Source organism: Maniola hyperantus, chromosome 25, assembly GCF_902806685.2.
Source record: "Maniola hyperantus chromosome 25, iAphHyp1.2, whole genome shotgun sequence".
NCBI classification, from domain to species: Eukaryota; Metazoa; Arthropoda; class Insecta; order Lepidoptera; family Nymphalidae; genus Maniola; species Maniola hyperantus.
In genome coordinates, this window is record NC_048560.1 from 8,014,188 (window position 1) to 8,138,140 (window position 123,953).

General features: G+C 44.4%; 3 protein-coding genes and 1 long non-coding RNA gene across 6 annotated transcripts; 2 read left to right on the forward strand and 2 right to left on the reverse strand.

The window, feature by feature from the left end:
• Window positions 1-34,755: 34,755 nt before the first annotated feature.
• LOC117994006 (RNA-binding protein 25) lies at window positions 34,756-75,800 on the reverse strand. Its single transcript, XM_069507336.1, has 30 exons — window positions 75,413-75,800; window positions 74,430-74,580; window positions 74,135-74,359; window positions 72,898-73,068; window positions 72,634-72,740; window positions 69,391-69,467; window positions 66,941-67,054; window positions 65,521-65,895; window positions 64,751-64,861; window positions 63,046-63,123; window positions 48,932-49,144; window positions 48,657-48,818; window positions 47,736-47,848; window positions 47,294-47,521; window positions 47,036-47,181; window positions 46,878-46,985; window positions 46,720-46,827; window positions 46,562-46,669; window positions 46,404-46,511; window positions 46,246-46,353; window positions 46,088-46,195; window positions 45,614-45,982; window positions 45,245-45,342; window positions 39,402-39,573; window positions 37,919-37,969; window positions 36,742-36,850; window positions 36,332-36,439; window positions 36,081-36,256; window positions 35,815-35,970; window positions 34,756-35,735 (listed from the first exon to the last, which is right to left on the reverse strand). The coding sequence occupies exons 1-30, from the start codon at window positions 75,488-75,490 to the stop codon at window positions 35,643-35,645; spliced, it is 4,329 nt and encodes a 1,442-aa protein (XP_069363437.1). The 5' UTR covers window positions 75,491-75,800; the 3' UTR covers window positions 34,756-35,642.
• LOC138404082 (uncharacterized) lies at window positions 71,274-71,998 on the forward strand. Its single transcript, XR_011238190.1, has 2 exons — window positions 71,274-71,449; window positions 71,539-71,998. It is a non-coding gene; the product is annotated as an uncharacterized lncRNA (long non-coding RNA).
• A 3,839-nt stretch (window positions 75,801-79,639) lies between the features above and the next one.
• On the reverse strand, window positions 79,640-87,128 carry LOC117994007 (syntaxin-17-like). 3 transcript variants are annotated; one of them, XM_069507234.1, is made up of 8 exons: window positions 86,863-87,128; window positions 84,597-84,792; window positions 83,528-83,593; window positions 82,532-82,644; window positions 82,349-82,372; window positions 81,994-82,116; window positions 81,635-81,714; window positions 79,640-80,410 (listed from the first exon to the last, which is right to left on the reverse strand). In XM_069507234.1, the coding sequence occupies exons 1-8, from the start codon at window positions 86,980-86,982 to the stop codon at window positions 80,203-80,205; spliced, it is 930 nt and encodes a 309-aa protein (XP_069363335.1). In that variant the 5' UTR covers window positions 86,983-87,128; the 3' UTR covers window positions 79,640-80,202. The 3 variants fall into 3 exon arrangements, with proteins under 3 accessions (XP_069363335.1, XP_069363334.1, XP_069363336.1); XM_069507233.1 differs by lacking the exon at window positions 81,635-81,714; XM_069507235.1 differs by lacking the exons at window positions 82,349-82,372; window positions 82,532-82,644; window positions 83,528-83,593.
• Window positions 87,129-87,438: 310 nt separating this feature from the next.
• On the forward strand, window positions 87,439-118,704 carry LOC117993755 (protein IWS1 homolog). The gene is made up of 14 exons (XM_069507337.1): window positions 87,439-87,688; window positions 89,607-89,644; window positions 89,725-90,679; window positions 91,279-91,323; window positions 91,668-91,890; window positions 99,887-99,921; window positions 100,520-101,008; window positions 101,096-101,288; window positions 102,093-102,294; window positions 114,712-114,879; window positions 115,515-115,677; window positions 116,120-116,225; window positions 116,307-116,418; window positions 118,100-118,704. The coding sequence occupies exons 1-14, from the start codon at window positions 87,673-87,675 to the stop codon at window positions 118,223-118,225; spliced, it is 2,871 nt and encodes a 956-aa protein (XP_069363438.1). The 5' UTR covers window positions 87,439-87,672; the 3' UTR covers window positions 118,226-118,704.
• Window positions 118,705-123,953: the final 5,249 nt, after the last annotated feature.

The following is a 123,953-nucleotide window of genomic DNA, read 5'->3' on the forward strand; positions in this document are numbered from 1 at the left end:
CATCATCATCATCATCACCAACCCATCACTGGCCCACTACTGAGCACAGGTCTCCTTTCACAATGAGAAGGGCTTGGTCGTAGTCCACCATTTTTGGCAGACTTCACACATCTTTAAGAACATTATAAGAACTCTTAGATATGCACATTGCACGTTTCCTTACGATATTTTCCTTCACCTTTCCAAAATATGTTTAAAATTTGAATTTTGATACTGCACAAAGTTTCTCGACGACAATTTACTGAGCAGTAATTCAGCCATCTTCCCGACACCTGTAATATACCGTATATAATGGCTATATAAAGGCGCCGCAAGCTCGCTGGCTACAATAGCTGTAGAGCGGCTACGTGAGGCGCAAGCTCGCTGGCTACAATAGCTGTAGAGCGGCTACGTGAGGCGCAAGCTCGCTGGCTACAATAGCTGTAGAGCGGCTACGTGAGGCGCAAGCTCGCTGGCTACAATAGCTGTAGAGCGGCTACGTGTGGCGCAAGCTCGCTGGCTACAATAGCTGTAGAGCGGCTACGTGAGGCGCAAGCTCGCTGGCTACAATAGCTGTAGAGCGGCTACGTGAGGCGCAAGCTCGCTGGCTACAATAGCTGTAGAGCGGCTACGTGAGGCGCAAGCTCGCTGGCTACAATAGCTGTAGAGCGGCTACGTGAGGCGCAAGGTCGCTGGCTACAATAGCTGTAGAGCGGCTACGTGAGGCGCAAGCTCGCTGGCTACAATAGCTGTAGAGCGGCTACGTGAGGCGCAAGCTCGGTCTTGCACTGATAGTGTATGCTAAGTGAGCGCACTGGAGCACATTTACTGACTACCATGTACACTGAGAACTTGGGACCAATATTGTAATTACACTTCACTATCATCAACTCGTCGCCGGCTCACTTTCGGGCACATGTCTTCTCTCCGTATGAAAAGGGCTTGGCCATAGTCTACCACGTTGGCCAAATGCGGATTGGCATACTTCACTTTTAAGAACATTATGGAGAACTTTCAGACATGTAGGTTTTTTCACGATGTTTTCTTTCCCCGTTAAAGCAAGTGATATTAACTGCTTAATACGCACATAACTTCGAAAGTTAGAGGTGCGTGTCTGGGATCTAAAGTTAGAGGTTCTCAATCTGAGATGAGACCCGTGCTCAGTAGTGGACCAGCGATGGGATGATCAGGCGGTGAACGGTAAAGGTAGCTTAAAAAATAGACTTTAGCAAGAATTGGCCAAGTTCTACGTGTGTATGGTGCGGCCCCGTTCGACGCGCGACGCGACGATACGCGATGCAGATTTTATTTCACCCTCGCCGTGTAGTGCAGGAGCTGACAAGTAATATCTGTCGCCTGAAACACAGGAGTATACCTAGGTTAGGGACAGTCGATTATTCTGTATACCTACCTACTTAACAAATTGGTTTGTTATTATGTATAAGTATGTATTAGTTCTCGTAAGTAAGTATGTATAATTGTGCCTATGTTTTGATAAATAAATAATTTATTATTTATTTAAGTATTATTACACAAATAAGCCGTGATAGCCCAGTGGTTATATCGACCTCGTAGTCAGTACTCGCTCCACATCCGGAGGTCGATTCCGGGCACGGACCTCCAACTTTTCGGAGCTATGTGCGTTATAAGCAATTAAGTATCACTTCAATTTAAATTCAATTAAATATCACTAGCTTTAACGGTAAAGGAGAACATCGTGAGGAAACTTGCATGGCTGATAGTTCTCCATAATGTTCTCAAACGTGGTGAAGTCTGTCAATCCGTACTTGGCCAGCGTGGTAAACTATGGCCAAACCCTTCTTATTTTGAGAGGATACTCGTGCTCAGTAGTTGGCCGGCGATGGGTTGATCGTGAACCATACGTTAAACTGTCACCATCTCTTACACTAGCCCACCTCGGTGCCTTGCCTAGGTATTTTGTTTATTTATAATGAACTCTCTGGAACTAAATGAACCGGAGTGGGATCATAGCTCATTGGCTACGACGTAGCATCGCTACACGCTACGACGTAGGTTAAATTTCATCAATAACATACCTTATTACAGCAGCGCTTGCATAGCATACGTTATTTTGTATTTTAAAAAGCTTTTAGCTACATTTTATGATTCCCGATACAATATTTTGATACAAAACATTATTCCAAAGAAAGTACCAATCAGTATTATCACATGAACATCATTTAGAAGAACAGAGATAGTTTATTGGTTTAGATCTCGTATTTCCGGGGTTCGATCCCGGGCACGCATCGCTTTTCGGAGTTATAGTGAGTTTCAAGCAATTACTAAGAAATCCTGCATGCTTAGAGTTTTCCATAATGTTCTCAAAGCGTGTGAAATCTGTCAATCTACACTTGGTCAGCCTGTGATAAGTCAGATTTGTAAAGTGATAGTGATAATTATTATTTACGATAATATTACGATGCTGTATTCAAAGGAAGAGTCGTATCCGATGTCTGCATGTATGCTACGCGTGTCCGTGTCACTCAATTTGTGTCACCCTCATGTCCCTGCAACTCGTGTCTAGTACGCGATAGGCGACGCCCCGCACACCGCACGTCACCCGCACTCGCCCGCATCTGATTAGCGCGGAGGCTGTACGGGTGTGCGGGGCGTCCCTTCCCCGATTCTATCTGGATCTGTCGCGTACTATACACACAACATTTACATACTGCACACTTATACAAATACAGCCTTTATGTTTATGTCAGTTAGGTTAGTATGCAGACCGTTGAGTAGAATTAGAAGAATCATATATTTTTATGCTGTAGATAGGATTTTTTAAATAAGCAGATTTAGAGTAATCTCCACTTAAGCTTACCAGCAGTCAGTTAGGTAACCTCGAACCCGAAAGCGAAGCGTTGGTACTCACTCTGTATATCACCACTTTCAGCATGCCCGATTTCAAAAATGTCTGGACAGTGGAAACTCGTCGGACTGACGTCGACTAAACACGTGAGTAAAATGTCTGGACAGTGGAAACTCGTCGGACTGACGTCGACTAAACACGTGAGTAAAATGTCTGGACCGTGGAAACTCGTCGGACTGACGTCGACTAAACACGTGAGTAAAATGTCTGGACAGTGGAAACTCGTCGGACTGACGTCGACTAAACACGTGAGTAAAATGTCTGGACAGTGGACAGGGCTACAACAATTAATATCACTTGCCTAAGTCCGTAACTAGAACAATAACCGATCAGATGAACTGTGTCCGCAGCACACAGTGACGAGCTGATACAATGGCTGCTCAGAGCACCAACACAGCTCGGGAAGTGTCGGCTATTGAGCTCTGACGTGCGAGCTGTACGCACCAAGTGGCATCCTGCAGCTTACAATACGGCTGTGCTATGAGTTAAATGCTTTAACATAATATAATATGCTGCCGTATGCCTGTAACTTCGTTCACGTGGTTTCATAAAAATCTCGTGGGAACTCTTTGAATTTCCGGGATCAAAAGTAGCCTTTGTTCTTCCCCGGGATGCAAGCTATCTCTGTATTAAGTTTCATCGAAATCGGTTAAACGGATGGGCCGTAACAAGTCGGTCAACCTTTTCTTTTTATGTTTAGATTACAACAAATTTTATCGAATTATGAATATCAAATGCCACACACGTGGCTTCGAAGCGTGACAATGCAACACAACAAACACGCTTCGGTCTGCGGGCGCGCGCTTCGGTGCGCTTCGGTGCGCTTCGGTGCGCTTCTGCGGATTATTGAAACTGAAATGAATGCCGACTGTAACTAGCGCTATGTGAATTGAATTCAGTACGGAGCTACTTCTGTTGAGGGAACATGATTAGACCTTATAAATATTATCATTGTGATACTTTTAGAACGTGTTTTTACAACGTGTTCATGAACATAATTAGTTTTTTTTTATAATCAGATACAAATTAGACCTTGACTGCAATCTCACCTGGTGGTAAGTGACGATGCAGTCAAAGATGGAAGCGGGGTAACCTGGACGGGGTGTGGCAGTTTTAATAAAAGCATGCCCCTTTGGTTTCTACACGGCATAGTACCGGAACGCTAAATCGCTTGGCTGCATGGCTTTGCCAGTGGGGTGGTAACTAGCCACGGCCGAAGCATTCCATCAGACAAATAGATGGCGCTTTAGTGTATAGCTAGCATAAGGACTAGGTTTCAATTCAATTCAAATTTCTTTATTGCGAATATGAGTAAACAGTGAAGATGTTACAAAAACAAAAAGGTACAGCCAAATTTACACGGCTCTTGTTTTGTTTTGATGGCAAAATGGTATTTTCGCAAGATCAGGCATTCGCTAGGCAGAGTAGGCACGTCTCTGGCGCTAGCCTTTAGGCAGATTGAAATCTGAAAATGAATAAAATAAGTATCGAATACGTAAACGTTGCCTGGAGTGCCGTCATTACGAGCGACGTCCCATGTTTACCAAATTCCAGTCTCAGTGAATGAATCGCCTCCTCGCACTCACTGCGGCCCTGCCGCTGCACGCTGCTTAGCCACCTCACAGTTAAGGTGCATATCCACTGAAATGGCGAGGAGCGGAGCGGAGTGTACATGTGATCAGCCAACCAATTGAGAGAAGTGATAAAGATTTCGTGTCATCTATCAATAGGTATCTGATAGATCTACCAGAGTGAACTAGAGTGAGGGACCTCTCGGGTTGATTCTGAATCGACGATATGTCAAATATTAGGTTATGGGTGATGTGAAATCAAAGAAAAATAGGCGATTCATATGCTACTTAGCATCTGAATAGTAAGTAGCTGTGTAACTCTGTTTCGATAATGCTACCGAGAGGAAATCGTTCGGCCGCAGGAAAACAGTAATTGTAATTGCACGCTATACATATACAAACATAAATCCTGTCCTTCTGTATGTTTTCTGAGCTGTGACAGCCGCTGTGCTTGTCGTCTGAACGCCTTTATTTTTGTCCTTCGTTATGGCTTCTTCAATATCTCGAATATCTGAGCAAATAAACTTACAATTGCATTCTGTATCTACTTACCTACTCGAAATAACAACACTTGTATGTTTGTTTTGCTGCGAACAGAATATATTTATAGGTTTAGAGATGGACCAATCCACATACGCAGCTGGCAAGTATCGCTTGAAAAGGCTTTTCATATTATGTAAGTGGCGTGCACAGAGTTTGAAGCCAGGGTAGGCATTAGTTAGGTGAGAACCTGTTTACTGGCAGGTCATAATGAATAATATATGCATTGAGCTATTACAACTGGGGTAAGCAGTGCACTTATGCCTCTATGTAAACACTTGCTAACTTAGTCAAAGTACCCTGTGCAATATCGATACACGAAGCTAAATTTCACAAAATTTGTCTTTGTTTTTTCGTGGCTACTCACTGTCGTACCGGCCAAGCTATCTAGGCTCTGAGATCTATAGAGCGCACTCTGATTTAGCTTAGACTTAAGACAGAGTTCAAACGAGACAGAGCTATAATATCTGTCTCGTTTTAACTCAATCTTAAGCCTGAGCAAAGTCAAAGTGCGCTCTATAGATCTCAGCCAGGTTCCCGTTACGATACTGCGTAGAGTTTGTCAATGGAATGGGTTTATTGGTTTATTGAAACGGCCATACCTCTTCGAAGTTAGCCCGCTTCTATCTTAGTTTGCATCATCACTTACCATCAGGTGAGATCGCAATCAGGAGATTATTTTTGTATCAGAATAAATAAAACAAATGACATGTATTTCAACTACATTAGTAACAATGCCAAAACAAAAATAGAGGTTACCAGACGGTGTAGGAGTAGGACGTCGTGTCAGTGTGACGACTGACTGGCTTCGCTATGTCGTTAGCTTCACTGCGAGGCTTGAATCGTATAGGAGAGAGGGCTAGAGGCACAGGTACAAAAGCGAACCAAGAGTAGCCGACTAGAATGAGAGTTAAATGATGCGCTTACATCGGCAATTTTTCAAGTAATTGTTGCTCGGCAACACGTATGGATCAATCTGGAGCAATAATCTTTCGCACAACATTGCTGAAATTTTCCGGTATTGCTGGGTATTGCAGTTAATTGATTCATATGGTCGTGACGTCATAATTGACTAAATTTCCTGGAATTGGCCCGTGTGAGCGTACCTAAAGCAAGTGTTACCTAGTTACCTAATTGCTTCAAACGCACATAACTGTGAAAAGTTAGAGGTGCGTGCCCGGGATCGAACCCTCACACTTCTGAATAGAAAGCCGACGTCTTAACCACTAGGCTATCTGCGCTTTATCATTACTAGACCTATCGATACTTCTAAAACATTGATATTTTTTTTTTCATTTCTGCGATCAGGCGACGCTGAGGGCAAAAGCTAGTCTAAATAAATATAAATGGAATTGACTAACCGATCTATAAACTCAAAGCTCTAACTACTGGATAGATCTGGTAGACGCATGCAGATAGCTATTATAACGTAGACATCCGCTAAGAGAGGATTTTTTGACAATTCAATTCCTAAGAGATAAAACTGTGTAGTCCACGCGGACGAAGTCGCGGGGATAAGCTTGTTCGATATAAAATAGCTATCCTTTTTTTAAACTATCTAGATTTTCTAAATTAAAAGTCGCAATCGATGTTAAAAGATAAGATAAAGGCATTAGAGAATAGAGATCATTGGATAAGTTTGTTCAAAACAATGGGAGGTATTTACTGTACGAAGGTTGTAACGCCCGCAGCCGCCTTAGATCATCTAACTGCTAGATGTGCATTGTGCATTGTGCAGTCTCGGTCGGAATCTAATTGAGAAGTGTCTGCTCAAAGTTTGAAACAAAAAATCTGTTCATTTCAGGTCTTGACTCAAATAATATAAACTTACAAACTAGGTACGCCAGCAAAAGCAAAAAAACTAGCCTAGGTGAGTCCGACTCGCGCACTGAGGGTTCGTACTTTGTAATCCGTATCCGTATCCGTATCCGTATCCGTATCCGTATCACGTATCTACGTGTACATTTTTGTTACTTAATTTATCTCCAATTGTAAATGTAAGTTTGTAATCACAACAAACTATTTTAATGGATATAACTTTGACTATTTTACTATTCGAGTAACGATTTCAGATTTTTCCATCAGTTGTGCTTTAAAGCACTTGCTTCTTACTTCTTGATTCTATGTGAAAGGAAAGTAACTCTACAGGTTTTGATTTATTTGCTAGTGTCAAAATACACAGCATAAATATTTTTAATTGCGTTGCCTTCAGAAGCTTTTTGAAAAAAATGCAATGGCACTTGGCAGAGAGGGTGTTTTTTTTTAAAATTTCATTTTATTACTACTTTCCATGCACACTTTTTGCGACCAGCGCCATATCTCGTAGTTCAATGTCCATGGAGGGCAATATCCATTATCCAATGAGCGTCTTGACCCCGATGCGAGACAAAGGCTTTGTGGTCCCCGCGTCGCGCGACCCGCGCGCAACTCTCGCGCGACTTGCCTAGACAATGGGATAGTTGCGGGAAACGACCAACTATCTGCGATTGCAACTGCATTGTCGGAGATCGGAGATAAATAAGAAATAATACTGACCAAGCGTGAACCGGACTAGTGCCGAAGATTTTTGTTTTTGCGAACTCTATTCGGTTCCATTTCTTATCTATACTTTGATCAAAGAAACTAGATAAAGTGTAAAAAATAAAACCATGTCGCATTTCTATGTAAGTACTTTAAAAATGTCTTCAATAAAAGTAAAAGTATAAATTTTTTAAACTGATTTTTTTTAGAGTCTACACAATCCAAAATTTCGTTTTTCGAAAATAGCTGGCGAGTCCACCACGCTGGCCAACTGTACCTATTAGCAGACTTCAAGAAATACCTTTGAGAACATTATCAGGCATGCAGGTTTCCTCACGATGTTATCCTTCACCGTCAAAGCAAGTGATAATATGAATTTGCTTAAAACGCACGTTACTTTTAAAAGTTAGAGGTCCAGGTTCGAGCTGCGAGCTGCGAGCTGCGAGCAGCGAGCCACTCAAATAGCAAACCGGTGCCTTCTAATAACCACTACGCAAGCACCGCTTAACTTTTTGAAACAATTTAATAGCAAGCTATAAGAATATCCACCGTAAGCACACTGCAGAGACCACTACCTATAGACGCCCAACAGCCGGACACCCCCGATCGCCCAGCTTAGGCACTTGCTTAGCATAACAGTCTACCACGCCCGTTCCCTACCCTCATTCCGCACATTATCCGCACCACGTGACTTTTGAGTCCACCAATCACAACAAAGTATTCTCCCTTGTCCCCCGCCAACATCTTACGATTATGTTTTATGCAAAACCTTATATACCTACTTGTGCGTACACTTGAGGCTGAGTTCTGTGTTAACGTAAGCGAAATAAAGGTTTGTGTTCTAAAACAACTTGACCGATGCCTCTTTCAATTTAACTTAATAACTAAAGCTGTATGTAATAGTGATGCGCCTCCATTCAACTCGGTAGCCAATAAATTGTGTTGCGAGAATAGATCGCGACTGAGAGCCAGCGCGTGCTACACTTTCGTTATTTTATTTACCTTCCGCCTCAGGAGAGTCCAAAAGTCATTTGTGGGTATGGGTATAACCTTTTATAATAAAATCCCGCAAACTATTTTGGACTTACCTTTTCACAAGTTTAAAAAATCTATTAAAATATGCTCCTGAAAAAAGCATATTACACAATTGAAGATTATCTAAATGATAAAAGAGCGTGGATTTGACCTGCAGCTCGTTCCAGCAACGCACAAGACTGCAAATTTACTTTTTTATACATGGCATAATCTTGTACCTATATCAAATATTTGAAAAGAGCAACCGCCGAGTTTCTTGCTGGTTCTTCTCGGCAGGAAAGGCATTCCGAACCAGTGGTAGCTATATATCCGACTATTCGAAAGTACTTTTAAAAGTTTATTTGAATAAAAGAGATTTTTATTTATTTATTTATCCATACTAATATTATAAATGCGAAAGTGTGTCTGTCTGTCTGTCTGTATGCTAGCTTTTCACGGCTCAACCGTTCAACTGATTTTGACGAAATTTGTTACAGAGATAGCTTGCATCCCGGGGAAGGACATAGACTACTTTTTATCCCAGAAAAACAAAGAGTTCCCACGGGATATTTAAAAACTAAATTTCGACGAAGTCGCGGGCATTCTCTAGTTTATTTATAAAAGCTGAAAGTTTCTCTGTGTATTGTCCTCAACACATCCTTACAGGTTTAAGGGCGTCTGGCAAGGGGTTGCCACGACACGTCTAAGTGTCTGGCAATAATACATGACGTGAATTTTTATACTAGTATAGTTCCCAAAAAAATATTATTAAATTGGACTTTATACTTTGACGTAAGATTTTGTACACTTTTATTACCTGTTATCTCCCAAAGCCACTATGATCCAAACTACGTAGTCGCCGATAGTTCCTCCCAGTGAGGGACTATACGCAGAGAAACTTTCAGCGTTTATAAAATAACGAAGGTCTGGCACGCGCTGGCTCTCTCTATAGCTATTTATCTCATCAATTATTCTTACACAGCGTCATAGCAAGTAAGGGCGACCACTGACGGAGCGTTTCATACTTTTAGCTTCAAGCCCGCTCTTAGGTACAACGCATACTGGAAGAAGTGAGTAAAGCCGCGGCGCAGCATTTACTTACTTCCACCATTGTTAATCGATAGACGTCCACTGCTGGACAAGTCTCTTTTAGGACTTCCACACGCTACAGTCTTGCGCTCCGGTGCGAGGTCACTATTCTAGCACCTTGAAACCCCAACGTCTATCGGTTTTGCGAACTATGTGCTCTGCTCATTGCCACTTCAGCTTCGCAACCCGTTTAGCTATGTCGGTTACTCTAGTTCTCCTACGGATCTCACTCTTACACTCTCACGTAACTCTCTCAGGCCCAGTTAGCGACCATCTAGTCTTAGTCTCGAATCCATATGTAACACGCACTGTTCGAGCACCTTGCTCTTCAAGCACTGAGGAAACTGAGGAGGAGAAGAGATCTCGAAGCTTTCCGAACGTTGCCCAGCCGAGTTGGATTCAGCAATTAACCTGTCTCCAAATGTAAATACTATTGTTATGTACCTACGTACGTTCGACTGTGTCTGCCCTTACCCGCTACATTGACGAAGCGCTCTCCTGATTGCATCGACGGACGGACGGACGGACGGACGGACGGCGAAGCTTCTTAACCTTTAGCTTTGATGTTACCTTTACTGATACACTGCAGCTTTTATATGTTTTATATATCTGAAACCACTCAATAGATAACAAAACTGCAATCACCAGTATCTGGCTACCTATAGTACCTAGTACCTACAGGAAACCACAACAGCTACTTTATGAAATTAAATTCATATCGTACCGTTAGTTTGACACCAACAGGAAAACGTACCAATGTTTGAGCGCCTGTAACATTCAAACTATTTACATACCTCCTTTCATTTTGCCCGACCACGGCAAAGCATAAAGTATATATATATATACGCATTTATATGTGTTCTACCGTGGCCCCTAAACTACTGAACTGATTTTGATAAACAAGGTCTCAATCGATTTGTTATTATAGTCCGGGTGACATAGGCTACATTTTAAATGAACAAAATCAAAATGGCGGATGTTGCAACCGAAAAAGTGGGGGTCTCAAAAATTATTTGCTATCGTATCGAGTAGGGTGTCAAATAAGAGAAGAGAAAATTTTGAGTTCATAAATATAAATATTAATACATACATAAATATAATTAAATTACTAAGACGATCGTAGTCGGGTTATAGTTTTTGAGTTGTTAGTAAACCACAGGAACAGATATTAGTTAGTAAACCACAGGAACAGATATTAGTTAGTAAACCACAGGAACAGATATTAGTTAGGTACTAGAACCTGACTACATAATGTCATGGAGTTTGATTGGCTAATATTCAATTAAGAAACAAACTACGTTTGTATGGGAAGCGCTGCGGAGCTCGCTCGGAAGGTTCTCAAAGGAAAGGGCCTCGATAATGAAGTGATAATGTAAAGGCATTACGTATTTCATAAAGGTAATGAAATAACTCGACTCGTGAACTAATTTGACGCCTCATTATGTCGCCGACAGATGGAGACACTTTATTATTATTATCAGTTTATTATCTACCTTATAAGCCGGGATAGCCTAGTGGTTAAGACGTCCACCTGATATTTGGGATGTCGGGGGTTCGTTCCCGGGCACGCAACTCTATAGAGCAAATAAATATTACTTGCTTTAACGGTGAAGGAAAACTTCGTGAGGAAACCTGCATGCCTGGAAAGTTCTTCGTAACATTCTCAAAGGCGTGTGAATCCGCACTTGGCCAGCGTGGTTATGTCTTAAAATTTTAAATATATAAATTCATTTCATATCGAAACAATAAGTTTAGAATATGCTGGCGCCCACTTTACAACCCAAATTGTTACCGGGTAACCAGTGTGACCCCTTGCGGGTAAGTGATCACACGGCCGCCGAGTAAATACTGCGTATTATTCCGTGTGAGGCTGATTACCATTGATTACCATATTACCTGCGGCGGCCATGTTTTTGCACGTGTGCTTTGATTTGATTACCATACGTAGAGCTAATGTAAGTATTTTTAATCAACTTCGAAAATTATAATAAAGGTGATTTTTAATTCAAGCTTTTGTCAAAATGTACCGGAACCGTAGAATAGTTAATGAACAGATACACAACGCTCCCTCCGCATGGACGTTTAAATATATATAGCTTCAGTGGGAAGTCCCGGGTTCGATTTCCGGCAGAGGCAGTTTGGGAATTTATATTTTTAAATGGTTTCTGGTCTGGTCCGGTGGCTAAGGCCGTGGCTAATTACCACCCTAGGGGCAAAGCCGGAACAAAAAAAAATTGTATTTGTAAAGGAATAAAAAAAAGACTTTTACTACAATTTTTAACTTCAAACCAATTAATTAATTATTTTAGTTGTTATATATTGTAAATACTGTACCATTTGCTTATCTATATTTGTTTATTAGTGTAGAGTTTATTTATGTAATTATTGTTTTTTTTTAAATTAATTTATTTTTAGTTGTAAAATTACTTGACACTTTATTCGCATGTGTTGTTTACTTGTAATTAGCTCTTTATTTTGTCTAAGAACTTTTGTATTTTTAATTTTATGTTTGACAGATGATAGAGCTGTTGGTGAACCTAATAAATGAAAAAAAAACGCAATAATGTGCGTCAGCTCGAAAGCGCTGCGGACTTAGCTTTTAAAAACGCTTCTTTTCTATCGCGTAAAAGTCTTTCACATCTCTCACCAGAGATAAGTGCCGTCGAAGGGGGCGCGCCGCCATAGCTACGAGTATATTTCTCGGGTCATGTGACCATAATGAGCATGGGACCGAAACGCACCCGCTCGGCGGCACCTCTATGCCGGCTATGACGTATGAATGACCAGCGCTGCAGCCTCTTGATGACGCAGTCGCAATCATCGTCCACCTCGCCGCTACCTCGGCACGCTCCACGAGCCGCCCTAACGACCGACGCGCGACGTCGCGGGGCCTGCCGCGGGGCCCCGAGGTTGGCAGACAAGCGGCACACTAAAGCGGAACTTATGGCGGATAAGGGTAGCTTCAAGTCAACCAAAGAATACACATCTTCTAGACAAGCGCGCTCCATGCGAGCAGTCTGGTTGCAGCCAAGTGCTAGGCTATAACAAACCCCAGGCTAGACGTCAATGGCGGTGTGGAAAACTTCAGTGGCTTCGCACTGAGACTAATGTGTCCTGGGTAGGTATTACTTACATACCTACTAAGTAAATACATTCAATAACCTCCGACGCAGTATGCGACGCCGCGCGCCGCACGCCGCACGCCGCACGCCGCACGCCGCGCGCCGTGCGCCGCGGCGATTACACCGTGAATATTTCTCAGTAAATCAATAAACCTATGTTCACTAAAACATAACGACTAGTGAGTGTATTTAGCTAAATGTTGTGAAAGGTACAAAGGCCAAAGATTAACGTATTGCCCGCGACTTCGTCCGCGTGGATATTAGGTTTTCAAGCTCTCGCGGTAACTCTTTAACTTCCGGCATAGAAGATATCGGACTCCTAGTGAGAGGGTCAGGGTTCGATCCCAGAGTTGTACGTGTTAAGCAACTAAAGCACTTGCTTTTGCGAAGGAAAACATCGCGACGAAACCCGCAAGCAAGTTATCCATAATGTTCTCGGCGGTGTGTGAAGTCTGCCAATCCGCACTTGGTCAGCGTGGCAGACTTTGGCCAAATCCTTCTCATTGTGCATGTTCGGTAGTGAGCCCACGATGGCTTGTTGTTTATTTCTCTTTATTTATTTAAGTGCAGCCTTAATGAAAAGTGAACATTTTACACCACACTTTGTAGACCAAAGCACTAGATAAAAACAGAATGGTGGAATTTGCAGCCCAAATAGACCGTAGTCAGTGCTCAGCTAGGGCTGACAAGTTATGAAAATCTTGAATAGAAGTCCAAACGCACTCACGCTACGCTGCGCGACGCGACGCGGCACATCAAATATAGTTTTTACTAGTATGAGTTTGTATGGAGCAAGTCGCAACGCTGCCGCGTGCCGCCGCGTGCCGCCGCGCCGCGCCGCGTAGCATACGAGCGTTTGGACCATAAGCTGTCGGTTATCGCCAAAGTCATGGCCCGGGAGCTCCGAGCCGCATCTTAGCCCGCCTTTGCAGCGCGGCCGAGCTTGCCAAATTATAATATTTCACAAGCAGTAATGTATATATCTGAAGCCCTCTCCGCCTTTCACGTGCACTTGCCGAGGCACCACGAGGCACCAAGAGGCACTGAGGCACGCCCTCCGACATTCGAACCCACTGCAGCGTGACTTTATATGCATTACAACTTCAATCTTTAATATGAAATGTTACTCAGATATTTTATGTTAAAAAAAACCGACCAAGTGCGGGTCGGAGTCGCACACGAAGGGTTCTGTTCTATCGCACAAGAAAAAAAAACTCCAACTGCTAACTATAACGTTTTTCGGATTTTTCCTTTAGGTAATTTGTGCTGTATTAAACCCCTTCATGTGGAACATGGTTCCAAGTCAATTGTTGTACGAATGTGCCCCTCGCAAGTCGCATCTATCTGACACACTTTCCTACAATTGTTGTACGAATGTGCCCCTCGCAAGTCGCATCTATCTGACACACTTTCCTACAATTGTTGTACGAATGTGCCCCTCGCAAGTCGCATCTATCTGACACACTTTCCTACAATTGTTGTACGAATGTGCCCCTCGCAAGTCGCATCTATCTGACACACTTTCCTACAATTGTTGTACGAATGTGCCCCTCGCAAGTCGCATCTATCTGACACACTTTCCTACAATTGTTGTACGAATGTGCCCCTCGCAAGTCGCATCTATCTGACACACTTTCCTACAATTGTTGTACGAATGGGCCCCTCGCAAGTCGCATCTATCTGACACACTTTCCTACAATTGTTGTACGAATGTGCCCCTCGCAAGTCGCATCTATCTGACACACTTCCTACAATTGTTGTACGAATGTGCCCCTCGCAAGTCGCATCTATCTGACACACTTTCCTACAATTGTTGTACGAATGTGCCCCTCGCAAGTCGCATCTATCGGACACACTTTCCTACATTGTTGTAACGAATGTGCCCCTCGCAAGTCGCATCTATCTGACACACTTTCCTACAATTGTTGTACGAATGTGCCCCTCGCAAGTCGCATCTATCTGACACACTTCCTACAATTGTTGTACGAATGTGCCCCTCGCAAGTCGCATCTATCTGACACACTTTCCTACAATTGTTGTACGAATGTGCCCCTCGCAAGTCGCATCTATCTGACACACTTTCCTACAATTGTTGTACGAATGTGCCCCTCGCAAGTCGCATCTATCTGACACACTTTCCTACAATTGTTGTACGAATGTGCCCCTCGCAAGTCGCATCTATCTGACACACTTTCCTACAATTGTTGTACGAATGTGCCCCTCGCAAGTCGCATCTATCTGACACACTTTCCTACAATTGTTGTACGAATGTGCCCCTCGCAAGTCGCATCTATCTGACACACTTTCCTACAATTGTTGTACGAATGTGCCCCTCGCAAGTCGCATCTATCTGACACACTTTCCTACAATTGTTGTACGAATGTGCCCCTCGCAAGTCGCATCTATCTGACACACTTTCCTACAATTGTTGTACGAATGTGCCCCTCGCAAGTCGCATCTATCTGACACACTTTCCTACAATTGTTGTACGAATGTGCCCCTCGCAAGTCGCATCTATCTGACACACTTTCCTACAATTGTTGTACGAATGTGCCCCTCGCAAGTCGCATCTATCTGACACACTTTCCTACAATTGTTGTACGAATGTGCCCCTCGCAAGTCGCATCTATCTGACACACTTTCCTACAATTGTTGTACGAATGTGCCCCTCGCAAGTCGCATCTATCTGACACACTTTCCTACAATTGTTGTACGAATGTGCCCCTCGCAAGTCCGCATCTATCTGACACACTTTCCTACAATTGTTGTACGAATGTGCCCCTCGCAAGTCGCATCTATCTGACACACTTTCCTACAATTGTTGTACGAATGTGCCCCTCGCAAGTCGCATCTATCTGACACACTTTCCTACAATTGTTGTACGAATGTGCCCCTCGCAAGTCGCATCTATCTGACACACTTTCCTACAATTGTTGTACGAATGTGCCCCTCGCAAGTCGCATCTATCTGACACACTTCCTACAATTGTTTGTACGAATGTGCCCCTCGCAAGTCGCATCTATCTGACACACTTTCCTACAATTGTTGTACGAATGTGCCCCTCGCAAGTCGCATCTATCTGACACACTTTCCTACAATTGTTGTACGAATGTGCCCCTCGCAAGTCGCATCTATCTGACACACTTTCCTACAATTGTTGTACGAATGTGCCCCTCGCAAGTCGCATCTAGCTGACACACTTTCCTACAATTGTTGTACGAATGTGCCCCTCGCAAGTCGCATCTATCTGACACACTTTCCTACAATTGTTGTACGAATGTGCCCCTCGCAAGTCGCATCTATCTGACACACTTTCCTACAATTGTTGTAGGAATGTGCCCCTCGCAAGTCGCATCTATCTGACACACTTTCCTACAATTGTTGTACGAATGTGCCCCTCGCAAGTCGCATCTATCTGACACACTTTCCTACAATTGTTGTACGAATGTGCCCCTCGCAAGTCGCATCTATCTGACACACTTTCCTACAATTGTTGTACGAATGTGCCCCTCGCAAGTCGCATCTATCTGACACACTTTCCTACAATTGTTGTACGAATGTGCCCCTCGCAAGTCGCATCTATCTGACACACTTTCCTACAATTTGATTCATTTGCTATTTATGTTAATATAATTATGTGGCCCTGTTTTTTTATTGTTTGACTTACAAGTTTGGTTTTTTACAGCGCCAAGGAACCGTAGGTTTATAAATATTCGCGACCCTGAGAAAAATAGACGGACAACGAATGATCTTTTAAGGACCCCTTTTTCCCTATTGAGGTACGGAACCCTAAAGTAAAATATGGTTTTACGTATGTATTACTAGTAAGCATTTTAAATTAATGTTCTATGCGACTTCGTCGACGGGAACTTTATAATAATTTGAATAAAGTGAAACTGGTGGAAATGTTAGAAAGGAAATGATGAAAAATACATGTGAGCAGTTTACAGGCGGTACAAGTCACAACTATACTTCGATATACTTAAAGGTAAACTAGCTCATGCTCACGACTTTGTCTGCGTGGACTACACAAGTTTCAAACCCCTTTTTTACTCTTTTAGGGGTTGAATTTTCAAAAATCCTGTCTTAGCGGATGCCTACGTTATAATAGCTATCCCTACACCTCCCTGTGCACACCTCTTCTCGATCAGCATGCTATACTCACCTATACTAATATTATAAAGACTTAAAGTTTGTAAGTTTGTTTGTAGGAAGTAATCTCTGGAACTACTGAACCGCTTTTGAAAATTCTTTCAAAATCAAAATGTAACTTTCTAGTGGTGAAAGAATTTTCAAAATCGGTTCCGCAAAGATTACTTCGTACAAACAAACTTACAAAGTTTACCTCTTTACAATATCGGATTACAATGGAAGGTAGCTGTTTCCCGATGTATCCATTTGTCAGATGTTACCGAAATAGCTTCGACAAGCAATCCCCCCGAGATGTCTCACATCGCGGTGATGTCGTGACAGCATCCTGAAAGCTATGCCGTGTCGTTCCCGTCACGTGTCGCCGCGTCGTCGCGCTGTCGTACTGTCAATATACAATGATGTTGACGACCTCCCTGGCGCACTAGTGAACGCTGTGGTCTCATAAGTGGGAGGTCCCAGCTTTGATTCCCGGCAGGATCATTTCGGAAAGTTATTATTTCTAAATTCTCTCTGGCTAGTCTGGCGCCGGGCGCGATGGCGGCGGCTCGTCACCATTGTCACCATTGTCACCATTGTCACCATTGTCACCATTGTCACCATTGTCACGGCACGTCACTGACAAGTCCGTGCCGAGCGATGTAGCATTCCTGTCCTTTTACATTTCCGGTAACTACGATGCCGTGTGGAATGCAATAAGGGGATGGGTTCAATGAAAACTGCCATATGCCTTCCAAGTTAGCCCGCTACCACCAGGTGAGGTGCGCTCACCTACCACCAGGTGAGGTGCGGTCACCTACCACCAGGTGAGGTGCGGTCACCTACCACCAGGTGAAGTGCGGTCACCTACCACCAGGTGAAGTGCGGTCACCTACCACCAGGTGAGGTGCTGTCAACACCTAACACAACATTTAATTTAAAAAAACGAAATTACATCTCTTTGTCGTACTCAGTACAAAAATATCTGTTGCGATTTCAAATTAACTGGAAAGGACTAATCACAGCTAATTGCCATAAATAATCAGCAATTCCTAGGGAACAGAGTAAGTCACTTGTCACACAGACAGACAGACAGAGCGGTGCAATCATCTAATCGGTGTCGGTGGTGTCGGCGCGCGGCGCTCATTGGGCGCTCATTGGGCGCTCATTGGGCGCTTATTGGGCGCTCATTGGGCGCTCATTGGGCGCTCATTGGGGGAATGTGCTGCGGACAGACTACACCGATATACACGAACTCTTTATGTAATGAAACATAGCGACCCGCCCCGGCTTCGTACGGATCTCTAATTTTTTGAAAATAAATATAGCCTCAGGAATAATGTAGCTTTCTACTGGTGAAAGAATTTTCAAAATCGGTTCAGTAGTTCCAGAGATTATTTCGTACAAACGAACTTACAAACCTAAGTAGTATAGATAAGCTTACTAGGCGTTTGAAATTCAAACTTTTTTGTTGAAAATTAGTTGAAATCATCGGCGATTGTTTGCAACAAAAATACCTATGTTATAAAAACCAAATTAAGAAATTTTAAATTAGAAGTTTAATATTTCAAATTACACTGATAATATGGTCTTCCCCGGCATTGAGACGGATGATTTTACATATTTTGCTGCTACAATATCATATCTACAATAAATCTGATAACAAATTGTGCAGCGTGCAGTCAATTACAATCGACACTAAGTAGTTAGCCGATAGTCGCACCAAGGTTTCGGAGCTTTGAGAGCAAATATCCATAGGTTAGCCACAAATGATTTGAAGGAATCTAAAGGATCCAAACAAATATAAGTCCCGCAAATTGCTATTGCGCTGGAACCATGTCTCATTAACATCAAAATGACGTCATTTTGACGTCAGCCGATATACCATGATATCGATCGCTATAAAAATATACCAGGAGCTCGAAACTTCAGTCTAGTGCTGACGTCACTAAAATAGCGGCCACGCGTATTAGCAATTTGCGGGACTTACACCTAGGCACTTCAAAAACCTCTTTAAAGTCAGACCCATATGCCTTGTCAGCCTTCTGTCTTCGCTGGTAAACATTTAAGTCAAAGTCAAAAATTATATTTAAAATTGTACACTTTAGTGACCGTAACTCTAGGCATGACAATTTTCAAACAAAAATGGATACAATTTAGAATATAATTGGCCTGGAATCGATTTGTTTGCGCGTATTCATTCGTCTGAGCTCGGCATTAGACTGCTCAGAATTGGAGTGTACCCCAGTCAAAAATAAAAACAAAATAAATTACCTATCAGACCTGACAGACAGCCCTGTACACCCGAGCCGTAGACACGAACCCTAATTCCGTTCGCATCTATCCGCTCCATCTGTCCTCAGCGTTCAGTCAGCTAATGATTGGAGTGCATCCTCCCGAGGGGCGGAGGGCGGAGGGCGGCGTCATTGAGGAGGTAATCAACAAATGGTGCCGATCGTCCTCGTGGTCGCTAAACATTGCAACATTCTAATGCTAATGCTAATGGATGTTGCAATCATTGAAATGACAATTGCCACAAACATTTCCAAATACAACGACCCTAGATAAGGTGTGCCATACAATATGACAGTACTACGTGCCATACAATATGACAGTACTACGTGCCATACAATATGACAGTACTACGTGCCATACAATATGACAGTTATTTTGCATACCGCTTATAAGCGCCCACCCAGCCACCCAGCCACCCAGCCACCCAGCCACCCAGCCACCCAGCCACCCAGCCACCCAGCCACCCAGCCACCCAGCCACCCAGCCACCCAGCCACCCAGCCACCCAGCCACCCAGCCACCCAGCCACCCAGCCACCCAGCCACCCAGCCACCCAGCCACCCAGCCACCCAGCCACCCAGCCACCCAGCCACCCGGCGCACAGCCACCCAGCCACCCAGCCACCCAGCCACCCAGCCACCCAGCCACCCAGCCACCCAGCCACCCAGCCACCCAGCCACCCAGCCACCCAGCCACCCAGCCACCCAGCCACCCAGCCACCCAGCCACCCGGCGCACAGCCACCCAGCCACCCAGCCACCCAGCCACCCAGCCACCCAGCCACCAGCCACCCAGCCACCCAGCCACCCAGCCACCCAGCCACCCAGCCACCCAGCCACCCAGCCACCCAGCCACCCAGCCACCCAGCCACCCGGCGCACAGCCACCCAGCCACCCAGCCACCCAGCCACCCCAGCACCCAGCCACCCAGCCACCCAGCCACCCAGCCACCCAGCCACCCAGCCACCCAGCCACCCAGCCACCCAGCCACCCAGCCACCCGGCGCACAGCCACCCAGCCACCCAGCCACCCAGCCACCCCGCCACCCGGGCTCACAGCCACCCAGCCACCAGCCACCCAGCCACCCAGCCACCCAGCCACCCGGCGCACAGCCACCCAGCCACCCAGCCACCCAGCCACCACCCCCACCCCCAGCCACCCAGCCACCCGGCGCACAGCCACCCATCCACCCAGCCACCCACCACCCAGCCACCCAGCCACCCAGCACCCCAGCCACCCAGCCACCCAGCCACCCCGCACAGCCACCCAGCCACCCAGCCACCCAGCCACCCCAGCCACCAGCACCCACCACCCCGCTCACATCCACCCATCCACCCAGCCACCCCCACCCGCCCCCCAGCCACCCAGCCACCCAGCCACCCGGCGCACAGCCACCCAGCCACCCAGCCACCCAGCCACCCAGCCACCCAGCCACCCCGCCACCCAGCCACCCATCCACCCAGCCCCCCAGCCACCCGGCGCACAGCCACCCACAGCCACCCAGCCACCCAGCCACCCAGCCACCCAGCCACCCGGCGCACAGCCACCCAGCCACCCAGCCACCCAGCCACCCAGCCACCCAGCCACCCAGCCACCCAGCCACCCGGCGCACAGCCACCCAGCCACCCAGCCACCCGGCGCACAGCGTGACGGGGATTCAAATTGACACTTTGTATCACGAAAATAATGTTCGTGTTGGCACTAAGTACTTAGGTATAATATTATGTTACCATAGTCTCACCACTGACCTTTGTACCACAGTTAGGGAACTTCTAACTAAACGTCGAGGTTTCGACGTTACTGGCCGGCGTCAAATGTTAGTACATTTGACGCAGATAGCCCTAAAGTAATATCTACCGATTACCGACTACACACAAGTGTAAACCCGAGTTCTCATACCATTCTTCTGATGAAGTCAAATCTCAAATGCCGATGTTAGCGAATAGCGATGATGGCGTGATGCGAGAGGCGAGCTAGTCGGTGCTGCTCGTTGCTACGTTCGTGCAGGACTATGGCGCGAAGTGCGAACTGCGAACGCCGAGTGGGGACGTGAACTTCGCACGCGGCGGCGAAGGTCACTGACTATTGAGGGCACGCTCGCGGCTCGGCGCGACTCACAGGAAAATAGCAACGCATACCTTCCCAACATCTGAACATGGGCAACCCTCCACCTCCCATGGCCCCACCAACCTCTCGGTTATATGGGCCGAATCGCGGGAGGGCGCCCGTTCGGTACTTACTCTTGGCATTTTCCCGGGGCGCCTTCTTGACTCCCTACAAATTATTTTGTCTCTTCCTTGTCCCTTATGCTCACTCTCCCCCCTTGGGGGCTAGACGTCACTAACACAGCTGTGATCTCCGCTGCTGCTCCTCCGTGGTGCCGGCCTGGCACCTGCACGCTCCGAGCTGCTTCGCCTCTTATGCCAATGGTGCGCGAATTCCCGTAGCCGGTTGTAGTTCCCCGCCGATGAGACGAGGTCCGTGTAGAAGACCGGCCCCGCTTCCCCGCGTACGATCCCATCCAACATCGTCACCCGCAAGTCCTCATAAAGGGGACACTCCCACAGCACATGGTGCCTATCCTCGTCGCCAAAGCCGCACTCGCACGCCGGGCTCTCGCACAACGTCATCCCATGCAGGCGCGCCCGGAAACAGCCGTGTCCGATGAGGATCTGTGAGGTCTCGTAGTCCGGCGCGACCCAGGTGGCCCCGAGCCTGTCACCCCAAATCTCCGCAGACCACCGCTGCAGCCACATCGCAATCCCGATATCCCGCTTGCGTCTGCTCAACTCCTTCTTGGGCACGGACTGGCGCACCTCTTCGATTCTCCCAACACGGATCAATTCCAGGTCGGCCGGCAACACACCCGCGAGCACCGCGAGCACCGCGAGCACCGCGAGCACCGCTAGCGCAGCGGAGCTGGAGCGGAGTGGGAGCGGAGCTTTCTGAACAGTAATTAAGACTTTTTATATTATTTAGCTATTTCATGACTAAAATTATGTACATCAGCCTGTACAACATGGTCCATAAGGACCTGAAGATTTTAATTAGTGGGCGAGGCCAACTGTCAGTGTCCACGTTTCCACGCCATACGTCATTACAGGGAGGCCGCAGGGCGCACTCATTGAACACTTTCGTCTCTTTGAGATATCGACGATTTCAAAAAAATTAGGTACTCGAGTATAAGTATTTCAAGTTTTCAAGGTCTTTTCAAAAAACTATAAACCATTCAACAACATTTTCAGCGTCAGAGGAACCGCCAATGCGTTGCTTTTCAGGTCTTTGTTAATCGTCTCTTGAATAACTACGTCATATTGATATGTAGTGGAAACATCGCTGAAGCGAGATTTTATATTTATTTCATTTTTCCGTCCATCAAAAAGTCCTTTAAGAAGCATCGCTTCTATATTGCCAATCGCACATCGCTTAAGCCTTGCACCACCACGCTTGCTGCTCGGCGAGGCGCTAACGACAACATCAGTAGGTACGTGCTAAAGAAATTACTTTGCATGTCAAAGCTCAGCTCAAAGCGGTACGATCCCTACCCTACATATCCTACCCTACCCTACTTACCCTACCATATCGCCAGTTGAATACGGCGCGCATAAACCATAAGACAAATTACGATTTTATCATCAAATAGGATGACTCTCAGAATGAGTGATGAAAACAATTGAAAAATAAAATTTGTGCCTTTTGTAGTGGAGACCTTGATGCCATGGGGCCCAGGGATGGGGGAAAAGCTGGTGGACCTTGGACAAAAATTATTTGGTTAAAATATCTTGGGTTCAACCGCCTCACTGCGGCGGTGGTCTCGACGAGGTTTTAGATGTACTTAATTAAACTTACTTATTTAATTTTAATTTAGAGTTTATTCGTTACAAACATACATAAATACAGATCTTTCCTCTTTATAATATTAGTGTAGAAATGTAAAAATAAATCTAAATATGGAAAAGGAAAAGCTGACTGACTGACTGATCTAGCAACGCACAGCTCAAACTAGTGTATGTGTGGATCGGGTCAGGCATGCAGATAGCTGATAGCTGATAGCTGATAGCAGATAGCTGATAGCAGTTACCGTGATAGGTAGGTACTGTGATCCGCGTTACAGAATGGGCTCCCAAGCTACCAAGTGATTAGTGTGAGATGTGAGAGATCATCGAACCTTGGATCTGTATTCGTTGGAAAGTTAATCATTCACTATTGGATCTAACTTGGGTCCAATAGCTCGCGATATTCCCGATATATAACGATCAACCCCTCGCCGGTTCACTACAGAGCACGGGTCTCCTCTCAGAGTGGGTTTTGGTCAAGTGCGAATTGACCATTGACTTATATATAACTTCGTATGGACAGGGCTATTGAATAAATAAAATGGCACCGACTCAGTGGTGCTTTAGCACCAATGCAACCTCAGTGATGTCTGGATTTCAAACGGGTCGTTCATTAGTATCTAAGAGGTGGCGCTGATTTAGGTATTTGGTTCCTAAACCGTGATAATTTTTGTTCGCTTGACCATATCTTGTCATTTATATCGATGGGATTGGCAGACTTCACACACCATTGAGAACATTATGAAGAATTCTCAGAGACATGCAGGTTTTTCTTCACCGTTTAAGCAAGTGATATTTAATTACATACAACGCACATAACTCCGAAAAGGAGGTGCGTGTCCGGAATCGAACTCCCGACATCCAATTAGGAGGCAGAGTCCTAAGCAGTAGGCTATCACAGCTTATAACAGTTTTTCGGTCCAGGAGCACGTCGCAAGTGAGAGTAAGCTGCAGGTGGTCTCCCCCGTGCTTCAGAGAGCAAGATCTCTCTCACGCAGTGGTGACGACGTTGGCCTCCTAAGCCTATGTCCAACAGTGGACTGAAACTGACTCACACTGAAATAACGATACCAATTTCAATAGCACAGGTATGTCCAAGTACACCAAGTATACGACACGATATCTCCGTGTAGACGGCTTCCATCACTTGCCACCAGGTGCCACTGCAGCCAAGCGCTAGTCTATAATATTAAACAAAACCTACAGAGGTTTGACGAAGCCGTCCATCTTATCATAGAGGTAGGTACTTTGTGTGATCATATACTAGTAGGTAGGTACTTTGTGTGATCATATACTAGTAGGTAGGTACTTTGTGTGATCATATACTAGTAGGTAGGTACTTTGTGACGAAACCGTATGTTATACCATACCTATACTTACTTTGTGATTTAAAAAATAGTAAAGCCGGGTGAACCAGCTAGCTGCTAGCTGCCAGCTGCTAGCTGCTAGCAAGTCATAAAACCTAAGTTATTCACGTCCATATAATCCTCGCAATAGCTTCATAGTGAATGCATCCCTCTCGCGGTGCACTGGCGCGTCAATCACAAAGCCGATGTGTGCACTACAGTCTACACTACACATTACTGTAATCATGCGACACGTCCGGCGCGCGGCGGTCCGCTACAGATACAATATCTCTCTCTCGACTATGATGCTCGCACATTATGTACGAGCCGCACGCGGCGAACCGCACGCGGCGTACATGACGCATTTGGAACGTTTTGCCGCTACCTGTGCATTCTCCCGCGTGCGCCAGTGATGCACAATGAGTAGTGCCATCAGTGCCCTTATTATAAATCCGAAAGTGTGCTTGTTTGTTGATTTGTTGCTTTATTGGTTTGTCCTTCAATCAGGTCGCAACGGTGCATTGGATTGACGTAATTTTTGCATGGGTATAGAATAGATAAAGACCAGGAGAGTGACATAGGCTACTTTTTATCTCGGAAAATCGAATAGTTCTTACGGGATTTTTAAAAACCTAATTACACGCGGACTAAGTCGCGGACATGAGCTAGTTTTAAATAGTTTTTGTTGTAATCTATTTTTTCTTAACTTAAAAGCTAAACAAGTAGCTTCTCGCTGAAAGACGCACTACACGCGACGCATACGACCTCGTTACCGCCAACTGACAATAACATGATACGCGTGAAAAACAAATCGCGTCGCTTACGCGCTTCTCAGGGAAGGTTACTGCGATTTGTTTATCTTTGAAGTCGCTTAAGGAAAACTGAAGTACTACATTTATTGCGCAGCCTACAGTGACTTTACCGCAGAGTTCAGTACCCGTAGTACAAGATTTTACGTCTCACCAAACGAAACCAAATTCGAGAGTCGAAATACTTCCGCGTTACAGTAAAATGGACCTAAACAGCCTTGAATTGAAGTCAAATATTCAATGCCGCTGATTTTAATTTCGCAATGTTTCCGCTTGGAGCGCTGGCTGTAGAAGTGTAGACAAACTTGAGCTTTAAGACAAGGCGTTTAAGATCCAGTTTACTGTAACGCGGAAGTATTTCGACTCTCGAATTTGGTTTCGTTTGGTGAGACGTAAAATCTTGTACTACGGGTACTGAATACCGGTCGGTCGAAGGTGATGACGACGAAGGTTTCGGAACTCGGATGGACAAGAATGCAGCGATGGCGGCGCTGCGGCGCGCATTTTATCGGCGCGGTGTGCAACCACCATTACCGTTACAGATACAATATATCTTTACTAATCCACAAAAACTAACGCCCCCCATTTATCTGAGCCCGTGCCCAAATGTTGTCCATTTGTAAAGCAATTTTTATCTCCCCCCTTTATCCCCTCCCCCCCGCGCCGCCCCGTTCCCGGAGGAGGTCGCGACGTCCTCGGAATGAAATACGTGCGTCGCGTCGGACAAGTGACGCCCATTTGTTTTTTATTGAACGCACAACGGGGACATGAAGAGAGCCTCCCCGCGTGGTGCTTAGTTTAATACCAATTACAAGCACCCGGCGTCCCCGGAAGCAGCACTACATAAACCAAACCAGTAGGCTGACCAATCTCTTCACCACGATGGCCACCTGTAAGAACCAAGCTCGCTGTAAACGGCCCTTATTAGGGCCAGCCTTGACAGTGCTCTCTATTAACATCGAGGGCTTCTCCTCAGACAAAGCAACTTTACTTGCTGAGCTGTGCCATGTAAATAAATATGACGTAGTATGCGTACAAGAGACGCATCGAGGCCCAGATAATCCGCGGCCAGAAATACCCAACATGACGCGCATCATCGAGCGACCACACCACAAGTACGGCAGCGCAATTTATACCCGACCCGGTGCGCACGTAAAGTCTGCCTATATGACGGATGAAAATAATGTGGAGATCCTGACCGTAGAGCTGTCCGACACTACGGTAACGTCCGTCTACAAACCGCCCAGCCACCCCTTCCTTTTCACCGCCCCAATCAACTTTGGCAACACGAGTACCAGCATAATTATTGGAGACTTTAACAGCCATAGCGTCTCATGGGGCTACAGCGCAACAGATAGTAATGGAGAGGCCGTTGAAGAATGGAGCGAGGCCAACAATCTTGCACTGGTGCACGATTCAAAATTGCCCACGTCTTTCAATAGTGGAAGATGGAAAAGGGGATACAACCCAGACTTAATCTTTGTTAGTGCAAACATTAGTTCTCAGTGCCGAAAACGAGTCGCAAAACCGATTCCTCGCACCCAGCATAGACCTATCTCCTGTGAGGTAAGTGCTGTGGTCCAACCTATTACAGTCCCTTTCCGGAGGCGCTTCAACTTTAAAAAGGCGCATTGGGAGGAGTTCTCAACCACAATAGACAACCGTATACGCACAATGGAAGCCACCCCACAGAATTATAACATATTCATAGATATGGTAAAAGAAGTGTCTCGCAAGACCATTCCGAGAGGGTGCGCCACATCTTATGTACCCGGGCTGTCTGGGGACGCTGCATGTCTCCTACAGGAATACCAAACAGCATTTGAAGGAGACCCCTTCTCCCAATCCACAATCTCCCTCGGCGAACACCTAATGCAGTGTATCGGTGAATGCCGAAGGAAGAAATGGCAAGACCTGGTTGAGTCAGTCGATATGACCCACAACAGCAAAAAGGCCTGGTCAACTCTCAAGAAACTAACTAGCACCCAAAACTATCCCAGTGAGTACACAAACGTAACTGCAAACCAGGTCGCCCACCAACTGCTCCTAAATGGAAAGACTAAACCCCTCCGAGGAGCTACTAAAATCCTAAGGAATCTAACCACAGAAACGGATGCTCTGAGCACTAACATTAGCCTCAACGAACTAAAAGCTGGGCTCAAGAAGTTGAAGAGTGGTAAAGCGTGTGGACTTGACGATCTCACAGTCGAACAGATAAAGCAATTTGGCCCTGCAACTTTGGACTGGATCTTGAGGCTCTTCAACAAGTGCCTAGAAACTAATAACATCCCAAAAATCTGGCGCAAAGCCCGTGTCATTGCGTTACTTAAGCCTGGTAAACCTGCTGACGATCCCAAAAATTTCCGACCAATTTCTCTCCTTTGCCACCTGTATAAGCTGTTTGAAAGGATCCTTCTTGGCCGACTTACTCCACACATCGATGAAAAGCTTATTCCCGAACAATCAGGCTTTCGCCCAGGCAAGTCCTGCACGTCGCAAATTCTCAACCTGACCCAACATATTGAGGATGGTTTCGAGAGGGGGAAAATTACCGGTGTCGCTTTTGTGGACCTATCGGCAGCTTACGATACCGTAAACATCAGCGCTATGATTAAAAAGCTGTACGAAATCACGGCTGATTACACCTTTTGCCAGATCGTGAGGCAACTACTGAGCAACCGCCAATTCCAGGTCGTCCTTCAAAACCAAAAGAGCCGGTGGAGGAAACAGCGTAATGGATTGCCACAGGGTAGCGTCCTGGCGCCAAGCCTGTTCAATATCTACACAAACGACCAGCCTAGGGCACAGGACACTAAAAGCTTCATTTACGCAGACGACCTAGCACTAGCAGCTCAAGCGGACAGCTTCACGAGCGCAGAGGAAGCAATAACCAAATCCCTGAACCAGCTCGGTGACTACTATGCGGCAAATGGATTGAAACCAAACCCAAATAAAACCGAAGTCTGCGTATACCACCTTCGTAATAAAGACGCAAACAGAGAACTTAACATCACATGGCAAAACACAAAATTGTCGCATAATAGATTCCCCAAATACCTGGGCGTAACCCTCGACCGAAGCCTGACAATGAAACAGCACTGCATGAACACCCAGCAAAAGGTCTGCACACGCAACAACTTACTGAGAAAGCTGACTGCGACTTCCTGGGGAGCTAAACCAACCGTCTTGCGCACTACAGCCCTTGCGCTCTGCTATTCCGCTGCCGAATATGCCTCCCCTGCATGGGAACGATCGGCACACGCAAAGCTGATCGACGTAGCTCTGAATGAGTCCTGCCGTCTAATAACAGGTTGTCTGAAACCAACACCTACCGACAAACTGCACCAGCTGGCAGGAATAGCCCCCCCTGAGGTGCGTCGAGCGGTCTCTAGCTCGGTAGAAAGAACAAAGCAGACACAGGATAGACGTCACCCACTATTCAGTCATAAACCGGCCCGTCCTAGGTTGCGCTCAAGGAATAGCTTCTTACACTCAGTGCAGCCTCTCAAGCAGTCCGCTGAAACTACACGTCTTGCTATGTGGAGGTCACGGCTAGGTACCCCGAATCCGAACACCAGCGTGAGGGAGAGACTAGCCGAAGGATACAATCTCAGCTGGCCCGTCTGGAGGTCGCTCAACCGCCTCAGAGCGGGGGTGGGGAGGTCTAGGGTGGATTTGGCGAGGTGGGGCTTTATCTCGGTACATGATACGCAGTGCATCTGCGGTCATCCGAAACAGACCATTGCGCACATGACTGGGTGCCCTGCGTGCCCGACAGCCTGCACGAACGAGGAGCTGTACAACGCTGCCGACCGAGCAATCGCGGTTGCGGCTTTTTGGGCTGCCCGTGTTTGAGGTGACCGTCGACTCGAAAAGAAGAAGAAGATTGAACGCACAACACAATAGCGGCTCATTAGAGCACTGGAGCGTAGAGCGCAGTTGCAACAGTTTAGATTAGAGTGAAGTTGTCGTGTTGTCATAGAGCTCTCCATACAAACTTAGTTCGATTCTATTCGAGCCAATGAACGTAAACACGTTCTTGAAACTAAGGGCGCCTTCGCCGCTACGTGGCCGCGCGGAGACAGCGCGGAGACAGCGCGGCTGCAGCGCTGCAGCCGCGCTGCTTTGTAAATCAATATCATTTTGATCGATGACGCGCGGCCGCAGCGTGGGTGTAACGCTGTAGTTGCGCGATTTTATTTATATAATATGGATTTACAAAACAGGATTTACAAAAATATGTAGGTATTTTTAATGCCGTGTACAAACCAAAAGGGTATGGGTTTAATAAAAACTGCCATTCCCCTTCCAGGTTAGCCCGCTTCCATCTTAGACTGCATCGTCACTTACCACCAGGTTAGAGTGCAGTCACGGGCTAACTTGTAAGTAATTGGAACACAATATAAGTTGTACGACAGCGTCACGCCGCATGCGAGACACCGCAGCGAGTGGAAATATAAAACATGGCGGCTTATCGCGCGGCGGTTTATTGTTCCGCATTAAACACAATCTGGCCGCTTTGTTTGGTTTCCGCGCGACTGCGCCCGCCACAGACACACACAAATACACATGTGCTGTTCGCTAGAGGTGCAGCTACTCGGGAGATCGGGGGTTCCATCCCCGACTAGCATCTCCAACTGTTCGGAGATATGTGCGTTTTAAGCAATTAAATAAGCAAGGAAAACATCTCGACGAAACATAAAAAAAACTTTCTCCATAATGTTCTCAAAGGTGTTTGAAGTTCTTCAATCCGCAATGGGTTAGCGTTTCATTTAATATATTTCTTTCCGTGAAAAATCACATGTGAAATCACTGAAACGTGAAGAAAAACAATAATGTCACCAAATGGAAATGATGTAACAATAATGGGCATCGCTACTGTTTACCTGTGTACCTGTGTACCTGTGTACCTGTGTACCTGTGTACCTGTGTACCATGTGAGGCGGATGTAAGGCCGATACCAGCCGCCTCGCCGAGCGCGGTGTATATATCATATCTATCAGAGGATCTGCCACGGCATGTGGGTCAGGACTCAGGGGGCCCCTATGGAGATTAAAACATTACGCCAGTTTGTATAAAAGGTTGTCTTTTGTGTAGGTACTCACTTGATAGCTCATCAGTCCATTCTAATCGCTACCCATATTATAATTAATGTGAACGTGTGTTTGTTTGTTGGTTTGTCCTTCAATCACGTCGCAACGGATCGACGTGGTTATTCGCATGGCTAGAGCTAAAGTCCTGGAGATTGACCGTGTGATATACAAACGGAGTGTATTCCCTACAATATATATGAGTAGGTGAGTGCAATGTGCAGAGTGACAGAATGCTGCTGGCCGCCGCCGCGTTGCTGGCGGTCGCAGTGAGCGCGCGTGCGTCCGATACTTCGGAAGGTCCGTTACGGCACGCTTCGGTACGGTTGATCATGATGATGATATATTTTGTACAAACTTAACCTACGACGAAATCTCTAGCGACGATAGGTATAAAGTGGCGGGAAGTGGCCGCTGCTGACAAGCTGAGCTGCAGGTGCTGCGGCGCAGGGAAGCCCACAAGTGGACATCCGTGATGACACGCCGGTGAACACTTGGTTCAAACCCCAAAAGACGCTATAGATCTAATTTATTTGTTGCAGAAACAAGCGAATCTGAGAACATGACAAGAGTTAATCGACAATCGACGCCGACAGTTAACGCGCGACAACTGCGACTATTCACACGAAGTATCGACGTGCCGACTCCGAGTCAGGTCAACCGCTCGAAGTTACCGGCAGGTCCTATGTCACCAAACTACACCACCAGACAAACTACAGTCATGTTGACGATGTGACAGAGGAAACCGGAAATAAAACAAAACCGGAACATCCGGTATTGGAAAGAGATCTTTTTTATTACGTCGACGATGCAAAATTAATTAGCAAGAAACCAGACGACTGGAAATATAAAACTTTCAAGGTAATTACGGGTTTTTATGATTTTAATTACTCATAGTATTCGCTTCTAATGTCAAGTAATTTTTTTTTTCCAATTTAAGTATATGTTAAAACGGTGTAGTTTCCCAGGTTACCACTTATCAGGTAGAGGTAGGTGCCAAAGTAAGTTATATTTACAGTTGTTGCAATTCACGAAGGCGAGTGAACTTACGTCGTATGCATGGACGTGCGTGAGTGTGCGTGATGTCGCACCAATCAGTCGCAAACGCACACATGTAGTGTACCATACTTATACCGATACGACTTGCACACAAGCATGAGCCACTCGCCCTCGTCAAATGTAAGAACTGTACCAGGTCGCACGCAAACGTCAGATGCGTCGTGCGACGGACGTGAGCGCCATAGGTACTTTGATCTCCAGTGATAGTTTCGAAAGAAAAAAAGAATATCATAAAAGAAGCATATACCTACCTAGTCTCTTTGTATAATATCTCTCTCTCGCGTTTGTCCCTCTGCGTCATATATACCTACTTCATTGCAAAGGGTCGTCTCCCCTGTGCGTAGTTCCCAGATCCTATAACATACACCAGTTCCGCCGCAGCGGACAGACCCAGTACATCCAGGAAGAAGGCGAGGAAGGAGTGGGCATCGTGAGCCTCAGCAAGGCCCCGCTCCCGCAGGCAGTGCCGGCACGACCGCCGCCCCTCGACGACACCGAGGGTGAAGCTGATGGTGCAGCAGCGCTAGTGGTTCAGACGGATGTTGCCCATGTACAATCATCGCTATTATTTTGAAAGACATGTGTATCATGATCCACAAAATGTAGCAGAAACCTTGTGCCCGCGACTTCGTCTGCGTGGACTACAGAAATTTCAAACCCCTAGTTTCCTCCTTTAGGGGTTGAATTTTCAAAAATCTTTTCTTAGCCGATGTCTACGTCATAATAGCTATCTGCATGCCAAATCTCAGCCCGATCCGTCCAGTAGTTTTGTTTACGCCATTTATTATATTTTCAAGTAATCTATTATAAATACACACATACGCACATTCAAACTCACACATAAACATGTAGGTACGCAATGACATTTGCTTTCAAATTCCCCCTTCAGTCCGCTTCCGCATTCTGGCGCTTACGCACGCTGAAACCCCGCTCCTGTTTTGCACAACGAATGTGCCACGCAATTTATAACACCCGCTCCGCTCCGCTACCGGTTTGGACACGCTAAGATTTTCAAAGAAAATTGTGTTATCCCGCTAAAATCTAGTGAATCCGCTAAACTAATAAATGGACCCTAATTAAACCGATAAACAAGTGATCTGAACAATCAAGCAAAATAGGTACCTACCTATATAAAGTGCAAAATTAACCTATGACGTGTACATATCATCGCTAATTAATCTTGCTATCGAAAACCCCTTAATAAAATCAGTGCAGTTAAGTGCGTCGGAAGGTCATCCCAAAGTTCATCATCAGCAAGGAGCAGATCTCCCGCACCAGCGACCGCCTGAATCTTCAGGTAACCTACAAGTTTGAACTGTGCGTTGATAAATTAGTCAGTCAGTCAAACTAAAACTTTTTGTGGTGAGGTTTCTAATCTAATTTAGATAGAATCTGAATAAAACTATATAATTGTGACGGAATGATTGAGTTACATAATCAACACAACCTAAACCGCTGGCTCTAGAGACATGTTTGGAGAGTGTGTTGTTCGGTGTTCTTTGTAAAGAGTTTTTAATGTATGTAGTCCACGCGAACGAAGTAGCGAGCATAAGCTATAGTTAGGTACATGTAAAGACTTAAATAATTCTAGAAGTGAAAACATAGCTGTAATAAGAAATTGTAATAGGAAACCAGAAATTAGGTACCTACATTGAGATAATATTATGTTCTTTCATTTATCCAAAACCCTGCAAAGTGCAAACAAATGACATTGAAAATGAAGCTGCGATAGCCTAAGTGGTTACCTACGACGTCCGCCTTCTAGTCGGAGGTCGGGGGTTCGATCCCGGGCACGCACATCTAACTTTTCGGAGTTATGTGCGTTTTAAGTAATTAAATATCACTTGCTTTGACGATGAAGGAAAACATCGTGAGGAAACCTGCATGCCTGAGAGTTTTCCGTAATGTTCTCAAAGGTGTGTGAAGGCTACCAATGCGCACATGGCCAGCGTGGTATACTATGGCCAAAACCTTTCTCTCTCTGAGAGGAGGCCGTGCTAGTTCCCGCCGGCTACTGGAACTAGAGAGACAGCTAGCCACGTTTCAGGCAGCAGGACTGTCAGGTTGAAGTTGAATCATATAAACAAAGGTCGATGTATACCCTAGTTCCCGCCGGCTACTGGAACTAGAGAGACAGCTAGCCACGTTTCAGGCAGCAGGACTGTCAGGTTGAAGTTGAATCATATAAACAAAGGTCGATGTATACCCTAGTTCCCGCCGGCTACTGGAACTAGAGAGACAGCTAGCCACGTTTCAGGCAGCAGGACTGTCAGGTTGAAGTTGAATCATATAAACAAAGGAATGCTAGGCGATGAAAGTTAGCGACCAAGCCGATGCTAAGTACCGAGTTCACATCGCTTCACTTACTAAATAAAGAGAATGCTAAAACGTTGTCGCGCGTGCAGCGATGTCCCCCCGGTGCTGCTAGAGGGCTGAGGGCCTGAAACTATGTATATAATGTGTGTGGTGTGTGGTGTGTGCCGCAGGGCCGCCTGTGCCAGCGGCACGTGCTGCTGCCGGAGGGGCCCAAGTACGACAGCCGCGGCCGCTGGTACGTGCCGCAGCACGCGCCGCCCCTACGACGCCACGCCGCGCCCGCGCCTGCTGCTGCCGCGCTGCTGCAACTGCTGCAAGAAGTCCGTGCTGGGCTGCGAGTAGCATCCCACATCCCACTACTGAGCGAGTGAAGTCACTTGCTGAGTTTGCAATAAGCACAATGGTGTAGTGGTGATAAATAAACTTAAAACTAAAGCTACGAGGGTTCCAAACGCTAACTCATTGGACATTGAAGGTTTTCTACGTAAAATATTTCGATATCACTCAGTGAAGCAGCAATGTAGAACCAACCAATGTCAAATGAGCTCTGTTAGCTATAACTCAGTGTATCACCGCAGGATCCGAATGATACTGAACAATTTGCTACTTCCAAAATCAAATTGTTAGGTAAATATGCAGTCAATTGTATAGCCAACAAGCCGTGATAGCCTAGTGGTTCCGACGTCCGCCTAATACTCGAGAGGTCGCGGGTTCGATCCCGGGCACGCACCTCGAACTTTTCGGAATTGTGCATTTAAAAAAAAAAAATATTACTCGCTTTAACGGCGATGGCAAACCTGCATATCCGAGACTTTTCCATAATGTGTCAACTCTGCCAATCTGCACTTGGCCGGCGTGGTGGACTACGGCCAAACCCTTCTCATAGAGAGGAGACCCGTGCTCTGTAGTGAGCCGGCGATGGGTGAACTCTATATGGATAGCTCTACATCTAGTGATGTCCTATTTTCGGAGTATGTTATCAAAAAAACACTGGTCAATTCCGTTTCGAGATTGTGCATAACAATATTATCCACACGACATACAAACATACAAACATGTTATATTAAATAATTGATCGTTTAAGTATTATTAGATAAGTAAGTAGTACAAAATATATTTTTGTAGCCAATGTAAATAAATAAATAAAACAAGTACAATTTTTGGAATACTTTATTGTTTGCTAGATTACAGTATTACCTCGTATCGTATCATGTAATCCATCGAATGAAACATACATTCTTTCTCTTTCATTCCATTTCACATTCTATATTCACGTCTCACTCACTCTTAAAAATATGAGTTCTAAAATACACACTTAAAATGTGAAGGATAGTGGCAAAGAGTCAGATGTCAAAGACGATATAATGGTGACTCATTCCGATGGCAACTAAAGTTTAGAGTATTCGCTCGCATCTTTTCCTTACCAATGTAATGAGAAAAGGAGAGTCAAACTTACTGTAATTTAAAATTCATTTTCTGTCCTATTTTATTAAAAAGAAAAAGATGCAAAATATACTCTAAAAGTTTAGAGACATGAGAATCGACTTTAGTTTTTCTTAGCCGACTTTAAATATAAACGAATCTTAGCAACCTTCTCGGAGAAACGCGCAAGCGACGCGATATCCCCGGCGCTTTAGACCTTCTGGAGTTAGGTTTCACCCGTGTCACGATGTCATATCAGTGGGCGGCAAGAAGGTCGTATGTGCCGCGTGTAGTGTCACTTACGCGTTGCTCGTTTAGTTTTGCAGTCAGTACTCTCAAGTTACTTCGTAGTCACTCTATAGTTACTCAATAGTTACTTCATTCATTTTGTAAAAATTTGAGTCAATCATAGATAATTGAACGTGTTGTCCAAAATAACGAAATAACACCGAAACTTAGTTTGAAGAAAATTGAAGTAGCAGTAAATCTATTGATAACATATTATATATATGTAACGAGCCTTCCATTTGATTTGACTATATGTATCTTTCTGTACACCTTACATACAGACACAACAATGAACAGATACGTGTTAGACGTGGAAGGAAATGTCACACACGTGCTACTTGTGCAGGCCGGCGCGCTTGGCCTCCAGCTCGTAGATGAGCAGCCGCCACATCTTGACGACGAACACCTCCGCCTCCTCGTCCAGCACCTGCGACGACACACCACAACTTGTTACGTGTCCACTGTCCAGTGTACCGAGCCGCACGCCCAGCCCTTCTCGTACTCACCATCTGCACGTCGTCCAGGATGCCCTGCGGCGCGGAGCCGGCCAGCACCTTGCTGCAGATGAAGTCCACGAGCGTGGGCTCCGGCTCGCCGATGTACTCTACGATCTTCTTGTTGATCCACGGCCGGATCTTCTTCTCCATCAGCACGTTGTCTATCTGTGGACCGAACCCAATGCTTCAAGCCGGTACTTGGCAGACCCAACACCGAACTTGTGCTCGGTGCAGGGTAAGAGTTCCACTTTGTCGAGGATGTGTCGCCAGCTCACCTGGTCCGTGTCGAGCTGGTACTGGAACAGCTGCTCCTTCTGCGTGGGGATCTTGTCGATCAGACTCTTGATGTGCTTCCGCTTCTCCTCCGCGCCCTTGTCCCCCTTCTCCCCCCTGTCGGCGCGCTCGCTGCTGTCGCCCTTTTTACTCTTGTCCTTGTCCTTTTTGTCTTTACCTGCGACACCGAGATGGATCGATTAGTCGGCTTACTTCCGCGGTACTGATGACGGAGGTCGATAGTGTTGCTCACCTCTGTGGTGCGCGTGGTGCTGGTGGTGCTGGTGGTGCTGGTGGTGCGGGTGCGCGTGCGGCTCGTCGTCGTCGTCCGCGAAGGCCGCGTGCACGCCGCGCCGCTCCGCTGCAACGACAGAGGCACACGTCACACGTCACACGTCACACGTCACACGTCACACGTCACACGCCACTACCGACCGATGCACTAACACAATCAACAAAATGCAGTCAGTTTCAAAGTTGAAAAGGTCCCTGTCCACTTTTACTTTCTCTTTCTCTTTATTGTAAATGTATTTGGTACAAAAATATGAAAAAAATAAAAATTCGAAGAGCAAATATCCAATAGGTACAAAAAACAAAACAAAATGCAGACATCTCGGTGACGGCAGGTACACGGACAGCGCAACGAGGCGGCGAGTGACTCACGTTTGGGCGTGTCGGCGGCGCCGGTGGGCGTGGCGTGCGCCGGGTTGGCGTGCCGGAAGCTGATGCTGATCGGAGAGCTGCCGGCGCTGTTGCCGCCGCCCGCGCCGCCCTGCAGCACGACAACGCCACACGTTATACACTCGATGTTACAGCGTCACAAATGGCATGGCGAGTCTCTTGTCCCCCGCCGTCATGTTGTGTGATTTGCAAGGGTGCCAACATAACGTCAGGGGTAAAGTTATAGTGAACGGTCTGTACAAGATATTTTGACGCAAAGCGACCTTTAATGTGGTCCGACCTTTATTTTTAGGGTTCCGTACCTCAAAAGGAAAAACGGAACTCCTTATAGGATCACTTTGTTGTCTGTCAAGAAACCTACAGGCTACTTCCCGTTGACCTAGAATCATGAAATTTCGCAGGTATACCTAGGTAGGTATACCTGCCGATCGGTAAGATCTATCGGTCGGACCGGCCGATCGGTAAGATCTTATAGCTGACATTTGGGGAAAAATCTGAAAACCGTGAATTTAGGCTTCGATCACACAAAAAAAATTAAATTGTGGTCATGAACTAATAGTTAGTATTTTCAACTTTCGAAGTGAGTGGCTATATCAAGTGGGGTATCATTTATTTATTTATTTATTTTATATCTTATTAGAACGGCAGTACCACTTACACTAACTAGATGATTAATAATAAATTTAAATACAAATAAAGGTACAAGAAAAAAGACACAAAATACAAAACGATAAAAGATCAAAGAATTTTGAATATGTACGCTGAGAACATTGAATGACATATTCATGCAATGGTCTCAGCGTATTTCAGTAACTCCCGAACCAGTATTATATGAAAGGTCTTCACCTGTACATTCTAAAACAGATTTTTATTTATTTTTATGCATCATAGTTTTTGAATTATCGTGCAAAATGTCGAAAAAATACGACTGTAGTACGGAACCCTCATTGCGCGAGCCTGACTCGCACTTGGCCGGTTTTTTATTGTCATTAGCCCTTTGTAAAGAAAACGTCGGCAAATTTTACAAATAACTTGTCATATGCGTACCGCAATCTCCGTCGAGTAAGTATCGAGTCTCAAGTCGCGCCCGAGGGAGCAGCAGGAAGCAGCACCGACTCGACCTGTCGCGTGCTATACAATATAACCGTGAGCATCTTACCTGGTATCTGTCCTCGGAGGGCGGGCGCGGGGGCGTGCTGCCGCCGTCGCTCTGCACAAATAAACATTTTCTTTTTAATTCCCAAATTGCCTTTGCTAGGAACCGAACCCGGGAACTTCTCACATGTAAACAACGTTTGCGATTGCAGAAAGCACTCTATTGACACCAATTCTCCGCGCCTGTAACAGATCCCCGAACAGAGCCCCGCAGTCCGCAGTCCCGCAGTCCGTGTACCCGTCGCACAGCGGTGTAGATATCCATACAGAGGGGAAGCTTCCTAACAACGTTCACATTTTATACCTATTCTTATAGGGTTGACATCTTTTGCAAGATAGAATATAAATTAAAAATATTGTATAGTAAGCAAGATGTGTAATAATTGTAGTAATAGTGATCTACTTACAGTAAGTGTTACACAAAATAGACATTGGTGTCGTTGTTAAGGTTTACCTGCGGCCCTACCGCGGTTGTTTGACAGCTACAATGTCACGATCGCAATCATCTCCGATTGGTTAATGCTCGCTCACTATTGGCCACAATGCATTGTTTAAACAAGAATCGCACAAATTCAGCCAATCAGAACAATTGAGATTGTAATAATGATTGATGCCGGTTTTAGACAATCGCCCTACAGGATGCTGAATTTGATAATGACATGTATTTTCAAATCCAAGATTGCGGAAATGCACTTTTTATCATAAATAAACATGATTTACACATTTTGTAAAATTGGATGTCCGCCATCTTGGATTTGAAAATAAATGTCATTATCAAATTCCGCATTCTGAAAAAGTGCAAATTTTCGAAATCGAAAAGGTCGAACTAAAAAAATAGCAGCCACTTTTTCAAAATATGAGCACAGTTTGAGGATCACAGGGGACCCCAATCGATTTGCAAACTAAATACTTTCAACTTAGCTTTTAATTTCTATTTTTCTGTAACAAAAACTATTATTATGAACAAAATAAAATCATAAGGAAGATTATAACAAAATAATAAAAGTATGCGCACGACCCACAGCACAGCACAGCACAGCACAGCACAGCACAGCACAGCACAGCCCTGCCGTTTGCCATCGAAGTGGCGCGAGACGGAGCCCGTGACACGTCTGTGTGCGTGAGCGAGTGTACCTACAGCTTCCCCTCAGTACCCGTAGTATAAGATTTTACGTCACACCAAACGTTGCTAGAATTCGAGAGTCGAAACCCTTCTGCGTTATAGTAAACTGGATCTCAAATGCCTTGTTTTAAAGCTCAAGTTTGTTTACACATCTAAAGCCAGCGCTGCAAGCGGAAACGTTGCGAAATCAAAATCAGTGGCATTGAAGTTTTAACTTCAATTCAAGGCGCTTTAGGTCCATTTTACTTTGATGTTATTGTGTTTCGATTCTCGAATTCTAGCAACGTTTGGTGAGACGTAAAATGTTATAGTACGGGTACTGGTGTATATGTACTCGTGTGGTGGTGTGGTGTGTGTCACTCACGTGTCTCTGGTGCGGCTGCGGCGGCGTGTCGGGCGGCGCGCGGTGCCGGTGCTTGCGGTGCTTGCGGCGCGGCGAGGGCGCGGGCGGGGTGAGCGAGCCGTCGGGCGAGCCCGCCTCCGGCTCGGCCTCCTCCACGCGCTCCATGGGCACGCCCGCCGGCTCGGCGCCGCCGCTGCCCGACAAATAACCACTATTGTATTTTACTGGCTATCAATCATAATCATATCAATACAGTTTGCGGCAGAAAATATGAAAATACTGTACATCGACTTTTAGAAAAAGATAGCGTTGTCTGTCGTTGTGACGGACTAAACGTCACATAGGTATGAATGACAGAGACGAAGCCGAAATCTAAATATATAAAAGAGTCAAGTTAGTAAAGCAGGCGAATTATTGGTTATTTTTTAGATTAGTTAGTTGAAATGTCCTCTGATATTTAAAGTTGCGCGCGGATATGGATCACAACGCGTACAGGCTTATCGAGAGTTTGGTCTTTCAACTAACCTTACTGAAACGCACAACAGACGGAAACGTTGAAGTGCGGAAACCAACCCAGAGCGAAGAAGAACCTTACTGAAATATTAACTTGATCGGGGAATAAATGCTATTGCAACCACTTGATTGAAATTGTGACCTAAACTCAAAAAGTATTTACTCTCTCGTCAAGTCTCGAGTCAAAGCGAGACTGACTTAAAACCGTCAAACAACCGCATTTATAACAATCGATTCAAGATGGCTGCCTCACCACAGATCGCGTGATATCGGATGAGTCAAATAATGTCCAATTCATTACACTAAATTAAAATTGATAATCTCGATCATTACTTTAAATTCAAACCAATTCTTAACAAAAAAAATAAAAACCGACTTCGATACACAAACACTCAAAATTGAAAAATAATTTAAATTATTACCGAATATATTATGTATACAAGAGTTAATATAGTTCCATAATAATATTTTTAGTGCCGGTGCCAATTAGCTTTAGCTGCGCGAATCGTCTAGACTTCATATTTTTATGAGACTCCACAATGGCACCTCATTGGCACCGACCCCAAAAATATTATTATGGAACTATATTAACTCTTGTATACATAATATATTCGGTAATAAATTAAATTATTTTTCAATTTTTAGTGTTTGTGTATCGAAGTCGGTTTTTATTTTTTTTGTAAAAAAATTTTATTTCACAATTTTTAGTGGCCCCATGGAATTATGCTATGACTGGTTAAAAATCTACTGTTTACTAAGCTATTACACTGATCGCGAGCAATTTACTCTTATCCGTTGAGGAGTTCCAGTATCTCCAGTATCTTCCAAGATGTTCATCAGATCTACACCAAATTTAAATGGGACCAACTTTGAACTCAACTTCAAACAAAAAAAGAATTTTCAAAATCGGTCCAGGCGTCTTCGAGTAATCGGGGAACATACATAAAAAAAAAAAAAAAAAAGATTCCGACGAATTGAGAACCTCCTCCTTTTTTTGAAGTCGGTTAAAAAACCGGCCAAGTGCGAGTCAGGCTCGCGCAACGAGGGTGCCGTAATACAGTCGTATTTTTTTGTACATTTTGCACGATAACTCAAAAACTATGACGCATAAAAATAAATAAAAATCTGTTTTAGAATGTACAGGTGAAGAACTTTCATATGATACCCCACTTGATATAGTTATCTTCCTTCGAAAATCAATCAGCCTGGTTGCGTCCACTGCTGGACATAGGCCTTCCCAAGAGCACGCCACCACACACGATCCTCCGCCTTCCTCATCCACCCACTTCCCGCTCTCCACTCCAGAACACGTCTGCCCCATCGGCCATCGGTTCTGCGGCAGACGTGGCCTGCCCACTGCCACTTCAGCTGGCTAATTCGTTGGGCTATGTCGGTCACTCTGGTTCTCCTACGGATTTCCTAGTTACGGATTTTAAAATAAATAAATAAATAATCTTTATTTCACAATTCAATATACTAATTTTACAATTCAACATAGCCCGCTCCATAGCCCGCTGAGCGACTTTGAACTTGCGGACAAGGCCAACTGTCAGTGTCCACGTCTCAGCGCCATACGTCATCACAGGTAGGACACACTCATTGAAGACTTTCGTGTTTAGGCTTTGGGGTGTAACGTATCGACGAATTGAAGACTTGACGCAATTTACCAAATGCTGCCCAGCCCAGCTGTATTCTTCTGTCAGCTTCCTTGTCGAAGTTGTTCCTACCAAGTTGTATTACTTGTCCTAGGTAGTTGTATTCTTGAACAACTTCGATGCTGACATTTTCGACAGAGATGGATCTCGGGATAACGTACCCATTAAACATGACTTTCGCTTTGTCCACGTTCATCCCGAGAGCTACTCGTCTGGAAGAACAGCTGAGGTCAGTCAGCATTTCTTCAAGGTCTTGCAGCGATTCCGCCAATATAACTATGTCGTTTGCAAATCGCAAGTGTGAGATGTATTCGCCATTGATGTTTGTCCCCCGACCGTTCCAGCCCACATCTTCGAGGGCGCAAGTAAACAGTTTCGGGGATATGATATCTCCCTGTCTTACTCCCCTTCGAATGGGAATCGACCGTGTCTGTTGGTCTTGGACTTGAACGGTCATCGTGGCGGCATCATACAGGGATCTCAACACTTGGATGTAGTGCCACTTGGCATCGCTGCCGTGAATCCAGTACAGCCCAGGTTTCGATGGAGTCGAAGGCTTTCTCATAGTCCACAAACGCTAGACACAGAGGGAGATTATACTCTTGAGTCTTCTGCATAATCTGCCGTAACGTGTGGATGTGGTCTATGGTGCTGTAACCTTTACGAAACCCAGCTTGTTCCGGAGGTTGGAACTCGTCAAGTCTATGTACTTCGTAACGTGTGGATGTGGTCTATGGTGCTGTAACCTTTACGAAACCCAGCTTGTTCCGGAGGTTGGAACTCGTCAAGTCTATGTACTTCGTAACGTGTGGATGTGGTCTATGGCGCTGTAACCTTTACGAAACCCAGCTTGTTCCGGAGGTTGGAACTCGTCAAGTCTATGTACTTCGTAACGTGTGGATGTGGTCTATGGTGCTGTAACCTTTACGAAACCCAGCTTGTTCCGGAGGTTGGAACTCGTCAAGTCTATGTACTTCGTAACGTGTGGATGTGGTCTATGGTGTTGTAACCTTTACGAAACCCAGCTTGTTCCGGAGGTTGGAACTCGTCAAGTCTATGTACTTCGTAACGTGTGGATGTGGTCTATGGCGCTGTAACCTTTACGAAACCCAGCTTGTTCCGGAGGTTGGAACTCGTCAAGTCTATGTACTTCGTAACGTGTGGATGTGGTCTATGGTGTTGTAACCTTTACGAAACCCAGCTTGTTCCGGAGGTTGGAACTCGTCAAGTCTATGTACTTCGAAAATGGAAAATACTAATTATTAGTTTATGACCACAATTAATTTTTTTTGTGTGATGTATCCAAAAATTCACGGTTTTCAGATTTTTCCCCCAATGTCAGCTATAAGACCTACCTACCTGCCAAATTTCATGATTCTAGGTCAACGAGAAGTACCCTGTAGGTTTCTTGACAGACCGACAGACAGACAACAAAGTGATCCTATAAGGGTTCCGTTTTTTTTTTTTTGAGATACGGAGCCCTAAAAATAAGCTAGCAATATCTGGTACTTTAGTCAGTGTTGCTGACATATAAAAGAAAAAAAAGGTGACTGACTGACTGATCTATCAACGCATAGCTCAAACTACTGGATGGATCGGGCTGAAATTTGTCATGCAGATAGCTATTATGATGTTGACATCCGCTAAGAAAGTATTTTGGATAATACAACCCCAAGGGGGTAAATAGGGGTTTGAGATTGATGTGGTTCATGATGTGGTTCACGCGGACGAAGTCGCGGGAATAAGCTGATCATTCATTCAAATGTCATTGTAAAGGTTGATGTACAATATTAGTTGCCGGCTACTGTAGTAGATTGTACAAGTGAAGGTGGTCGCTCACCTGTCGTCCGAGTCGATGGGTTCGGCCTCGGTGGGCAGCTCCCTGGTGGCCTGCGCGCGCAGGTAGCGCTAGGCGCTCCCGAGCCTGCCAACAACCAAGTGAAGGTGGTCGCTCACCTGTCGTCCTAGTCGATGGGTTCGGCCTCGGTGGGCAGCTCCCTGGTGGCCTGCGCGCGCAGGTAGCGCTAGGCGCTCCCGAGCCTGCCAACAACCAAGTGAAGGTGGTCGCTCACCTGTCGTCCGAGTCGATGGGTTCGGCCTCGGTGGGCAGCTCCCTGGTGGCCTGCGCGCGCAGGTAGCGCTAGGCGCTCCCGAGCCTGCCAACAACCAAGTGAAGGTGGTCGCTCACCTGTCGTCCGAGTCGATGGGTTCGGCCTCGGTGGGCAGCTCCCTGGTGGCCTGCGCGCGCAGGTAGCGCTAGGCGCTCCCGAGCCTGCCAACAACCAAGTGAAGGTGGTCGCTCGCCTGTCGTCCGAGTCGATGGGTTCGGCCTCGGTGGGCAGCTCCCTGGTGGCCTGCGCGCGCAGGTAGCGCTAGGCGCTCCCGAGCCTGCCAACAACCAAGTGAAGGTGGTCGCTCACCTGTCGTCCGAGTCGATGGGTTCGGCCTCGGTGGGCAGCTCCCTGGTGGCCTGCGCGCGCAGGTAGCGCTAGGCGCTCCCGAGCCTGCCAACAACCAAGTGAAGGTGGTCGCTCACCTGTCGTCCGAGTCGATGGGTTCGGCCTCGGTGGGCAGCTCCCTGGTGGCCTGCGCGCGCAGGTAGCGCTAGGCGCTCCCGAGCCTGCCAACAACCAAGTGAAGGTGGTCGCTCACCTGTCGTCCGAGTCGATGGGTTCGGCCTCGGTGGGCAGCTCCCTGGTGGCCTGCGCGCGCAGGTAGCGCTAGGCGCTCCCGAGCCTGCCAACAACCAAGTGAAGGTGGTCGCTCACCTGTCGTCCGAGTCGATGGGTTCGGCCTCGGTGGGCAGCTCCCTGGTGGCCTGCGCGCGCAGGTAGCGCTAGGCGCTCCCGAGCCTGCCAACAACCAAGTGAAGGTGGTCGCTCACCTGTCGTCCGAGTCGATGGGTTCGGCCTCGGTGGGCAGCTCCCTGGTGGCCTGCGCGCGCAGGTAGCGCTAGGCGCTCCCGAGCCTGCCAACAACCAAGTGAAGGTGGTCGCTCACCTGTCGTCCGAGTCGATGGGTTCGGCCTCGGTGGGCAGCTCCCTGGTGGCCTGCGCGCGCAGGTAGCGCTAGGCGCTCCCGAGCCTGCCAACAACCAAGTGAAGGTGGTCGCTCACCTGTCGTCCGAGTCGATGGGTTCGGCCTCGGTGGGCAGCTCCCTGGTGGCCTGCGCGCGCAGGTAGCGCTAGGCGCTCCCGAGCCTGCCAACAACCAAGTGAAGGTGGTCGCTCACCTGTCGTCCGAGTCGATGGGTTCGGCCTCGGTGGGCAGCTCCCTGGTGGCCTGCGCGCGCAGGTAGCGCTAGGCGCTCCCGAGCCTGCCAACAACCAAGTGAAGGTGGTCGCTCACCTGTCGTCCGAGTCGATGGGTTCGGCCTCGGTGGGCAGCTCCCTGGTGGCCTGCGCGCGCAGGTAGCGCTAGGCGCTCCCGAGCCTGCCAACAACCAAGTGAAGGTGGTCGCTCACCTGTCGTCCGAGTCGATGGGTTCGGCCTCGGTGGGCAGCTCCCTGGTGGCCTGCGCGCGCAGGTAGCGCTCGGCGCTCCCGAGCCTGCCAACAACCAAGTGAAGGTGGTCGCTCACCTGTCGTCCGAGTCGATGGGTTCGGCCTCGGTGGGCAGCTCCCTGGTGGCCTGCGCGCGCAGGTAGCGCTAGGCGCTCCCGAGCCTGCCAACAACCAAGTGAAGGTGGTCGCTCACCTGTCGTCCGAGTCGATGGGTTCGGCCTCGGTGGGCAGCTCCCTGGTGGCCTGCGCGCGCAGGTAGCGCTCGCGCTCCCGCGCTAGGCGCTCCCGAGCCTGCCAACAACAAATATATTCTACACTATGTATTTCATCTACTTTCATCTATTTTTATCAAATTTTCAAAAAGAGGGAGATTCGTTTCGTTTTTCATTCACTCAGCGGGCGATGGAGAGAGCTATGTGCGAGTTTCTCTAGAATCAGAAATGAGGAGATCCGTAGGAGAACTAGAGTAACCGACATAGCTCAATGGTTGCGAAGCTGAAGTGGCAATGGCCAGGGCTCCGTCTCGCTCGCTCGAACTGCCTGCAACGCGATGCAAGTATACCTCTTTGCGCGCCTCCTCCCTCTGCCGCGCGCGCTGTATCTCCCTCTCCCTCTGCAGGTCGCCGGTGAGCGTCACGTCGAGCAGCAGCTTGGGGCGGTACATCTCGTCCTGTTGCCGTCTCGCTCGCTCGAACTGCCTGCAACGCGATGCAAGTATACCTCTTTGCGCGCCTCCTCCCTCTGCCGCGCGCGCTGTATCTCCCTCTCCCTCTGCAGGTCGCCGGTGAGCGTCACGTCGAGCAGCAGCTTGGGGCGGTACATCTCGTCCTGTTGCCGTCTCGCTCGCTCGAACTGCCTGCAACGCGATGCAAGTATACCTCTTTGCGCGCCTCCTCCCTCTGCCGCGCGCGCTGTATCTCCCTCTCCCTCTGCAGGTCGCCGGTGAGCGTCACGTCGAGCAGCAGCTTGGGGCGGTACATCTCGTCCTGTTGCCGTCTCGCTCGCTCGAACTGCCTGCAACGCGATGCAAGTATACCTCTTTGCGCGCCTCCTCCCTCTGCCGCGCGCGCTGTATCTCCCTCTCCCTCTGCAGGTCGCCGGTGAGCGTCACGTCGAGCAGCAGCTTGGGGCGGTACATCTCGTCCTGTTGCCGTCTCGCTCGCTCGAACTGCCTGCAACGCGATGCAAGTATACCTCTTTGCGCGCCTCCTCCCTCTGCCGCGCGCGCTGTATCTCCCTCTCCCTCTGCAGGTCGCCGGTGAGCGTCACGTCGAGCAGCAGCTTGGGGCGGTACATCTCGTCCTGTTGCCGTCTCGCTCGCTCGAACTGCCTGCAACGCGATGCAAGTATACCTCTTTGCGCGCCTCCTCCCTCTGCCGCGCGCGCTGTATCTCCCTCTCCCTCTGCAGGTCGCCGGTGAGCGTCACGTCGAGCAGCAGCTTGGGGCGGTACATCTCGTCCTGTTGCCGTCTCGCTCGCTCGAACTGCCTGCAACGCGATGCAAGTATACCTCTTTGCGCGCCTCCTCCCTCTGCCGCGCGCGCTGTATCTCCCTCTCCCTCTGCAGGTCGCCGGTGAGCGTCACGTCGAGCAGCAGCTTGGGGCGGTACATCTCGTCCTGTTGCCGTCTCGCTCGCTCGAACTGCCTGCAACGCGATGCAAGTATACCTCTTTGCGCGCCTCCTCCCTCTGCCGCGCGCGCTGTATCTCCCTCTCCCTCTGCAGGTCGCCGGTGAGCGTCACGTCGAGCAGCAGCTTGGGGCGGTACATCTCGTCCTGTTGCCGTCTCGCTCGCTCGAACTGCCTGCAACGCGATGCAAGTATACCTCTTTGCGCGCCTCCTCCCTCTGCCGCGCGCGCTGTATCTCCCTCTCCCTCTGCAGGTCGCCGGTGAGCGTCACGTCGAGCAGCAGCTTGGGGCGGTACATCTCGTCCTGTTGCCGTCTCGCTCGCTCGAACTGCCTGCAACGCGATGCAAGTATACCTCTTTGCGCGCCTCCTCCCTCTGCCGCGCGCGCTGTATCTCCCTCTCCCTCTGCAGGTCGCCGGTGAGCGTCACGTCGAGCAGCAGCTTGGGGCGGTACATCTCGTCCTGTTGCCGTCTCGCTCGCTCGAACTGCCTGCAACGCGCTGCAAGTATACCTCTTTGCGCGCCTCCTCCCTCTGCCGCGCGCGCTGTATCTCCCTCTCCCTCTGCAGGTCGCCGGTGAGCGTCACGTCGAGCAGCAGCTTGGGGCGGTACATCTCGTCCTGTTGCCGTCTCGCTCGCTCGAACTGCCCGCAACGCGATGCAAGTATACCTCTTTGCGCGCCTCCTCCCTCTGCCGCGCGCGCTGTATCTCCCTCTCCCTCTGCAGGTCGCCGGTGAGCGTCACGTCGAGCAGCAGCTTGGGGCGGTACATCTCGTCCTGTTGCCGTCTCGCTCGCTCGAACTCCGCGGCGGCGGCGGGGTCGTCGGGCGCGCGGGAACCTGTCACAGAACACAAATCATTTATTTCAATATCATTAAAACCGCTTATTATGCCTTTGAGCATAATTAGTGTTGTATAGAAATGTCTGTAGTAGCAGAGCCTAGCCTCCTAGCCTCCGCTTCTGGCACTTTACTCATGAACGCTACAGTTGGTTTCACGCTAGTAGTGAGTCGGATGAGGCCACGTCCAGCAGTGGACGTCCACACCACTCACCGAACACGGCTTTGCGCAGCTGCTCCAGCTCGTCCTGCTCGCGCGCCCGCTCGCGCGCGTCGCTCTCCGCCTCCCGCACGCGCGAGCCGAGGCGCCGCTGCAGCTCCTTGCCTCTGTGATACACAACGCGGGTTGAACACTGTACAGGTACCGGCAGTAAATATTGTACACCCTTTAGCACGTTTAGTAGAGCGTTGTCTCTGTCACTCATACCTATGTGACGTTCGGTCGTTATCTCTTTATAAAGTTCGATGTGCAATATTTCCTGCCGGGAAACGCCCAGGCGACGCGATTTACAGGACGCTTCAGACCTTCTGGAGTTAGGTTTTCACTCGTATCATGATTTTATAGTCGGATGGGCCGCGTGGGGTGCGCCTCTCATGGATCTCAGCGAGACGCTACTTGTTTATCTTTTATGAACAGAAGGAATGGAAAAGGTCCTAAAATGTAACCTTGTGCGGCCCGTAATTGTACAACTGCTTCGGAAGATTGCTTTCCATTCACGTCTACCTTTTGTACTCAATCATTAAGTAAGAACTCATTGACTCCAATGTTGTATGCCTAATTCCGTAATGATGCAATTTCGCGACCAATGTTTCATGATGAACGCAGTCGAAAGCCTTGGATAAACCACAGAAAATGTCGAGTGCATCACGTGACTCCTCCCAGCGTTCAAATATATTTTGAACTAGCTTATGCCCGCGACTTCGTCCGCGTGGAATACAAAAAAAAATCATACGCCTATTTTACCCCCTTAGGAATTCAATCTTCAAACATCCTTCATAGCGGATATCCGTGTCATGTATTTGCATGCCAATTTTCAGCCCGATGCGTCCAGTAGTTTGAGCTGTGCGTTGATAGATCAGTCAGTCAGTCAGTCAGTCCAGTCATAGCCACCAGTAACATGTACTGTGTACTCACTTGTAGTACTTGTGGTCGTCTCGCTCGTCGTCGTAGTCCTCGAGGAACTGCTTGAGCCTCTTGGCCTCTCGCTCGCGCTCCTCCTCGCGGCATCGCTCCCTCTCCTTCTCGCGCTCGTACTCCTTGCCCTTACGCCGTTCGCGGCTCTCCCAGTTACGCAACCTGGAACATTCATTTTCCATTTTTCTAACATTCTTTAAAGAAAAAGCTTCCCTCGCTGTCTCTGTCCCTCCCGCGCTCCCTCTGTTGCCCGACACAGCACTCGTCCCACTCACCTCTCCTGGTAGGCGGCCTCCTTCTCCCTCGCCTTCTTCTCGAGCCTCTTCTTGTCTCTCGCCTCTTCCTCGAGCTCCTTCTCGCGGCGCGCGTCCGCCTCGCTTCGCCCGCGCGAGCGCTCCCTCTCCCTGTCGCGCTCCCTCTCGCGGTCTCTGTCCCTCTCGCGCTCGCGGGAACGTTCGCGGTCGCGCTCGCGTTCTCTTTCGCGCTCCCTGTCGTGCACAAAAAATAATACAGATTAGATAACAGAAGGACTGACTGATTTATGAAAGCACAGCCAAAGCCGCTGGTGTTAGAAACTTGAAATTTTGACAATAGGTTCCTTTTATAATAGAGGGTGGCATTCACTAAGAAAAGATTTTAGAAATTTTACCCTGATTTTTTTTATTTTGGAATTTTAAATAGGGGATAAAAGTTTGTATGGAAGTCCGCAGAAACCTTCTCGTAGAAACGAGATTTGTGCGGCGCTTTACATTTTCTCGATTCAAGTTTGTCCTCGTATCAGGATTACATTGTCAGGTCGTATGTGCCGCGTGTAGTGCGCCTCTTACGTATTGCAGCTGACCGACTGACTGACTGACTGGTTTACTAGTACAACGCACAGCTCTAACTACTGGACGGGTCAGGCTGAAATTTGGCATGCAGATAGCTTGTATTACGCGTGCGTATGTAGGGGTGCAGCGACACGCACACCACCATCGCTCAGCACACACTTCACACTACTGAGTACTGACACCCTGTACCATGCGTACAATGGTAATGAATGTGAATACGGGTGATAGTGTATACCGTCTCCTGGCTCTGCGCACGTCGCGCCGGATCTCGCGCCGCGTGCGTATGTAGGGGTGCAGCGACACGCACACCACCATCGCTCAGCACACACTTCACACTACTGAGTACTGACACCCTGTACCATGCGTACAATGGTAATGAATGTGAATACGGGTGATAGTGTATACCGTCTCCTGGCTCTGCGCACGTCGCGCCGGATCTCGCGCCGCGTGCGTATGTAGGGGTGCAGCGACACGCACACCACCATCGCTCAGCACACACTTCACACTACTGAGTACTGACACCCTGTACCATGCGTACAATGGTAATGAATGTGAATACGGGTGATAGTGTATACCGTCTCCTGGCTCTGCGCACGTCGCGCCGGATCTCGCGCCGCGTGCGTATGTAGGGGTGCAGCGACACGCACACCACCATCGCTCAGCACACACTTCACACTACTGAGTACTGACACCCTGTACCATGCGTACAATGGTAATGAATGTGAATACGGGTGATAGTGTATACCGTCTCCTGGCTCTGCGCACGTCGCGCCGGATCTCGCGCCGCGTGCGTATGTAGGGGTGCAGCGACACGCACACTACCGTCGCTCAGCACACACTTCACACTACTGAGTACTGACACCCTGTACCATGCGTACAATGGTAATGAATGTGAATACGGGTGATAGTGTATACCGTCTCCTGGCTCTGCGCACGTCGCGCCGGATCTCGCGCCGCGTGCGTATGTAGGGGTGCAGCGACACGCACACTACTGACGCACGTTACCACGCGTCTAGTGCAAGGTACCACTTGTAGAGAGATCACATGTTACGTAGGGGTGCCAACGGAGCCCTACCACTAACTCCCCGTTGTGTTTGTCGGCGGGCTGTTTCTCGTGAACGATAACAGGTAGAGAGTTAAAATGTTTAGCGTGTATTTTTATTGTCACTATAACTGTAAGTAATTAAAAGTTTTAAAATATCCGCCAAGCAAATTTTAAAAAATAATATCTTTTGCACGACGACGTCCGGAACCCTTCGCCCGGTTTTTTATATAAATATAAATTGTCAATGCTGCTTTTAAAATTTAAACTGACGGTTAGAAATAAATTGAGCATAATAAGGCGTAATAGTTTCTCCGAACTTTGAATTAGATAATGTTATGTGAAACACGCAGTGTACAGTGTTCGAGGATCGCGGAGTACTGAGCCTGTGCGAGTGAGAGTGCTCAGTTCTATGTATATTGTATGTTATGTGATACACGCAGTGTACAGTGTTCGAGGATCGCGGAGTACTGAGCCTGTGCGAGTGAGAGTGCTCAGTTCTATGTATATTGTATGTTATGTGAAACAGGCAGTGTACAGTGTTCGAGGATCGCGGAGTACTGAGCCTGTGCGAGTGAGAGTGCTCAGTTCTATGTATATTGTATGTTATGTGATACACGCAGTGTACAGTGTTCGAGGATCGCGGAGTACTGAGCCTGTGCGAGTGAGAGTGCTCAGTTCTATGTATATTGTATGTTATGTGATACACGCAGTGTACAGTGTTCGAGGATCGCGGAGTACTGAGCCTGTGCGAGTGAGAGTGCTCAGTTCTATGTATATTGTATGTTATGTGATACACGCAGTGTACAGTGTTCGAGGATCGCGGAGTACTGAGCCTGTGCGAGTGAGAGTGCTCAGTTCTATGTATATTGTATGTTATGTGATACACGCAGTGTACAGTGTTCGAGGATCGCGAAGTACTGAGCCTGTGCGAGTGAGAGTGCTCAGTTCTATGTATATTGTATGTTATGTGATACACGCAGTGTACAGTGTTCGAGGATCGCGGAGTACTGAGCCTGTGCGAGTGAGAGTGCTCAGTACTATGTATATTGTATGTTATGTGATACACGCAGTGTACAGTGTTCGAGGATCGCGAAGTACTGAGCCTGTGCGAGTGAGAGTGCTCAGTACTATGTATATTGTATGTTATGTGATACACGCAGTGTACAGTGTTCGAGGATCGCGAAGTACTGAGCCTGTGCGAGTGAGAGTGCTCAGTACTATGTATATTGTATGTTATGTGATACACGCAGTGTACAGTGTTCGAGGATCGCGGAGTACTGAGCCTGTGCGAGTGAGAGTGCTCAGTACTATGTATATTGTATGTTATGTGATACACGCAGTGTACAGTGTTCGAGGATCGCGAAGTACTGAGCCTGTGCGAGTGAGAGTGCTCAGTACTATGTATATTGTATGTTATGTGAAACACGCAGTGTACAGTGTTCGAGGATCGCGAAGTACTGAGCCTGTGCGAGTGAGAGTGCTCAGTACTATGTATATTGTATGTTATGTGATACACGCAGTGTACAGTGTTCGAGGATCGCGGAGTACTGAGCCTGTGCGAGTGAGAGTGCTCAGTACTATGTATATTGTATGTTATGTGATACACGCAGTGTACAGTGTTCGAGGATCGCGAAGTACTGAGCCTGTGCGAGTGAGAGTGCTCAGTACTATGTATATTGTATGTTATGTGAAACACGCAGTGTACAGTGTTCGAGGATCGCGAAGTACTGAGCCTGTGCGAGTGAGAGTGCTCAGTACTATGTATATTGTATGTTATGTGATACACGCAGTGTACAGTGTTCGAGGATCGCGGAGTACTGAGCCTGTGCGAGTGAGAGTGCTCAGTACTATGTATATTGTATGTTATGTGATACACGCAGTGTACAGTGTTCGAGGATCGCGAAGTACTGAGCCTGTGCGAGTGAGAGTGCTCAGTACTATGTATATTGCACTATAAAATGGTATCGACTGTTGGTAAGTCATTTTGTGTTTCACTGTGCTTAGTAAGAGATGTTAGTCGTTACACCTCACCAAGCAATTTTAATAGAATTCGAGCGTCGAAATATAATAACGTCTAAACATTAGGATAATGATTTAAAGTCAAAAATAAGATTTAATTTCATAAGAATTCCGCTGGAAGCGTGGGCTGTATAGATATCTGCCGTTTTTTAACTAAAAAGCTAAATGCAAAAAACTATTTTTGAATTATCGCTGAAAACGAAAATAATTAAGTTTTCGGCGTCTATATTTCTAAAAAATATTTCTAAAAAATAATGCTACGTAGGACCAGATAGCCAGATCTTGCGGTTCAATAACCTATTATTAGCTCTAACTTACTTAATTTTAAGCTTACATATTTAGCTTAATTAATCTGTTGGTTTTCCAACTAAAAAAATAATAATAATGAGGTGGGAAGTAGGTAGAAGAGTTCCTTAGCACACTTTCCGAAATATATCGTGTAGCACGTGAGTGTCGACACTCGACGGCGACTCGATGTGCTCGCACTAAGCGCAGCGATAACGAGTGGCGCTCGTTATCGGCGCACGTGCGCTTTACGAGTTTATTTGCCGCCTCACGAGACCACCGTGTACATATATATCATCATCATCATCATTGTCAACTGAGAGACATCCACTGCTGGACACACGTCCCTACAAGAGTAGTTACAGTTCAAAGTAGATAATGTTGACAAATAAACAAAACATATTTTTATACAATTGATATTCTTAAAATCGGAATTGTATTCTATCAAGGAGCTTGTAGTCGATCGAAAAAGCCTATACCGAAACTTTAAAGTTATTAAGTATATAATGTTATTTTATTCTTGAGTGGATTCGGGGAATGAAACCAAGACTTAATTGCGTTTCTATACAACTACAGAAACAACATTTAAAGCCTTTATTTACGGTTTTAACAATTAATCTTTTCTAATTATAAACACAAAATATCCGTTTACTTCAAAACACCAACAAAACTTCAGATTCAATTGACATAACTGTCAGTAGTGACATTTGACAAGCTAAGTCCACAGACTTCAGGATATGTCTTTTATGCACCAAAGACAAAGTAATAAATTAAAGAAAAGCACTGAATAGGTGTCCATGGGTAAAGTGGTTTTCTTTACATCTCCACCCCCGTCAGAGTAACAATTGCATGTGATAACGTATGTAATTGTTCAGTTATTATCAAACACTGGAGACAGTTTTGTAATGTGGTAAAGATTTGATTCAGCTTTCTTGCGTCCGGTATCAACTTCATAGATTGAATTTGAAATTTTCTTCAGAATAGTGTATGGCCCAATCCTCAATTCATCCATTTTCTTCCTATTTAGCCGATTTCCGTTTTCCACATAAACTCCTCCTGTGGTTATACTGTTGTTTACAAATGCATGACGTCAGAGCACAGATAATCTATCGGCCAAACATGGCCGACAGTGTTTTCACCTGTCTAAGAAAAATATTATTTTAAATTAAAGTTTTACGGTTTTTAGGGCGCAAAAAAATATAGTGTTAATTTTTTTGATATAATAGGACAAATATTAACCATTTAAGACCAACTTAAAAAAATTGTCAAGTAGCCTATTTAGTTTCCGCATAAATAATTTTTGTAGGGGTAAGGAAGTCATAATTATAAAGAATTTTTATTATTTTATTTTGGATTATTTGTAGACAATTTAAATTAGTTTTAGCCGCACTGCCCCAAATTTCTATCAAATAATCAAGATGAGGTTTTACGAGTGAGTTGTAAATGTTTATCCGAACCTTTTGTGGAAGACATCGAACTATACCATATAGTGATCCTAGAAGAGATGACAGTGTTGATTTTACTTTACTTATGTGCGGTTTCCAAGTTAACTGGCTGTCAATCGTTAAACCAAGGTATTTTTCTTCGGTAGATTGTTTAATTTTAAAATTATTTATTGTAAGTGGAATGTGTACCGGGACTTTTTTGTTTTTTGCTTTAAAAATAACATAGCTCGTTTTTGATGTATTGACAGTTAGTAGGTTGTATTGAAACCAGTCATGTAAGGTGTTGAGATCCTCTTGTGCTAATTTTATTAAGTCATCGATTGAGCGTCCATAGTAGAATATACATGTATCGTCAGCATATAGACTTACTTCTCCATGTAAAGATAAATCACTAATATCATTGACATATATTAAAAATAACAGAGGCCCTAGTATAGAGCCCTGAGGAACTCCGCAAGTAATGGACATTCTGCAGACCATATAAATTTCACATCTTTTCGTAGTAAATTGTGTAACGGATCTAGGATAATCGCACTGTGTGGTACGAATTTATGATGAAAATTTACTTTTCCTAGGAATTGTCGTATATTTTTCCTTGTTTTTGGTATTGGAAAGTTCTTCACAGCGGTCAAATAATCTTTCAGAGGTCTGATTGAATTGTTTTCAATTATATGACCTAAATATTTGGCATAATTATTTGCAAAAGAACATTTAGAAAATTTTAGTCTAAAACCTTCTGTTAGTATTGCTTCCATTAGTCTTGATAGATGTAATAAATGATCTTTGAAAGTTTTTGAAAAAATTAAGATATCATCTATAAAATTTACCGCAAAATTAGAGAGTTCATATTTTCTAATAATGTTTCCCAATATTCTTTGGAAAATAGCTGGTGCCGTCTTTAGGCCAAATGGGAGACAAGTCCATTGAAAATGGCCCTCCTGTGTTACAAATGCAGTCTTGTATCTATCTTGAATTTTCAAAGGAATTGACCAAAATGAATTTATGTCCAAAGTAGAAAAATAGTTACAGTTTACAGTTTTTGACATTAAATCCTCTATCAAAGGAAAAGGTTGAGATTGAGGGACTACAATTTTGTTCAGTTCTCTGAAATCTATACACAATCTTGTTCTTTTTTCATCTTCTTTTTTATATGCCAGAGTAACGAATCCTCAATCAATTTTTTTTTTAATAGTTTTGCTATTTGATTTTCTATTTCTTTTCTATCTTCAGGTGTGCATCTGTATGGACGTTTGCAGCAATACTTATCTACCATTAAGTCAATATGAGCTTCATAATCTCGTACAGTACCTATATCATATTTATCTTTAGCAAAAACCGATTTGTATTTTTCTATTAGCTTATCAATTTCTGATTGTTGGTATAAATCTAGATGGTTTACTAAGATTTCAAATCCATCAGAGTTTATATGTTCATTGAAATTTATTTCACATTTATTTGTGTGTCTAGTTTCTTGCTTTAATACATCAGAGTGTAAAAACAAACCTTCTTCATTTTTGTCACCTAGTACATCAGGAATTTTGACATTTGTTATCTTTGATGTATCAGTTTTTGAGTAGTTATCGTTTTTCGTATCCTTTTCATTTGAAGTTACGTTCTTTTCTTTTGGATTGTTACATTGTATAATCTCTAATTTTTCATTTTGTGTTAAGTTGAAATTTTTTATGCAATCCAAACCAATTAGAAAATCATAGTTAAAATTTTCATTATCGACTACAAAAACATCCATATTTCTTTCAATATTGTAGATTATTATTTTTAGTGTTACCATCCCTTTTGTTTTCTTCTCACCATTAATAGTCTTCAAGTTTACTTTTTGTATACTATCTGTATTTTCGTTTGGATATATCTTTAATAATCTTGCATTTATTAATGATACATTTGAACCCGAGTCATAAATTCCGGAAACATTTAAAGTATCATTTAATAGTAACTTGACTTTTATTAATGGTGGCACCTCTAGTTTTTTGGATTTTCCTCGTTCAGTTCAATTTCCAATTCTGAGTTATTTACTGTTTTTACAACTGCATTTTTGTTTTTCCCTTTAAACCAGCAATTTTCCTCAGGATGATAACGTTTCCCTTTTTTTTCGCGGACACAGATTTGACATGGTTTTTTTTCTTCATTTTTTTTGGATTTTGTATCAGGATATATAGAACTTTTTTTATCATATTTATTTTTTCCAACTAAATGTTCCAATCTTCCTAATTCATTGTAGAGATCTTCGGTTCCTTGTAAAGTTTCTCTGTCAATTTTATCAGCTACATAATTAGGCAAACCGAATGCTATAAGGTCTATGAGTGTCCCAGTATCAATTGATTTTCTTACTTCCAGTAACAATTTTTCTTTTTTTAAGGCATACTCAAGTATCAGCCTGTCTGATATTTGAAAGCTAGAGCATATCGACTGGGTGACCATCCTTTGTTTTTAAACGTTTCACAAAAATTTTCCTCCCATTTGCTCCATTCTGATTCCACCGTAAGTTTTATTATCATGCAACTGTACCAGTCTACACTAGAGTATTCCAAAAAATTTTTTAGAATTTCAATTTTCTTTCTATCTTCGTTGATCTGGAAACGTTCACATTCTTTATTAAAATCTTTAATCCACTGGTCAGCATTTGAGTTTCTGCCGGTGAATTTCTCAATTGTAAAGTCCTTTGCAATTTTCCCCAAACTCTGAGTTTCTGATTTAATTGGTTTTTCTTCCAGCAATTTCTCTAATAGTTTTTCCAACGTTCCACTTGAGCCACTAGGTATAGATTCAGGACTATTTGTTTTTTCTATAATCTCTTCTAAGTAAAAATCATTAAACTGTAAGTTTTGTTCTTCATCCAAATATACTTTTGATATATCATCTGTCAAGGTTATCCATATTTTCCTTGTTTGATGTCTTTTAAGCAATGATTTTCTTACCTTGGCATAGTTGGAAGTGTTTGTAATTACTTGGTGCAAATTTGCAGGTTGAAGCTCGGCAGGTATTCCAAATATCTGTCCTGTAGGTGTAGCTATCGAGGTTATACAGATGGTATTTGATTTTCCATCCGCTGCTGGTTTCACAACAAAATCAAACCGCAACCGTTCCATGTTTAGTGAAATATATGCAGAAAATGTTGTTTTATAATGTTATTTTATTCTTGAGTGGATTCGGGGAATGAAACTAAGACTTAATTGCGTTTCTATACAACTACAGAAACAACATTTAAAGCCTTTATTTACGGTTTTAACAATTATTCTTTTCTAATTATAAACACAAAATATCCGTTTACTTCAAAACACCGACAAAACTTCAGATTCAATTGACATAACTGTCAGTAGTGACATTTTTTTTTTTTTTTTTTTTTTTTTTTTTTTAATTTATTTTACGGCCCTGGATAACACTCCTTTAAGGCCTTTCAAAAATTTACAAATTCTAAAATACAAAATTGCTTATAACTAAATATTATTCTAAAAATACAAAATTGCTTATAACTAATTAGTCTAACGTTTTTACACTTTATTTATAGTATTACTTATATAATTAAAAATAGACTTAAAATATGACGTTTTACACAACAAGTCCTTTACATGGCGGGGAAAATCAATTTTTTGTTTTTGTTCCATATTTATAGTGTTTAGATCACTGGCTAATATAAGTCTTTGTATGCCAAAAGCTGGACATTTGAGTATCATATGATTAACATCAGCCTCCTCATAATCACAATAGTTGCATTTTTTACTGTTTAGTATTTTTATTTTATTCAGGTGTGTTGGCACCAGACAGTGACCAAATCTCAGTCTATTCATTAATGATGTAAATTTTCTAGATTCACACTTCGTTTTGAAATACCATGGTTGTATTGGTATTTCCTTTTGAATTTCCGCATACCATTTTCCTTTATTTTTATTAGTCACATCCCACACTTCACTCCACAATTTCTTTTGTCTTATTTTAATTGTATTGCATAAATCCGTAAATGGCACCTTGATGCTACTTGAACAATCTTCATAAAAATTACTTTTTCTTGTAGCAGAATCAACCACTTCATTTCCTGTTATGCCTCTGTGGGAGGGTACCCAAACAAATTCTATATTAATTCCCCTTTGTTTTAAATTAAGTAGTACATTTTTAATTTGGAAAATAATATAAACTAATTTATAATTACTAAAATTAAAATTATTTATAGCTAAAAGAACACTTTTCGAGTCTGTTATTAAAACATAGTTATTCATTTTAAACATTAATTCTTCTTTGATATATTCCAATGCCTTGAACAGGGCAACGCATTCAGCAGTAAACACACTGCAGTCAGAGTTTAATTTATATGATCTACATTTTTTTAACTGTGAATCATAAAAAGCAGAACTTACAAAGTTCTCATTTTTAGAACCATCCGAATATATCCTATAATGATTTTTACAATTTTCTTCAATGAACAATAGGAAGTCTAAATTGGATTTAATATCAGTGATGTGTATTCTATTTTCGAGGTTTATTACATCATAGTGGCAATCATACATAGGCCAAACGTCATTCACATTTATCTTACTAGCAATACTATGCATATAAGTCATAATCATTGACATAGTAGGTCCTTTACCGGAAAGAAGTGCTTCCGCTGTAGGTTGTAGAGTTTCAATTGATGCTTCAGTAACTTTTAATAAATCCTGTGGAAGTAATAATTTGTTTACCAAGTTAGAGTTAGCGAATAGTTGCTTCAAACAAAACTTTTCAGCCAAATAAACACGTCTCACCGGCAAAGGAGGGATACATGTTTCTACTTCCATTGAATTAATAGGTGTAGACCGCATTGCTCCACTTATTATTCTCAAACCTATATTTTGAATGACATCCAATTTTTTCAACAACGATGGATTAGTTTGCATATACGCAAGACAACTATAATCAAAATGACTTCTAACCATACTATTGTACAACAAAGTCAAAACTTTGGGATCTGAACCCCAAAATGTACCAGCTAAACATCTAATAAGATTAATGCCTTTTAATGCATTTTTACAAATGTAGTTAATGTGAGCATCGAATTTTAGTTTTGTATCAAAAATTACTCCTAAGAACTTCTTATTTCTTACAATTGGAACATCTAAGTTATTATATTTAATGTTTACATCTACTGGTCCACCAAATACCATGCATGAACTTTTAGAGGTATTAATACTTAATTTTAAAGTGTTTTGGTAATAATTTTGCACCTGAGTCAATGCTGAATTAACATTATTTACAGCTATTTCTACATTTTTATTTACACTATATAATAACAAGTCATCTGCAAATTGTAAAATTTTTACATCCTTTGTTGTTACATATTTTTCAATTTGAGAGGTATATAAATTGTATAAAATTGGAGATAATGATGCACCTTGCATAAGGCCTTTACTTGTTGAGTTAGGTCCATGAAGTATATTATTATACTTAACATAAAACTTTCTGTTATTTAAAAAATTTGATAGCCATTTTAACATTTTTCCAGGAATGCCAATTTCATGAAGAGAAGTAATAATCTGGTTTAAATCAACATTGTCATAAGCACCTTCTATATCCAAAAATACACATACTGCAGCATCTTTTGATAACTTACAGCTTCTTAAATCCGATACAAATGATGTCAAACTCTCATTAGCACTTCTTCCTTTTCGGAAACCGTATTGGAATGTTGGTAATAATTTATTTTTTTCTGTAAAATAATCTAATCTCAGTTTCAGCATTTGTTCAAATAATTTTCCTATGCATGATGTTAGTGATATTGGTCTGTATGAATTACAATCAGATGAAGATTTATCAGGTTTTAAAATCGGTACTATACATTGGATCTTCCAACTCTCTGGAACACATTGATTATCCCATAGCCTATTAAATATATCAAGTAAAGCTAATTGACCTAATTTATGCAATTTTTTAATCATTATATATGGAATGTTATCTAAGCCGGGTGTAGAGTTTTTTCTTGATTTAAGTGCTATATTAAATTCTGCAAAAGTGAAAGGCTTTAAAAGTAACATATGCTTGTCAGAATCATTATTAAATTCGAAAACAGAGGTATTTAACGTTGTGTTATTGTTATCATGTTTAAATTTTGAAATAAAATCGGGAATCCATACATCATTTTTATGCTGTGGTGGGTTTTTAATACGTTTAAACATTTTCATATAATTCCATACTCGAGTAATAGGAGTATATCTATTGAATGTTGAACATAACTTGTACCAACTATTTTTCTTAGCATCCTTAATTATTAATTTTTTTTGTGCATCCAATTGTTTATAATTAATGTAATTTTCCATCAACCCATTTCTTTTATATAACTGTAAAGCTTCTCTCGAATTTTTAACAGCAACTTCACAGTTTTCATCCCACCAAGGAGCAGGAGTTTTAAAAAGTCTAGGACCTTCAATTTTTACATAAGGAACGAATTCTTTTCTAAGAGTATTTAAAACTTCACAGAACTTATCATACGACTGTGAAGGATCTTTTTCATCAAAAGATATACCTTTAAAGTACTCCTCTGATTTTGCATAATATTTGGTCCAATCTGCTTTATGAAATAGAAATTTCTCTACTTTGTCATTGACAGAATATTTAGATGGAACTAGGCTTAATTTTGTAAAAGTTGGATAGTGGTAACTACCCAAAGGATCGTCACCTACTGACCATTCACATAGAGGTGCTAATACGGGACTCACCCCTGTCACATCAATAGCAGAGCTATTTGCATTAGGTCTTTGTACTGTAGTAGATACACCTGTGTTTAACAGGCATAGGTCATGTTCATCAAAAATTTCAAACAATGTTTTGCCTCTTGAATTTGTACAATTGCACCCAAAAGCAATATGATGCGCGTTAAAATCTCCTGAGACTATACAAGGTTTTGGTAAGCTAGCAATAATATTTTTAAGTTTATTAATTCTACAATAATTGTTATTTTTATTTTTAGGTGGACAATAAACACATAGAATCGACACGGAACCTATATTAGTTTCTAGAGAAATTGCTATGGACTGGACATCTTGATAAAATTGTGTTGGCAATATTTTATATTTTAATGTATTTTTTAATAAAATGCCTACTCCACCATGTTCATTATTTGCATTTTTTCCTACAAAATTATATCCTGAAAATCTAATAGAATTACTTGTATTTTTTTGCCAGGTCTCATTTAATAGCAAAATATCAATATTATGTTGTTCCAAAAATGTTTTAACCAAGGGTTTCTTATTGTTAATACTTTGGATATTATGCTGCACAATAGTTAGGTGAGAATCCATTATATTTTACTTAAATGTTCTAAAAATGTTTCTTTGATTTGATTAGTAGTCTTAATATTATTAGAGTTCCCTATTGTAACCAAAGTGTTTACTATGGCTCCTAAAAGCTTAGAGTTATTTACAATATCATTGTGTGAAATTTCTGTCTTTGTCTGTGTAGTTTGCTTAGGCTGTGAGTATGTAGTTTGGTTTTTTTTCATATGTCTGAGGGCTCTGAGGCTTTGGGAGTGGAGGGAAACTCGCACTACTTATTTGAACTACTTTTGAGTAGGTTTCTTTTTTGTTCCTCTCCATTCTCGCTGCCTTTACAGGACACGTTTTTGATATTGCAAGATGCGCACCCCCACAATTGCTGCACTTCAGTGTATCCGTCGTGCAGTCCTTGTAATGGTGCTCACCAGCGCACCGTGAGCATATTTGCTGATTTTTACAAATTTTCCCATAATGGTTAAATTTCATACATTTAAAACATTGCATCAAAGGAGGAACATAAGTGAAAACTTTGTATCTCCAGTTGTCCAAATAAATATACTGCGGTAGACTAGTACCGCTGAAAATTACACTGATAGTGGAGAGAGGAATTAGCTCCTCTCCCACTTTTTTCAAAAATCTCTTTACACCTATTACTTCACTTTCCGAGGAGAGTTTATTGAAAAGTTCCTGATTGCTAGATTCTTTTGGAATAAACCTAACCACCCCTACCCTTTCCACAGAGGACGCCGGGATGAACGCTCGAAGTTTATAAACTGAAAGGCACTCGTGCTTCAAAAAGTCATTAGCCGCTGTCGCTTGTTTGAAGACAAGCATAATTTTAGTAGCGTTTATGCGCCTACTTTCACTTACACCTTTTACTTGTTTAAAATATTTGGATACCACTAGGGGGTTTTTGTTTCCTAGTTTGATATCTTCTGTGCTTTCTACGTATACAGGGAATTCTGAATTGGTACTAGTATCGCCGTACGCCCGGCGATACCCTGGTTTTATAAATGGTTTGTATTTTGCACCATCACTTTCAGAGGGTTTCTCCTTTTGCATTTTCTTCCTCTTTTTGCCCGCTGCTGGTTCCAAATCACAGCCGTCACTATCTGACGGCATTGTACCACAGTTTAACGAAAACTATTTACAAAATAATGTACTATTTACACTCAAAAACTATATTTTTAACAATTTTCAATTAAAAAGCGCACTTCGCGTTTCCCGCCAAAAACGCAAGTTCTCCAACAAAAGTTATACCTATTTTTTTCGTAGTGACATTTGACAAGCTAAGTCCACAGACTTCAGGATATGTCTTTTATGCACCAAAGACAAAGTAATAAATTAAAGAAAAGCACTGAATAGGTGTCCATGGGTAAAGTGGTTTTCTTTACAAGTATTTAAATAGTTATCGAATAAAAAGCTCCAAAGAGTCGCAAGATTGGTTAAATATTCATAGCGAAGTTATCTGTTCTAATGACGGGCAACATCCGCATTACAGTCGGCACTCACCGCTCCCGCTCCCTCTCCCGCTCCCGCTCCCGCTCCCGCTCGCGCGCCTCGCGCTCCCTCTCCCTCTCGCGGATCTCCCTGCCAATTGAGAACAAAAATATATACAGGGTGGCCGGAGATATGACGTCTAAAAGAAAAAATTGAACACCTTATGTTGTAAACACAACTATAAACAAATAGATCATAGACAAGGCACTGGGTCTGTGGTCTACTCTAAAGACATTGACAGTGACAGTGATATGACATATAATGTGACAGCCTGACATTAGGCAGGAAACGGACTAACAAGCTTCAGATTCATTCAACACGTAACGTTAACGGACTTTTACATTACATCGATTTCAACACACAAGTGAATAAAGGAAAACTCAAGATTCCACAAACCCAATTGCGACAGCCAAGAAGAACGAAGGTTCGAAACTTACCAGCGCCTAGCCAACAGCCCAAGGTACAAACACCTTATGGTAAAGATGGGCGTTATTGGCTATTTCTGGCAACGGTTAATCAACAGTTATTTAGTTTCAATACCAATATTGATAACCGTTTCCGAATATCGGTATCAGAGTTGTGTTTCAACTAATTTAATATGCGCAACGCGCAGCGGTTTCCGTAGTAGTAACTAAGCTAGCTGCCGTATCAATACCGTCTGTATAGCTAGCGCGCGCATATTCACTAAAATAAAACCAATTTTACTTTCATGAATATCGTGAAGTAATCACAACCTTAAGTTCATAGCAGCAAAGTTTAATTATAATGATCATTGACATAGGTCAAACTATAGTGGACGACTGCACGAATAGTTTGACACAATCCAGTTAACCAAAAACATTTCACAAAGATTGATAAACCAAAGAGGACCTTATCTCTATTACTCTAAGGCTAACTGTATTAAAATTGATAGATCAAAGTGTAATGGACAAGTACTTGTACAGTTAAGCCTTAGCTTAATAGAGATAAGGTCGGCTTTGGTTTATCAAGTTCTTAGTTACTAAGCCGGTAGCCAATAACCGCTCCTTCTCAGCTTTCAGTGAAAAAAAGAAAGAGAAGGCATAATTATTGCGTTTCTAGTTACCAAAAAACCAAACAATGCATTGTCAGTTGCCAGTTGGCAGCGTTGCGTTGTCAGGTGGTTCGCCATAGATGATAACTGATAACCGTTGTTAGCTACGACAATAACGCTACGGTTCGCTATAGGCACGGCAGCGGTTTTCAGTTAAGTTAAGCTATAGCGGACACATGTCTACCTTATGGTAAGGGGTATCCAAATCACCCCCATGTATGTTCAGCGATTTTCAATAGATTAGGAGATATGAATTTTTTAATGATTTTTTCATAATTTTCATCCGTCAGTGGTTTTTCTTTTTTTTCTTTTTCTGTAGAACGTTTTTGGACATTTGCACATGACATGGTTACTAATTACCACGAAAAAAATGTCCAAAAACGTTCTACAGAAAAAGAAAAAAAATAAAAACCAATGAGGGATGAAAATTATGAAAAAATCATTAAAAAATTCATATCTCCTAAACTATTGAAAATCGCTGAACATACATGGGGGTGATTTGGATACCCCTTAATATAAGGTACTCAATTTTTTTTTAGACGTCACATCTCCGGCCGCCCTGTATATCAACTGTCAACCTCGGAGGACCATGCGAGGTCTCTAGGTCTACTCGAGTGAATTGCACTTGTCCGACACGTCACGTACCTTTCGCGCTCCCGCTCCCTCTCCTTCTCCCGCTCCCGCTCGCGCTCCCGCTCCCGCTCCTCGCGCTCCCGCTCGCGCTCCTTCTCCCGGTCCTCGCGCCGATCCTTGCCCCTGCGCACAGAACGAGTCACGTCCTCATATTGTTTTCCAACCATTTCCAATTCATTATCACAATATTCTAATTCATATTTTTAATACAACAACTTTCTCTTTTATTAAATAAATATAAATGAACTTAGGATGCCCATTTATTTCTCTTCACTTGTAGATTCACCTATCATGTCTATGATTTCATCATTTGAATCTGCCGCGCATTGACACGACATAGAGCTGTCAACTGTCAACTTGTTGTTTTTTAAAAACGTTAAGCTGTGCGAGAGAATTTTGAATTACTGTATAAAATGAGAATTTAAAGAATACCTAAGTGAATAATTAATAGTGAAATAATAGCTTTAATTGTTGTTTCTCTTTACAGGTAAGATAATCTTTAAGACCTTATGTGTTTAGCTTTTGTAAAATGTGAGGTAGACAATGTTGTTAATAAAACATCATCCCTCTTTACAGAGCAACGCAAGTTCATTTCACAAGAGCGTTTATAAACACATTATATAAATATTCTTTATTATATAAAGAGTCAATTTAATTTCAACACTAATTTTATTCATTTATTGTATGTAGGTAAGTAAAAGTTATTAGGGTAAAGTACCCTATCCTATAAACAGCACTTTAAAAAATATAATTTTTTTATTGTTTTTTACAAATTGCAATACCTGGCAGGGCTCGTACGTCGTCTGTCCTTGTCACGCTCGCGCTCGCGCTCGCGCTCACGTTCACGTTCACGTTCGCGCTCTCGCTCTCGCTCACGCTCCCTCTCACGTTCACGCTCGCGGTCGCGCTCCTTATCTCTATCCCGCTCGCGCTCCTTGTCCTTGTCCCTGTCCTTGTCTCTGTCCTTCTCCTTTTCGCGCTCGGGCTTGTCGTCCTTGTCTCGCTTGCGGCGCACCACCACGTCGGCCTCCTCCTGCACAAGCGCGCCCAGTTCACGAGTGCTCGCCGCCCCGCCGGCACAGCACCAGCACAGTGCGACCGCGCCCAACCTCAAAACTCTACACCGCGAGAGGTCAACTCGGCTGATTTCATTATTTTTTTTACATTTCATTCAAGCAATATAACAATAATTTGTTCATAAATTATCTCGCAATGATCAGTTCCATTTTGTGGGGCCAGACATTTGCCAAACTTTCATTTAATATCATTTAAACAAATCGGCCCGTACTGATCGTTACTTAAAAATATTCTCTCATCAAATGTCACAAAAAATTATTGTACGTTTCTGTGACATTTTATTTTAACATTAAAATGTTCAGCTATAAGATATATTTAGTAATTTCTCCACCTTTTATATACACAAGTGGTAACTTTAAGTGCGATAGTCTTCAGTGACGGGGGAAAAGAAATGTACAAGCTATTGCAAACGACGAAGTTTCGAGGCGGAGCGCGTCGCTACAACAAAAACAAGAATGCACACGATCATGGCAACAACGTGGGCTTTTGTATGTTCCACATCTGTCAAATTCGAGTGACGTCAAAAGCTAAATGTTCCAAACCTACGCGGAGACGGAAATTACAAGTGTCAGGTACCTTCGACCACTGCATTCGTTAACTTTACAGCATTTCGAGATGCTTCTCGATCGAATTCATAGAATCAATTATCATTTTTGGATTTAATTCATAGAAGCGATATATTTTTTCATTAGGTTGAAAGCTACGCTATAATGCGCGCAAAACGAGGAGTCCAATCTGAACATGAGGCGCATGACTACGTATAAAACAGATCTCGAGCTGGATTAGTTAATGTAATCTTTAGTCTATGAACTGTGGAAACCGCTATGAAACTTCAGATTGAACTATTTGTTTTGCGATCACTGCAACCGACAATTTTATTGCAAAAGAGCGACCCTAAAGGCTATTCAAATAGGAAAGTATTTAATGTCATGTAACACGAATGCAATGGCCGCAAGCGTTTAAATGAAACGAATGTCTGTCATACGATAGTTGCAATGGCGTCCGCTCATCCGTCGCGGGCGGGGGCGGGCGGCGGCGCGCGGGGCGGGGGCTGCACCTGTGGAAAAACTGAACGACACACCTCGACCTCACGCTCTCTACCCAAAACACAATGTCGTCACTTACGCGGGGTCCGGCGCGAAGCGGCGCGGCGGCGGCGCGGCGACGCCCGACGATCCCGCGACGGCTCCGGCACGGTCACGACACGTCGCGTTATACCGAGCCCGCCCCGACCGAGCTCTTGACGCATCCAACATTTTACTCAATTAATGAACCGTTTTAAAAACCTATTTGATAGTTTCATCATAATCAGGGACCGAATCACCGGTATTTTTGTTGCGTTACCAAAGTTATGTTATCGGTTAAAATATCGATCCCGATACATCCGTTATCGTTATCTAGATACCGTTATTAATACCGGTAAAAGTAATAACACTTATACACCCTCCTCTAATAATGCCGTGTACTAAGTAGCATTGTCACTTGAGGCGCGTTTATGTCGTAAAGATAAAAATATAACGTTAAATTGTATCGATATACCGCTGCTATTAACGTTACGTTTTCAACGTAACAACGAAATGTTTTGGTTTTAAAGTTCAAAATTTAGTAACGGCAATCGTCTCTGATCTGATATAACTTAATAATTCGAGTTTTAGTCGGTCATAAAAAGTAACGTTAGTGGTAAAGTGTCCGACTATACACGACGAGAGCGCAGTCGGGAGGCGAGTCGCTCATCCATAACTCACGAATATGGAATCGCGACGAGCGGCTTCGCCGATCGAGACGTATCACTGAATTACGAATAGAGCTAATCAAACTCTACAAATACGATTAAGGGGTAAATAAAAGTCACAATCATAAGATCTTCGATGAATCTCGACCGGTCGTTTGCCGAATTCAAAATAATACATAATAATATGCTGTATGATACTTGTGTGGTGTGCCTAGTGTGCCTAGTGTGCCTAGTGTGCCAGCGTCGCATGAACGATGGAAAACAAAATATATATAATCCAGAATATGACGTGTGACGATATCGTATAGCTCCAGTTGAAGCTGAATGTCTCTATTACATTTTAAACTCGACTAATAGTTAAAAAAAATAAAGATTTTTGAAAGACCCGTTGGAAGTTTTTGGTGATTTACTACTATGTAATACGAATATGCAATTGAAACATATCAGCTTTTAAGCAGTTAAAGTAAGAGAAAGTATGAAACCTAAAAGAGACTGTAAAGTGATAGTGTAATAAATGAAAAAGATATAATGAGAAATCTGTTAAAAATACATACAATTCAATGAAAATTTGATTACCTCCGCCGTCTCTTAATGAGCACGCATCGCTGTCGCCCCGGCTTTACTTTCACACCCGACACGCGAGCACGCACGCACGCACGCACGCACACATGATATAAATCCCCGCGGCTTCGCCCGCGTGGATTTGGGAACTTTTGATTTTCCAGGACAAAAAGTAACCTATCCGTAGTAGCCCGTCCCCGGGATGCCAGATATCTCAGTACCGAATTTCGTAAAAACATTTTAAACGCATGATTCTTTAAAAATCCCATGGTATCACCACGATTTAAGAATGCCATTCCTTACAGCATCAAGGCTGAGGAGTTAGATCCTCGAGTTCTTACTTCGAGGCCTACCTCCAATATAATTTCACTGCAACATAATCGCGTTGCACGCACGGACTGCCGCGGTCATCCCCATTATTTTAATTTCGTGATATCCCCCAAGATACTAATCTAAATGAAATGATACAAAAGGCAATTTTGGTCTAAATTAAACACTTGAGATGACGAACAGTTTTATTTTGATAAGGATTAATACTATGATAGTAAAAACACCTCCGAAAGTAAAGCTTTGTTGACCACATTTCAAAACCATAAAAATGGTTATAGTGAGCCTACCCTAAAAGATAGATAAATGCTATCGTGGACTTTTTTTTAGAACTGTTTAAGAGAAACAATTCCACCAAACATTGTTTCCGTGTAACTTCAACTATTTAGGCAGCGCACGCCACGGAAGCTCACAGATGAGACGACTTTATTGCAATTTTCGAAGGGATCTCTAATTTATTGAAAATAAAATAGAGCCAAAAAATATAAACAAAATATGTTACTTTGGAATAATGTAGCTTTCTACTGGTGAAAGAATTTTTAAAATCGGTTCAGTAGTTCCAAAAATTACCCCTACATACAAACTTAACGACATTACCTCTTTATAATATTATTAAGTAATTAAGTATTAAGTATAGAAGTATAGATTATTATAATTATAATGTTTATTTAATCAAATTATAGCAAAAGTGCTTGTGGATTTTACTTGTGACTAAGACCGCCCGGTACCCCTAGTAGCTTTAGTTTAGTTTAGTTTAGTATGTACATAATAATAATTGTCAATTTTTTTTTTAACGACTGACCAGCAAAAAGTGTACAATGGTCCCAATGAATGAAATTTAGCTCCGTTACGGGCTCTCACGAGTTAGTGCGTGTTCGCGTGTCCGGCGACGCGATGCGTGCGGCACACTCACTCACCCGTCCGGCGGCGCGGCGCGCGGCTGCTCGGCACCTACCGCAAAGCGAGCCTTAGCGACCACGTCCTCCCGCCCGCTCCGACACTAGCAGCCTGCTCTACCGTGCCCTGCCCTTCCTGTCGTGTGGAGGCGTACGTAACCAGGGACCAAATTACCGGTATTTTTTGTAACGTCACAAAAGTACTATTATTTTAACGTTAAAAATAACGATACCCAAACGAACGGAAATTCTTAAACATTCATTAGCGTTATTTATAAACGCCGTGTACGAAGTAGCAATTTCACTCGACGCGCGTACACCGTTAAGTAACGATTAAAATATAACGTTAAATAATATTGAGATACCGTTACTAACGACGTTCCTTCTAACGTAACATAACGAAATGTTTAACATATAGTTTCGGCAACAGCGCCTGTACTCGATCGCAGCCGGACACAGACCCACGGCGGCGCGCCCGTCGACGGCTCCCGTCTTATCTCATAAGACAGAAAGAGATAGCAGCCGGCTCACTCGGCGCCGTGGGCCGTGAGCCGCGACACAGGCCCGCGGCGGCGCGCCCGTCGACGGCTCCCGTCTTATCTCATAAGACAGAAAGAGATAGCAGCCGGCTCACTCGGCGCCGTGGGCCGTGAGCCGCGACACAGACCCGCGGCGGCGCGCCCGTCGACGGCTCCCGTCTTATCTCATAAGACAGAAAGAGATAGCAGCCGGCTCACTCGGCGCCGTGGGCCGTGAGCCGCGACACAGGCCCGCGGCGGCGCGCCCGTCGACGGCTCCCGTCTTATCTCATAAGACAGAAAGAGATAGCAGCCGGCTCACTCGGCGCCGTGGGCCGTGAGCCGCGACACAGGCCCGCGGCGGCGCGCCCGTCGACGGCTCCCGTCTTATCTCATAAGACAGAAAGAGATAGCAGCCGGCTCACTCGGCGCCGTGGGCCGTGAGCCGCGACACAGGCCCGCGGCGGCGCGCCCGTCGACGGCTCCCGTCTTATCTCATAAGACAGAAAGAGATAGCAGCCGGCTCACTCGGCGCCGTGGGCCGTGAGCCGCGACACAGGCCCGCGGCGGCGCGCCCGTCGACGGCTCCCGTCTTATCTCATAAGACAGAAAGAGATAGCAGCCGGCTCACTCGGCGCCGTGGGCCGTGAGCCGCGACACAGACCCGCGGCGGCGCGCCCGTCTTATCTCATAAGACAGAAAGAGAGTTTACGCAACAGAGCGGCGTTTGTTTTTCAAGCCACAGTGCAGTGCTAACTGAATTGCACTTTATTGCGTAGTTACGAGAGACGCGATTCATTTAAACGTCCTTGCGTAGTGATCCTTCTGTACCTGTAAGATACTATTGAGTATTCCGTGATTATTTGTTTGTGATATCAACAGGCCTCAACAAATCATTATATGTAAAACGAAAGAACTACAATCCAATAAATTGAATTGAGACAAACAACATAGCAAATATTCAATACGTATACACCCCACCGCTCTACAATACCCTACGGTGATACCGCTCTATCGCACTGTCGCGATACCCGTGTATGTGATGTTGCGACCTACGCAATACCGCTCTATTTGACTGCGGTATTACAGTAGCCGTGTACCGCACCAATATCTTTACATAATACATCAATGGCCCCGATTCTCTAGTCTCTCTCTAAACTAAATTTAGAGTATCTGCATCCTTTTCTTTTTACTAATGCTAAAAAAGGAACGGAACATGACTTTCACATTTAAAGACTCTAAATTTTAGTGCACAATACAAATTTAAACAGTAGGTTCGCGAGTGCGTGCTAAAATCACGGGTTTTACCATCTAAAAATTAAATTTAGAAATGTCAAACTGCTTCTGTCCTTTTCATATTTCAATAGTAAGAAGAGGGTGCGAATACTCTAAAATTAGGTTGTGCTTAGAATCGGTGCCAATGTGTACGTGACATTGAGCCGAACGAGTTACGTTAAAACAATTATTTGTGTAAGTAGCCTCGCGCTGTTCAAATCAAACTACGAGCTAGGCAAATGTTGTTTATGCTATTTATTATTCGTGTTGTTATCTAATAATAGCATCGCTTTGAAAACATTATTTTTTTCATGTCAACTACTGGGTGAGTTACCCTACGTTTTGAATTTCACTAATTAAAAAATTGTTAATTGAAAATCGCTCCTTATTTACGTTACATAATATAATTTACAGTGTCACTGGTGTCAGTATAAGTTACTGAAACAAAACAATATTAATAAGTAACAACAAGAAGCGAGCGGCACACTTCACCATCACACCACTGCAATGATAAGGCACGGGATGTTAGACTCAACACCTATGAAATACATCTTCGGTATATTTCTGAATTAGGTATCAATTCAATGACAAATATAATATGTTATAATTGCTGCATTTTTAAATATATTTTTTCACGAATGTGTAGAAGTTTCGCTTCTGTCGGGCGTGCCAGCCAAATATTTTATGAAATCAAAACTTTTTTAGGCGTGTTGGACGATTTTGAAAATGTTCAAGGTCGTATCACCGACATCCTAGTGCCAAGAGGTGTCAAAGTGTAAAACTAAACTAATGTTCATTAAACTAAATTATGAAATTAAAATAATTAAAATTTCAAATTGATGGTAGAATTATGATTAAATGTATTTCTATTGTATTTTATTTTATTCTATTCTAATTCATTTGAAAATTCCAAAAAAAATCACTCTCATTTCATAGTTGCAAGTGTTCACTTCTGTCGGCACTCGGCAACTCCCCAACTCATTTCATAGTTGCAACTCATTTCATAGTTGCAACTCATTTCATAGTTGCAAGTGTTCACTTCTGTCGGCACTCGGCAACTCCCCAACTCATTTCATAGTTGCAACTCATTTCATAGTTGCAACTCATTTCATAGTTGCAACTCATTTCATAGTTGCAAGTGTTCACTTCTGTCGGCACTCGGCAACTCCCCAACTCTCCACTGAATGACAATTTGTTGATAAGTTTCATTCAGTGAAAACTACTTTCAACAAAAAATGTGTAGAAGTCTCGCTTCTATCAGCCGTCCCGGCCTCAATTTAATTTAAAGTGTTAGAAGACCTATTTTAAAATAAAAATCAGTATATATACAGAATAATATGCCATTAAACCACGAAATAAGCCTAAAATCATTAAAAGCCCCAGTATGTGTACAACACTACAACAGCAGCCTAGGTCATGTATATACCAAGTGACGTCGGGCGGGCGGGGGCGGTGGGTCGCACGTTACTGGGCGTGGGGGGGAAGGGGGACACAGGGGGGGACGCATACCTTCATGCTCTCGCGGAACTTGCCGATCTCGCGGTGGATGACGTCCCGCTTCTCCTCCGAGATGTCCGCCTCCTCCAGCACGCGCGCCGTCTTCGAGATCGCCTCCTCTGCGGACACAGACAGAATAGACTAGCTAGAGCTTGGCTGCAATCACACCTGCTGGCAAGTGCTGATGCAGCCTAGAAGGAATTTACGTTATACTTGGCAGGAAACACGGATGCCGGAGGGGCATTCTACACTTCATTAGAGGTTTGTAGCAGCTACCTTTCTGCAGGATCTCGTAGTTGTTGATGTCCTCCTGGTAGTCGCGGTACAGCTGCTGCAGCCGCCGCTCCGCCGCCTCGTCCACGGCGCGCTGCTTGGCGTCCAGGTAGCCCTCGCCCTCCGTGCCGGGCGCCTGCTCGCCGCCGATGGCCATGCGCGAGCGCTGCTCCGCTGCAAACAAGTTACACCCTTCTCCATCACCATCATCTCAACCATTTTACACATGTTCACTACAGGCATAACACATAACTGAGAAGTTTTGTATAGTTGAATAATATACAGACTATTTTTATAGTGGAACAAAGTTATAGTTAGTTCATTTGTAAAGTGGAACAACGTAATAGTTAGTTCATTTGTATAATGGAAGAAAGTAATAGTTAGTTCATTTGTATAATAGAACAAAGTAATAGTTAGTCCATTTGTATAATAGAACAAAGTAATAGTTAGTCCATTTGTATAATAGAACAAAGTAATAGTTTGTTCATTTGTATAATGGAACAAAGTAATAGTTAGTTCCTTTGTATAGAGGAACAAAGTCATAGTTAGACCATTTGTATAATAGAACAAAGTAATAGTTTGTTCATTTGTATAATGGAACAAAGTAATAGTTAGTTCCTTTGTATAGTGGAACAAAGAAATAGTTAGACCATTTGTATAGTGGAACAAAGTAATAGTTAGTTCCTTTGTATAGTGGAACAAAGTAATAGTTTGTTCATTTGTATAATGGAACAAAGTAATAGTTAGTTCCTTTGTATAGAGGAACAAAGTCATAGTTAGACCATTTGTATAATAGAACAAAGTAATAGTTTGTTCATTTGTATAATGGAACAAAGTAATAGTTAGTTCCTTTGTATAGTGGAACAAAGAAATAGTTAGACCATTTGTATAGTGGAACAAAGTAATAGTTAGTTCCTTTGTATAGTGGAACAAAGTAATAGTTTGTTCATTTGTATAATGGAACAAAGTAATAGTTAGTTCCTTTGTATAGAGGAACAAAGTCATAGTTAGACCATTTGTATAATAGAACAAAGTAATAGTTTGTTCATTTGTATAATGGAACAAAGTAATAGTTAGTTCCTTTGTATAGTGGAACAAAGAAATAGTTAGACCATTTGTATAGTGGAACAAAGTAATAGTTAGTTCCTTTGTATAGTGGAACAAAGTAATAGTTAGACCATTTGTATAGTGGAACAAAGTAATAGTTAGTTGATGTATAGTGGAACAAAGCAACAGTTACTCTTGTAGGTGTCGACGAGGGCCTGCATCTTGCCGTCGGTGCGCGCCAGCAGCTTCTTGTCGGCCAGCGTGCGCTCGTGCAGCAGCCGCACGCAGCGCAGCGCCGCCTCGGGGCCCGCGAACTCGCAGAAGCCGAACGTGTTGACGCGCTTCCAGCTGATGACGGCGCCGCACGCGCCCAGCAGCGCGCGGATCATGGCGTCGGGCGCGCGGCTCGAGATGTTGCCTGCCAGTCATATAACAACTCAGTAGTGGGCCAGTGATGAATTGAGAGGATCACATCCAGAGCTACGTACCTATGAAAACAGTGACTGGAGGGCCGTCCACATCTTTGGCTCCGTTGGCAGTGCGCTGTCTATGGGCGGCCTTCCCGGGGTTGGGGGGAGCGGGCAGGAGGGCGGAGCGCCCGCCCACCGCGCCGCCCGCGCCGTACGCACCCACCATCACCTGTGACAGTGCCCAACATTGTATCTACTGATGACATGCCACCAACATTGTAGGAACATTATTAATAACCTTATAGCATAGCTATCAGATAAGCTATAGATCTCATTCTAGAATCCAGAGCCAGCACACTGATGTCAGTCAGTAAGTTTTTCCTTTCATCATCAATGTATATCTGTTTGTAATGACTAATGGCCAAGTCAATAAGTTTAGCTGTTATTCTCTCAAACCCACAATGACAACTATGAAGTATTGATCACAGCAACACAAGTGGGGCTATTTCTCAATGGCAATGCATTGGCAGTTCCTCTGGTGCTGCAAATGTTCATGGGCGGCAGTAATCACTTAACATCAGGTGACCCGCCTGCTCATTTGCTCCCTATTTTTTAAACAACCTAGGTACATCACTCCAAGACCTACATATTATATGCAAAAAAAATTAAATTCAAACCTATTAATGAGGATTCACAAGTGACAACTAATGAGACACTAGTATAGCTGTTTTAGTTATTCAGTTGTGAGTAATTTTACTTGATGATACGTCTACAGACATATCACTGAGAAACTTGTCTTGCACATATAGCACTTGTAGACGCTGTTTTACCATAAAATAATGCAAGGCAATAAGGATGCTAGGCTGGTACCAGTCGGTGCCCAGAAAACTATCGCACCAGTATTCCTATGGTAACACTGACTTGCCTTGTTTGTTTCTTATTCTTTTTGTATCTCCTAGATACTATGCAGCCAAACTTGCAACTTATATAGTTAGCTACGTACCTTTCGTGCAGCCGAGGTTATCAGATGTTAGTTCAAAAGTTGTCAATCCTTTACTTACGTGAGTAGCCATCGGCATGGTCACCACCCCCGGCGCGAGCCCGTAGGGCACGAGCGGCGGCCGAGGCGGATAAGACATCGCACCTCACACTTTAGTATACAATTTATCGCAAACTCATCAACCTTTTCACTATTTTGCAATTTGCAACCAAGCTCACTCTGATGCGTAAACTTTGTGTTCTACTGCATATATATCACATACACTAACAATTAATTAAAATTACGTAACAAATTAGTGGTTTATTTCAGCAACAATACGGGTGTTTTAAGTAAAGTAAAACGTTTTCATTTTAGATCGACTTTAACTTTACAAGACAAGATACACAATTTACATTACAAATTACTCAGTGGTTCAGCCCTCACTTCATGTCAGCCATGTTCACAGATTAATAGGGATAGCCATGTTCTTGTAATTTGCACAGATTATATTTTCAAGTTAAGTCCAGCTGCAATGGCAACGGATAACTTTAGAAATATGTCAAACACCACTTAACATGTTACAAATGTTGTTGTATTTTTGTACAATATGATGACTGCTGCTGATGAGAAAAGTACTCTGTGGTCCAGTCCATGTCGTGTCCATAGATTAAACTAGCGGCACGCTATGATGGCCGGTTTGACACATTACAATAGTGATGTGGAATGTCAATTTATTCTCGAACAAAAAACAATTAAGTTTTGTTTTTGTACCTGATTAAATAGGTTTAATAAAACAAAAATGTATATGTTTATTTAATTTATTTGAACGAACTGAATATTTGAACGAAAATGAATATACATACTTTATATGCACACAAGAAACATATGAATACAAAAGATACCGAAAAAGGTGCCACAAAAGGCCATAATTAATCAGATTCGTCCATACTACTATTTTCACTGTCGTCACTGCTATCATCACATACATTAATAATTATATGTTCGTTTTCTATAATATTATCTATTTTCACATCTCTTTCATAATCTTCCCTTATTAATTTAACAGTTCTATTCACAACCTTTTCCCAGTCTCCTTTAGTCACATGTTCACAAGCTTCTTCTAATAATTTTAGCATTTTTTTTGTGGTAAATGGGGGTTCTGTATTGTGTCTTGCAGCATATCCCTTAATTTGAGCCCACACCAACTCAATCGCATTATACTCACAATGGTAAGGCGGTAACCGTATAACTCTGTGCCCATGTTCTAATGCTATTTCGTCAATGACGTATCGGATCTTGGTTGGTTTGTTTTCTTTTAAAAGACGTACTAATTCCGCTTTTAACATATTCATGTTTGCATCTACGCCATTTTTACGAAGCCATGCGACGATATCAGCTTTCTTTTGGGATTGGGCAGGTGGCTTGTCAATTTGCATCGAGTGGTATGGGGCGTTGTCCATAATTATAATAGATGGTTCAGGGAGGCTACACAACATTGAGGTAAACCATTCAGTAAACTTTTCTCCATTCATGTCTTCATGATAGTCTCCAGTGGTTTTTGACGCAAAAGCCATGAGAGAACCTTCGACAAACCCGTTGATGGTTCCGGCGTGACAAATTATAAGTCGCGATCCTTTTCCTACAGGAACTTTGGAAGTAGATGCTGCTGTGTCATCGTTCCAAGAACGGCCTACAGTATGGTTAGCATTAAGCCATGTTTCATCCAAGAACACAACATTTTGCCAATTTTTGATTTCTTTCACTTGCCGTAAAAAAGTATACCTTGCCATCGCTATATCAAATCTTTCCATCAATATTTTGCGTTTGTTACATTTTTTGTATCGAAATCCAATGGTCTTCAAAATCTTCGTTAAAGAACTTTCCCCACCGAAGAATAATCCAGCTTCCTTCAGTGAATGCACCAACTTTTTTCTTGTTGGATACTCCTTCTGTAAATAGTAGCCGTAAACATGTCTTCGGATAGCATCGGCATCAAAGCTATCGATGCCTACGACTGGTTTTGCTCGTTTTCTCTTTTTTGGTGTGTGAAGTTTATTTTCTTCTGTGCCAGTCTCGCCATATTTTTTTTTAGTTATCCGTCTAACAGTTCGTTGTCCAATATTAAGCGCATCAGCTACGCGTTCAACCACTGACGTTATAGGTAAAATTGGCCCTCCATTTTGAGCTTCACGATCGAAATAGTTACGAAGGCGTATTAGGAACTCACGTGTCTGACTATTTAGAACAGTTCTCTGCGTACGTTCGGTCATATCGACGAAATCCACAACAAAGGGCTTGAACAGAGTCCAAATTAACGAGCAAGGGTCAACAGTAATGCAGTATCAATATTTGAAATCCAAAGCCAGGTCAAAACTATATCACAATCGCATTGCACTGACAGTTTATACTTTTCGAAGCAACGTCAATTCGAAACTGCTTTGTTTTGCATTGAGCATTGACGCGAGTTTGCCGGAGGTAGTAGTTGTGCTAGCCAGCGATCCTATGTGACGATCGTATTAGATTCCATTTTTAAAAATTTATTGATATTTTTTTGCGATTTCAGAGGTTTGTCCACATAGTGAAAATTGTTCATATTCACAAGTACATTCACCCCTTAAATGGTGCAAACTGATTTTTCTACACTTGTATACATTTAAGAAATCAATTTAATAAATAAATTTTGAGTCCTAAACCTAAAACTACATTCGATAAAATTTATGAATCTCTGCACATCACTATCGTCAATAAAGTAATACAATTATTTCCTTCAAAGTCGTTATCAATTAATACGGAACTTCATGAGCGGACAAACGTCAAACCGGCCATCATAGCGTGCCGCTAGTGTAATATGTCGTGTCGTCGATGTCGAGCAATAAAAGATGTCGAGCATAGATTAATATGTATATGATGTCGAGTGTCGACCGTTCGTCTGGTCGACACGGCAAACTTTTATTTCTGGTCGGTGACGGGAAATAATCATGGCATTAAAGTATGAAAGCCAACATATTGTTTTTCTTTAAGTACCTACTATTTAGTGAAGTGCGTGTTATTTGACTGAATACTGTAATCGTGCATTTGCATTTGATTAAATTGAGCAAACAAGCAAGCAGTGAGTGTCGGTAAGCGCACGAGTGCCTTTGGTCAAAGGCATCTGGGACCTCCCCTCGGTCAAAGGCACAATGCCTTCCTACAATAGAATTCTTAACTACCTATTTGTACTATAGTACACCCACTAATAACTGCCCCTTTACCCACACTATACAAGTTATTTATTTTATGAACCATCAGCATCATAAACTAACCAAGGGTTTCCTGAAATAAAAAGACAACAATCTGGTCAAAATATTTAATAATTTAAAAAAGATTTTACAGCCCTTTTGTATATATCTATTTACAACTCGAAAAACAATACAGGATAACTTTACTGAGTAATCAATAAATTAAAGAAGAATTATTAACATTAAAATGTTGTAACTTGTACCTATTAGGTATAATAAAATCTTTCACTTCATTCTTTACTTTGTACAATAAATAAAAATTTAATTGGAAATGCAATTCTTTTTTTTTTTTTTTTTTTTTTTTATTAGTTATGTTTTTTTTTTTTTAATACAATAAAACTTAAAGCTAGCCTTATCTAATTACTATATAAATCATGACCGCGTGGAATGGTGCCAAGAATACTGGCTGCATTTCCGCGCTGGACAGCTAGGCTGATCCGCTGCGCAAAAAATGAGCCAGCCCTTCTGTCACCAGTTGAGGCTATTAATCGCGGTGAAATGTCTCGTAAAAAATTTTTAGCACTAAGACTCCATGGCCCCAGGGTCTCCACGGCAAACGGCACAAAAATGTAACTCTCTATAAGAGAGGCATACTTGCGCCGCTTGCCGTTTTCAGCTGTTTCTGCTGCGGCTCCCGGTCTTGATGCTGTCTTCCTGATATGACACGGGGCCAATGTGTCAACGCAAGTTGCGTCCCACATTAGCGCCCGTCCCCGTTCCCAGGGAACCAGCGTCAATCATGCAATTCATATATGTATTTATCCCATATTTAAGGTTCCATAGGAACCCAGTTCCTAACTTTTCTTTACTCTTAACCACCCTTACATTTAAAGGAGGAACAAAACGTACAACACAAAAAGAGAATCTTACGATATAATTTGTAAACAGCTTTACAAAAGAATGTATTATTTATCTACAAGCGTAACAAGTATTATAATTTATAACACTAACAATTATATACAATTGATAAAGAGAGACCATTTATGCTATCATCACTATTATTATGATAGTACTTAGCTTCTACATTTTGCTGACAAATCAAAATGTATGCTATGATTTTTTATTTGACAGCAACAGTTCATGTTGCTGTCAAATAAATGCTGTGAAATATAAAAAAATTGCAATAATAGGGTAGGTATTTTACACCAAGCGATAAAATATCTAAAAATGTATAAACAAGATAGTATCGATAGATCGATAGATCGATAGATCGATCGGCAATCAGCAAACGAAAAATGTTAATATTGTATCAGTTTAATCAATGAATTTTAAAGGTTTCACTTTTTTACCTGTTCTACAAATATTGGAAACGCACGAAACTGTGTACTGTGTGTAGCCGCTATGATGAATTCCGAATGCGACGCCACATGAACTATACTTGTAAATTGTAGGTTATGAATTTTACTAAGAAAATGCTGTTATTTTCTTGACTATTGTTTGTTTGCTAATACTTATCTTGTATAAATATATATAAATACATTTTTAGATTTTTCTCACTCGGTGTAAAATACCATGCTAAGACACTTTTCAAAAACGGGGTAAAGTACCCTGTTGTTGTCAACGGAGAGCAGCGCGCCACAGCACGATGTTGTCGCTAGAGCTGCTTCTTGTCGTCGGGCGGCGGCAGGGCGGGCACGGAGGGGCGGCGCACGCGCGCGAGCCCCGCGCCGCCCAGGTAGCCGAGCCCGCTGGCCGCCAGCCCCACGGCCAGCCCCGCCTTGACGCCCAGCAGCACGCCCGCCGGCCCCGCCAGCAGCGCGCCCGCCAGCGCGCCGCACACGCCGTACGCGCCCGCCTTCAGTCTGAACCGAACAAATACACGCCGATTGTTTTGCTCAGGCTTAAGTATACGGGGTGTAATCAGAACGCTGGCAAAATACTGCCTGCACACAATCCAATGCCCATAACCATTTGCACAAGATAACTTGTAGGTTTAGTGATTTAGTATTTGTCAAACCTGCAATGTATAGCGTGCAAAATTCGGGTCAATGGGGCATTATAAATAAATAAATAAACGTTTTATTTTTATTTTTTATTTTATTTTATTGGTTTGCCAACAGATAGTACACATATTATAAAATAACAATTACAATTCACAGAGAAAAAATTTAGAGTGTACACACAATTACTGGCAAACCAGCATGCATTTTAAAAGTTTGCAAGTGCGGGATTACCAGTTTAACTTAAAGCTAAAAATACAAATATGAAAAAAATTAGCTTATGCTCGCGACTTCGTCCGCGTGGACTACAAAATTTCAAACCCCTATTTAACCCCCTTAGGAGTTGAATTTTCAAAAATCCTTTCTTAGCGGATGCCTACGTCATAATAGCTATCTGCATGCCAAATTTCAGCCCGATCCGTCCAGTAGTTTGAGCTGTGCGTTGATAGATCAGTCAGTCAGTCAGTCAGTCAGTCAGTCACCTTTTCCTTTTATATATTTAAGAAGATTAAAAATAAAAACACTGCAATTTACAATAGTACTAAATATTACATAAAACAAGAAAAATAAGAAAAATTACGAAGAAGCATACGAGTTTATAATGCTGCATCAATATACTGATGCAGCATTTTTTTGTACTGCTGCAAGGAGAGTGAATGAGGTTTATTTCAGACCATTCATAGATCCATAGATTGTTAGTATGTTAGTAACAGTGCATTGACCAGAGTGGCCTATTTACACAACGTTCTTTGACCTCTAGTGTCATTAGATGTATGAACAAATAATACATGATGAACTATAAAAAACTACTGATTGTGCAAAATCTCGAAAAAATACGACTGTAGTACGGAACCCTTGATGCGCGAGTCTGACTCGCACTTGGCGGGTTTTTAAATATATTTTTTACGTTTATTTGTCGTATTTTATCAGTAATCATCAGTACTGTCACCTGTGTTCGTTTTTGCTAGCATTCTGGTTACACCCTGTATAAGACAAGACAGATCGATGTAAGCGATATAACGCAGTCTCGTCTTAACTGAAACTTAAGTCTGAGCAAAGTCAACGTACGTTCAGTGTTGCACTCACCTCTCGGCGGCGGCAAGCGTGGAGCGCGCCGCGTGCACGTCGTGCGCCGCGCTGTGCACGTCGTGCGCGACCGCGCTGACCTGCGCGTCGCACCAACTAAACGTTACTCGTTAATATATACTTCTTCGTTGATTTGAGTTAGCGAATCACCCCGCAGAAGTCCGTAAGTCCGAGTCGCTGTTGCTCTTGTATTTAAAATCTTAACATCAAGCAATAATTGTAGCTGTCATTCTCCCGCAATCGCGCAGCAACATTTACACGGCAGAAAATATCGTACATTGCCCTCACGCTTCACGTGATTCGACATAATCTGCAGTTTGATAATGGTTATCGTTCAGTATTAGACACGCACTACGCACCTGGTCGCGCGACGCCAGCGCGGCGGCCTGCACGTGCTGCCACGCCTCGTGCAGCGCGCGCACCTCGCGCTGCAGCTCGCGCCAGCCGCGCAGCGCCGCCTCGCGCGATCGCAGCTCCAGCTCCTGAGACAAAGGTATGTTGGATGACTAGCTCGTAGCTCGCCCGACTGTGGGTGACGAGGCCCTTCTCGTCGACCTGCAGCTGGATCTGCTCGGGCTCCGCGCAGTGCGCCACCAGCCCCACCGAGTCGGTGGACGCCGCCGCGTGCCTCGCGCGATATGCTCATCGGCGACGAATCTGACGCGGGGGATTGGACACGTGAATTTATCTGTACGAGTACCGCCCGGCACTGACCTTCTCGTCGACCTGCAGCTGGATCTGCTCGGGCTCCGCGCAGTGCGCCACCAGCCCCACCGAGTCGGTGGACGCCGCCGCGTGCCTCGCGCGATATGCTCATCGGCGACGAATCTGACGCGGGGGATTGGACACGTGAATTTATCTGTACGAGTACCGCCCGGCACTGACCTTCTCGTCGACCTGCAGCTGGATCTGCTCGGGCTCCGCGCAGTGCGCCACCAGCCCCACCGAGTCGGTGGACGCCGCCGCGTCCGCGCCGCGTGCCTCGCGCGATATGCTCATCGGCGACGAATCTGACGCGGGGGATTGGACACGTGATAACAGAGCTCGGACTTAGCTTGAGATGATTAGTGAAACATAAGTCTGAGTAAAGTCAAAGTACACTCACAGTGAAATTTTACAAAATTTAGAGCTGTAGCTAAGTGAATCGCCGTACACTTTGTTATTTTGGAAAACTAGGCACTTTTTTTGGATAAAAAAAATGTCTTAACACAAACTCGAATCTGTGAGAAACATTGGTAGTGGCCGGCACCACCACGTGACAACCGCGCTGTCTTGAAATGACGTAGCGGGGAACTACTACTGGTTCGCGAATTTTTGAAACCAATAAAATTTCACCGTGTACACTTTGACTTTGTCCAGACTTAAGTTTCACTTAAAAAGAGATATTTATATCAGCGTCAAGTCAAAAATAAATTATTTCTCAGTGATTATTAAATAGAGGGTCTTCCAAAACACGTAATATCCACATCTTTTGTTCTTTTTAAGTGTAATAACCATTTTAAATTATCGATTAAACTAAAAAAGTACGTCATTATGATGTGACGTCACATTCCAGTATTTCATAGAATATCGCGGCTCACAATTCACATTATTTTGTGAGTATTGGTTACTTTACATGCTGATTGAAATCTCCCACATAACAATCATGCATTTCTTACACTGATTAAAATTTGAATTTCTATGGATTTTTAAAATGAAGTTTATATTTATGATATTGAGATATTATTGTGAAATGTTGACTCGAAAGAAGCTGCATGTAGTTTCATTATTGTAAATCATTCTGTTAAAGCTTAGTTTAGATATTATAATGAAAATGTCGTGTCGAATATAAATAAATTGGTTAAGATTCGAGCGCGACAAAGGATCAGCCGCTAGACATGCGCGGCGTCTCACCCCGCACTCCCCGCGGCCGCGCCTCCGCGTCACGCGCCAGCGCGATACAACTGCGCTCTATCACACCTACAAACACAACACAAACACAGAGCTACAGTCCGCGACAGGTTGAGATGGAGACCGGGCACACCCGCACGCCTCCCGCGCCGGGTTAGTGCGGGCGGTTTCCTCCCCGATGCATTAGACGCATAAATGTAGCAGGTAAATATAGGTATTTGGGCTTTAGCAATGATACCACCAATTTCATGTGTTGTTCAAAACACTTAACACCATAATAATTTTACACCAAGCGATAAAAAAATCTTAAAACCAGTTAAGTGGAAGTCGGACTCGCACACGAAGAGTTCCGTACCATCGTAAAAGGTACAGCTAACACTCTTAATATGTGGAACACTGCAAGTTAATGAATGACTGCGCCATCTATTATGTAATTTAGTAAAATAATTTTTTCGTGAACACATTTAAATTTTTTTTGTGAGACAGACAGACATACATACCACGTTTCGACTATTTGTTTCAATACAAAAAAAACTATATATACCTAGTATATACATACAGAAAAAACTTATCACTAAAAAAATTATATTTACAAAAAATATACGCCGTCCAAATGGTAATTTATGGGCATTGTACCCAAAACACTGGCGCTATTACCTCGCTGAACGGCAAGGCTCAACCGTTGAGCGAAATAAGCACCAGCTCTTGTGTCTATTTTTTTGTAGGTAATATAAGTACAAATTCAGTTTTCGGAATTTTTCATATAGTCGTGCTATAAAAAAACCTACATATCAATACAATTAAATAAAAATTTTGCAATTTTTTTGGTAGTTTATTATCACATTATGATCAAAAAAAGACACTTTTCAAAAAAGGGTAAAAACCCCTATTGTTCCGTTACAACCATTATGTCCAAAGTTCATTGTGTAATGTTTTCGGTTCACTATAACTTGGCGCCTGACGCTACGTTGGCACCATTGCAATAAACCCTATAGTTGTACGGAATAAAGCAAACAAAGCAATGGTGCCAACATAACGTCAACCGTGAAGTGAACGGACAATAGCTACGCACCCAGGTAGTCCATGATGGCCCTGAGCGTATGGTCGCGGGCGCGCTCGGTGAGGCGGTCGAAGCGCGGCACGTCGGCGGCGCGCACCTGCCTACGCAGCGCCTCCAGCTCGCCCAGCAGCGAGCGCAGCTGCGCCGCCACGCGCCGCGCGTGCGTCTGCTCCGAGCGCACGCGCGCGTACTGCCCCAGCTGCTCGTACTGCAGACGCGGAGTACAGTTGCCGAGTGGTAAAATGTTTAGCAGGCCAGCCCCCAATTATGTCCAGAAAGACGTATTCACTGTAATCCTCAATAGCTCAACCGGTAAAGGAGTGGACTGAAAACCGAAAGGTCGACAGTTCAAACCCCGCCCGTTGCACTATTGTGGTACCTACTCCTAGCACGAGCCTGACGCTTAGTTGGAGAGGAAAGGGGAATATTAGTCATTTAATATGGCTAATATTCTTTATAAACAAAAAAAAAAAAAATCGTAATCAATAGCAAATTCTGCCTTTTGACTGGTTGAATTCGCTGTTCACAATTTTTCACAGCGTATACATTTTTCTTACACAATTCTTCTCTCTCTAAACAGGGAGCAGATTATAGCGCTACTTTACAAAAAAAAGTACCATTACTTAATACATACATAATGTCTCCTCACGGCAAAACGAGTTGCCCTCTACTGAGGGCAACTCGTTTTGCCTGCCTACTATTTACGTTACGTCTGTAAGAAGTACTGTACTATCGAAATTTTGAGTTAAACTTAAAAAGTAAAAATGTTTTTATTTTGAAATAATTAAAAAAAAAACACGCTACAAATTTAAACAGTAGGCTCGCGACAGTGCGCTAAAATCACAGGTTTTACCATCTAAAAATTAAATTTAAAACTGTCAAACTGCATCTGTCCTTTTCATATTACATTACTAAGAAGAGGATGCGAATACTCTAAAATTTGGTTGTGTTCAGAATCAGTACCAATGTCTTCTTTACTATACAATATAATTTTACATAATAACAGACTGAAAATAAGGCCAAATAGGATTACAATTTTTTACAGATTTATAACAGTACGTTTGATAATTTAAACAAGCTTTACAATAATATAATAATATGAAAATATAAAAGTCAATTAACTAGTAAAAATACCTAGTAGGTGATTCACAACATATGTATGTGTGTGTGTATGTGTGAGTGTATGTGTGTCTGTGTGTGTGTGGGTGTGTGTTTGTGTGTGGGAGAGAGTATGCGTGAGTGCGTGCTTGTGGGTTATGATATTATGCGGATTTATGTAATATTATAGATACTAGTATAATTATTATCAGTTACATATTATAATTTTTCCGATGCAGTTTAATTATTTCCTTTTTTAATTACATTTTTCAGGTGTTAACCGGTGCCTGCTGTAAAGTTGAGGACGAAACCCAAACTGGTTGTCATGAAGTGCTACATATTTGTTCAACTGTGCATTAAGCAAACCGTCAAAAACCTTGGACATGACAGTGGCAAGAGAAATTGGCCTGTAGTAACTTTTGTCAGCCAAGTCACCAGTCTTATTTTTCACAATGGGTACTATAACTGTTTTCATAAGGTTGTGCGGCAAGTAAGAATGGCTCACGCACAGCGAATAGAACATAGCCAGTACTCTACAAATATGAGATCCGGCATGCTGAAGGTGCTCGATGCTCAGTCCATCATGACCCGGAGACTTGCCTCTAGATATTTGAGTTATGGATCTATATACATCCTTCGCAAGGAATGAAGTCCCGACCACCTGTCTATTCATCCCAGCATCGAGCACTCCCATCGCCGGACCTAACGGTGATTTAACAGAAAAATGGGTCTTGAAAATATTTATCTCCAGAAACCAGTTATTTCTATTACTAAATTTCAACAAGATTGGTGAAAAGATTTAGTCATGGAAAGGTTACAGATAAACATCATAAGATCTATGCTATCAGCTGTATGCTTTTATATATCGATGGCTTATATTGAGAGGCAAGTGAATACTGAATATACTACAACAGCAATTCCTTGCCAAGGAATATATTCTTTACTACTACTCTCTTTAGACTTTCGATCCAACGAAACTATCGGTCTAAATCTGGCATAACAAAGAAATAATATAATAATAGAAAAGTTTCATAGTTTAACCTTGTCCAAAAACATTATTAATAGACCTTCGTGACGTCGAAGCCGTCATTATTACCTACGCGCTACTTTTCTATTATTAAGAATTTTCCTTTCCTAATGTTTCACAATTGATAAAAATCATAGGAATTTCATTAGGTACCTTTATGATATTGGCTTTGTGTTGTCGAAGCAAGTCCAAGTGGTGTGGGATCGCCACTTCGTTGAACTTCGTCAACGATAGCTCGACACGTTTTAGTGGCAATTTGTTGTCCTCTTCCATTATTGCAATTAGCACAAAGGTCTACATTAAGAGAATATTTGTAATAAAATAAAACATTATTGTTTTGTTGAGTCTTGTTACGATCAAAGTCTCTGTGATCAAAGTATATTATTGTTTTGACTTTTGACCATTTTGACATTTCATGTACCCATACACCCAACCATCGACCCCACAGAATACCTACATTCGACCCACGTCAACCCACGTAGAAGGAACCTAATATGACCAAAGAGAATATAATCACTACGTTTTAATGACCATATTAGCATGTCTCTGGTCACATAGTGAAGAATCCTTAATCTATGCTGTTCCCTCTATATTTATATTTTCTGCATAACTCTATTGTTTTTCATAATCCTAATTCCATAGATTAATATGTATACCATAGAGAGACACTTGGATGAATGTATACCTTAGATGAATGATGATACTATCTCTATGATGTATACTATCTCTATGTGTATCACTGTATACCTGTAATTCCTACTCTATGTTGTATGTCTATGTTCATTATATTTTGATTTTTGTGGATAAAATACGTTTTTATTTGTGATTTTTGATATCATTGGCTCCATAGTTACGTGGCCAAATGTGTGTCCATCAATGGTTTGGTTAAATCAGTGCATAAAAGTCTGAAATAAATTATAAAGCATTGCTACATTTCAGATATTTGAACACGCTTAGAGAAAGATGGATGTCGATACAGGTAAATTTGTTTTTTATTCAATATCTTACAAGCCTCTATTTGCCTAAGAAGCGGATAGTTTCAACAGTTAAACTACATTTTAGCCGATGTTTAGTCGTTCCATACTCGGTTCCACAGCTCTTACAACTCGACAACTGACATGAATCAATAATGTTCAAGCGCCGAATTAAAAATAAAATGCAATCTTTATAGTATATCATGCTAAAAGTCTGTTAGCGGCGGCACGAAGTATCTGTGTATTGTTTTGCACTCTAAAAATGTAATAGAAAGTAAACATGGACCTTGATAAGAAGGTAACCTCAAATTGTTTGTGTCCAAGAAACGTACCTAGTGATTATATACTCTTTGGTCCAAGCAGCACAATGTGTGGACTGGACTGTAGTCTGTAGGTGCCACAGATATGTAGGTACAGATATGCAACTGACGTGGCTGTGGCCCCCTCAGTCCCTCTCGCTCAAGCAATGCAAGCATTGCAAGCTTGTGAAATGTTATTCCGTCTATTTTACGTTCGCTTCGGCTATTGTAGCCTAGTATACTGCAACCCACCATTGCACAATTACTTCAAAAACAAAAACAACAAAACAAATCAATTATTTATTAACAATACTTGAGTCAACATAACCTCACTTCACGTTGTTTGCCAAATACTCACGTACAAATACATTTTGGCAAACAAAAAAAGTGGTCACGGTGATAAGGACAAAACATAATCATTTTGTCACGTTCTAATAAGAGCTTAAATGCATTTAGCTATCTCGCTCTAACAGATTTTTTTTTTCCTTATTGGTGAGTGCCAATTAGCTACTCAATTATATTACGATCTAGCCTAATGTATGACTAATAAGTAATTTTATTTTAACCTAAACTTATAAATTATCTTATATACTAAGAAATTGTCCACTGACGCATCTTTGACCACAACACTTTGTTCACGTGTTCTTTCAGCACTTACACTATGTTGACTATCACTTATCTCTAGTCCTTTTTAGTCTTCTCACTGTTTCCGTTACGTCAAGCAGCTGGATTGCTTCGACGTTAACGTGGTGGTGAAGCCTATAGTCGTGGGCTTTGGCAAATTTGGTGATACCTTTATGGACGTATTCTATTTGAAGGTCCTGATGAATATCGTCATTTCTGATGTACCAGGGTGCATTTACAATATTCCTGAGTACTTTGTTTTGGAACCGTTGGATGATTTGAATGTTACTTTTTTTGGTACAGCCTTACAGCTGTATGCCATAAGTCCAAATGGGCATCAGCAGTCCTGATGCCCTAACACCTAACAGAAAGTGTCACAATAGGGCTACTTGCAATAGTCCTTGTTCTGAGGTAGCTGCTCACTTCAACTGAATTGTTAAGTAACACTCTGTACATGACTACTGTAGTGAACAGAAACAGTGTTATTATTATTTTCCTGTACTAAGAGCAAAAAATTTAATATTTGTATGAATAACAGAATAAAGTAAGTATGTAGGTCGGGTTATGCCCGTTGAGTCCCACCGGCCACCCCCATGTCTAACACTGACTCAACGGGACAACTATTTTTAAAAATTCCTGTTGATCTTTAATGGGCATGTTTGATCACAAGTTGTGCAGTTCCCTGCAGGAGGACCATAGTTTGACATGTGCAGTGTGATGGTGCCATCGCCTCGGACCCCCTGACATTCTCACTATTGGGTCAGATGTTGTAGAAGTTGCTGTTATTTACAAATCAAGCCGGCCCCTCAACCTGTACCTTTTTGTTTTCTTCTTCTCTGCTCTGGGCTGGTTTCCGCACTTGAACGTTTCCATCTATTGTGCGTACCTTTTTGATTAGTTAAAATGTACACTGTTTACACATATTTGCAAATTCAAGACGCTGCAAGAAAATCTGATTGGCTACAATGCAAAAATAACATGAATTAACGTTTTGTTTCAGACGGGCGGAGGTCTGTAAGCAGATCCCGCAGCAGATCTGTAAGTTTACTTTATGTGTACTTCAGTATTGTAATGCGTATCATATTAGCACTTGTAAAGCCTATTTGTTTCACATATAGGTAGAATCAGACTCCAAAATGTCCCACGATGGGTCGGTTCGCTCCAAGTCGGGCTCCAGGTCTCGCAGCGCGTCCAAGTCGCGCTCCAAGTCGTCCTCGCGCTCCCGCAGCGGCTCGCGCGCCTCCTCGCGCTCCGCCAAGTCCAGGAGTGGCTCACCCAAATCCCCTCGCTCCAGGAGTGGCTCCGCTAAATCCGCCAGATCTCGAAGCGGGTCCGCCAAATCGGGAAGATCCCGAAGTGGATCCGCCAAATCTGCCAGATCTGGATCCGCGAAGTCTGCCAGATCTCGGAGTGGATCCGCCAAATCTGCCAGATCCGGATCCGCGAAGTCTGCCAGATCTCGGAGCGGATCCGCCAAATCTGCTCGCTCCCACAGTGCAGGATCTCATAGATCCGGAAGTGGTTCACGTAAATCTAGGTCTCGAAGTGGCTCGCCGAGAAAATCTAGATCCAGAAGCGGGTCATCGAGAAAGTCTAGGAGCGGTTCTCCAAGAAAATCCAAATCTAAAAGCGGCTCGCCAAGAAAATCTAGATCCAGAAGTGGATCATCGAGAAAGTCTAGGAGCGGTTCTCCAAGAAAATCCAAATCTAAAAGCGGGTCTCCGAGAAAATCTAGATCTAAAAGTAGGTCTCCGAGAAAATCTAGATCTAAAAGTGCGTCTCCCAGAAAATGTAGATCTCGGAGCGGCTCGGCCGCGTCGAAGGCGAGATCCAGAAGCGGGTCCAGGGCGCGCTCCGGCAGCGGGTCGCCCGCGAAGTCTCACTCGCGCAGTGGGTCTCCGGTCGAGTCCCGATCGAGGAGCGAGTCGCACGCCAAATCCCGATCCAGAAGTGGCTCCCCTAGGAAGTCGAGATCCCGCAGCGCTACGCGACAATCGAAGTCGAAGAGCAAGTCACCGGGAGCCTCGCCTCGCCAGGCGCCCGCCGAGCGCGGCACGGGACAGGACAGGCCCGGTCAGTAGTACAAGACAGGCTCGCTGACGCCCGCGACTTACACACTTGTTGGGTTATTGGTTTGTCCTTCGATGGCGTCGCAACAGAGCAACCGATTGACGTGATTGTTTGCACGGGTATATTGTTTGCACGGGTATATTGTTTGCATGGGTATATTGTTTGCACGGGTATATTCAAAGACCTGGAGAGTGATATAGGCTACTTTTGTCCCGACAAACCAAAGCGTTCCCAGGGGATTGTTAAGACCCTAAATCCACGCGGACGAAGTCGCGGGCATCAGCTTGTAAGTAATAATTTTCATTTAATGAAACTTTGAGCATGATACATGAAATAATACTTTTTAATTTTTATTTTTATTTTCGTGGCGACTATTTTGAAATTTTTATTGTTTGTTGTTATAATGTCTACAGTAATACACATTCTGTATAAGTTTCGACTCTCTACCTGTCATGGTTCAGACGGACGGACAGGGGACGGGGGGGGACAGGGGACGGGGGGGACAGCGGAGGCTTAGTGATAGGGTCTAGTCTTCAGATAAGGAGCCCTAAAAACGAAAATAGAAGATAAATGACAGTAACTCTCTTGTATGACGTTTTCAGGCTCGCGCTCCGAGTCGCGGCCACCTTCCAGAGCCAAGTCTGTCGGTAAGTGATTCAGATGCCGTTACAGCACGTAATGGAAGTAGGGTGACATCGGCGACTATTTATCTAACGTCAAAACGATCACTCAGTAAGGGAGCTCCTATGAAATACACAGATGTGACGTCATTAATGTTTGACGTACTTTTTTAGTTAAATAGTTAATTTAAAATGGTTAGCAAACTTAAAACTAACAGTGGACGTGGATTTCACTAATTTTGGACGATACTTATTATATTATACTATTAATAATTCTTAAAAATAATATTTTTGACATTATCCCCAATTGTTGAACATGAAATTCACTTTTGAATAATTGAATCGTGTCAAATATGTTATGTATGTCGCAGCGCGCGACCGAGCGAGTCGCTCGCGATCGAGATCCCGCAAGTCCGCATCGCGATCTCGCTCGAGGTCCAAGTCTCGCTCCAGGTCCAGGTCCAAGTCTCGCTCCAGGTCCAAGTCCAGGTCGAGATCTCGCTCGCGCTCCGGCTCCCGATCGCGATCGCGCTCCAAGTCCCGATCGCGATCCAAATCACGATCCCGCTCAGGATCTGCCAAGTCGAAATCGAGGTGAGTTTCACAATACCCAAATGTTTGTATGTATATGTGTTCCTGCGGGGCGATTGTCTAAAACCTGCATCAATCATTATTACAATCTCAATAGGCTACTTGACAATTTTTTTAAGTTGGTCTTAAATGGTTAATATTTGTCCTATTATATCAAAAAAATTAACACTATATTTTTTTGCGCCCTAAAAACCGTAAAACTTTAATTTAAAAAAATATTTTTCTTAGACAGGTGAAAACACTGTCGGCCATGTTTGGCCGATAGATTATCTGTGCTCTGACGTCATGCATTTGTAAACAACAGTATAACCCTGTGGTTATAACCCTGTGGTTATACTGTTGTTTACAAATGCATGACGTCAGAGCACAGATAATCTATCGGCCAAACATGGCCGACAGTGTTTTCACCTGTCTAAGAAAAATATTTTTTTAAATTAAAGTTTTACGGTTTTTAGGGCGCAAAAAAATATAGTGTTAATTTTTTTGATATAATAGGACAAATATTAACCATTTAAGACCAACTTAAAAAAATTGTCAAGTAGCCTATTGTTCTGATTGGCTGAATTTGTGCGATTCTTGTTGCAACAATGAGCATTAATGCATTGTGGCCAATAGTGAGGGAGCATTAACCAATCAGAGATGATTGTGAACGTGACATTGTAGCTGTCAAACAACCGCGGTAGAGCCACTGGCGACTGTCAGGACGGACGGAACTGTCACTGGACGGGGCGTGATCACAATAGATCGGCAACGGTCCCCGTCACACAGGGTCTGCACAGTGCACAGCCGCACAGCCCCTGCGCTAACCCGGTGCGGGTGTGGGGGGAGTCCCCCCGCCTCATGTGTCTTCATATGTCCGCTCGTAACTACTCAACGACTCAACCGATTTTGAAAAATAATAGCTACGTCTTAAGATTTGTTTTGATGGCGCGAGTGTCACTGGGTACCTACGTAGATAAATGATAGCTACGTCTTAAGATTTGTTTTGATGGCGCGAGTGTCACTGGGTACCTACGTAGATAAATGATAGCTACGTCTTAAGATTTGTTTTGATGGCGCGAGTGTCACTAGGTACCTACGTAGATAAATGATAGCTACGTCTTAAGATTTGTTTTGATGGCGCGAGTGTCACTGGGTACCTACGTAGATAAATGATAGCTACGTCTTAAGATTTGTTTTGATGGCGCGAGTGTCACTGGGTACCTACGTAGATAAATGATAGCTACGTCTTAAGATTTGTTTTGATGGCGCGAGTGTCACTGGGTACCTACGTAGATAAATGATAGCTACGTCTTAAGATTTGTTTTGATGGCGCGAGTGTCACTGGGTACCTACGTAGATAAATGATAGCTACGTCTTAAGATTTGTTTTGATGGCGCGAGTGTCACTGGGTACCTACGTAGATAAATGATAGCTACGTCTTAAGATTTGTTTTGATGGCGCGAGTGTCACTGGGTACCTACGTAGATAAATGATAGCTACTGTTAGCTCACGGTTCTGTATTTGCGTTTTAACTTTAAGATTCACACTTATTACCGTTAAACCAATAAAACTACGATAACCTTTTAAAACGGTGTGTTATATTTTCTGAAAATCACGTTGTACAAGTCACTGACAGTGTCACATACACTAATGTCAATCGCTGCGAGTTAATATCCTAGATTTCATGGACAGCGACATCTATGAACAACATATCTAAACATTCCGCCCACCAAGGACTTGTCCTTCAATATAACGTTAAACAAAAAGTAAAACTTAACCAAAAAAGAGTGAGCAGAATAGTAATTGTTACAATCTCAAACAAAGTTAAACTGAATCTAAATAAACTTTTAAACAATAATATCAATATTGATAGTAATAGTACAAACAATAGTACAAACAAAGCAACAATAACAAAAGAAAGAGTAAGTAAATCAATTAACAAAATATTTAGCGAAATTAAACGTTTGATAAGAACTTAAACTAAATTATAACTACAGCACCGCCCACCGTGAGAATATATTACATTGCACTTTTAGTGAGAACACAAATCTTATTTAGTGGACGTTTGTAACATCCGTTCTTACATTTGACAGTTACAACACGGGTTAGCATATCACGACCGGGGTGCTTGGCTATGATTTTACCTAATAACCATTTAGATGGTGGCAAAAAATCATCTCTTAATACGACAATATCATTTACATCAGGTTCTGGTTTCTTAGAATTCCATTTATATCTATGACTTAAGTTTAACAAATATTCTTTTGACCATCTCTTCCAAAATTCATTTACCATTTTTTGTGTTACATTCCAACGTTCAATACCAGATATGTTTTTATTACAATAATTAACATCACTAACGTTAAGTAATGGTTCACCTACTAAGAAATGGCCTGGTGTCAAGGGCAGTGGATCATTAGGATCGTCGCTAAGGACAGACAAAGGACGTGAATTTAAGCAAGCTTCGATTTGAGTCAGTGCTGTCGACAGCTCTTCGTAAGTTAATGTGCTATCACCGATAACTTTCTTTAAATGTGTCTTAACTGACCTTACACCAGCCTCCCACAGTCCTCCGAAATTTGGCGATTGAGGGGGTATAAAGTGCCATCGTGTGTTTTCTAAAGTCAATAAATGTGCAATTTCACGTGGAAGTTCAGATTTGGCATCGTTAAGCATAGCTTGTAGCTCCTTGTTTGCCTTGACAAAGTTCGAGCCATTGTCACTGTGTAAATCCTGACAATGGCCGCGCCTCGATGTGAAACGTCGAAAGGCTGCGATAAAACCTTTAGCACTTAGATCAGTAACTGCTTCTAGGTGTATGGCACGTGTTACCATACAAACAAATAAGCAGATGTAGCCTTTATATGATTTTGATCCGCGTCCAGGAGAAAAACGTATATTAATAGGTCCTGCGTAGTCAACGCCTGCTGATTTGAAAGGTTTGCTTGGTTTTAACCTCGCTTCTGGAAGTTGACCCATCAATTGATTTGTAACCTTCGAATGTCTCAAACACACTACGCATTTTCTGAAATGTTTCTTTACTTGGTCTCTTGCTCTAATAATCCAATACTTTGTGCGTAAATGATTAAGCATGAGTTGTGGCCCACCATGCATAGTTTTGGTGTGAGCATCAGCAACTAATAACTGAGTAAGATGACTCTTACTCGGCATAATTATAGGGTGTCTCTCATCAAAACTTGCACTGGCATGTTCAATACGTCCACCAACTCTTACAATCCCGTTTTGATCACAAAAGGGGTGAAGAGTGTAAAGTAAACTCCCTTTTGTTAGATGTCCTTTTGTATTTAACTTCTTTAACTCATCACCAAACTCTAAATTCTGAACTTGTTTAATACACATTTGTAGCGTTTTCTCTAATTCATTAACTGTAATGTAATTTGGTAATGTTTCGCGTTCATTCTTCGGAAGATTATAATTTAAAAATCGTCTGCAATATGAAATCACTCTCAGCATTTTACCTAAACTGGAATATTTAGTCCATACAAAATCTTCTTCTTGATGAGTTAAGGTAGTTAAAGATTTGGTTCTCTCTTCTTCATGTGTTTCTTCAATCTTAATTTTCTCTGTGTTAATAGTTGGTTCTGACAACCAGCTCGGTCCATTCCACCAGAGTGTATGATTTTTTAATTCGTCAGGCTTAAGGCCTCTTGACGCGCAATCTGCGGGATTCGCGTTCGTTGATACATATCTCCACTGATTATACTCCGTCATAGTTAAAATCTCTGATACTCGGTTACTCACGAATGTGGCCCATCGACAAGGTGGTCCTTTTAACCATGCCAGGACAACAGTAGAATCAGTCCAAGCGTGCAAATTTTCTTTTGGGATGTTCATCACCTGTGAGACTTCATGCAACAACTTAGCTGCGAGGACTGCTCCGCATAACTCCAACCTGGGTATAGATGATTCCTTGTCAATTGGTGCAACTTTTGTTTTAGCCGTCACTAAACTCACTTTAATGTCGTTTTCCTCGTTCTCAACTCTAATATACACCGCAGCTGCATAAGCAACTTGAGATGCATCTGAAAAAGCGTGTAATTCTGTTTTGCAACCTCGTTCGCTATTCAACCATCTTGGAATTAAAATGTCTTTTAAGTTCACTAAATCTTCTCTAAATTTAATCCATTCTGCTAATAAACCATCAGTAATTTCATCGTCCCATTCTAATTTTAATTTCCACAGTTTTTGTATAAAAATCTTGGCAGTAATAACCACTGGTGATATCCATCCAATCGGGTCGTATAGTCTCGCGATATCAGATAATACTTGCCGTTTCGTAATTGGCTGTTTGGATTCAGGTAAATTAACAGTGTATTCAAAATTGTCAGTTTCTCTGTTCCAACCAATGCCTAACACTTTCATCATATTGTCTACTTTAATTGGAACGAGTTGATCACTTCTGTGTTTTTCTTTGTCAATATATTTTAAAAATCTTGAATCATTACTACTCCACTTCTGCAATTGAAAACCACCAGAATTCATCAATTTGTTCATTTGTTCGTATATCTCTACAGCTTCTTCGAAACTGTCGCAGCCAGTCATCAAGTCATCAATATAATAGTCTTTCTTAGTTATTTCGGATGCAATTGGATAGTTTGACTGTTCAACATCCGCTAATTTTTGTAAAGTTTTTACCGCTAAGTAGGGTGCACATGCAGTACCAAAGGTCAAAGTTAATAGTTTAAAATGTTGTATAGGCTCATCAGGATTGTTTCTCCATAAAATTCTTTGGTAGTTAGCGTCTTCCTCAGTAACTCGGACTTGCCTGTACATTTTTACCAAATCAGCAATAATGCATACTCGAAATTTCCGCCATCTCATCAGAAGATGTCTCAGGTCTTGTTGAAGTTTAGGTCCAACTAGAAGGTCGTCATTAAGTGAAACGTTATTTACTCCTTTGGACGAAGCATTGTAAACCACTCGGACCTTCGTAGTGTCTTTATCTTCGCGCACTACCGCGTGATGTGGAAGATACACAGATTTAGGATTTTCAATGTCTTCCCCTTTGATTGGTGACATATGATTCAGAGTCAAATATTCTTGCATGACATTTTGGTACTCAATATATAGTTTCTCATCTTTTAGTAATCTCTTTTCTAAACTCAGTAGTTTTCTTGTAACTATTTCTTTTGTTTGTCCATACTGGCTTCGTGGTTCTTCGTCTTTAAATGGTAGTTTTACTACGAATCTTCCTTCTTCATTTCTTGTTGTAGTTTTCTCATAAAGTTCTTCGCATTTAAGTTCTTCCTCCGTTAGCTTTTTTTCTAGGCTGTTTGGCTCATTCTCCATATCCCAGAATTTTCTTAAGAACTCGTCTTCTCTAATGTTGATGTGCATACTCGCAATTTCTCTTCTCGCTGAAGTTGTATCATTTGTCGCTCTGCCTGATATGACCCACCCAAGGATTGTATTTTGTGCTATAAGATTTCCTTGTGGATGCTTAATCATGTCATTGAGTAATACCTCTCCATATACATCAGCTCCTAGCAAAATGTCAATTTTGCCGGGTGTTGCAAATCCTGGATCGGCTAGTGTAAGGTTCTCTAATTCTAACCAATCAGGTGTGTGAATTGTACTTGTCGGTAACAGTGACGCAAGTGAACTCATAACGTACGCATTTACCTGAATTATGTTTTGTGGATTATGAAACGACTCAATGACTAAAGAAGTCATGTGTTTAATTTTCACCTGTCCGTTCCCTATCCCTGACACCAAACCATTAATAGGTTCTCTTTTTAACCCAAGTAATTGTACCGTGGCTTCTGTTACAAAAGAAGCTTGTGATCCCTGATCAAGTAATGTTCTAAAAACTAATTTTGTTCCGCACTTAGATCTAGATTTAACAATTGCAGTAGCCAGTAAAACGTTATAGCTGTGTAACTCTCCTCTCGCAAAGTTAGCTACTACTCTGTTCTCTAGTGTAGTTGTATCTGAATTTTGTTGTTTGTTCTCCTCTCTCTGTGGCTCAGTCTGTTTGGTTATCGTGTTGTTCGTGTTCCTCTCATGATTTTCTTTCTCAAAATGGAGTAACGAGTGATGTCTCCGTCTGCACCGTCTGCAAGATTTGATTTGTCTGCACCGGCTCACTGAATGTGTATTTGAAAGGCAATTGAAGCATAGCCCGTTCTCTTGTACATATTGCTGTCTCTCTCTCACTCCCTTCTGTCCAAACTCCTTGCAACTGAATATAAAGTGTGGTCCGTTACATAAGACACATATGGGTTGGTTTTCATTAGTTAGAGCGGCATGAAATGATTTTGGTTTTAAAGTAGGTCTATTAGAGCTTTGTTTCCCAGTATCCATCATTTCAAGGCTTCTAAAGCGAGATTCTAAAAATTCAACAAGTTGCGACCAAGTTGGTAATTCATCTCCGCACATGCTCTGTTGATGTTCCCATAACTTCCGCGACTCAATATCCATTTTAGAGACAACAAAGTACACTACAATAGCATCCCAATTACTTACATTTACTGCAATATTACTTAAACTTTTTAAACAGGATGATGTTGTATCTAATAACTGTTTCAGTGCAGCGGGCGACTCAGTAGTAATCTGTTTTTGTGAAAAAAAGGTTTTTAATATGGCATTACAGTTGAACCTTATATTGTTATATCGTTTAGTAAGCTGTTTCCATGCTTCTGCATAATTAAGCTCCGTTGTAGCAAAATTTCTTATTAATATTTCTGGTTCTCCGGACAGACTTGTTTTTAAATAGTGAAGTTTTTGTACTGCTGATATATTCTTATTGTTATGAATTAATGATGTGAAGATGTCATGGAAAGTTTGCCACTCATGGTATTTGCCGGTAAAAGTTGGTAAAGTGATTTTGGGCAACTTTATATCACAAAATGGGTCAGAGTTGTGCGCTACATCGGTTGACAATGATGAACTCTGTTTAGTATCACTTGAAACACCAGCAAGTGCCTCCTTTAGTGTGCATCTGTAGTTTGTATATAGTTCTTGGAACTGATCGAATTTATCAGAAGTAAAATATGATAAACTTTCCTTACCTTTTTTGTCAACAATGGAAATTAAATCTTTGTGACCTTTCTTGAATTCTACCCAGATATCTTCCAATATTTCCAATCTAGTTTCGATGTACGCTTGTTTAAGTCTTTCCTTTGGAGATTTTTTATAGTTATACTCCGCTTTTTGTAATTGTTTTAACAGTTCGTCTTGATTTGCTAGTAACGGATCCATGGTAAGTTTGCAAGTTACACTAAAACTTTTTATTTCACAACAATTCCGGTTTCGGCACCAAATGTTAGCTCACGGTTCTGTATTTGCGTTTTAACTTTAAGATTCACACTTATTACCGTTAAACCAATAAAACTACGATAACCTTTTAAAACGGTGTGTTATATTTTCTGAAAATCACGTTGTACAAGTCACTGACAGTGTCACATACACTAATGTCAATCGCTGCGAGTTAATATCCTAGATTTCATGGACAGCGACATCTATGAACAACATATCTAAACAGCTACGTCTTAAGATTTGTTTTGATGGCGCGAGTGTCACTGGGTACCTACGTAGATAAATGATAGCTACGTCTTAAGATTTGTTTTGATGGCGCGAGTGTCACTGGGTACCTACGTAGATAAATGATAGCTACGTCTTAAGATTTGTTTTGATGGCGCGAGTGTCACTGGGTACCTACGTAGATAAATGATAGCTACGTCTTAAGATTTGTTTTGATGGCGCGAGTGTCACTGGGTACCTACGTAGATAAATGATAGCTACGTCTTAAGATTTGTTTTGATGGCGCGAGTGTCACTGGGTACCTACGTAGATAAATGATAGCTACGTCTTAAGATTTGTTTTGATGGCGCGAGTGTCACTGGGTACTTATAGTATAAAATTCTTAAAAAATGGCGTATTTGCGCTGCGCTGTGAAAAATTGCAGTGTAAAGTGCAGTCAGGACTTTTTTTGAAAACTTTTGAAATGACTTGTTTGACATGAACTCATTGACACAATACATCGATCACATTGCAGGTCTCGCTCTCGCTCGGGCTCGCCGTCGCGCAGAGGTACGTATTGCTGCACTCCTCCCACCACCGGCCAGCGCGTTGGCCGACGCGTTGGACAATGCAGTGGGCCAATAACACGCGACACATTTGGTGCTCATTCAATGAGGGTTTCTGATGCATTAATTAATTTATTTGACGCAGGACAGCTTGTTATGTCTTAGACTGCCACCGGTTCGGAAATATTATAAATGCGAAAGTGTGTTTGTTTGTCCTTCCTTCACGCCCTAACTGAGCAACCTATCAAATTGATTTAGTCTTAGAGATAGTTGAAAGGACGGAAAGTAACAGGTTACTTTCATCAGGTAAAATCAAAGAGTTCCCACGGGATTTTTACAAATCTAAATCCACGCGACCACCAGCTAGTGGCCCTCAATGTATTAGTGGTACCTGATGTTCAGACGGCAAGAAGCGGCGCGCGGTGCGGCTGGAGTCGGAGGACGAGGCGGGGGAGGCAGAGGGCGCGGCGGGGGAGGGCGAGGGGCCAGCGGTCCCCCCCGCCGCCGCCGCCCCCACCACCGCCGTCGACGACGACTCCTCGGACGACGACATCGCGCCCGACTCCAAGAGGTATGAGCTCACTCGTCGTCATCATCTCAAGACGGCAACAAGCGGCGCGCGGTGCGGCTGGAGTCGGAGGACGAGGCGGGGGAGGCAGAGGGCGCGGCGGGGGAGGGCGAGGGGCCAGCGGTCCCCCCCGCCGCCGCCGCCCCCACCACCGCCGTCGACGACGACTCCTCGGACGACGACATCGCGCCCGACTCCAAGAGGTATGAGCTCACTCGTCGTCATCATCTCAAGACGGCAACAAGCGGCGCGCGGTGCGGCTGGAGTCGGAGGACGAGGCGGGGGAGGCAGAGGGCGCGGCGGGGGAGGGCGAGGGGCCAGCGGTCCCCCCCGCCGCCGCCGCCCCCACCACCGCCGTCGACGACGACTCCTCGGACGACGACATCGCGCCCGACTCCAAGAGGTATGAGCTCACTCGTCGTCATCATCTCAAGACGGCAACAAGCGGCGCGCGGTGCGGCTGGAGTCGGAGGACGAGGCGGGGGAGGCAGAGGGCGCGGCGGGGGAGGGCGAGGGGCCAGCGGTCCCCCCCGCCGCCGCCGCCCCCACCACCGCCGTCGACGACGACTCCTCGGACGACGACATCGCGCCCGACTCCAAGAGGTATGAGCTCACTCGTCGTCATCATCTCAAGACGGCAACAAGCGGCGCGCGGTGCGGCTGGAGTCGGAGGACGAGGCGGGGGAGGCAGAGGGCGCGGCGGGGGAGGGCGAGGGGCCAGCGGTCCCCCCCGCCGCCGCCGCCCCCACCACCGCCGTCGACGACGACTCCTCGGACGACGACATCGCGCCCGACTCCAAGAGGTATGAGCTCACTCGTCGTCATCATCTCAAGACGGCAACAAGCGGCGCGCGGTGCGGCTGGAGTCGGAGGACGAGGCGGGGGAGGCAGAGGGCGCGGCGGGGGAGGGCGAGGGGCCAGCGGTCCCCCCCGCCGCCGCCGCCCCCACCACCAGCATCTCAACCCCTCCTCTTCTTATACTTTGGGGCTATGCAGTTTCTTGAATATCCTGTATCACTTTGACCGTCTCCGATCTATGGGGTCTTGGACTGTAGTAATAAAATGATGTGATGTTTTGTATAGCGATAGTTTATGGGGTTAGAATTCACTATTAAAAAAAAATCATGATTTTGAATTGTTTTTAGCATATTGACGTCACGATGTACGGAAAGCGATTAATGACGTCACAAAGCGTAAACGACATATTTTTCAATTTTAAGGTTACGTACCTCAAAAGGAAAACTTAAAGGGTCACTTTGTTGTCTGTCTGTCTCTCTCGATATTTTTATAAAGTTAATACTTTATAAAAATATCGAGTTCGCAGTAACGTTATAAAAATATCGAATAAGAACTTACCTTACAAAAGTATCGAGTTCGCAGTAACGTTATAAAAATATCGAATAAGAACTTACCTAACAAAAATATCGAGTTCGCAGTAACGTTATAAAAATATCGAATAAGAACTTACCTAACAAAAATATCTAGCTTGCACTAACGTTATAAAACGAGTTCGAAGTAACGTTATAAAAATATCAAGAAAAATATATCGACAGGTTAAAAAAGCGTATATTGTGCGCGCTATAGTGAGAGACGCTTGTGTGTGGTAGTGCGGAGGCGATGGGCGGCATGTCGGACTTCGAGGTGATGCTGGCGCGCAAGCGCGACGAGCGGCGCGGGCGGCGGCGCCGGCGCGACATCGACATCATCAACGACAACGACGACCTCATCGCGCAGCTGCTGCAGCAGATGCGCCAGGCGGCCGACGACGACCGCGACCTCAACCGCCGCAACCAGCCCGCAGTGCGCAAGGTACACGTCACGTCCTCTCTGTCGGTGCTCCGCCCGGCGCCGGCGCGACATCGACATCATCAACGACAACGACGACCGCGACCTCAACCGCCGCAACCAGCCCGCAGTGCGCAAGGTACACGTCACGTCCTCTCTGTCGGTGCTCCGCCCGGCGCCGGCGCGACATCGACATCATCAACGACAACGACGACCGCGACCTCAACCGCCGCAACCAGCCCGCAGTGCGCAAGGTACACGTCACGTCCTCTCTGTCGGTGCTCCGCCCGGCGCCGGCGCGACATCGACATCATCAACGACAACGACGACCGCGACCTCAACCGCCGCAACCAGCCCGCAGTGCGCAAGGTACACGTCACGTCCTCTCTGTCGGTGCTCCGCCCGGCGCCGGCGCGACATCGACATCATCAACGACAACGACGACCGCGACCTCAACCGCCGCAACCAGCCCGCAGTGCGCAAGGTACACGTCACGTCCTCTCTGTCGGTGCTCCGCCCGGCGCCGGCGCGACATCGACATCATCAACGACAACGACGACCGCGACCTCAACCGCCGCAACCAGCCCGCAGTGCGCAAGGTACACGTCACGTCCTCTCTGTCGGTGCTCCGCCCGGCGCCGGCGCGACATCGACATCATCAACGACAACGACGACCGCGACCTCAACCGCCGCAACCAGCCCGCAGTGCGCAAGGTACACGTCACGTCCTCTCTGTCGGTGCTCCGCCCGGCGCCGGCGCGACATCGACATCATCAACGACAACGACGACCGCGACCTCAACCGCCGCAACCAGCCCGCAGTGCGCAAGGTACACGTCACGTCCTCTCTGTCGGTGCTCCGCCCGGCGCCGGCGCGACATCGACATCATCAACGACAACGACGACCGCGACCTCAACCGCCGCAACCAGCCCGCAGTGCGCAAGGTACACGTCACGTCCTCTCTGTCGGTGCTCCGCCCGGCGCCGGCGCGACATCGACATCATCAACGACAACGACGACCGCGACCTCAACCGCCGCAACCAGCCCGCAGTGCGCAAGGTACACGTCACGTCCTCTCTGTCGGTGCTCCGCCCGGCGCCGGCGCGACATCGACATCATCAACGACAACGACGACCGCGACCTCAACCGCCGCAACCAGCCCGCAGTGCGCAAGGTACACGTCACGTCCTCTCTGTCGGTGCTCCGCCCGGCGCCGGCGCGACATCGACATCATCAACGACAACGACGACCGCGACCTCAACCGCCGCAACCAGCCCGCAGTGCGCAAGGTACACGTCACGTCCTCTCTGTCGGTGCTCCGCCCGGCGCCGGCGCGACATCGACATCATCAACGACAACGACGACCGCGACCTCAACCGCCGCAACCAGCCCGCAGTGCGCAAGGTACACGTCACGTCCTCTCTGTCGGTGCTCCGCCCGGCGCCGGCGCGACATCGACATCATCAACGACAACGACGACCGCGACCTCAACCGCCGCAACCAGCCCGCAGTGCGCAAGGTACACGTCACGTCCTCTCTGTCGGTGCTCCGCCCGGCGCCGGCGCGTCATCGACATCATCAACGACAACGACGACCGCGACCTCAACCGCCGCAACCAGCCCGCAGTGCGCAAGGTACACGTCACGTCCTCTCTGTCGGTGCTCCGCCCGGCGCCGGCGCGACATCGACATCATCAACGACAACGACGACCGCGACCTCAACCGCCGCAACCAGCCCGCAGTGCGCAAGGTACACGTCACGTCCTCTCTGTCGGTGCTCCGCCCGGCGCCGGCGCGACATCGACATCATCAACGACAACGACGACCGCGACCTCAACCGCCGCAACCAGCCCGCAGTGCGCAAGGTACACGTCACGTCCTCTCTGTCGGTGCTCCGCCCGGCGCCGGCGCGACATCGACATCATCAACGACAACGACGACCGCGACCTCAACCGCCGCAACCAGCCCGCAGTGCGCAAGGTACACGTCACGTCCTCTCTGTCGGTGCTCCGCCCGGCGCCGGCGCGACATCGACATCATCAACGACAACGACGACCGCGACCTCAACCGCCGCAACCAGCCCGCAGTGCGCAAGGTACACGTCACGTCCTCTCTGTCGGTGCTCCGCCCGGCGCCGGCGCGACATCGACATCATCAACGACAACGACGACCGCGACCTCAACCGCCGCAACCAGCCCGCAGTGCGCAAGGTACACGTCACGTCCTCTCTGTCGGTGCTCCGCCCGGCGCCGGCGCGACATCGACATCATCAACGACAACGACGACCGCGACCTCAACCGCCGCAACCAGCCCGCAGTGCGCAAGGTACACGTCACGTCCTCTCTGTCGGTGCTCCGCCCGGCGCCGGCGCGACATCGACATCATCAACGACAACGACGACCGCGACCTCAACCGCCGCAACCAGCCCGCAGTGCGCAAGGTACACGTCACGTCCTCTCTGTCGGTGCTCCGCCCGGCGCCGGCGCGTCATCGACATCATCAACGACAACGACGACCGCGACCTCAACCGCCGCAACCAGCCCGCAGTGCGCAAGGTACACGTCACGTCCTCTCTGTCGGTGCTCCGCCCGGCGCCGGCGCGACATCGACATCATCAACGACAACGACGACCGCGACCTCAACCGCCGCAACCAGCCCGCAGTGCGCAAGGTACACGTCACGTCCTCTCTGTCGGTGCTCCGCCCGGCGCCGGCGCGACATCGACATCATCAACGACAACGACGACCGCGACCTCAACCGCCGCAACCAGCCCGCAGTGCGCAAGGTACACGTCACGTCCTCTCTGTCGGTGCTCCGCCCGGCGCCGGCGCGACATCGACATCATCAACGACAACGACGACCGCGACCTCAACCGCCGCAACCAGCCCGCAGTGCGCAAGGTACACGTCACGTCCTCTCTGTCGGTGCTCCGCCCGGCGCCGGCGCGACATCGACATCATCAACGACAACGACGACCGCGACCTCAACCGCCGCAACCAGCCCGCAGTGCGCAAGGTACACGTCACGTCCTCTCTGTCGGTGCTCCGCCCGGCGCCGGCGCGACATCGACATCATCAACGACAACGACGACCGCGACCTCAACCGCCGCAACCAGCCCGCAGTGCGCAAGGTACACGTCACGTCCTCTCTGTCGGTGCTCCGCCCGGCGCCGGCGCGACATCGACATCATCAACGACAACGACGACCGCGACCTCAACCGCCGCAACCAGCCCGCAGTGCGCAAGGTACACGTCACGTCCTCTCTGTCGGTGCTCCGCCCGGCGCCGGCGCGACATCGACATCATCAACGACAACGACGACCGCGACCTCAACCGCCGCAACCAGCCCGCAGTGCGCAAGGTACACGTCACGTCCTCTCTGTCGGTGCTCCGCCCGGCGCCGGCGCGACATCGACATCATCAACGACAACGACGACCGCGACCTCAACCGCCGCAACCAGCCCGCAGTGCGCAAGGTACACGTCACGTCCTCTCTGTCGGTGCTCCGCCCGGCGCCGGCGCGACATCGACATCATCAACGACAACGACGACCGCGACCTCAACCGCCGCAACCAGCCCGCAGTGCGCAAGGTACACGTCACGTCCTCTCTGTCGGTGCTCCGCCCGGCGCCGGCGCGACATCGACATCATCAACGACAACGACGACCGCGACCTCAACCGCCGCAACCAGCCCGCAGTGCGCAAGGTACACGTCACGTCCTCTCTGTCGGTGCTCCGCCCGGCGCCGGCGCGACATCGACATCATCAACGACAACGACGACCGCGACCTCAACCGCCGCAACCAGCCCGCAGTGCGCAAGGTACACGTCACGTCCTCTCTGTCGGTGCTCCGCCCGGCGCCGGCGCGACATCGACATCATCAACGACAACGACGACCGCGACCTCAACCGCCGCAACCAGCCCGCAGTGCGCAAGGTACACGTCACGTCCTCTCTGTCGGTGCTCCGCCCGGCGCCGGCGCGACATCGACATCATCAACGACAACGACGACCGCGACCTCAACCGCCGCAACCAGCCCGCAGTGCGCAAGGTACACGTCACGTCCTCTCTGTCGGTGCTCCGCCCGGCGCCGGCGCGACATCGACATCATCAACGACAACGACGACCGCGACCTCAACCGCCGCAACCAGCCCGCAGTGCGCAAGGTACACGTCACGTCCTCTCTGTCGGTGCTCCGCCCGGCGCCGGCGCGACATCGACATCATCAACGACAACGACGACCGCGACCTCAACCGCCGCAACCAGCCCGCAGTGCGCAAGGTACACGTCACGTCCTCTCTGTCGGTGCTCCGCCCGGCGCCGGCGCGACATCGACATCATCAACGACAACGACGACCGCGACCTCAACCGCCGCAACCAGCCCGCAGTGCGCAAGGTACACGTCACGTCCTCTCTGTCGGTGCTCCGCCCGGCGCCGGCGCGACATCGACATCATCAACGACAACGACGACCGCGACCTCAACCGCCGCAACCAGCCCGCAGTGCGCAAGGTACACGTCACGTCCTCTCTGTCGGTGCTCCGCCCGGCGCCGGCGCGACATCGACATCATCAACGACAACGACGACCGCGACCTCAACCGCCGCAACCAGCCCGCAGTGCGCAAGGTACACGTCACGTCCTCTCTGTCGGTGCTCCGCCCGGCGCCGGCGCGACATCGACATCATCAACGACAACGACGACCGCGACCTCAACCGCCGCAACCAGCCCGCAGTGCGCAAGGTACACGTCACGTCCTCTCTGTCGGTGCTCCGCCCGGCGCCGGCGCGTCATCGACATCATCAACGACAACGACGACCGCGACCTCAACCGCCGCAACCAGCCCGCAGTGCGCAAGGTACACGTCACGTCCTCTCTGTCGGTGCTCCGCCCGGCGCCGGCGCGACATCGACATCATCAACGACAACGACGACCGCGACCTCAACCGCCGCAACCAGCCCGCAGTGCGCAAGGTACACGTCACGTCCTCTCTGTCGGTGCTCCGCCCGGCGCCGGCGCGACATCGACATCATCAACGACAACGACGACCGCGACCTCAACCGCCGCAACCAGCCCGCAGTGCGCAAGGTACACGTCACGTCCTCTCTGTCGGTGCTCCGCCCGGCGCCGGCGCGACATCGACATCATCAACGACAACGACGACCGCGACCTCAACCGCCGCAACCAGCCCGCAGTGCGCAAGGTACACGTCACGTCCTCTCTGTCGGTGCTCCGCCCGGCGCCGGCGCGACATCGACATCATCAACGACAACGACGACCGCGACCTCAACCGCCGCAACCAGCCCGCAGTGCGCAAGGTACACGTCACGTCCTCTCTGTCGGTGCTCCGCCCGGCGCCGGCGCGACATCGACATCATCAACGACAACGACGACCGCGACCTCAACCGCCGCAACCAGCCCGCAGTGCGCAAGGTACACGTCACGTCCTCTCTGTCGGTGCTCCGCCCGGCGCCGGCGCGACATCGACATCATCAACGACAACGACGACCGCGACCTCAACCGCCGCAACCAGCCCGCAGTGCGCAAGGTACACGTCACGTCCTCTCTGTCGGTGCTCCGCCCGGCGCCGGCGCGACATCGACATCATCAACGACAACGACGACCGCGACCTCAACCGCCGCAACCAGCCCGCAGTGCGCAAGGTACACGTCACGTCCTCTCTGTCGGTGCTCCGCCCGGCGCCGGCGCGACATCGACATCATCAACGACAACGACGACCGCGACCTCAACCGCCGCAACCAGCCCGCAGTGCGCAAGGTACACGTCACGTCCTCTCTGTCGGTGCTCCGCCCGGCGCCGGCGCGACATCGACATCATCAACGACAACGACGACCGCGACCTCAACCGCCGCAACCAGCCCGCAGTGCGCAAGGTACACGTCACGTCCTCTCTGTCGGTGCTCCGCCCGGCGCCGGCGCGACATCGACATCATCAACGACAACGACGACCGCGACCTCAACCGCCGCAACCAGCCCGCAGTGCGCAAGGTACACGTCACGTCCTCTCTGTCGGTGCTCCGCCCGGCGCCGGCGCGACATCGACATCATCAACGACAACGACGACCGTGACCTCAACCGCCGCAACCAGCCCGCAGTGCGCAAGGTACACGTCACGTCCTCTCTGTCGGTGCTCCGCCCGGCGCCGGCGCGACATCGACATCATCAACGACAACGACGACCGCGACCTCAACCGCCGCAACCAGCCCGCAGTGCGCAAGGTACACGTCACGTCCTCTCTGTCGGTGCTCCGCCCGGCGCCGGCGCGACATCGACATCATCAACGACAACGACGTTTTGCGTCAAGCCAAGAATGCTACTTTGTTGCAAGAATGCTACGGCATCGTTAATAGAGATAGGTGTTTCATAAATAACGTCATTACGCGCACGGCGTTTGTCCAGTGTGCCCGTGCGCTCGCTATAGCTGTCTTGCTACTGAGTCATCAAAATAATAGTGATGCAACACGTGACTATCGACATCTCGTCGATAGTTGTGAAGACGTTAGGATGGACAGGTTCTTAACAAGATCCTCTTCCTTCGGAAGTCTCAACACTAAGAGACCAGCCGATGATAGTATTGATGGATTTCGTACACCGAAGCGTTGTGCACCTCAAAAGAAACAGTCGAAGTTCGACGATAGTCGGAATCTGCCAACCAGCAACAAATACCAAGACCTTCCTGTGGATAATGTAAATGATTCGGGCAGCAAATACTACATTGAAGCAACAACTAAAGCTAAGAAGTCAGGGCATATCCCTCCTATAATCATTGATATCATAAACATGACCCACGAAAACATCAATGAAACTGTAAGTAAATTTTCTAAACAGTTCCACCTCCAGTACAAGAATGGCAACAAAGTAGCTGTTATATGCCATTCACCCCAAGCTCATCAAGCAGTTAAAGATGGGCTTCGAACGGAGAATGTATCATTTCTGACCTACACCCGAAAGGATGAAAAGACACCTAAAGTGGTAATTAAAGGCCTGCCTGCCTACGCAGAAAAGGATCTACCTGACGAGTTAGAAAAACTTGGGTTCAAAAGAGCTTCTGTGACCAAATTAAAATCAATAAACGAGCTTCCTTGTCCTCCATATTTAGTCCAACTTGCCGAAGGAGCTGACATTATTAAATTTCGTCAAATTAAATATCTTTTCAATTGTGTAATTACCATCCAAAAATTTAAACCCAATCGCAAATCAGGTACTCAGTGCTTCAGATGTCAAAATTTTGGGCATTCATCTAAAAATTGTAATATGCCACCGCGTTGTGTCAAATGTACCGAGATGCACCCAACATCCGAGTGCCCAAAGAAGGACCGAAAGGAACTTGCTCATTGTTGTAACTGTAATGAAGAACACCCTGCCAATTACAGTAAATGCAAAACCAGATTAGCTTACCTTGAACGTATACAACAAAATACTTACGTGCGAAAGCCACCGCCACTAATACATAAAATGTCTAAGCCTATATCGAAAACCAGGACTTGGGCAAATGTTGCTGCATCTACTACTACTGATGGAGGAGTAGGCGAAGACAAAGTTCCCCGCTTTACGAACCCGGTCGGCCCTGAAATGACCTTACCCACCTCTGAGGACGCTGCGACTAAGGAAATGTTTGAGATTTTGTTAGTTCTCCGAAAGCTTAAAACTCAGTTTATCACATGTACATCTCCCTTAGAGAAAGTTATGCTTGTATTCACACACCTCGGACAATACGTATAATAAGAATGAACTGCGCTTACTTTCATGGAACGCTGACGGCGTACGTGGTAAGATACACGAATTACTAGATTTTGCAGTGCATTCCGTATCTGTTGATATTCTTTTTATTTGTGAAACTCGCCTCACATCCAATATTTCTTTAATGACCCCCGGATATACTTGCTATCGACAAGATAGACACCATACCGGTCGAGGTCAGGGTGTAGCTATCTTAATTAAAAATAACATAAATCACTCTCTAATTACCATACCTAAAACTAAAAATATTGAGGCAATTGGTATTAGTGTTAAAATATCGGGACATGAACATGTTTTAGTGTCTGTTTATCAATCTCCCAACTTGCCTCTTGTGCAGTGTGATTTGGACCTTTTGTTGAACCTTGGTACCCGTGTACTTATTGCCGGCGACTTGAATGCCAACCACACCTTTTGGCAAAGTAGTTACACTAATACACGTGGTAGAGTTCTATTTGGTCACATGTTGCACCATGACTATAACATTCTTGCTCCTGATATTCCAACACAAGTTAATTATTCTTCTGATTATAAAGCCACTAAACCTGACTTGGTTTTGGCACATAATAATATCTTAAACATCAGTGATGTCCATGCATTAGTGGCTTTATCATCTAACCACTATCCAATATACTTTACCATTGGAGGTAATCTGCATAGAAACTTGAAAACTCGTTATTATCGTTACCACAATGCTGATTGGAGAAATTATCGGGCTCAGCTAGATGAAAATATTCATCTTTCCTCTAATACATTTTCTTCAGTAGAAGAAATTGACTATGCTGTTGACCATCTGCACAGAACTATCCTAAGTGCTAGAGACGCATCTGTGCCCATGGGCACATTTAACAAAGATACTGTCATTAAATTGCCCCAGCATATAAAACGAATGATCAGATACAAGAATTACTTGCGTCGTTGTGACAATGGGCTACCTAAAGGAGCATTGAAGAGGTTTGTTCGTAGTTTAATAAATCGCCTTTGTAGCCTGATTAATCTTACTGCCCAAATGTACACAGATGACAGTTGGAACAAAAAACTATCCAAAATTGACAACCCTCGGGCCGATGTTTGGCGGGTATCCAGATCCTTGAAGCCAAAGTGCATTACGATACCTCCCCTTAAACTTACTGATGGCACCTTAACCACCAATACTATCCAGCAGTGCAATGCTCTTGCTACTGCATTTCTGGGCAATATGAGACTTACCTACAATTGGCCAAGCACAGACCTGGATGTTGCAGTTCAAAACTCTGTAGATATTATTCATAACTATACCATTTCTAATCTAACACATCCTGTTCGACCAGCAGAAATACGTACAGTACTAAAATCACTAAAACCCCGTAAGGCTCCTGGTGCCGACGACATTGTAAATACACTTCTAAAAAACTTGTCTCAAAAGGCTGTCGTTCTAATAACAAAAATCTTCAATGGTTGTCTATTCTTGGGCTACTTCCCTTCCGCCTGGAAAGTTGCCAAAGTAATTGCTTTAAAGAAACCAGGCAAGGACGATTCTGTACCGTCTAATTACAGACCCATTAGTTTACTGCCTTCATTGGGGAAATTGTTTGAGAAGATTATTTATTCTCGTCTCCATGCGGCTTCCGAACATTTGCTTATTAACGAGCAATTTGGTTTTCGTAAAGCACATTCTACAGCTCACCAACTGGCTAGAGTCTGTGAACATGTCTCCAACAATCTTAATCTTCACCAATCTACTGGTATGTTCCTATTAGACTTAGAAAAAGCCTTTGACAGCGTCTGGCACGAAGGCCTACTCCACAAATTAGCAGCTTTGGGTATTCCATTGTCACTAGTAAAACTAATTAAGTCTTATCTTTGTAATCGTAAATTCATGGTTCAAATTGGTGAAACCAAGTCAATGTGTCAGATGGTACCTGCTGGCGTCCCTCAAGGATCTATATTGGGTCCTTATTTGTTTTTGTTATATCTGAACGACATACCAATACAACCTAGAACCAGTCTAGCCTGTTTTGCAGATGATACCGCTTCTTACACATCATCTGATGACATTGATTTAATAATTTGTCGTTTGCAATTATCGATTGATCTACTTCACACTTTCTTCACTAAATGGAAGTTGAAGCTAAATGAGAATAAGACTGAAGCCATCTTATTTACACGACATCGCCAACCTCCTTTTAGAACACTGGAGATTGCCGGGCATAGAGTGGAATGGAGACATTCCGTGCGTTATCTTGGTGTAACTATGGATACTAAATTAAATTGGACTAAACACATTGCAAATCTTCGTGTCAAGGGCGCGCAAGCACTCGGTGCTCTGAGCCCAGTTTTAAATCGTAAGAGTAATCTTAGCCCTAAAACTAAACTTAAAATTTACAGTGTACTTGTCAGACCATCCATAACTTATGCATGCCCTATTTGGAGCAGCACTTGTGTTACTAATTACAAGCTTCTACAAGTTATACAAAACAAAGCATTAAAAATATCTTATAATACTCCTTTTAAGAGTAACTTAAACCACTTACACCACGAGATAAAATTTCCTACTTTACTTGATTTTATATTAAAATTGACATTAAAATTCTACAATATGAATAAAAACCATAAAAATCCTCTCATAAATAATATTTGTAAAACTAAGACCACAGATTTGCCGTATATCGATAAATACGGAACGTACAAATTGCCCCATCACTGCTTATTGTTTCCGCGGGCTGGTGTGAATGCATAGCGTAACTAATACCTACGACACGTGTGCATCATCTTGAATTCCCCGTTCTCGCCTGCCTACCGTACATGTGCGAGGGGCAGGGTAGCGCTGCACGCGGACCGTACACTGGCCAGTGTACCGGTTTCGTAATGCAAGCTGAGACAGTTTACTAATACGAGTAGGCATAACTTACCTAGTTGTACCCGCGTTTTTTTTTTTTTTAAACAAATAATAACTTTTTTTTTGTAAGCGAATATACCATTTAAGTATATTGCATTCAATTAATTCGTTTTGTGATATAAATGTAACTATCTATGATTAAACGTGTAAGATAATATTCCTTTATAAACTTTAAGAGGCGCGACTTAGCCTGTAAGTATTAATAATTTAAGTTTAACATTATAATATAACGTTATATATGTTTTGTAAAATGTTTATTGATAATAAAGAATTTAAAAAAAAAAAAAAAAAAAATGGTTTTGCGTCAAGCCAAGAATGCTACTTTGTTGCAAGAATGCTACGGCATCGTTAATAGAGATAGGTGTTTCATAAATAACCGATATAAGTATTGTGACTTTTAACGGTATTAATAACGGTATCTAGCGGTAACGTTAATGAATGTACTTAAAGTTATCGTTATTTTTATCATTAACATAACTAAATGTTTTGTTAGTTTTATCGTTAAATTTTTGTATTGTAAAGAATTGATAAAACACGTTTTATAATACATAACTATCTCGGTCTTATACTAGATTCTAAATTAACATGGCGAGCTCATTTAGATTATCTGCAGTCAAAAATCACATCGTTGACTGGAGCTCTGCGTAAATCTGCACGATGTATACCGCATAAAGTCCGAAGTATCATTTATAACTCACTAGCCAAGCCTTTACTAGAATACTTAATAGAGATTTGGGGATGTGCATATAAAACTAATTTAAAGGATCTTCAAATATCACAAAACAAATTGTTAAAAGTTTTATTCCAACTAGACTATCGCTTCCCGACCAAAGAATTATATAAGAAAACTGATCAACTATCTATTAGTCAATTATACAAATACAAAACATGCATACTAGTTAGAAAAATACTCTTAGAGTCCGTACATACACAAATCACTTTTAAGACAAAATCTCATAAACATGGTACACGAAACAAACATAAACTACAATTAACTAAAGCTAGGACTAATTGTGGGGTGAAAACTATACAGTTTGAGGGAGTACTACTATATAATAACTTGCCGAAAGACATTTTTAACGAAAAATCTTTTCCAAAATTTAAAGAAAAATAAAAAAAATATTGTCAAACACTATAGTTTTAAATATATAGGTACTAGTTTTATTATTGTATAAATTCACCGTATCATAAATAATGTTTTCTTCTATATTTAAGTTTAAAATTGTTCTCATGTAAGTGAACTTTTGTTCTTTTTGAGAAAAATAAAGTTTTTAAACCTAACTATAATTATATTATGGAGATACCGATTCCATCACAGCTTCCCACAATCCACAGAAGTGTGGGGAGTTCGGAGTTATTCCCCGCTTCCCACAATCCACCAAAGTGTGGGGAGTTCGGAGTAAAAGTGCGATTTCGTTTACTATTTGTTCCTTTCTGTGATCTGCTGTTTTCAAACATACCATTATAATTATTTCGGTGCTCTGATAAAGTAGACGCGCAATGACTTAGAAGTGAATACAATGGCCGCATGGAGATGCCGGCCGTCTAGAATCTAGATGTTGCCACAAAGCACAGCCCAAGATAACCGATCCTTAAATAAACAGTTAGTAATGCAATTAGTAAAATCTTTGGCAAACTATTTGACTTAGACAGTTTTGAAATTTTTTTTTAACTTTTCAATAAAAAATGCGCTGAGACAAAGTAAAGTTCGTTTCCAGTCATGTTTAGGATTGAGATCTTCGCGAGCTGCCGACTGTCGGGCGGCTCAGTGTTGCCAAGTTACAGTGTACGAGCGCGTGTGTGCTGGCAGGTGTCGATGCTGAAGCGCGCCATGTCGCAGCTCATCAAGAAGGACCTGCAGCTCGCGTTCCTCGAGCACAACGTGCTGAACGTGCTGTGCGACTGGCTCGCGCCCATGCCCAACCGCGCGCTGCCCTGCCTGCTCATCCGCGAGAGCGTGCTCAAGCTGCTGCAGGACGTGAGTACTGGCTGTCCTTGTCCCGCGCTGCCCATCCGTAACGCATTGTCTACCCCTTCTACTCGCATATTCACTCTATCCATCCACGCTTTCTTTGGTCTCCTTCTCTATTGCAGTCAAGGGCTAACTTGTAATGGAATTAAAAAAAAATCTTTCTACATATGTATATTTACCATTATTCGAATGATATGATATTCTTCCCTCCGTATCGTAGCAGCCACATGTCAGTCACATCAGTCATGCAACCCCTGATCTTTCCCATACTACTTCACTGGCGCTGCTTTCCAACTTCCCCTTATATTATATTATTTCCTTCTCCTATCCTTTCTTGTCACACCACATCAATATTCGTATTTCAGTCGCATATGCACTCTTCTATTGCTCCGTCCCTTTTACCCATAAAAAGTAGCCCGTGACCATTTCCAAGTCTTTAAGTTTGGCAAAACATCAGTGGATCCGTTCACACCGTCGCGGCGCGATCGACGATCGGACATCGGACGACAGACGACAAACAAAACATCAGTGGATCCGTTCACACCGTCGCGGCGCGATCGACGATCGGACATCGGACGACAAACGACAAACAGGCACAGTTTGATTAAATGAAATGGCTTTTGAAGATGCTTGTGTTGCAGTTCCCGTCGATCGACAAGTCGCTGCTGAAGCAGTCGGGCATCGGCAAGGCGGTCATGTACCTGTACAAGCACCCCAAGGAGACCAAGTCCAACCGCGAGCGAGCCGGCCGCCTCATCTCCGAGTGGGCGCGACCCATCTTCAACCTCTCCACCGACTTCAAAGGTAACTCATCGGCAAGGCGGTCATGTACCTGTACAAGCACCCCAAGGAGACCAAGTCCAACCGCGAGCGAGCCGGCCGCCTCATCTCCGAGTGGGCGCGACCCATCTTCAACCTCTCCACCGACTTCAAAGGTTACTTGTCATTCAATGGAGCTGTACGCTAAGTTATAACGAATAACGCTAAACGATGTTAAAACTTCGTTATTTTTAACGTTTCGGTTCCGTTTCAATAGGTCAATATTTTATAACAAATAATGTTCAACGCCGTCAAAAACATTTCCATTTATTTTATAACGCGTAATGTGGTTTTAAATAAGTTTTCCTTTTCATTAGTTTTATGATATAACGTGTAACGTTATATTTAACGTTACGTTTGTTTTAACGTTAAGAAAGAAAATAAGTTAGTCAGTTTCGTGCGGTGTAATGCAGCGTGTTGTCGGCAGCCATGACGCGCGAGGAGCGGCAGGCGCGCGACGCGGCCATGGCGGGCCACAAGCGCGACGAGCCCGGCCCCTCCGCCAAGCGCGCGCGGACCGACGAGCCCGAGCGGTGAGCCATACTGAACGGTGAACTGCAGCTTTTCCTGCAGTATGTATAATTAGAGATTTTATGTGTGTCTGTCTGTGTCAGCACGCTGCGGCCGGGCGACAAGGGCTGGGTGTCGCGCGCGCGCGTGCCGGCGCCCTCCAACAAGGACTACGTGGTGCGCCCCAAGTCCACCTGCGAGCTGGACATGTCGCGCGTGAGTACCGCGCTACGCTACCGATAACGGTATCCAAATAACGTTCCAACATTATATCGTTACAAGTTCTGTTTGTACATTCGAGGTTGTAACGTGCTCAATGTTTACAAGTAACTTCTTGACATGATATTTATTGGACAACTTTTTTTCTATTCAACTTTGAAAACTTAGAAAATCCTGATAAAAGTGTCATAGTGAACAAGTACAACAAATACGCTTTTTTTGGTGTACAAACAATTGTAGTTGTAGGACAATTTTTTTTGAATATTATAGTATTTTTAAAGTAACTCTGTGAATATACTAGAGGTGTCAAATATGGTTACATTAGTATATCACAGTATTAACGTTTGTTTTAGAAAAATATTTAATATTTATAACATTAAAATAACTATATAACAAAAATAATAATTTTAATTTTTAAAAAATACAAAAAGAGTATGTATAGTAGAATTTAAATCATTATCATGACGAATAACAAATTTAATAATCGAAACAAATAAATGTACGCAGCGGTGTTAGCTCCGAACAACGCACGCGGGTTTAATAAATAACACGTTGCAGCATATCCGTATCAGATTATACACGTTACTGATATACAAATAACACCTTGCAGTCATATCCGTATCAGATTATACACGTTACTGATATACAAATAACACCTTGCAGTCATATCCGTATCAGATTATACACGTTACTGATATACAAATAACACCTTGCAGTCATATCCGTATCAGATTATACACGTTACTGATATACAAATAACACCTTGCAGTCATATCCGTATCAGATTATACACGTTACTGATATACAAATAACACCTTGCAGTCATATCCGTATCAGATTATACACGTTACTGATATACAAATAACACCTTGCAGTCATATCCGTATCAGATTATACACGTTACTGATATACAAATAACACCTTGCAGTCATATCCGTATCAGATTATACACGTTACTAATATACAAATAACACCTTGCAGTCATATCCGTATCAGATTATACACGTTACTGATATACAAATAACACCTTGCAGTCATATCCGTATCAGATTATACACGTTACTGATATACAAATAACACCTTGCAGTCATATCCGTATCAGATTATACACGTTACTGATATACAAATAACACCTTGCAGTCATATCCGTATCAGATTATACACGTTACTGATATACAAATAACACCTTGCAGTCATATCCGTATCAGATTATACACGTAACTGATATACAAATAACACCTTGCAGTCATATCCGTATCAGATTATACACGTAACTGATATAGACAAGTACGATACAATCGATTCAACTACCAACTTGCAGCGGTGTTCAACTCCACGCAATAAAAATAACGCGTACGGAACAATCGATACATTACGCATCAAATAACGTGATACAAAATAACTTTTATGCTGTAATCATTAAGGTGGAACGTTATTCCGCATAACGATATTATTAAAGATTATAATGCGTTACTGCATATGGGTACTTAGTATGTTATTATTATACTACGAAATATTAAAAAAAATTGAAAATTGAAAGAAAAGGTTATTGCTTTAAACATCGGTACGGCTCACTGATAACGGTATACACGTAACGTTCCAAAGTTTTATCGTTACAAATTTTATTTATCGATTCGAGATTATAACGTGCTCTACAAGGTAAACATTTTCTCCACAGATGAGCAAAAAGAAGATGACTCGCTACGAGAAGCAGATGAAGAAGTTCCTCGACCAGAAGCGCATGAAGGGCAGCACGCGGCGCGCCGTCGACATCTCCATCGAGGGCCGCAAGATGGCGCTCTAAACCGGCCGCCGTCATTTGACTGCGGGTGTCTCGTCCACCACGGTAGAGATTTGGTTACGTTGTAAGGAATACTTCTACGCCTCGTCGTTCGCTGTGTGATTGTATAAATGATTACTTCTAATGAATTGCTGATGGCGTAAAAGTTAATGTACTGTTAGTTGATATATCGGCATGTACATAGAGTTTACAATATGTATGTAAACAGAAACTAACGTGTCCATTCCACCACGCTCGGCTTATCTCAAGTAAATAAGTTGTATACAACGCGACAACTGTACATACGTACTATACATTTTTCTCATGCTTAAACTTTTAACTTGACTCTTTTGGTTAAACTGTTGGGCTGTGAAAAGCTAACAGACAGACAGACATATTATCGCATTTAGCGGAGCGCAGCGGATTGCAGTGGAGTGCACGAACTTGTATTATATAGTAGTGAGTGGGCGCGGAGGAGGAGGAGGAGGAGGAGGAGGAGGAGGAGGAGGAGGAGGAGGAGTTGTGATGTTGTACTTTAAGTTGTATTGATTAAGAACAATAAATGATGACTGAATATAGTTATTGTTTCATTTCATACGTCGCTTATATACACTAAAAGATCCTAGAGGCCTAGTGGCGTGCAGGTGATAGAGGCATAGAGGCACTGCTTACCCCAGTTGTTAATTTGCTACAAATCAATGCATAATATTTTTCATTATGAATTGCCAGTGAAGAGTACGTTCCTAGTGAACATATTATATTAGATACAAATTAGCACTTGACTGCAATCTCGGCACGGCATCGTACCGGAACGCTAAATCACTCGGCGGCGGTAGGTAAATAAACAACGATCCAGATAATATTATAAAAGTTAGGAAATAATTAGATTCCTACGTACCTGCACCTCTCCTCATCTCACTACGCTCTAGAGTATTCATCAGACTCAAATAAAATCGTAAGGAATCCATCTTCATTCTTCTCTGAAAGAAACTTAAATGCAAAAGGTTTGTAGAAGTAAATCAGTCGTATTGTTTGTGGGACATCACAGGACCATCATTAACCGTATTCAAAAAAGGAGGAAGTTCTCAATTCGTTCGAATCTTTGTTTTTTTATGTTATAGCTAGGATCAGGTTACGCTTTTCTACGATTGTTTTACTCGTTTTTTTTGTTATTTAATAAATAAACCATTATAATAAAATAAAACAGAAGAGTTATATTGTACGCACCAAGCTCGGGCGAAGGTTCTCAAGTTTAAAGACTAATAATATATACAAACGATACATAATAAATGCGAAAGTGTGTCTGTAGCTTTTCACAAACTACTCGTTAAAACAATTTTGAAAAAAAGGTATAGAGATCCAAGATCCTTTTTGGCCCTTTTGGCTTTTCCGCAGTCGGGTTCTAAATAAAAGAAATAAAATGACCCTAGATGCTCAAAACCCTTTATGTACGGAACCGCTCGCATTAAAAATCCTGAAAAATCATTTTAAAAAAGCATATAGTGTAACATAGCTTTAAAAGTGAACAAAACCGACACAAAGTAAATAAGTGAAGAGGAAACGACAACCAACATATCGTGTAGTCAGCATGCAAGCTATCGCGAACAAACTATAGGGTGGAAGAACGCATTTATAACTTTGTAAACTTAAGGAACAACTGCTAACCGTTAGGTTATGTTAGGTTATGTTAGGTTATGTTAGGTTATGTTAGGTTATGTTAGGTTATGTTAGGTTATGTTAGGTTATGTTAGGTTATGTTAGGTTATGTTAGGTTATGTTAGGTTATGTTAGGTTATGTTAGGTTATGTTAGGTTATGTTAGGTTATGTTAGGTTATGTTAGGTTATGTTAGGTTATGTTAGGTTATGTTAGGTTATGTTAGGTTATGTTAGGTTATGTTAGGTTATGTTAGGTTATGTTAGGTTATGTTAGGTTATGTTAGGTTATGTTAGGTTATGTTAGGTTATGTTAGGTTATGTTAGGTTATGTTAGGTTATGTTAGGTTATGTTAGGTTATGTTAGGTTATGTTAGGTTATGTTAGGTTATGTTAGGTTATGTTAGGTTATGTTAGGTTATGTTAGGTTATGTTAGGTTATGTTAGGTTATGTTAGGTTATGTTAGGTTATGTTAGGTTATGTTAGGTTATGTTAGGTTATGTTAGGTTATGTTAGGTTATGTTAGGTTATGTTATGTTAGGTTATGTTAGGTTATGTTAGGTTATGTTAGGTTATGTTTGGTTTTTTTTTTTTTTTTTTTTTTTTTTTTTTTAAGGCTAGGTTCCTCTAACGTAATTAGAGACTTTGTGTGCTCTAAATTTTTGACTCTTTCATGCTAGTTCTCGCATTTGTGCTTCTCGCACTTTCGTTCTTCATACAATTTCTTTCTTTTATACATCCTCTTTAATACTATGGGTGGGTTCCCTTCCTATGCTAGGCTTATGTTTGAAGGGTTTTTATTATTTTTTATTCATTTATTTTATAAATTCAAGGTTACAGTTTTTAACATTATACAATTATATTTTATTACATTATAGTCTTTGGTGCGATCTTATTAACAATTTTTGTCTTATTTTATATTATAATATTTTTACATTTTGTATGGCGTCAAGATTTTCATACCGGAAGGAACAGAGCCATTTAATTTTCGTCCATGTTAATTTATGTATTCAATAATACTAAACAACATTGGGCCTTACTTTTTATTTGGCTCTGTTCCTTTCGTTGACAATTCTCACTACTCTCGAGCAAAAGGACAGGAATATTTGCCTGCTTTTAGTGTTCCCGAGTATGGCGGGAATAGAGCCCCTGCACAGTTCCATTTGAATCTGCTGGAGTAGGTCCTCCCGTATTCGGCTGTGCTGCGGACAGTCGATGAGTAGATGTAAAATCGACTCATCGACAGTCTCATCGCAGACACAGCCAGGACTCTCCTTGAGCTTAAACCTGTGCAGGTACTCTGAGAACCCGCCATGCCCCGTTAGCACTTGGGTGATGATTCTGTCTACGTCCATTTTCCCTATAATCCTATACGCCACCACCGCATCAGGAAAAAATATCCTCGTAACGCCGGCCGTTTCACCGGCCCGGTATCGCCCGTTCCATTCCTCAAGCGAACGTTTTCGGATACTTCGCTTGACGAATGAAACGGGGCAGCCGTCGTAATCAAATTTGCGCTTCGACTTCAACGCCGCCTCCTTGGCCAGATGGTCGGCACGCTCGTTCCCCTCCAGTCCCGCGTGGGCTTTGATCCAGAACAAACTTATACGTTTGTTCTGTATCAAAGCGTCTCTCAGGAACCCTCGCGCTTCCACCGCAAGGGGGTGGAGAGCTTTGGGATTCTGGAGCGTCTGCAATGCCGACAAGGAGTCTGAGTAGATGCCGACCGATCCGGCCAAGTTGATTGCAGCCATCCGTGCCGCCCGGCATATCGCCAGCAGTTCCGCCTGGTACACCGTGCAGTAGGCCGGCAACGCAAGCTTGACGGTTTTGGTTTCGACGGCGCCACTCCATATGGATAGCGCTGCACCCACCTTTCCCTCAATCTTGCTGCCGTCTGTGTATATGTTGAAGTCGTGGTCGTTGTTGGCCACGAGTTGCTCTTGGTTCATCAGGCACTTGAACTCCAAGTCGATATGACCGGCGGGATGCGGCGAGCAGAAAGCCGAGGACATCCGCTCCACCTCTCGATCTCCTATCTCTCGCTGGGGCACCCCCTTCCTAGCCTCATATAGCGTCGCGGCTTCGCGGACGCGGAGGTCGAGGGGGAGTATCCCAGCGAGCAACAGTGCCGAGTTCAGGGAGACAGTGCGGTATGCCCTACAGAGCTTCTGCGCGAAACCTCGTTGGACCACGTTTAGCTGTTTACGGATGCCAATCTTATCCACAGCAGGCGCCCACACGCTGGCGGCGTATAGGACTACCGGTTCAACCACCGCTATGTAGATTGTGCGGACTACCTCGGGATGGAGACCCCAGCTGACTTTAGCTGCTCGCGCCAACTGGTGATAAAAGGCAATTGCGCGCTTGCAGACACTCGCGACGTGGACGTTAAATGTTAGCTTTCGGTCGATGATTAGCCCCAACAGTTTGATTTCGCCCGACAAGGCAATGTCAACCCCACCCATGCGAAGACGCGGGTCGTCATACTTCAATTTGCGCGTCATAACCATTGCGTTGGTCTTATGAGGCGCAAATCGAAGTTTGTTTGACTCACCCCACGTCCTCACACGTTCGAGGGTGGCATTGGCCTGCCGTTCGATCTCGAGGGCCGTCTCTCCCTCAAACACCAACACCACATCGTCGGCGAATGCCTGCACGTACACACCGCTTGTCTCCAAATCCCTAAGCAGTGGGTCCAGGAGCAGATTCCACAACATTGGTCCGCCGATAGACCCCTGGACGCACCCTTTCTCAGTAGCTACTCCGTGCTCTTCCCCACAGTATCTAACCTTGACACTTCTGTCGCTTAAGTAGCTGCTTAGGAGCCGCCGGATATTCATAGGGCATTTTTCTTCCGCCAGCCTGACCTTTATTTTCGGCCACCAAGCGTTGTCAAAGGCGCCCTCTATGTCCAGTGATACCAGAACTACGATCCTTTTGTTTTCCATGTTATATCTGATGTGCTTCACTAGGGTATAGAGGGCGTCTTCGGTGCTGCGTTGGGGCATAAAGCCGAACTGGCGCGTACTGAGCCTAGGCGCAAGATGAAATTGCAGCCTAGCGACAAGCATCTTTTCCAGAACCTTTCCGAGTACCGGAAGGAGGCCAATGGGACGATACGACTTTGCGGTCTTATAGGTGGCTTTCCCTGGCTTCCGAAGGAAGATCACCGTGGCCTCCTTCCAGGCCCCGGGAAAGTGGTGGAGTTCCAGGCACCGGTTGAAGAGACACAGAAAGAGCTCCGGGTTTGAGTTTATCGCGTGCAAGCATATATCGGCGGTGAATCCGTCCGCTCCAGGAGCCTTCTTCGGGTCAAAGGAACGACTCGCCTGTTTCAACTCTAAATGGGTGAAAGGAGGGTCCCCCGGATCCGAAGACGTCTCCCTGTCCGTGAGCTCGGCCAGGACCCTCACTCGTCGGTGCTCCTCGGAGTCCTGCACTTCGTTGTCTTTGGGGTAAAAGGTCTCGGCCATAAGTCGGGCCGAGCTCTTGGCATCGATTTCCATGTTGTTCATCTCCAGTGGTGGATCCTCTTCGCGCTTAGCTGTCCTGCCCAACACCCTGTAGATTCCCCCCCAGAGAGACTCCCGGTCCTGTTTTCCGCAAAATTCCTTCCAGGATCTTGTCTGTGCCTCCTTTTCCTCGGTCTCATATTTTGTCTTGGCCTCCAGGTATTCTTCGACTACCTTTGAACGTCGGATCGGTGCCGCACACCGGATCCTCCTCTTTCTGGTGGCCACCTCACGCTTCAGCTTCGCCAACTCCTCCGACCACCACGGCAGCTTGAGTGTATCTTTTCTCCCAATTTTGGGAATTGCGTGTTCGCTCGCTTCGGTCAGTGACTGTATAAGTTTGTGTATACTGTGATCTAGTTGTGTAGCTGTAGTGGTGTTTTGAATGTCTGTGACTGTGATGTTTTTGGTTTGCAAAGTTTGACCCAGTTTCTCATGAAACTGGGTCCAATTGGCTTTCCGTGTGTTATATGTTCGTGTTGTGTGCTTGATGTAATTATGTCTGACACGTTTTAGATGTAGTTTAAAAGAGATGCCGTTGTGGTCCGAGGTAGTCAGATCCTCACGCACACGCCAGCCGTC

What these genes read in the sequence shown, in the direction of transcription:
- LOC117994006 (XM_069507336.1), bottom strand. Translation starts at nt 75,490, where the DNA reads ATGTCTTATCCGCCTCGGCCGCCGCTCGTGCCCTACGGGCTCGCGCCG. An exon ending in TCCAGTCACTGTTTTCATAG is followed by an intron (nt 74,360 to 74,429) that starts GTACGTAGCTCT and finishes TATGACTGGCAG; the next exon opens with GCAACATCTCGAGCCGCGCG. An exon ending in CCCATCGACTCGGACGACAG is followed by an intron (nt 39,574 to 45,244) that starts GTGAGCGACCAC and finishes TTTGTCGGGCAG; the next exon opens with CGGCGGCGCCGAGCCGGCGG.
- LOC117994007 (XM_069507233.1), bottom strand. Translation starts at nt 86,982, where the DNA reads ATGGAAGAGGACAACAAATTGCCACTAAAACGTGTCGAGCTATCGTTG. An exon ending in GCGGCCGCGGGGAGTGCGGG is followed by an intron (nt 82,645 to 83,527) that starts GTGAGACGCCGC and finishes CCCCCGCGTCAG; the next exon opens with ATTCGTCGCCGATGAGCATA. An exon ending in AGCTGCAGGTCGACGAGAAG is followed by an intron (nt 82,117 to 82,348) that starts GTCAGTGCCGGG and finishes CCTTTGTCTCAG; the next exon opens with GAGCTGGAGCTGCGATCGCG.
- LOC117993755 (XM_069507337.1), top strand. An exon ending in GGGAGGGCGAGGGGCCAGCG is followed by an intron (nt 101,009 to 101,095) that starts GTCCCCCCCGCC and finishes AAGAGGTATGAG; the next exon opens with CTCACTCGTCGTCATCATCT. An exon ending in CCTCTCCACCGACTTCAAAG is followed by an intron (nt 115,678 to 116,119) that starts GTAACTCATCGG and finishes TGTTGTCGGCAG; the next exon opens with CCATGACGCGCGAGGAGCGG.